This window comes from Lissotriton vulgaris, chromosome 2_2 (genome assembly GCF_964263255.1).
Source record: "Lissotriton vulgaris chromosome 2_2, aLisVul1.2, whole genome shotgun sequence".
Lineage (NCBI taxonomy): Eukaryota > Metazoa > Chordata > Amphibia > Caudata > Salamandridae > Lissotriton > Lissotriton vulgaris.
The window spans coordinates 219,702,455-219,846,633 of record NC_141688.1 but is presented as its reverse complement, the minus strand read 5'-3'; the positions used below and the strand labels follow the sequence as shown (position 1 = coordinate 219,846,633).

The 144,179-nt window shown below is 47.0% G+C and overlaps 1 protein-coding gene across 1 annotated transcript; it reads left to right on the top strand.

Moving 5' to 3' along the window:
- Positions 1–67,861: 67,861 nt before the first annotated feature.
- Positions 67,862–140,699, top strand: LMO2 (LIM domain only 2). The gene is made up of 5 exons (XM_086959576.1): positions 67,862–68,094; positions 68,236–68,812; positions 68,929–69,556; positions 91,538–91,753; positions 138,239–140,699. Exons 3-5 carry the CDS (start codon positions 69,402–69,404, stop codon positions 138,456–138,458), a joined length of 591 nt encoding a protein of 196 aa, XP_086815702.1. The 5' UTR covers positions 67,862–68,094; positions 68,236–68,812; positions 68,929–69,401; the 3' UTR covers positions 138,459–140,699.
- The last annotated feature ends 3,480 nt before the right edge of the window (positions 140,700–144,179 follow it).

Sequence of the window (144,179 nt, the reverse complement as noted above, 5' to 3'; positions counted from 1 at the left end):
TCTCGGAGTCGCACGGTCATCCCTTCTTTGTTGAGTCCTTTTGGATCCCCACCACAGCACATCTACATCACAGTCCATATCTTCGTAGACGCCATGTGGAAGGCGGTAGAAGCCATGGTGGACTCCGGGGCCACTGGTGTTTTTATGGACCAAGAAAAGGCAGGTCGACTGGGGATCAGCCTGGTACCCAAGGAACGCCCTGAGGAGGTGTATGCGGTGGATGGAAGACGACTGGTCACAGGCCCCATAGGGCATCACACCGGTGTGCTACCAGTGAGGTATGGAGAAGTTCATGAAGAGTGCATCGATTTTAGCATCATTCGAGCCCCAAAGTACAGGATCATCTTGGGCCTTCCCTGGCTAGTGAAACACAACCCGACAGTGGATTGGGCAACCCACCAGATCAGGATGACTTCACACTATTGCAGCCAACACTGTGGAGTGCAGACGGTGCACACATCCGGAGCAGCAAGAGAATACATGGTGGCCACAGCGGCCGAGAAAGCAGTTGTATTGCCCGAAGTCTACCTTGCCTTTCAGGACGTCTTCGATGAAGCTAGGGCTGAAGTCCTGCCCCCGCACCGGGTCTACGATTGCCAGATTGATTTGGTTCCAGGTGCCAGCATCCCTAGCGGCAGGTTGTACGCGCTGACAGAACTGGAGAATCTCCATCTGCGCTCATACCTAGACAAACTCTTGGGTTTAGGGTTCATCAGACCCTCCAAGTCTCCCACCGCCTCACCCCTTTTCTTTATCCCGAAGGCCAATGGTGAGTTAAGGGCCTGTGTAGACTTCAGGGAGCTGAACGCAATCACCGTGAAGAATCGGTATCCTCTGCCGCTCATAAGTGTCTTACTGGAACAGGTGAAACGGGCCCAGGTGTACACGAAACTGGACCTCAAAGGGGCATATCATCTGGTGCGGATGCGCGATGGCGAAGAGTGGAAGACGGCGTTTAAAACCTGCTTCGGCCTCTTCGAATACCTCGTCATGCCGTTCGGGCTCTGCAACGCCCCTGCGGCCTTTCAGTACTTCTTAAATGAGGTGTTCAGAGACATCGTGGATGAGTACGTAGTGGTGTACATAGACGATATCCTCATCTATTCCAACAATGAGGAGGACCATGTACGCCACGTGACCACCGTGACCACCGTACTCCAGAGGCTCAGAGATCACCAGCTGTTTTGCAAACTCAGCAAATGCGACTTCCACGTAACATCTGTGGAATTCTTGGGAGTGATGCTGAGTCCTGCAGGACAGGAAATGGCGGAACGCAAGGTCAAGGCCGTGGAAGAATGGCCAACACCACAGGGGGTGAAAGACGTACAGTGCTTCATTGGGTTCGCCAATTTCTATCGTCGCTTCATCGATGGATTTTAAGGGTTGGTGGCCCCTATCACACAGCTGCTACGGAAGGCGCAGCCCTTCATATGGACCGCAGATGCGCAGAACGCCTTTGTAAAACTGAAGAAAGTCTTTATTACTGCGCCAATCTTGGCTCATCCGAATCCTGAATTACCATACGTGGTGGAAGCAGACGCTTCCGAGGTGGCCATAGGAGCCATACTGTCACAACACCACCAGCACTCTGGGGTGTTACACCCTGTGGCGTTCATGTCTCGAAAGCTGAACCCTGCAGAAAGGAATTACCATATTGCAGAAAAGGAACTCCTTGCCATAAGGGACGCTTTTGCGGAGTGGAGACACTTGCTGATGGGGGCCAGGCTTGAGGTGACGGTGTACACGGACCACCGCAACCTGCAGTTCATGACGGCAGCGAAACACCTGTCACTGCGGCAAATGCGGTGGATGCTTTTCTTTTCCGGGTTTCGCTTTAACATCACCTACAGGCCCGGCTCGGAAAACAGGAAAGCGTACGCCTTGTCCCGTCAATCGTCTGCTATGGAACCACCTCCTGCTCCGGTGCACTCAATCATCCCGCCGGGTGCGGTGATAGGGGCTGTACAACCTGACCAGTTTCTAAAAGGGGTTCAGAAAGGAATCCGTACATTTGCATGGAAACAATGGCTATCATGCCATAAGGAATGGAAGACGGTAGACGGCATGCCGATGCATGGCAACCGTTTGCTGATACCCACTCCCCGCTTGAGAAAGCAGGCGTTTGCTTGGTGCCACACGTCGCCATGCGCGGGCCACCTGGGGTTCGAGAAAACCGTGTCCAGTCTGGGAAGACACTTCTGGTGGCCATCGATGCGGTCGGACGTCCGCCGATGGGGGATGGAGTGCACCGTGTGTGCCACAGCGAAACAGGACCACCGCAGACCACAGGGTCTGCTGCAGCCTCTTCCATCGCCCAGCAAACCGTGGGAAAGTATTTGCGTGGACTTTATAGTGGGGTTGCCGAAGGACCAGGACTGTACGGCGGTGATGGTGGTAGTGGACTATCTCACTAAGATGGGGCACTTCATTGCCTGCAAACAAGTACCCTCGGCGGGCCAGCTAGCCTTGCTCCTCCTGAAAAACGTGGTACGGCTGCATGGATTACCCACCACTATCGTATCGGACAGAGGCTCGCAGTTCACGGCACAGTTCTGGAGGAAGTGGTGTTCGGCGTTGCACGTCAAATCGGCTTTGTCTACCAGCTATCACCCGCAAACCAGTTCCTCAAACAATATCTGCGATGTTTTGTGGATCATGGAAAGGAGGAATGGGTAGATCACCTATGGCTGGCCGAAATCGCCTACAACAAAGCTACCCACAGCTCCACCAAGTCGTCCCCATTCTACTCCAATTATGGTCATCATCCCAGATTCCTACCTTTCGTTCACCCGGCAAGAATCCTACAGGTGCCAGAAGCCGCCAGGAGAGTGGCACGCATCAAGGACGCACTTCTTCGATCTCGTGCATGTCTGGAGGCAGCCAAGAAGATATACAAGGCTGCGGTGGACAAGAAGCGGAGACCGGGACCACTGTACGTGTTGGGGGAGTATGTGTGGGTGTCCACTAGGAATCTCGGTTTCCGGAAGCGAAGCATGTTTCACCCTAAATTCATAGGACCGTATCGCATCACCAAGTGCCTCAGCCCTGTGAATGTACGCCTGTGTTTGCCTAGCCACTTGAGGATCCACCCGGTGTTCCACGTATCCCTTCTGAAACCGGCCACTAAAGGTGATCGAGTGCCCTCAATACCTGTGTCAGTTGACGCCGATGTGGAGTATGAAGTCGAAGGGATTCGGGACTCCAAGTGGCGGGGAGGCAAGCTATGGTATCTGGTGGCCTGGAAGGGATACGGCCCAGAAGAACAATCATGGGAACCCGAGGCTGGCATCAACACACGACGGTTGGTCGCGGCATTCCACAAGAAACACCCAAACAGCGCGGGGCCTGTTCGGAGAGGCGGATAAGGGGGGATGTACTGTCAAGAACTACGTGGCGCAGGTGAGCGCTGAACTCTACCTCAGTACAGAAGACAGATCACAGCCCGGAAGGCTCAGGAACGACAAGATCCGGCATGCCAAGCGTGTGCGTCACGCACCCAGAATCAGTACTTAAGGCGCATGGGCCGATGGGACATTGTCGAATATTTTGATTCCTGATCGGCTGGCCGTTGTGTCCCGCTTGTTCTGTTTTCACAGGAACAAGGAGCTGTGTCTAGTTCGACGTTGGAGTAAGTATCGCAGTTTGGAACTACGGTAGTAAAGTGTCCCGGAAACGAGCGGCTGCTCGTTTCACTTTGCATCAGTGGAGTCTTGGTCGAACGTTGGTTTCTACGCTCCCGAGACGGACAGGAACAGAGACGCCCACCAAGGAGGTGGTTGCTGCGTCTCTGTTTTGAGTTGCTCGGTTATTTACTGATCCATTCGGTAGAGCACCTGGTCTGGTGTTCCCGAGGGCCTTGAGGATTACAGAGGACTCCTCCGCGTGCTCCCCCATCAGTCGTTTTTCGAACGGCATTTTCGGCCGTTTCTCTGCACAGTGTCCCCTGTTGGCCGGACACCGGGACCGGTGTCCATGCAGAGGACGGTTGGATCACGGCTCTAACAACTAGTAGTCAACGGCTGATGGGTAACGTATGAGAGACCTTGTGTAGCGAGACTTGAGTCGCTCTTTCTATTTGTTTTCCTTATTCTATGTGTACTTGTGATTATTAAACAAGAACATAGAAGTACAGTTGTTTCCGTAGTTTGTTCTTGCTATTCTCCTCGATCCCGAGAAGTGGGGGGATTACACTCGCCGTTGGCCTGTCGGGTGTCCCTAGGCTTTGTCTACCAGCTATCACCCGCAAACCAGTTCCTCAAACAATACTCACCAGCACTCAGTCTCTAAGTGTCCTCTCCAACCAAGGGCGCCAACAATGCCCGAGCACACCCCGCCGATTAGTGCACCACAGACTGCGTACCTGTAGACTGGCCTTCCACAGGACTTCTGGCCGGATGGAGTTGCGTTGTTATCCGTCCCAAACACTAGTTCAATTGTCATACAGACCAAGGAATTTCCTGGGAGTCCATCTCTCTGCTCCGGGGTCTACTGGCACTCCAAGTAAAGGGCGAGGTCCACAAGTGCTATCTTTATTGCCTATCTCCTCAGATAGTAGCAGCATCAGGCAGGTTTCAGGCCATCTGTCTCACTTGCCAACTACATCCGTTTCTGGGTCTCCCACAGCCCCAGGGGACACCTCCACCATTCACAGTTCAGGCACCTGCACCACAATGGACTGTCCAGTATATTGCAGGTCTAGTCGTTCTTAACAACCACCCAATCCAATTCTTGTAGGTGATGAGCAGGCATATGGAGGGGGGGCACTCACTACTGGTGTCTTGTGCGTGCTCTGGGGTCCCAGTAGGGTTATCAGCACAGGTTGCACCTGCAGCAGAGAACGGGTCCTCAATATCAATACTGGGAGGGGGGAAGGGGGAGGCACACCGATGTAAGTGTCTTGTCGTCATCAACCGTTGTTTTGTCCTTCCTCCAGGCCAACTTGCAGCCCACCTTGCCTCTGCCCCTCCGTTTCAGGCCGTTCGCACGAGTCCGGGCCGAGTCTTGGCCCTGCAGACTGCCACAGCCGGGACCTCAAATCGCGGCCTCTGCCCCAAGGCGTCCACCCCGCCTCCTCTGATCATCCGCCGAAGCTCAATCGACTGCACTGAACTACCCGACCGAAGCAGCCAGTGGCTGCGTCTCATGTAGGGGTACGTCGCCTGTTTAGCCCCAGGCGTGCGGCAGTGTCACTGACCGCAGCATCTCGATCGGGAGTCCTCACGCCACCATGCTGGTCTCTGCTCTGCCGGCTGCTGGATTGTCTATCTTTCCTCGCCTGAAAGGTATTTCTTCGCCGCAGCGGATCGGCGGACTGCAGAACTGGCAGGGCACCTGCAGAGCGGGTTTGCATCTTTTTTGCACAGGATAATGCAGGATAGACTGCAGGGATGCGGGAGCCTTCCTAAGCAGCCCCCATTCACTTTGGCAGCTAGCCACACCCTTCTTTGCCACTCTTTAGGTCGAGCAGACCTACTCTCAATGCGTGAGCATTGAGAGTGTCTGCTTCAGACCTTTTGTGGCCCGTATTTAGGAATGAGGACAGCTACCAGACGCGCGCTTTGACGAAGTCAGATTTCACCTCGGGAGCGAGCGTCTGGTAGCTGCGCATGCGCGAATCAAATCCCTTGCTCACACACACACACAGGCAGCTCCCACCCCTCTGCACGCACGCGCACACATACACACGCTGCCGCCCCCACACCCCACCCATACACACACAAACACGCAGACAGGCACAACACACGCAGGCACATACAAGCGCGCGCACCCCCCTCCCCACTCCCCGCTCACCGGGCACAAGCAGGGCTTCCATCACGGGGGGGGGCACCGTCAAAGTGCCCCGACGCCCCCCCCCCTCACCGGCTCCTCTCGTCCTGTCCCTCCGTGTCAGACCAGACTCCGCAGCCCGCTCCGTTGTTTCTCCGCCCCTTCAGTGCGTGTCACGCCTCTCCTTTCTCCCGGCCGGAAATCCCTTTTGCGTGTCAGGCCTCGTTTCCGAAACTGAACTGCCCCGCAACAGTGTTTATAATATCGGCAGTCGTTCTGCGCACTTGTTTTCTCTTATGCTCTGTTTATCGTCTCCATCGCTATCCCTCACTATTTCCATTCCTTACGCCACAGCATTGCCGATACCTTGTTGTGTTTTAAGCACTCGGAGATTAACTGACTTGCCCAGAGCCACTTTATTGAACGTAGAATGATGCAACATCAGGGCATGACGGACGGAGATGCAAACGGGATTACTCTCTTCAGGTGATTAATCATTCCTAGTGCACAAAACACATGTTCGTCTCCTCTGGGCGCTTCCCTTCACCCCAATCCTTGCCCCCAAGGCGGCGTTTCTCGCCGGAAGTACGGAGGCACCCGGTTTCTGACTGGCAATGTTCCATCACTCGAGCACGCGCCAGGGAACGGTGAATGAGCGTTTCGCGCGCGTGGGGAGTGGGCGAATGATGGGTTGATCTGTGTTGTCTTCGCTCCCGGTGAAGCACCTCGCGGGGCCAATGGCACTTGATTGCACCTTACAGGTGCTGGATTGAGAACAGAAGGCCTTAAAAACGAGTCATGGAATCACAGGTGATGCGCTGTAAGTTTCCATCGCGGGCTTTGCCACAGAATTGAAAAGTATTCCACTGGGGGTTAGCTGCTTCGAGAGTAATTAATACCTAGGTAGTACATTTATATGGTACAGTAGTAAGGGACATAGTCTATGTCACATAGACACAAACAGGTGACGTCGTTTCGTGTGTTTTTACTGTTATAACTAGAAAAGCGACTTGTGTTTATTTTCTATAAATACATGATTAAAGTTTTTGTTTTCTTTATACACACGTTTTGTCGTTTTTATTTAGGTCTCCTTAGTGTTATGAAAGCAACTGTGTCTTCGTGCAATTGGGCGTGGTAGCATTGATAGAAAAATAAACTTGATTGGGGACGGAACGAGGGGAGCAAGTAAACATTGCATCACTAAACTGCAAATGTGCTCCTTTGACGTGTTTTGCTGATCGAGAACAAGGTCTTGGGTTACATTGTTAAAGCAGCAACACTGGTTGGGCAACGAGTGTTCTGCATATCCACGAAAAGAGTGTTCTCCTTGCCTTTGTGTGTTTAGCGCAGACCATGGTAAACTGAGGGGTACTGTGCACTGTTGTGAATTAAAGAGGGCCATAGTGCTGTACGCTTATCAACTCTACTTTTGTGCAGTGGTAAAAGGAGACTAAAAACATAACGGTGCTGGGGAAAGTGGGCTTTGCTCGATGGCATCTTAAAACCTTTTTTTTTTTATCTTAGACACATGTGGCAGTATCAGTTTTGTAGCTAGTAGCAAATGGGAAAGCAGCGTTCCCATTTAAAATGTTGCAGAACATGCAGTTCTGAAAACTACTTTCAGAAGGAGAAACCCAAGTGAAACAATACAAAAGCGTATTTTGACTCGGGATTAATCAGAAGCCACTTTATGCACTTTATAGCATTTCCAATGGGGGCAGAAAGCACCAGGCGCGTGCTAATCTTTATGGTAAAGAGACAGGTTTATTTATTTATTTATTTTTTTTGCTTTGTATAGCTTCTTTACACCACATAAGCAGTCTGGAAACGGCGAAGGGTAAAATCTGGGCACATTCTATCATTTGCATGCAAAAGAAATACATATTTTACATTTCACCAGGGCTGACTTTTGAAATTTGTGTAGCGACTGCATTTTGCCTTAAAGATACTTCAGTTAGCACGAGATGGATCACTTCACCTACAGGGCGGTCTATCTGGAGAGTTTCTTTAAACACGTCTTTCGTGTAGCGTCAACCGTGCTACGTTGTAAGCCCCCGTGAAAGGTAGGAAAATAATAATGAAGGGACAGGCATTACAAATAGGATCACTGCAAGGGTAATTTAATGATGTCTATTAGAGATTAAGTATTCACAAATGCATCAAAGGCTGTAAAACTGTTCTTGTTTGTCATTTGTAGATGCTTTATTAATACACTTGAGGGGTTGGCTCCTCCTTTGCCGCTTTTTATTAATTAAAATCTGACTGGAGTTGGTTTTAATAGACACTGCAAGGGGCAAAGAATCAATACTAGATTTAATATTGAATACTCCCTTCTCACTACTTATTAATTATTAAGAAGCACCCTGGTCAGTGTGCCCCTGCAGGGTCTGATATTGTCTCCAAAGGGCAATGAAAACGAATAATGCGCTACCATATTTAGCACCTTTGTGCGCCCTTGGGCCTCTCACCGTGCTACCTATAGTCAACGTCAGTCAAGGACGGCGAACATTTTAAAATTAGGCTTACATGTGTGTTCTCAAAATACCACTCAGTGCCACATAATTACACGCCACATAATTACACTGCACTCAATGCAACATACACTCCAAATATCACTCAGTGCCACATAATTATATGCTACATATTTACACTACACTCAATGCAACATACACTACAAATACCACTCCGTGCCACATAATTACATGCCACATAATTACACTGCACTCAATGCAACATACACTACAAATACCACTCAGTGCCACATAATTACACACAACATAATTACACTGCGCTCAATGCAACATACACTCCAAATACCACTCACTGCCACATAATTACACGCCACATAATTACACTGCACTCAATGCAATATACACTCCAAATACCACTCAGTGCCACATAATTACACGCCACATAATACCACTGCACTCAATGCAACATACACTCCAAATACCACTCAGTGCCACATAATTACACGCCACATAATTACACGGCGCTCAACGCAACAAAAACTCCAAATACCACTCAGTGCCACACAATTACACGCCACAAATTACACTGTACTCAATGCAACATACACTGCAAATACCACTCAGTGCCACATAATTATACACAACAAGGGGTGGTGAGGGACAGAGTCTCTGAATTAAGCAGAAAGCTCTCACCCAGTCAAGAGATCAGGGCTAGATCCAACACCGTTTTTTAGCTCACTGCACCATCCCAGTTTCAGAACCTGGCTGTATGCAAATTAGTCTGTTCCTGTCCCAGTGCATGATGGGAACAGGGCAAACCAAACTACAAAAGCCAATTCTTACACTGGGAAGGAAACAAGCTCCCGGGGACCGGTTTCTGGCATTACAGCCGTCTTCGGCCCGGTTTGCTTGAATCCTGATGGTGCAATGAGCAAGGGTCTCACATCTGAGAATACCCTTCCACGCTTAGGGTGGACAAAAATATTTACAACAAGGGGTGGTGAGGGACAGAGTCTCTGAATTAAGCAGAAAGCTCTCACCCAGTCAAGAGATCAGGGCTAGATCCAACACCGTTTTTTAGCTCACTGCACCATCCCAGTTTCAGAACCTGGCTGTATGCAAATTAGTCTGTTCCTGTCCCAGTGCATGATGGGAACAGGGCAAACCAAACTACAAAAGCCAATTCTTACACTGGGAAGGAAACAAGCTCCCGGGGACCGGTTTCTGGCATTACAGCCGTCTTCGGCCCGGTTTGCTTGAATCCTGATGGTGCAATGAGCAAGGGTCTCACAACTGAGAATACCCTTCCACGCTTAGGGTGGACAAAAATATTTACAACAAGGGGTGGTGAGGGACAGAGTCTCTGAATTAAGCAGAAAGCTCTCACCCAGTCAAGAGATCAGGGCTAGATCCAACACCGTTTTTTAGCTCACTGCACCATCCCAGTTTCAGAACCTGGCTGTATGCAAATTAGTCTGTTCCTGTCCCAGTGCATGATGGGAACAGGGCAAACCAAACTACAAAAGCCAATTCTTACACTGGGAAGGAAACAAGCTCCCGGGGACCGGTTTCTGGCATTACAGCCGTCTTCGGCCCGGTTTGCTTGAATCCTGATGGTGCAATGAGCAAGGGTCTCACATCTGAGAATACCCTTCCACGCTTAGGGTGGACAAAAATATTTACAACAAGGGGTGGTGAGGGACAGAGTCTCTGAATTAAGCAGAAAGCTCTCACCCAGTCAAGAGATCAGGGCTAGATCCAACACCGTTTTTTAGCTCACTGCACCATCCCAGTTTCAGAACCTGGCTGTATGCAAATTAGTCTGTTCCTGTCCCAGTGCATGATGGAAACAGGGCAAACCAAACTACAAAAGCCAATTCTTACACTGGGAAGGAAACAAGCTCCCGGGGACCGGTTTCTGGCATTACAGCCGTCTTCGGCCCGGTTTGCTTGAATCCTGATGGTGCAATGAGCAAGGGTCTCACATCTGAGAATACCCTTCCACGCTTAGGGTGGACAAAAATATTTACAACAAGGGGTGGTGAGGGACAGAGTCTCTGAATTAAGCAGAAAGCTCTCACCCAGTCAAGAGATCAGGGCTAGATCCAACACCGTTTTTTAGCTCACTGCACCATCCCAGTTTCAGAACCTGGCTGTATGCAAATTAGTCTGTTCCTGTCCCAGTGCATGATGGGAACAGGGCAAACCAAACTACAAAAGCCAATTCTTACACTGGGAAGGAAACAAGCTCCCGGGGACCGGTTTCTGGCATTACAGCCGTCTTCGGCCCGGTTTGCTTGAATCCTGATGGTGCAATGAGCAAGGGTCTCACATCTGAGAATACCCTTCCACGCTTAGGGTGGACAAAAATATTTACAACAAGGGGTGGTGAGGGACAGAGTCTCTGAATTAAGCAGAAAGCTCTCACCCAGTCAAGAGATCAGGGCTAGATCCAACACCGTTTTTTAGCTCACTGCACCATCCCAGTTTCAGAACCTGGCTGTATGCAAATTAGTCTGTTCCTGTCCCAGTGCATGATGGGAACAGGGCAAACCAAACTACAAAAGCCAATTCTTACACTGGGAAGGAAACAAGCTCCCGGGGACCGGTTTCTGGCATTACAGCCGTCTTCGGCCCGGTTTGCTTGAATCCTGATGGTGCAATGAGCAAGGGTCTCACATCTGAGAATACCCTTCCACGCTTAGGGTGGACAAAAATATTTACAACAAGGGGTGGTGAGGGACAGAGTATCTGAATTAAGCAGAAAGCTCTCACCCAGTCAAGAGATCAGGGCTAGATCCAACACCGTTTTTTAGCTCACTGCACCATCCCAGTTTCAGAACCTGGCTGTATGCAAATTAGTCTGTTCCTGTCCCAGTGCATGATGGGAACAGGGCAAACCAAACTACAAAAGCCAATTCTTACACTGGGAAGGAAACAAGCTCCCGGGGACCGGTTTCTGGCATTACAGCCGTCTTCGGCCCGGTTTGCTTGAATCCTGATGGTGCAATGAGCAAGGGTCTCACATCTGAGAATACCCTTCCACGCTTAGGGTGGACAAAAATATTTACAACAAGGGGTGGTGAGGGACAGAGTCTCTGAATTAAGCAGAAAGCTCTCACCCAGTCAAGAGATCAGGGCTAGATCCAACACCGTTTTTTAGCTCACTGCACCATCCCAGTTTCAGAACCTGGCTGTATGCAAATTAGTCTGTTCCTGTCCCAGTGCATGATGGGAACAGGGCAAACCAAACTACAAAAGCCAATTCTTACACTGGGAAGGAAACAAGCTCCCGGGGACCGGTTTCTGGCATTACAGCCGTCTTCGGCCCGGTTTGCTTGAATCCTGATGGTGCAATGAGCAAGGGTCTCACATCTGAGAATACCCTTCCACGCTTAGGGTGGACAAAAATATTTACAACAAGGGGTGGTGAGGGACAGAGTCTCTGAATTAAGCAGAAAGCTCTCCCCCAGTCAAGAGATCAGGGCTAGATCCAACACCGTTTTTTAGCTCACTGCACCATCCCAGTTTCAGAACCTGGCTGTATGCAAATTAGTCTGTTCCTGTCCCAGTGCATGATGGGAACAGGGCAAACCAAACTACAAAAGCCAATTCTTACACTGGGAAGGAAACAAGCTCCCGGGGACCGGTTTCTGGCATTACAGCCGTCTTCGGCCCGGTTTGCTTGAATCCTGATGGTGCAATGAGCAAGGGTCTCACATCTGAGAATACCCTTCCACGCTTAGGGTGGACAAAAATATTTACAACAAGGGGTGGTGAGGGACAGAGTCTCTGAATTAAGCAGAAATCTCTCACCCAGTCAAGAGATCAGGGCTAGATCCAACACCGTTTTTTAGCTCACTGCACCATCCCAGTTTCAGAACCTGGCTGTATGCAAATTAGTCTGTTCCTGTCCCAGTGCATGATGGGAACAGGGCAAACCAAACTACAAAAGCCAATTCTTACACTGGGAAGGAAACAAGCTCCCGGGGACCGGTTTCTGGCATTACAGCCGTCTTCGGCCCGGTTTGCTTGAATCCTGATGGTGCAATGAGCAAGGGTCTCACATCTGAGAATACCCTTCCACGCTTAGGGTGGACAAAAATATTTACAACAAGGGGTGGTGAGGGACAGAGTCTCTGAATTAAGCAGAAAGCTCTCCCCCAGTCAAGAGATCAGGGCTAGATCCAACACCGTTTTTTAGCTCACTGCACCATCCCAGTTTCAGAACCTGGCTGTATGCAAATTAGTCTGTTCCTGTCCCAGTGCATGATGGGAACAGGGCAAACCAAACTACAAAAGCCAATTCTTACACTGGGAAGGAAACAAGCTCCCGGGGACCGGTTTCTGGCATTACAGCCGTCTTCGGCCCGGTTTGCTTGAATCCTGATGGTGCAATGAGCAAGGGTCTCACATCTGAGAATACCCTTCCACACTTAGGGTGGACAAAAATATTTACAACAAGGGGTGGTGAGGGACAGAGTCTCTGAATTAAGCAGAAAGCTCTCACCCAGTCAAGAGATCAGGGCTAGATCCAACACCGTTTTTTAGCTCACTGCACCATCCCAGTTTCAGAACCTGGCTGTATGCAAATAAGTCTGTTCCTGTCCCAGTGCATGATGGGAACAGAGCAAACCAAACTACAAAAGCCAATTCTTACACTGGGAAGGAAACAAGCTCCCGGGGACCGGTTTCTGGCATTACAGCCGTCTTCGGCCCGGTTTGCTTGAATCCTGATGGTGCAATGAGCAAGGGTCTCACATCTGAGAATACCCTTCCACGCTTAGGGTGGACAAAAATATTTACAACAAGGGGTGGTGAGGGACAGAGTCTCTGAATTAAGCAGAAAGCTCTCACCCAGTCAAGAGATCAGGGCTAGATCCAACACCGTTTTTTAGCTCACTGCACCATCCCAGTTTCAGAACCTGGCTGTATGCAAATTAGTCTGTTCCTGTCCCAGTGCATGATGGGAACAGGGCAAACCAAACTACAAAAGCCAATTCTTACACTGGGAAGGAAACAAGCTCCCGGGGACCGGTTTCTGGCATTACAGCCGTCTTCGGCCCGGTTTGCTTGAATCCTGATGGTGCAATGAGCAAGGGTCTCACATCTGAGAATACCCTTCCACGCTTAGGGTGGACAAAAATATTTACAACAAGGGGTGGTGAGGGACAGAGTCTCTGAATTAAGCAGAAAGCTTTCACCCAGTCAAGAGATCAGGGCTAGATCCAACACCGTTTTTTAGCTCACTGCACCATCCCAGTTTCAGAACCTGGCTGTATGCAAATTAGTCTGTTCCTGTCCCAGTGCATGATGGGAACAGGGCAAACCAAACTACAAAAGGCAATTCTTACACTGGGAAGGAAACAAGCTCCCGGGGACCGGTTTCTGGCATTACAGCCGTCTTCGGCCCGGTTTGCTTGAATCCTGATGGTGCAATGAGCAAGGGTCTCACATCTGAGAATACCCTTCCACGCTTAGGGTGGACAAAAATATTTACAACAAGGGGTGGTGAGGGACAGAGTCTCTGAATTAGGCAGAAAGCTCTCACCCAGTCAAGAGATCAGGGCTAGATCCAACACCGTTTTTTAGCTCACTGCACCATCCCAGTTTCAGAACCTGGCTGTATGCAAATTAGTCTGTTCCTGTCCCAGTGCATGATGGGAACAGGGCAAACCAAACTACAAAAGCCAATTCTTACACTGGGAAGGAAACAAGCTCCCGGGGACCGGTTTCTGGCATTACAGCCGTCTTCGGCCCGGTTTGCTTGAATCCTGATGGTGCAATGAGCAAGGGTCTCACATCTGAGAATACCCTTCCACGCTTAGGGTGGACAAAAATATTTACAACAAGGGGTGGTGAGGGACAGAGTCTCTGAATTAAGCAGAAAGCTCTCACCCAGTCAAGAGATCAGGGCTAGATCCAACACCGTTTTTTAGCTCACTGCACCATCCCAGTTTCAGAACCTGGCTGTATGCAAATTAGTCTGTTCCTGTCCCAGTGCATGATGGGAACAGGGCAAACCAAACTACAAAAGCCAATTCTTACACTGGGAAGGAAACAAGCTCCCGGGGACCGGTTTCTGGCATTACAGCCGTCTTCGGCCCGGTTTGCTTGAATCCTGATGGTGCAATGAGCAAGGGTCTCACATCTGAGAATACCCTTCCACGCTTAGGGTGGACAAAAATATTTACAACAAGGGGTGGTGAGGGACAGAGTCTCTGAATTAAGCAGAAAGCTCTCACCCAGTCAAGAGATCAGGGCTAGATCCAACACCGTTTTTTAGCTCACTGCACCATCCCAGTTTCAGAACCTGGCTGTATGCAAATTAGTCTGTTCCTGTCCCAGTGCATGATGGGAACAGGGCAAACCAAACTACAAAAGCCAATTCTTACACTGGGAAGGAAACAAGCTCCCGGGGACCGGTTTCTGGCATTACAGCCGTCTTCGGCCCGGTTTGCTTGAATCCTGATGGTGCAATGAGCAAGGGTCTCACATCTGAGAATACCCTTCCACGCTTAGGGTGGACAAAAATATTTACAACAAGGGGTGGTGAGGGACAGAGTCTCTGAATTAAGCAGAAAGCTCTCACCCAGTCAAGAGATCAGGGCTAGATCCAACACCGTTTTTTAGCTCACTGCACCATCCCAGTTTCAGAACCTGGCTGTATGCAAATTAGTCTGTTCCTGTCCCAGTGCATGATGGGAACAGGGCAAACCAAACTACAAAAGCCAATTCTTACACTGGGAAGGAAACAAGCTCCCGGGGACCGGTTTCTGGCATTACAGCCGTCTTCGGCCCGGTTTGCTTGAATCCTGATGGTGCAATGAGCAAGGGTCTCACATCTGAGAATACCCTTCCACGCTTAGGGTGGACAAAAATATTTACAACAAGGGGTGGTGAGGGACAGAGTCTCTGAATTAAGCAGAAAGCTCTCACCCAGTCAAGAGATCAGGGCTAGATCCAACACCGTTTTTTAGCTCACTGCACCATCCCAGTTTCAGAACCTGGCTGTATGCAAATTAGTCTGTTCCTGTCCCAGTGCATGATGGGAACAGGGCAAACCAAACTACAAAAGCCAATTCTTACACTGGGAAGGAAACAAGCTCCCGGGGACCGGTTTCTGGCATTACAGCCGTCTTCGGCCCGGTTTGCTTGAATCCTTATGGTGCAATGAGCAAGGGTCTCACATCTGAGAATACCCTTCCACGCTTAGGGTGGACAAAAATATTTACAACAAGGGGTGGTGAGGGACAGAGTCTCTGAATTAAGCAGAAAGCTCTCACCCAGTCAAGAGATCAGGGCTAGATCCAACACCGTTTTTTAGCTCACTGCACCATCCCAGTTTCAGAACCTGGCTGTATGCAAATTAGTCTGTTCCTGTCCCAGTGCATGATGGGAACAGGGCAAACCAAACTACAAAAGCCAATTCTTACACTGGGAAGGAAACAAGCTCCCGGGGACCGGTTTCTGGCATTACAGCCGTCTTCGGCCCGGTTTGCTTGAATCCTGATGGTGCAATGAGCAAGGGTCTCACATCTGAGAATACCCTTCCACGCTTAGGGTGGACAAAAATATTTACAACAAGGGGTGGTGAGGGACAGAGTCTCTGAATTAAGCAGAAATCTCTCACCCAGTCAAGAGATCAGGGCTAGATCCAACACCGTTTTTTAGCTCACTGCACCATCCCAGTTTCAGAACCTGGCTGTATGCAAATTAGTCTGTTCCTGTCCCAGTGCATGATGGGAACAGGGCAAACCAAACTACACAAGCCAATTCTTACACTGGGAAGGAAACAAGCTCCCGGGGACCGGTTTCTGGCATTACAGCCGTCTTCGGCCCGGTTTGCTTGAATCCTGATGGTGCAATGAGCAAGGGTCTCACATCTGAGAATACCCTTCCACGCTTAGGGTGGACAAAAATATTTACAACAAGGGGTGGTGAGGGACAGAGTCTCTGAATTAAGCAGAAAGCTCTCCCCCAGTCAAGAGATCAGGGCTAGATCCAACACCGTTTTTTAGCTCACTGCACCATCCCAGTTTCAGAACCTGGCTGTATGCAAATTAGTCTGTTCCTGTCCCAGTGCATGATGGGAACAGGGCAAACCAAACTACAAAAGCCAATTCTTACACTGGGAAGGAAACAAGCTCCCGGGGACCGGTTTCTGGCATTACAGCCGTCTTCGGCCCGGTTTGCTTGAATCCTGATGGTGCAATGAGCAAGGGTCTCACATCTGAGAATACCCTTCCACACTTAGGGTGGACAAAAATATTTACAACAAGGGGTGGTGAGGGACAGAGTCTCTGAATTAAGCAGAAAGCTCTCACCCAGTCAAGAGATCAGGGCTAGATCCAACACCGTTTTTTAGCTCACTGCACCATCCCAGTTTCAGAACCTGGCTGTATGCAAATAAGTCTGTTCCTGTCCCAGTGCATGATGGGAACAGAGCAAACCAAACTACAAAAGCCAATTCTTACACTGGGAAGGAAACAAGCTCCCGGGGACCGGTTTCTGGCATTACAGCCGTCTTCGGCCCGGTTTGCTTGAATCCTGATGGTGCAATGAGCAAGGGTCTCACATCTGAGAATACCCTTCCACGCTTAGGGTGGACAAAAATATTTACAACAAGGGGTGGTGAGGGACAGAGTCTCTGAATTAAGCAGAAAGCTCTCACCCAGTCAAGAGATCAGGGCTAGATCCAACACCGTTTTTTAGCTCACTGCACCATCCCAGTTTCAGAACCTGGCTGTATGCAAATTAGTCTGTTCCTGTCCCAGTGCATGATGGGAACAGGGCAAACCAAACTACAAAAGCCAATTCTTACACTGGGAAGGAAACAAGCTCCCGGGGACCGGTTTCTGGCATTACAGCCGTCTTCGGCCCGGTTTGCTTGAATCCTGATGGTGCAATGAGCAAGGGTCTCACATCTGAGAATACCCTTCCACGCTTAGGGTGGACAAAAATATTTACAACAAGGGGTGGTGAGGGACAGAGTCTCTGAATTAAGCAGAAAGCTCTCACCCAGTCAAGAGATCAGGGCTAGATCCAACACCGTTTTTTAGCTCACTGCACCATCCCAGTTTCAGAACCTGGCTGTATGCAAATTAGTCTGTTCCTGTCCCAGTGCATGATGGGAACAGGGCAAACCAAACTACAAAAGGCAATTCTTACACTGGGAAGGAAACAAGCTCCCGGGGACCGGTTTCTGGCATTACAGCCGTCTTCGGCCCGGTTTGCTTGAATCCTGATGGTGCAATGAGCAAGGGTCTCACATCTGAGAATACCCTTCCACGCTTAGGGTGGACAAAAATATTTACAACAAGGGGTGGTGAGGGACAGAGTCTCTGAATTAGGCAGAAAGCTCTCACCCAGTCAAGAGATCAGGGCTAGATCCAACACCGTTTTTTAGCTCACTGCACCATCCCAGTTTCAGAACCTGGCTGTATGCAAATTAGTCTGTTCCTGTCCCAGTGCATGATGGGAACAGGGCAAACCAAACTACAAAAGCCAATTCTTACACTGGGAAGGAAACAAGCTCCCGGGGACCGGTTTCTGGCATTACAGCCGTCTTCGGCCCGGTTTGCTTGAATCCTGATGGTGCAATGAGCAAGGGTCTCACATCTGAGAATACCCTTCCACGCTTAGGGTGGACAAAAATATTTACAACAAGGGGTGGTGAGGGACAGAGTCTCTGAATTAAGCAGAAAGCTCTCACCCAGTCAAGAGATCAGGGCTAGATCCAACACCGTTTTTTAGCTCACTGCACCATCCCAGTTTCAGAACCTGGCTGTATGCAAATTAGTCTGTTCCTGTCCCAGTGCATGATGGGAACAGGGCAAACCAAACTACAAAAGCCAATTCTTACACTGGGAAGGAAACAAGCTCCCGGGGACCGGTTTCTGGCATTACAGCCGTCTTCGGCCCGGTTTGCTTGAATCCTGATGGTGCAATGAGCAAGGGTCTCACATCTGAGAATACCCTTCCACGCTTAGGGTGGACAAAAATATTTACAACAAGGGGTGGTGAGGGACAGAGTCTCTGAATTAAGCAGAAAGCTCTCACCCAGTCAAGAGATCAGGGCTAGATCCAACACCGTTTTTTAGCTCACTGCACCATCCCAGTTTCAGAACCTGGCTGTATGCAAATTAGTCTGTTCCTGTCCCAGTGCATGATGGGAACAGGGCAAACCAAACTACAAAAGCCAATTCTTACACTGGGAAGGAAACAAGCTCCCGGGGACCGGTTTCTGGCATTACAGCCGTCTTCGGCCCGGTTTGCTTGAATCCTGATGGTGCAATGAGCAAGGGTCTCACATCTGAGAATACCCTTCCACGCTTAGGGTGGACAAAAATATTTACAACAAGGGGTGGTGAGGGACAGAGTCTCTGAATTAAGCAGAAAGCTCTCACCCAGTCAAGAGATCAGGGCTAGATCCAACACCGTTTTTTAGCTCACTGCACCATCCCAGTTTCAGAACCTGGCTGTATGCAAATTAGTCTGTTCCTGTCCCAGTGCATGATGGGAACAGGGCAAACCAAACTACAAAAGCCAATTCTTACACTGGGAAGGAAACAAGCTCCCGGGGACCGGTTTCTGGCATTACAGCCGTCTTCGGCCCGGTTTGCTTGAATCCTGATGGTGCAATGAGCAAGGGTCTCACATCTGAGAATACCCTTCCACGCTTAGGGTGGACAAAAATATTTACAACAAGGGGTGGTGAGGGACAGAGTCTCTGAATTAAGCAGAAAGCTCTCACCCAGTCAAGAGATCAGGGCTAGATCCAACACCGTTTTTTAGCTCACTGCACCATCCCAGTTTCAGAACCTGGCTGTATGCAAATTAGTCTGTTCCTGTCCCAGTGCATGATGGGAACAGGGCAAACCAAACTACAAAAGCCAATTCTTACACTGGGAAGGAAACAAGCTCCCGGGGACCGGTTTCTGGCATTACAGCCGTCTTCGGCCCGGTTTGCTTGAATCCTTATGGTGCAATGAGCAAGGGTCTCACATCTGAGAATACCCTTCCACGCTTAGGGTGGACAAAAATATTTACAACAAGGGGTGGTGAGGGACAGAGTCTCTGAATTAAGCAGAAAGCTCTCACCCAGTCAAGAGATCAGGGCTAGATCCAACACCGTTTTTTAGCTCACTGCACCATCCCAGTTTCAGAACCTGGCTGTATGCAAATTAGTCTGTTCCTGTCCCAGTGCATGATGGGAACAGGGCAAACCAAACTACAAAAGCCAATTCTTACACTGGGAAGGAAACAAGCTCCCGGGGACCGGTTTCTGGCATTACAGCCGTCTTCGGCCCGGTTTGCTTGAATCCTGATGGTGCAATGAGCAAGGGTCTCACATCTGAGAATACCCTTCCACGCTTAGGGTGGACAAAAATATTTACAACAAGGGGTGGTGAGGGACAGAGTCTCTGAATTAAGCAGAAAGCTCTCACCCAGTCAAGAGATCAGGGCTAGATCCAACACCGTTTTTTAGCTCACTGCACCATCCCAGTTTCAGAACCTGGCTGTATGCAAATTAGTCTGTTCCTGTCCCAGTGCATGATGGGAACAGGGCAAACCAAACTACACAAGCCAATTCTTACACTGGGAAGGAAACAAGCTCCCGGGGACCGGTTTCTGGCATTACAGCCGTCTTCGGCCCGGTTTGCTTGAATCCTGATGGTGCAATGAGCAAGGGTCTCACATCTGAGAATACCCTTCCACGCTTAGGGTGGACAAAAATATTTACAACAAGGGGTGGTGAGGGACAGAGTCTCTGAATTAAGCAGAAAGCTCTCACCCAGTCAAGAGATCAGGGCTAGATCCAACACCGTTTTTTAGCTCACTGCACCATCCCAGTTTCAGAACCTGGCTGTATGCAAATTAGTCTGTTCCTGTCCCAGTGCATGATGGGAACAGGGCAAACCAAACTACAAAAGCCAATTCTTGGCTTGGTAGTTTGGTCTGCCCTGTTCCCATGATGCACTGGGCCAGGGACAGACTAATTTGCATATAGCCAGGTTCTGAGCTGGGATGGGGCAGTGAGATAAATAACGGTGATGGATCAAGCCCTGATCTTTGGACTGGGTAAGAGTGGTCTGCTTAATTCAGACACTCTGTTCATCACCACCCCCTTTTCTGTATCGTTTTTGGCCACTATAGGTGTGGCAGGGTATACTCAGACATGAGTCCCTTTCTCACTGCTCCATCAGGATTCAAGGAAGCCGGGCCGAAGAGGCTGAAATGCCAGAAACCGGTCCCCGGTAGCTTGTCTCCTTTCTGGTGAAGAATTGGCTTGGTAGTTTGGTCTGCCCTGTTCCCATGATGCACTGGGCCAGGGACAGACTAATTTGCATATAGCCAGGTTCTGAGCTGGGATGGGGCAGTGAGATAAATAACGGTGATGGATCAAGCCCTGATCTTTGGACTGGGTAAGAGTGGTCTGCTTAACTCAGACACTCTGTTCATCACCACCCCCTTTTCTGTAACATAATTATACACAACATAATTACACTGTGCTCAATGCAACATACACTCCAAATACCTCTCACTGCCACATAATTACACGCCACATAATTACACTGCACTCAATGCAATATACACTCCAAATACCACTCAGTGCCACATAATTACACTCCACATAATACCACTGCACTCAATGCAACATACACTCCAAATACCACTCAGTGCCACATAATTACACGTCACATAATACCACTGCACTCAATGCAACTTACACTCCAAATACCACTCAGTGCCACATAATTACACTCCACATAATACCACTGCACTCAATGCATCATACACTCCAAATACCACTCAGTGCCACATAATTACACGCCACATAATTACACAGCGCTCAACGCAACAAACACTCCAAATACCACTCAGTGCCACATAATTACACGCCACACAATTAATCTCTACTGAATACAACATGCACTCCACACAATACCACTCAGTGCCACGTAATTATATGCTACATAATTACACTGTGCTCAACGCAACATTCACTCCAAATACCACTCAGTGCCATATAATTACACGCCACATAATTACACTCTATCGCATCACCACAGCATCACCACAGCATCACCACAGCATCACCACAGCATCACTCAGCATCACTCTGCATCACTCAGCACCACCACAGCATCACTATGCGCTACCACAGCATCACTGAACGCTGTCTGTGCAACCATTCAACAACAATTGGTTCACATATGTTCTCTCAATGTTTTAAGCTTTATTAGAAATGTCACAAAAAGATGTTAATATTTCTCTTCTGTTCTTGGATTTTCGTCACAATAAAATACACTGAACATAATCTTCACAAAAGTTATTTACAAAAGTTTAAGCTATTGCCATTATAAATTACAACTTTTATTCAAGTATTAATTATTAAAAAAAATTAAAAACAATTGGTATTTGTAATATCAATACTTCTAAGTCACATAAATACAACACATATTGCATTACAAATGCTATAGGTGTCCCATTTGCAAAAGTTAAAAGTATTGGCATTGTAAATGACAAAGCTATTAATTTCGCTATTTTCAAAATATCACATAAATAAAAAAATTGTCATTTACAATACCAATAGCTCAAACTTTCCTAATGCGAGACCTATTGCATTGCAAATGCTTGTTTTGAGTCTGGGTTCACCTATTATATACTGGCTCCATTGCTTGGGTCAGGGTTAACAATACCATCTTGGCGAGCTGCGCACTACTCTTTGCCATTGCCATGGATCCGTAGAGATGCTCTGGTGCTCAGCATTCAACGGGAATATGACTGGGAAGACGTTGTCTCGCTATATGCAGACGATGCCTTACTGTATTTAGCATAACCGAGAAATCCATTGAGAAGATCTTGGACATTTTTTTACATCTTTGGCTCCTACTATGGGCTCTGCATAAATCGGAACAAATCCTATCTCTACCCCCTCGTGGGATGGAGCCCCAACAAGCATTGGAGCTATGCCGACCTAGTAGATCCTCAGTTATTCTTTGGTAATAACCAGGGAAGGACTGCTGGAAGAATACAGGAAAGACGTGGGTAGATGCCGTTAACTGACAATTTCTTATGGGGCGTGCAGCTGTCTACAAAATTATTTTTTTACTCAAATTCCTATTCGCCTTTCAAAACTACTTGTTTGAGGTCCCGTAAAGCTTTTTTAAACTGGCAGTGGCGACAATGAGAATGCTGCCAATGATTGGGGGCAGGGGGCAAGGATATCAAAGTCTACATTAGCCAGAAAGGTGTTTGATGGGGGTATTGCTCTCCCCGACCTTCATTTATACTATTAGAAAGAACAGCTAAGGGTAGCCAAACACTGGTCTTTCCCAAAGAGAGCCATTACTGGCAAAGGACAGGAGAGCTTTGGTGCCGGGGTGCTATGTCAAACAGCTATACGGTGGAGCGCCCCGTCACACATCCGTCCCCCAAGCCAATGCGAGGAGAAGGGCCACAAAGACTAATGGATTGCAGAGAGTCCTCAGACTGGAAACTCCTCTCTGGGAGGCGGACATACTGGTACCTTTACAGGAATTAGATCGGGGTCTAAATGGGACCTGCTAGGAATCCCAATGCTTGGGGACCTGTGGGATAGAAGAGGCTCGATCCCATTTGAAACACTAAAGGTGGAACACGATCTGGCAGGGAGATAATACTGCATTATATTCAGATCAGGCGCCTCATTTAGGGATGTATAGGTCAGATTGAGGAAATCTCTAACGAGAGTCCTCTGGAATTTCGAGTGCTCTGCTCCCGAATACATAGGCACGCTGTATCAGCGATGTACAACATCCTGCTGGCCCACAGTACCCCACCACTCCGATACCTGAGGGAGAGGTGGGAGGCCGACTTACGGAGACTTGAGGATGATGATTGAGGAGAGGCCTGCCGTTACCCTGGCGAGGTTGCCAGTCGGGTGAATTTTAGGTTAGTCCAACTTAAAATACTTCACAGGACATACTATACGAGGTGACTGCTCTTTGCTATGGGGCATGCACATCTGACAGGTGTTTGAGGGTCTGTCAGAGGTGGGGCACCTTGAGTTACATGACATACGAAGTTCCGGCTTTCTGGATGGGAGTAGGAAATAGCGTGTCTGAAGTCATAGGTACCAGACTAGAACTCACGCCGAAACTCATCGTGTTAGACATCTGGCGTGACCAATCCCTGGACAAATATACCCTCTTGCTCTGCAATATGGTAATAATGGTGGCCAGATGGGATGGGATCCAAAAATGGAATGGTGCAGTGGTTTAGAGTGTGGAGGATTGGGAATGTAATGACTGGTGGCTGGCACGGATCAGGAGTGGTGGTAAATAAAAAGAAGATTTCACTTACCTCGTTGCCACGTCTCTCCTCCTTGTCCCTCTGCTCTGGCTGGAACAGGAAATCCGGAATCCGAAAGTGACTTAGTTGGACGCAGGGAGGCCGCATTTTATTCCCAAGGCCTGCACAGTGATATTTCCACATATCATTATCAGAGGAGAAAACTCATGGCGTGGTTTCAGGCCTAGTCGATATCTAGTAGTTGCGATTTCCAAGTTGACCTATAACAGGCTCCGTGACAGGCTCTTCTGAGATTCAGTCTCTATCTATAGCTTATGTCTTATTTTAAACAAGGCAGTGGCTCCAACGAAGGTCTCTTTGTGTTGAGCATTGACTCAGTGGTGTGTACCTTTTGTGAGATAGTTCAAATTCGTTGCCTTCACCTTATTGTGCCTTTATCTGATTAGCCTAAATCGAGACTAGGAGTAGTCATAGCCCTTCGCAGACTAGAAAAAAGTGTCCTGAAGAAGGTGTACATCCATTAACTCACTGAAACGCAGCATCGACTCTATTTTCTAAAATATTATTATGAAATGTTTTTATGTATGATTTATTTTTAAACTTTTGATTGTAATAAATATATGTAATCATTTCTCTATACTACTATCATTTTTGGTTTTTATTGCTAAGTGCTAGCTGACGGACTTAACCTCTTGGTAGTTTATTATAAGGTCTTGATGGACTCGTTTTGGTACATATTGTGGGTAATTTTGTGCCTTTAATTTGGGACTTTTTTGACTTGTGACTGGAACAGGAAGCACCCAGTCTCCCCTAAGCCTATCACAATGCTGCAGTGCAGCATTATGATTGGCCTGAGCACTGCGGTTCGGCTCTCAGATGGGGCATGTTCTACACCCAGACTGTAATGCAGCCTGGGTGGAGAACATGCAAAGTGCGCATGAATGTTTGGCCAGCCCAAAACGGCTGACCAGACATTCATGCCACTTACAGAGTGCACACCACTCTTCTACCAGCAGAACAGCCCCGCCTGCAAAGCTGCTGCAGCAGGGAAAAATAAAATGATAGTAACATTGAGTAATGTGTTATTTTTACTTTTATTTAGACTACTAGAAAGAAGTGGTGCAATGCTGTTCCACCGATGCTGAAGAGCTGCCACTGAACATAATATGGACTGTTGTATGAGGACAGAAGAGCAGATCTACAAACCAAGAGCATGCCCAAACAAATGCGAGAAAATCTGGGGCATGTGGAAGGCCCATTGAGAAGACATGGAGTAAATCTAAGAGAGAACAGCTGCTGCTGGTTGTGGTGAAGGCCTGAGGTGGTTTTTGCCCCGATTGAGGTACGGATTGTAGTGTCCTAGAGGGTCCCCCCAAGGATTACACACCACTCAGTATCTTTGTTCAGGTACTTTTATTCATTATCGTCATACAGCCTCTTGCATCTGCGTCCTTCCCCTGTCCCCGCTCCCTGTGCTCTGAGTCCTGCCTCCCTGTCCGGATGTGGTGTCCGGTGTCCTTTCCCCAGTGTCCTTGACCCGTGGGTACTAGTGCCCAGCTGTCTGATCACGACATCTCCCCCTTTGTTGCAAACAAACATTTCCCATGATGTAGTCTGCGGTCACTGCTAGTGAGTGCTGATAGAGAGAGGTAGCGATAGATAGAGAGAGAGAGAGAGAGAGAGAGAAGAGAGAGAGAGAGAGAGAGAGAGAGAGAGAGAGAGAGAGAGAGAGAGAGAGAGAGAGAGAGAGAGAGACCTGGTCACATTTCATCTCTTCAATCAGTCTCTGCGGTTTCTTGCATGTTCTTCTCGGTCTTATTTCATTTTTGTTCTCTTGTCCTTTGTCTTCTTACTTCACTGCTGTTCTAGTTGGTGTCAGTGGTTCTTCTTCTTCTGTCTTCAGTTCTTTGCAGTGCAAACTGTTTCTTGTGATGTTGTTCGCCCTGCCGCAGCTGTTATCATGGGTCCTTTCTCTTCCATCACAGTCAGCAGGTCTTTAGAGAATGTGCTGTCTGATTTCCTCTGCTGCCGTTGCCGCACTACCACTGTGTCTATTTTTTTTATTTTTGGGTTTGGAGGCATGCCTCCGGTGATCAGCGAAGGCCTTCATCTTATTATGTTATGTTATGTTATGCTAAATTTAATTTTTATAGCGCACGGCTACTCCATTGGAGTGTCCCGGCGCTTTATATTGGCAGCTCATAAGAAGAAAAACATAACACAGATAAAAACATTCATTAACAGCAAGGAAACATACTAAAGGGTAAAAAGCCAGGTTTTGAGGCCCTTCCTGAAAGACAGCAGATTAGAGGTACCGCGTAAGGCCAATGGCAGAGTGTTCCAGAGCTGTGGTGCCCTCAGTCTAAAGGAACGCCCCAAAATATGGGCCCTCTTTACTCGGGGAACCGCCGCAAGAAAAAAAGATTCAGATCGCATAGATCGGGCCGGGCGGTAAAAGACAAGCCTACGCTGAAGATATTTTGCTCCCGAACCAAAGAGCGCCTTATGAGCCAGGGTCAAAGCATTAAAAACTATACGCTTCCGGATAGGCAGCCAATGAAGCAACTGCAAAAGGCCGGACACTCTGGCTCGCCTGTGGAGGCCAAAAATGGCGCGTGCAGCAGAGTTCTGCACCACCTGCAGCCGCTGTACAAGATATTCCGGAAGACCCAGATAGAGGACGTTGGTGTAGTCTAATCTGGAGCCAATTAAGGCTTGCACCATAATCTTCCTGTGCTCTTCTGTGAGCAGAGGAAGGAACTTCCGGAGCATCTTGAGAATGCCAAAACATGTGCCCGTAAGACCGAGGATCTGAGATCTCAGCGTCAGACCATTATCGATCTTAATTCCCAGGTTTTTTGCCAGCTGGGATGCCTGTGCTGGGGGGAACATATCTATCGGCCACCATGCCTGCCAGTCAGGGTCTGAGGTGCAACCAAAAAACAGCACCTCCGACTTGTCAGAGTTACATTTGAGGCTGTTCTGCTGAAACCAATTAAAAACAACCCCAAGACATTCCCGAATACTCTCTCCGTCGAAATCCTCACCTTTCCTACACGTAAAGAGGAGCTGGGTATCGTCAGCATAAGAGACGATCTGCCTTCGCTACTTCATCTTTGACAGGTATGTCGCTCCGGTCCACGCTCATTGTTGCTTCCAGTTGTGGCAACCTGGTCTTGCTCAAACGACCTAGAACTAGTTCAGCCGGGCATCGGCCTGTGGAACTGTGAGGAGTGTTCCTGAAGTCCCTCAGTATCTGGCATAGTGCCTTTCCTATTGAGATTTGTGTTAGTTTCTCTCTTTGAACGGCCTTCTTTATGGTTCCCATGAACCACTCCGCCATTCCATTTGCTTGTGGCCACAGGGGTGTTATCTTCCGGTGTCTAATTCCTAGGCATTGCATAAACCTTCGGAATTTTTCTCCCGAGAATGGCGGGCCATTATCAGTTTTGAGTGTTTGCGGCGAGCCCCATGCTGCAAATACATCATCCATTACCGGCTGGGTAGCGTTTGCTGACGTGGATGCTACTTGTCTGACTATTGTGAACCGGGAGAACTCGTCTATGATGACCAATAGATAGCTTCCTGTCTCTAGTGGTCCATAGAAGTCTGCCGCCAATTCGGTCCACACTGCCTTTGGTAGTGCAGACATTTGTAGCGGCTCCGGCTTGGGTGGTGGCCCCGTCACATGGCATACGTCGCAACGCATGACAATTGCTTCAACCATACAATCTAGTCCCGGGAACCACACCTTTTCTCTCAGCATTTTCTTAGTTGCCACTATTCCTCGGTGTGACTAATGTGTGACTAATGTGCCAGTTCTATTGTTTGTTTCTTCAGCGTGCGGGGCATCACTATCCTTGTTCCTCTCATGCCATTTTCGGTCTCAGAGAGCTCTTCGTTAATTTGATTGAATGCTAGTAATACCTCCTTTATTACCCCTTCATCCAGAAAGCTATAGTTGTTTATGTGTCTCCACCTTTGTTGTCTCGTCACTTTCTGGATTGCTTGCATGGTGGGGTCTCGTTTAGTTTCCTGTTCCAGCTCTGACATTGTTATTGAGGCGGGCGTGTTGTGTTTCAGGATGAAGTTCAGATATTCATCCGCCATCGTTGTGGCCTCAGCTTTGTGTGGCAATGAATGTCTGGACATATAGTCAGCTCGGTTATATTCTTTGCCAGGCTTGTGTATTATTTTGAAATTATAGTTCATGAGCCTTATTCCCCACCTCTATATTCGTGTTGGTATCTTAGCGTTTGGATTCCCATAAATTGTAATTAGCGCTTGGTGGTCCGTTCCTATCGTGAATGGTTTCCCGTATATGAACATGTGATAATGTTCACAGGCCTACATAACTGCCAGACTCTCTTTCTCCGGTTGAGAGTATGCTCTCTCAATGTCCGATAGGCTTTTGCTCCCATAGGCCACTACGCATCTTGGTGAGTACTTTCCTGGTCTGTGTTGCCCCAGTATTGCGCCCAACCCTACTGGGCTTGCGTCTACTGTTAGTTCAGCGCACAACAGTGGATCAAAGTATGCCAGATGATCTACGGCAGTCACAGCTTCTCTGATTTCCTCAAAGGCCTTGCTGCAATCTTTTGTCCATGCAAAGGTCTGTCCTTGCTTTGTCAGTTCCCGCAGCGGTGCACTCACTGTCACAAAGTCTTTGATGTATCTTGCACAGCAGCTGGCAAGACTTAGGAATGACCTGACTTCTGCGACGCCGCTTGGTTGTTTCGCTTTTTCCAGTGTGTCCACCTTGCTGCGATCCGGCCGCATTCCTTTTTTTGAAAGAATGTGTCCAAAGAACACCAATTCTTCTCATCCCAGTTCACACTTGTCATCATTTAGTGTGAGTCAGGCCTGTTCTAGCTGGGAGCATACTTCTCTCAGTGCTTTGTCATGCTCCTCATCTGTCTTGCCAAATACCAGGATGTCATCGCTATTGTTGGACTTGGCCCTTCTGGCAGGTTCACCCCTAAACTTTTTGCTTTGTGAATGTGAACTGGTGGTAGTGATTTTTGGTTTCTGCGCACTTCCACTGTGTCTCAGTGGAAAGTGCGTGCGCACTCTGAGTGCGTGGAGTAAGGTTGGCCTGCCCTCCCATAGGAATGCATGGGGAATGTCTGTGTCCCTGGTAGTTTCTGATGCGTGAGGTGTGCAGGCTCAAGTTTGGTATGTGCGAACTCATGAGATTGAATGCTGCGTAATGATGTATGCGGCATGAATGTGTCTAGTGTGGAAGTGCCACTTCTAGACATGGGTGTGCGTGTGTAGTGAGTGTGCTGACATGTGATTGGCTGAAGCTTGGCTCCAGGATGTCTGGATGGGTCTGCCCAGTGGTGAGCGTTGAGATTAGCATGCTGATGGCTGGGGAGGAGTGCACCTGGTTCCTGAATAGGGCTGGGCTTTCCCCACACAATGCTGGCTCCGCCCCCTGTGGTGCGACTGATGACCCTAGCCCTGCCAGTGAATAGAGTGAGGGGCTGAGCACATCGAAAGTGCTCACCCACCAGCTGCGACTGTTTTTTTCCCCTCAACCTGAACTAAGACAAAGTAATGACCTGTATAAAAATGGGGCTGTGTCCCCACAGAAACTGTTCTCTGCCAGGATCCTGCCTGAGGGGGCTGCTGCTGTTGCTGGGGCCAGGAGGACCGCCACTTGGATTATCTCCCTGCCTGGAGACCCAGTGAGCTGGCTCTGGGCCCAGCCTTGCCCCCCTACCCACCTGAAGAACTTTGCTGGAGTTTTATTTCTGCCCTAGCGCTGAGGAGCACTTTACTTTATGCTTTGCTAAAGCCTCCAGCGCCTGGAAGTGCTGAACCTGCCTTTAGTGCTGGGAGCGCGGTGCTTTCCCTGCTAAGCGCTGAGGAGCGCTTTACATTTTATTTAGCGCTTGGGAGTGCTTCAAGTGTGTAATTAAAGCCGATGCCCACCCGGCATTGCCCGAAAATTGTCCCCATCGCCGCCCGGCCGAACCGGAAGTCAGGCAGGCTGGGGGCGGGTCCTTTGGACATCCAGAAGCAGGAAGCAGCGGGAGCCGACCCCGTGTTCCTGCATGTGTCCGCCAGCGAGGCTCCCCGTGTGGTGTGGGAGGAGAGCCCCGCACCCAAAGAAGAGTCCTGCAGCCGGCGCCTTGCGCGGGGCTCCCCGGAGTGAGGGAGAGCCCCGCGCTGTCGAGAGGAGAGCCGCCGCCGCCGCACAGCAAGAAGGTGAGAGCAAGAGGGCCCGAGGCGCATTGTCGGCGCCTGCCCCAGGGAGACAGAGGAGCTGCCTCGTGAGTCCCGGTGAGTGGGGCTTTGCCTGGGCAGTCCCGGGGGCATCGTTCTCAGAGTCCCCAGGAGGCTGACTCCCACATGTAGTGTTTTATGTGCTAATTACTATTCCTAAAAGTGCAAATTCCTGACAGTGGTCCATGTGGCCCTGTCTTGTACATATCCCCTGTAAATTCTGCCCGTGCATGTTGGCACATTGTAAAGTGTGTGTTCTTATCTAATGTGTTTTGGTATAATACAAAGGCTATTTTTATATTACCTTGTGTGGAGTTTCCTTTGTGGTGGGCCTTGGGTGTTGTGGCTGGGTGCGCGCGCAAACACTTAACCTACATAGCCTCCAAGTTTAGCCTTGCTGCTCTCGTCACGTTACCTAGAGGGTGTGCAGGGGTTATCTTGGCGTGTAACTCCCTTGCCCTGACTTGGGAATGGTGGTCTCTGACTGACTTTGGCGCAAGCCCTGGCCAGCCAGGGATCCCATTTCTAACAGCTATAGTTCAAACTATTTTTCACTGGCCTTATCACTTGTCTGATAGTCTCTTGGAATATCTCGGCTGCTGACACTATCCCAAAGCTCAGACGTTTATAGCGGAATAGACCTAGGTGCGTGGAGAATGTATCTTGACTGTGGATCTAGCTCTAACTGGTGATATCCCTTGCACAGATCCAGTTTGGAGAATCGTCCCTTTCCTGTCAGGCAGCTGATCATGTCGTCAAGGTGAGGTCCGGGGTGTCTTTCTCTTTCAATTGCCTTGTTCGGTACCCTCATGTCGACACAGATCCTAATCTTGCTGTGTTCTATCTAGGACCCTGATCAATATTGTGACCTCATGCCCCTATACGGCTATAATCAATACATATCCCTATAATGGCATAAATGATCAGAGCCATATTTCAGTAACTCGTCTCTGCAGCTCATTACAGTACATGACACAGCAGAAGCCACTTCCTTAGATTCCTAGATACACACCGAGTTCTTTCGACAGCTCAAACCCACCAGCAACCTGGGAAAGTCCCGCTTGCTTTGTTTTGATTAGTAATAGAACTCCTGCGAGCACTGTAAGAACGACCAGTTCTTAGTGACATCTTTATTGACGTCTTATGTCTAAAAACGTACGTCAAACTCGGCACCTTTCAGGTATAAATATACTAACGTTGCCTTAAGCAAACACGGTGGTGGTGAATACTATAGCAGAACAGCTGTCCCTTGCAGAGAGCCCAGCAGATGCGAGAAGCCCACAGACGCTGCCCCTCCTCCTTGACGCGCTGAGAAAGACGCTGTCTTTTCTCCTGCCGAGAAAATCCAGCTCCGGCATTTCCAGCCTACCCTTGCGGGTGACTGGAATATCGAGTCCTAAAAGGAGATACCAGACCTCCAACACTCTATTCCAGAGGTGCGGTGCTGACTAAACCCTTAGAGAGAATTCTTGAAGCAAACCCTTGGCAAAACCAACTTAACTTAAACTGCTACTTACTTACTCCCTCCCATGTATTAGGCTTAGGTCAGGTACACCGGGGTAGGCGTAGTTAGAAGCACCACTTGAGGACGTTAGCCAAATGTATATATGAATGTATATATTTTATTCATTTTAACTATCGTATGCCTAAGAAACCATATCAATGCTTTTACAGTATTATTTCGTAATACTACTTTTACTGTACGCACTTTTTATAATAACAAGTCTTGCAATTGTGGCAATTCATTTCTCTTGCATGAGAAGGAAGACTGTTCAATAAATAATACCTTTTATTGAAAACGCTCGTCTCTCTGTTCTCTGCATACTGGTGAAAGTAATTCTGCACAACTGACTGAGTGAAATAACTGTCTATTGTTTCACACGACTCTAGAGATTGACTCTTATTCTGAGGAGCAAAGTTGTCATGTTAATGCGGTTGTTGGAAAACTGAATCCCTTCTTGTCTGAGCCAGGGAAGCTGATCACTTCCTATTCAGTCAAGAAAGTTTCCAGTGACCTCTGAGCTAGCTGGTACAAACCCAATTAAGTCTAACATAGTCAGTAGAGACCTAGAAGACCGCAGTCCTACGTCTACACTGCTGTTTATGTTTTTCCAATGCGCAGGGCCTATAGGGAAAATAGGAACTACACTACAATCTTTGACGTGTTTTTCTTTGACACAGCCACTATTGGTGACACCCAGGGCGTCGGTCTTTCTGCTGGCTCTATGATGTCCTGTTTCAGCAATGATTCTATTTCTTGCTTAACTTGTGGTAGCATGTGTATTGGTACTCGCCGGTGGTGCTGAGCTACCGGTTTTATTGTTTCGTCAATATGTAGTGTAATTGGTCGCCCTTTTAACTTCCCCAGTCCTTTTAGTAGTTTTGGATACTCTTCCAGGATGCTTCCTTTTTCTGACATGTGGTATGTCATCTCGAGCAGGCCCATTACTTGTGCTGTGATATTGCTCAGTAGGCACGGTGCTGGAATGTCCCCTCTCAATACATGAATCTCCTCTTTCGTCGTTTGGCTCTTGTATGTTAAGTTTTCTGTAAATTTTCATAGGTTGGTCACTGGTTTCCTTGAACCCCATGTGAACACCTCGACTCTTGATGGTTGTAGCCCTGGTTTTATTTCCATCTTGTCATATTCCGATGCACACATGATGTTACATGTGGCGCCGCTGTCGAGCACGAACCTTTGTGTGGTCCTACGTCTATTGTCACAGACTCCGTCTTTTTGATTGTTTACTTATCTACCAGGCGGATGCTTTCTTCAGTTTTATCTTCATCTGTGGACATGAGGTAGAGTCGCTCCACCTTTTATTCTTCTTCTTCCTCTCCTGACTCTAATGATGAGCTTCTGTTTGCTGTTTCAATGTGCCTGACATGCCTGCTCGTCGTCATCCGTAGTCTTCCCGGTCTTCCTCTTTCATTTCTAAATTGCATCCCTTGGCGCCAGTGGCGGCTGGTGGATTTTCAAAGTGGTGGGGCGAAAAGTTCTGTACTATTCAGTGGCGGCTGGTAGATTTTCAAAGTGGTGACATGCTCCTATCACTCGAGAGTACTGCTCTGCTTCCGGAGATGTGTACCTGCCCCATAGAATAATACTGTGCGTGCCCCATGAGACGTGCACTGCCTGCCCCCCAGAGACTTCTACTGGCTCTCTCTCGGCCCCAGAGGTTTTTTTTTGCTCTGCTCCTACCCATGAGGTCACCATACCCTTTAGGGGGCTCCGCGCCAGTCACCAAAGCTCCTCACATCCAGAGAAACCCAGCTGCACGTGAAATGCTGCTTTACTCGTTGCCTGATTAATCGTAACAAATGGATATGCCCTAATACTCTTTTTGTGAATCGTACATTTCTCCCTGCTTCTTCAGTGAGAAAACTCAAGGTCAAAGAGGACAGGGGAATGAATACATGGCGATGATTCTGCCAGACGCAGTCGCGTGCAGACAGTATCCCCAGGGTTTCGTATACATTTATGGGCAATAAATTGGAGACAGCAGGGTCACAAGCTTATATTTCAAAAGGACCAAAGTGCATGGCGCATCGACTCATTACCGCGTTGCACAAATAACAGCTTGTTTGCATTCTGCTGGACAGAGATATATAATTTAGTTCCAGGACCATTACAGATGCGAACCCCAGGCTATATAGTTTACAAAGTTCGACCATTTTCTGTTACATAACACTCATTTGATCGCGACATCTGCTTTAGTTTGAGTGCGTACCTCGAGGACATATACATGTTTTTGAAGACTGTCCCATCACTTCTAAGACACCAACCACAATAGATCAGTCACGGCTCGCTCACAGGGGGGTGGGGATAAATAAAATAAAAAACTTACCTTGTCTTCACTTGACCGGGTCCGCACCATCTCTGCTCTGGGGTCCCGTTGGCGCCTAGACTGATGGCTGCCAACTTGCCGATGACGAGGGACAGTAGTAGCCAATCCTGATGCTGCTCTCTTTAGAGGAGAGCTGCTCTCTAAAGAAAGTAGCATCAGGATTGGGCTGAGCATTAAAAAAACGTCGTTCGTTTTTTGAGCAATGGGGTACGTTGCATTAGGCAGGCAAACCCCTAATCGGTGGTTTTTTTTAAAACCACATAGTTATCTAGTTAAAGAAGCCCTGCCGGGCAAACACCACATGCGCAGTGAGTGCGCACTGTGCCGGCACAGAGTCAGTCCAGCGCCACCCAGTGTCAGACAGTGCATACTGTCCAAGTCCATGACACACACCACGGCCGCAGGGCAATAATTATCGGGCAATTTATTCGAGCGGCGCGTTAATTTATAAAACTTTTACTAACGCGCCGCTCGAATAAATTGCCTGATAATTATAGGTGGGGCAACGCCCAAACGCCCTAATGGTAAAACCGCCACTGCTTGGCGCACACTGGCAAAATGGTTGCTTTGGTTGCATTTTCTGCAAGTTTGACCAAACGCTGGGCATGCGCCTCTGTGTGGAAATTCCAAACTACACCTGTAGCATTGTGATTCTTATTGTTTTTTTGTTGTTTGTTCATTTTGTCCCTTCTTCCAGTTGCCGGCGCGGCTGTTTTCTGTCATGCGGTGCGCCTGTGCAACTCGTCGTTCCATTTGCTTTGCGTGCAGCGTTGCTCTTCCTTCTGCTCTTGCTAGTGCCAGAATGTTCTCTAGCGATGTCGGTTCCTTCTGTATTCTTGTGCGGAACTCTGTGACGCGACACCCTTCGATGATGCGTAAGCGAATTGCTTGCTCGTTGTCATATTTATCGAACTCGCAGTGTGTTACTAGCTTCCTTAGTCGCGTCGCAAAGCCATCCAACGACTCGTCTGGCTGTTGGAATGCTATGGTGAAGGTGTATCTTTCGAAGTCAATGTTTCTTTGAGGGTCTAACTTGTTTGTCAGGCATTTGATATGGTCTTTATATGTTGATATCTCATTTGCTGGCAAAGTCACTAATAGATCATACACTTCATCACCCACTAGGTTTAGGAACAGGCCTAATTGCTTGGCCTCTACTACATTAGTGGACTCCATGTATCTTTCAAATTTTTGATCCATTGCTCCCATCTTATTCCCACTTGTGGCTCTGGTACATTGAATGGGAGGGGTCTGCGGTATTGTGCGCTTAACCTTGGCTCTGCCATTTCTCTTTTCTTTATTCCTTGTACTTACGTATCTCTCTTTGTCACTTTCTTTTTTTTGTTTCTACCTGGTTGTGCTCTTTCAGGCACTTGTTTCTTTTGGGGCTCTTTCAGGCCCTTTGCAGCTCTTTTTTTTTTCTTTGGTGCTCTTTCTGGCTCTTTATTTTGTTGTTGACTTTCTTTTGCCACCTTTCTGCCTTCTTTTAGTGCTCCTTTTGGCCTATTTTTGACCTTTTTTCGCTTTTGCCTTGCTTTAAAATGGCCACCGGCTCTTTCTACCTTCTGATTGGCTCCTTCGCCTGACCTCAAAATGGCTGCCGAGATTCCCTCGAGATTTCGGGACAAATCGGGCTTTGCCTGACTTCTACATGGCCACCTGTCTTTCCTGCGCGCTGATTCGTTAATTCTGCCTGACTTTAAAATGGCTTCCGAGACTCGCGAGAGCTCGCGCCAATTTCTTTGACTTTACGCGCTTTCACGCGGCGCTTACCGGACACAGGCGATCTTCCTCTCACAGCGGTCGGGGTGGGCTACCGTGTCGCTGCGCTTCATCAGGGTGCCAAATTTCACCTTCTTTACTTTTGCACACGACGGACGCGATCCAGGGTGGGCTCCTGGTTTAAATCGCGATGTGGGTGATCCTATGCAGACGACACGCGTGGCCTCTTCAAATCTTCGTCACCAGTTGTAGTGTCCTAGAGGGTCTCCCAAGGATTACACGCCACTCAGTATCTTCGTTCAGGTACCTTTATTCATTATCGTCATACAGCCTCGTGCATCTGCGTCCTTCCCCTGTCCCCGCTCCCTGTGCTCTGAGTCCTGCCCCTCTGACCGGATGTGATGTCTGGTGTCCTTTCTCCAGTGTCCTTGACCCGTGGGTCCTAGTGCCCATCTGTCTGGTCACGACACGGACTGGAGACACAGGGCCAACGGCGAATGACTGAGGGGTTTGGAGGAGGGGTGAATGCTGCAGACAGTGACCCTGAGTTCTGTGTGTATTGATTGAGAAATATGTCTACCAGAGCATTGTGATGCCTAGTGGGGAGGGCTGTGTGTAGTGGGCAGGAACGGTTGGAATCTGTTGATATGTTTGTATTTTTTGCCTTAAAACTCAATCAAATACTATCAACAAAATAATGTAGTTTAACACATCATTAACGATGGAATATGTGAGGTCATAAGCAGTGCATGGTGTAGTGCAAGTTATAGTTAGTTCATTAAACTACAACTGGGGAATGTAAGTGTTTTTTCGTTTTTTAGGTCTCGCCTCTCAATGCGCATGCGCATTGAGCAGAGCGAGACTATAGCGTCTTAAACAGACTTTACTCAACCGGGCGATTTGGTGCTGTGCCCGTGCGCTTTTAGGTCAATGCTTAGCTTCACTTCAAAGGCCCCTGCTGCTTCACACCCTCATCGCCTCTCTCCCCGCTCCGCCCCCTCCCCTGCCCGCCGTGTCGCATTTCTCCTCCCCCCTCCCCACAGCAATGCCCTCCGTCTTTGCATCGGATAATCACTTGCCCATGGTAATGATCAGAATCTCCGGGCACTTGTGCGCTATGTATAACCTGTCTTTTCTGGAGTAAAGGCTATGCAAGAAAATAGGGAGTTTGTTGGTAGCTGTTCATGGCATAAAAAAAATTGGTTAATAAACTTGACAACAGTCCTGCCTTTGAGAAATATTATTTTTGCGTGTGTGAGTTCTATCTCCTAGATTTCGCACTTTATTCATACAGTCTATTCTGCTCCATTTCTGTACTATCCATCCCTAAGCACTGCAACATGGCGTACTCTTTTAGAGGCTGTATCTAGACTTCATTCCACCACCATTAGACGGCCAATGAGTGCCTCGTCCAACCCAGGAACCTGTGCTACAATCCTATACGTTAATTCAAGTCTTATACCCGGGTATATTGTGGCCGATCCACAAATGTTAAACTTTCTCGATTCCGAATGTGTTGTTTGAAACGAGGTTATGACATGCAGAGTGAAAAAAAAAGAGAAGTCTTTACGAACAAGGACTGTTTGCACATACAATGCATACAATAAAGATGTGAAGAAACAACTATACATTTGATGAAACATCATCTGTGCGATGTCCCCAGGGACCGTTGCCCATCTGACCACAGGGTGGTATGTTGTCATATGGGAATGTACTTCCTAAGTATGCTTTCCGCGGTGGCTGTGATTCGGTGTCAGTGGTGTTTGGGGTTATAGTGCCTTGACTGAGATAGCAGGGGTGTACCTTTGAGCTCTACAATGATTTTCTTTTAATCACTTACTTAATGTGTAGCGCTTCACGTCGAAGATCTGCTATTTCTAAACTCTGTAAATAAAAGTTGTTACGATTACCAAATACAAAGGCATTTCATTCACTGACCTGCAGATCGATGGAAGGCGGACTCTGCCATAGAAGGATTCAAACTCATGATCTTCAGGTAGCGCACTCATCAGCGGGGAGCATTTAACTCATTGAGGCATCCTGCCTGCTGTCCGTGATGCATTGCAAGTGATGTTCTTGTGCTATTCACTAGAGCACAGTAGTAGTTTGGACAGAGGGATGGTGCATAGTGTGTTGACTTTGGTGTTCCACAAAGAGGCACACAGCAGGCACGAGGTGGCAATGTTTTTTGGCTCTGTTGCCTCAGTGATTATATTTTGGATTTACCTATGTCATGAAGGTTTGTGCTTTCCTTTCTGTCAGCCGCACTCCTCCCACACCTTTGAAGTGAAGCTTAGCTTCACTTCAAAGGCCCCTGCTGCTTCACACCCTCATCGCCGCTCTCCCCGCTCCGCCCCTCCCCTGCCCGCTGTGTCGCATTTCTCCTCCCCCCTCCCCACAGCAATGCCCTCCTTCTTGTTTTTTAAATTATTTTTTTTACTCGTTTTCGTTAGGGTTGGTGCTGTCTTTCCCCTGCATGCCGTGTCGCATTTCTCCTCCCCCCTCCCCACAGCAATGCCCTCCGTCTTGTTTTTTTAATTATTTTTTTAACTCGTTTTCGTTAGGGTTGGTGCTGTCTTTTGTGGTGTGTAGGTATAGCTTCCCATGAGAAACCATGTGGAGGCCACATGGAGGTGTCCATCTGCTTTGCCAACACAACATTTTGAGGATCAGGAGCCCAGGATTTGGATCACAATAGGAGACCACCGTGGCCGGCGCGGCTCCGCATAGCATCGCACTTTAATAAGTAGTCTCACACCTCGGAGGACACGTTCACTCCTTTGTCACTCACACGAGGTACCAGACTCACTCCTACGAGCTCACTTGCGTGACCTTAACACTAGCACCGGCTACCGCCCACACCCAATTTCAATACTCCACTGAGCCGGACTTATACGTCACAGCTTTTGCTCGATACTGTACTGAAGCGCTCGAGGTCCGGAACTGCAGCCTGCACACCGGACACGGCTGACAAGACCGGTCGAGAAGTCAGCCAAGCCTGTGACTTCTATAAATCCACCCATTCACACTTTCATCCATCTCAGTGTGCTGCCACTCCTCCAAATCCACCTCCACATGCACCACCACATCCACCACCACATGCACCACCACATCCACCATCACATCCACCATCACATCCACCACCACATCCACCATCACATCCACCACCACATCCACATCTACCGCCACATCCACCGCCACATCCACCGCCACATCCACAGCAACATCCACCACCACATGCATCACACCCACCACCACATCCACCACACTCACCACCACTACATCCACCACCCCATCCACCACCACCAGCACCCCTTCCACCACCACCACTGCATCCACCACCACCACCACATCCACCATCACCACCACATCCACCACCACATCCACCATCACCTCCACATCCACCATGACATCCAACATGACATCCACCGCCACAACCACCACCACATCCACCACCACCACATCCACCACCACCGCATCCACCACCACCACATCCACCACCACCACCACCACCACATCCATCCACACCCACCACCACCACATCCACCAACACATCCACCACATCCACCACCACATCTAACACATCCACCACCACTGCATCCACCACCACCGCATCCACCACCACCTCCGCATCCACCACCACCACATCCACCACACCCACCACCATCACTTCCACCACCACACCCACCACCACATCCACCACACTTTCAACACATCCACCACCACCACATCCACCACAACCACATCCACCACCACATCCACCACCTCCACAACCACCACATCCACCACCACCACCACATCCACCCCCATATCCACCACCATCACCACCACATCCACCATCACCACCACCACCACATCCACCACCACATCCACCACCACCATATCCCCCAGATCCACCATCACCACATCTATATGTGTGTGTGTGTGTGTGTGTGTGTGGCTTTGTGTGTGTGTAGGTGCAAATGCAATGTTCTTGGATTTTCATCACAATAAAATACACTGAACATAATCTTCACAAAAGTTATTTACAAACGTTTAAGCTATTGCCATTATAAATTACAATAACTTTTATTTAAGTATTAATTATTTACAAAATTAAAAGCCATTGTTATTTGTAATATCAATACATCTAAGTCACGTAAATACAACACACATTGCATTACAAATGCTATAGGTGTCACATTTGCGAAAGTTAAAACTATTGACATTGTCACTGACAAAGCTATTAATTTTGCTATTTTTAAAACCAACACATAAATAAAAAAAGGGTCATTTACAATATCAATCGCTCAAACTTTCCTAATGCGAGACCTATTGCATTTCCAATTCTTGTTTACAGTTAGTTTCTATATCATTTCAACACATAACATGAATCACTTAAATCTTATTTTTTTCAGTGATTTCTTTTTCGTATTGAAATTTGAACATATGCCCAACACCCTTGGGGCAACCTTGACCCAATCCCCCTCTGGCGACCCATCCCCCGCAGCGCATAGCCCTTAGCTGTGCACCAAGAAGAGTTTGCTGTACGGACTGACCTCCAGCCAGTTGCCCAACCCCCACCGACTGCCCAACCCCCCACCGGTTTCTCAACACCTCATTGAGCACAGCCTTTGGCTGTGCACAGCTGGGTTTGCCTGCGGGCCTGGCTTCCTGCCAAGCCCAGCACCAGACACATCCATGAATCCGCCCATCCCACCGCTGTGCAGTATCTTTGGCTGTGCACAGAACAGGGTTGGCTACAAGACTTCGCTTCCAGCTGTGCCCAACGCCCATGCGGCCACCCAACCCCCCTACTGTGCACAGCCTTCATAAGTAGGCAGAGGTTGTTTGGGCTTGCGCCCTATAACAGGCAGCCACCCCCTACTGCATATGTCCTGTGGCCTGCACGATGGTGGTTTGCTGATGGAAATGGTGTATTACTATACCCTTGGAATTTTTAGAAAACGTTTTATAGTACTCTGTACTATATTGGTGTCCTTACTGGGTACCATGGTGCTGGGTGTTTGTACTGTGGTGCCAGTGACCCAAAATCCTAATTTTTTTTAAATAAAAATTTAACAAAAGGTAGAGTCTGTTTGACACACCCTTGCATGGTCCAAGGGTACTCGATGTGCCTGTCCTGCCTCCTTATGTTGCCTTTCAAACTATTTCCAGGGCTCGTAGACCAAGTCTCAGAGAGCAAAGTTTCCTATGGAATTAACATTGGAAATCACACTTTTGAGAACCTCTCCTTTTACTTGGCCCCCGCTTCACGGATCTTCATAAAAGCTGCCATGAAGATACCAAAGTTGATCAACTTTTTGGGGAAAGTTTTGTTGTGATTCATCAAAGTAATAGCAACGAAAATTGCTATTCCTGAGTTAGCTCTGACCAAACCACAACTACACAGTGGCAACCCTCAATGTGTAATATAAATATATATATCCTTAAACTTGTTATTGGTGTTGTCATGTACATAGTGTCAGATACTTTCATTAAACCTGCAGAATTTCTACGACTTTTTATAAATCAGTTCAAACCTTAAGAACCAATATGTAATTGCCAGTGCCTATTCTAGGCATAGAGCGCTGAGACGGTTACTTATAGTGCCTCTTAGCAATCATCAACCCAGTGAACAGAGATGCAGGTAACATAGTCACATCAGGGCCACAGCACCCCCCGCCCCCGTGATGCCCAAACCCGCAAATAACACACAGACACAAGTGTTGAGTTTGGGAAAAATTGCTGCAGGTTTATTACATACAACATATGTAATGATGGTGGGTTAACTTACGAGCGATCCTAGGGCAGGCCGCATTCTCGCCACCTGCCCGCCTGTTGAGCCAAACAGCACAGTGGCGAACCACCCAACTGCTGCACAATTATTATAATTATTATAATTATACTACCCACGCCCCTTTGCGGGGCGTGACATGGCAAACCCCCGGCTGCACAGGCCCACAACCGCCCGAAGGACTACTGGGGCGCCGACACGAGTTCCTGCACCTCCCATGAGGTTACAGGTTAGGCTCTGAGGTTATGCTCTGGCACCCCTATGTGCCCGCTGACGACCAGCGTTTGCACCTCTCTTCTTCCGGATCGCCCAGTAAGTCCGGCTGCAACGAAAAAAGGAACACATTAAAGCTCCCCCCCGGAGCCCCCCTCAAGTAGACACTCTGGGTTCGAGGAAGGGCGGGAAAAGAGTGTCCCAAAGTAGTATCGCAACGTCCGGAGCGGCAAAGAGGCCTCCCCGAAGGGGCAGGGGAGTGATAACCCCTCTGAGGCACCTCCCAGCCGCCCCGGACGTGCGTCAGTGACCCGCCTACCACTACTGGGCGAACCTGCCCACGAGAGGAGTGGCTGGTCTCAAGGTGGGCGGGGGCAGCCCTCCGAGACTAGGAGCCCGCCCTCCTGATGGCCACTGCGTGGCCTCGGGCAAGCGCATAGGCACATCAGGGCCACAGCACCCCCCGACCCCGTGATGCCCAAACTCGCAAATAACACACAGACACAAGTGTTGAGTTTGGGAAAAATTGCTGCAGGTTTATTACATACAACATATGTAATGATGGTGGGTTAACTTACGGGCGATCCAAGGGCAGGCCGCATTCTCGCCACCTGCCCGCCTGTTGAGCCAAACAGCACAGTGGCGAACCACCCAACTGCTGCACAATTATTATAATTATTATAATTATACTACCCACGCCCCTTTGCGGGGCGTTAGTAGTGACTTGGCAAACCCCCGGCTGCACAGGCCCACAACCGCCCGAAGGACTACTGGGGCGCCGACACGAGTTCCTGCACCTCCCATGAGGTTACAGGTTAGGCTCTGAGGTTATGCTCTGGCACCCCTATGTGCCCGCTGACGTCCAGCGTTTGCACCTCTCTTCTTCCGGATCGCCCAGTAACTCCGCCACAGCCCGTGCGGTGGCTCCAGCTGCCTCACGGGCCCCCCACCACTGCTACTGCTCTTTACCTGCAACCTTCACACAGAATTGCTTCCTTCAGTTAGAGGCGGAACCGGACAACGCCCATAGGCGTGGGATGACACCATCCGCCACCAATAACCCTGACCTACAACCTTAGCTCGGCAGAGCTTCTCGTCAGTCCCGGGAACAAGACCAAACGACAGGTGCGGGGACCCTATCCACCTCGAAGAGACCATAGCTCCTGACATGAACCTTACATGCCTGAAGGAAAGAAAGACCCCTCTGCCACTAATCTGCAGATCCCCCCGGGTCCTTTCACCAAATCAGAGAAACCAAAGGGAGAGGAGGGGCCCCTACTACTGAATGCCCTTTGTATCATAAATTAGGCTGTCCAGCACATGCCGCTGGAACACAAACCTACACCTCACACTAAGCGTCAGAAAACTACACCTTGGGGAAGTTACAGCTACTGCTGCAACGCCGTCTTCTGCACAATCCTCAAGAAAGTGTGCTTACATGAACGCTTGTGCTGCTAACCACAAAAGAAGACAAAGGAATTGGAGGGAAAATACATAGACTATATAACTTGGGCGAGTCCCATCGTATGCTAAATACAGGATATACAGGAATTATAGCCGGCAACACCTGCCCGCTTGGGTTTTAGTCCGGAAGCAGCTTAGGCCATGCTACCACTAAGTTAGCTAGTCTGTAAGATGACTTACGACCGCCACCAAGGGATAGCTGAGACTGAAACCAAGAGCCCCTTAAGCTCCTGACCTGCATAGAGACACAGCTGTAGAAACCAACGCCACTCTGGCCAATCAGCATAACCACCCGGGTACAATCCCTCTACAGCAATAGTGTGGACTATCCCAGGCAAGAGACCAGGTGAAGAGGAGGGCCTCTCCTGCTGATATCCCTCCCTAATCATACAAGCGCAGTTCACAAAATTCAATTGTAACCGCAAGTTTACGCTTGTGCAACTAAACCCACAAAGGATACAGAAGTCTACTGCAGTGCGCAAATGCATATATTGGTATAAAACTTGCGACGTGGACTTGCATGTGAAATACAGTAAAGTCAAGGTGACAGCCGGAATCACATGCCCCCTAGTTTAGCCTGTAGGCTGAAAGTCTATGCTACCACTGGATGCTCGTCTTTAATGTTGACTTACGACCCCCCCTAAGGGATATGAAAACTGAACCGGGGGGGGGGGGGTGGACCAAGGTTGGCGACATAAACGTCAGGCCAGCTTCTCACTTTGGGAGGGGCCTGAATACACAGGTTCCTTCATGCGGCTGTTCAACGCAAGCCCAGGGAGCCCCTCCAAACAAACCATGATAGAGAGGCCATGTGTCCACCCTGGAGGGAGCCCAACGTGCAAAACCACCACCCCAAAAGAGAAATGAGCAAAAAGGGGGGGGGGGGGGTTAAGATACCAGATAGATTGTTCTATATAAGTCCTCTAGGGGCCCACCTCTTAGGGATTATAGGCAATCCAGGCTCAGGCTGTGGTTGCCACAGTTGCTCTACTTATACCTGAAATGGGTGTTACACTGCAGGCTGCAGCCGCGGGTGGGCTGCCTACGGATACCTGAGCCTTGGATGAACAGACAGACAACAGCACCAAATGGAAGGGGCGAAATGACTATTGACATGTGACCTTCCCTACTCATAGGAAGATTAACCCAGTACCGGTCCCAGGGGGGTACAGGAAACAGGACTAGTTACCCTTCTTGGTTAAGGCCCCAGGAGATGATATGCGCCAGGGTATATTCCCATTAGTTTAAGGCTGGGCCTAGAACTTGCTAATAATCCTACTATGGCACATCCTCGACTGTCTCCCATACAGCCAGACCTTGCCATGACACAGTCAGATAGAAAACCAGGTGTGAGGGCACTTCCCAATAGAGCGTCACAGGAGAAAGCGCAGCAGCAAAATGTAATGTGTGTGAAAAATAAGGCGCCAACACAAATTTTCACACAGCCAAAAAGGGGGGGGGGTCACATGACGCGGCTCGGGGCTCCCATAGCGCACTAGACGTGTGATTCTATGCAGTGCCTATTCCACTGTATTAGAACAGACCCAAGACGTAAAATACAAGAAAAGTGACTGTAAATTAACACCTTTTGCACACAGGTTCCACCCTGTAGAGGTCTACATACCACTGTTCTGCCCGTCACAGCACTAACTTATATTGGGATAACGATAAATGGAGTCCCGACACGCTCCCAATGGCCAGTCCCCTCCACATAAAAATATGTGTACCTGTGATAGGCAAGGCCCTAAATGCCGCACACAACCACGATCAAGCCTGATACAGTGACTAGAAGACCACCTACATACACAAATAAGTGGGACAGGTGGAAACTAAATTACTTATTCCAAGAGTAATTCAGGGTGACTGCTGCACTGCTACTTTTCTCCCGCATAGACATGCCCTTGCTATAGTTTGTAAGGAGCCCCTTAATATAGGCTATAATTCCCCTGGCTCAGGAAGGTCCTCCCAGGGAGATCAGTTGGTGTGTAAGTCTGCCCCAACAATCCTGATAAGCAGCATGTTATCTTCTCTCAGAGCTAGGGCCACTACTGAAGCCACGCACTTCTCTTAAAACACCCCACTACCTGCACATAGTATACTCATGCAGCATGCATACCAGACCCTTTCATCCTGTAAGGGCCCATAAACTCACTCCTGAAGTATGCTCAGGGAAACAGGTCTGTACCTAGCTCGACACAGCGGCCCAATCTGGTGGAAATTAAAATAGTGGGTGCAGGGAATCCGAATCCTCAAGTGCCTGTACAGAACGCACAGTTTGACAATGCCTACCCCCACCTGTGGAGTAAAGTGCCCCGACACCCTACACATGTATGAGGAACCATCAAACACAAAATTACATTTGATAGAAGGGCTATGGAAAAGTGAGAGGCACTGCACTGTTGGTGTATGATAGAGAGGGAAGCATAGAGGAACCCCCACCAAGATTGTAACCCACCTGGTCGTCCAGTCATTTCGGCACAGAACAGTCAACTTAATTAGAGACACCAGCGACTTCTTGACAAATGAACAACTTTGAACGGAAACATGAGTACTATTCATGTCTGTGACATAGTGTCTCTTTATACCAGAATAATACTGGGATGATAAGGGCACTAGAGTATTATCCCAGCAAAGCTACGCTGGAATGTGGAGTGAAATGATTGGGTCAAATAAACTATCTTCAGAGCAGGTAAATACAGATCCACCAAGGGAACCCCTTTGTTCAAATATTGTGACTTACCCAGGTCCCATATGGTTAGAGGGTTACTTGCCTTTTTAATCCTGACAAAAGCTGAAAGGACACAACACCATTCTCTGTCATACATGGAACAGGTGCGACGCGACTAGTTGACACACAAAAGACTGAGAGACAGCAGCACATGGACTACTGTAGTTTTCTTTGAATAGAAAACATACAAGAAGTACAAAACTACTGAAGACAGAGCCAGACTGATGGGATGCCCACCCCTCATTTTTTGGCATACTTCAGTGCGCAGCCCTTGGTGCAGCAGACATGTCCAGGCAAAGGTTTCATTCTGGCTGTGCCACGGGAACTAGGATACACCTGACACATAAACGCATATCATTATATAATTTTAATAACAAGGAAGCTCCCGTCTGGAAGGCTAGCGCATCGTGTACCGCAGACCTACTGAGATAGAAAGGGAACAATCACGCCATGCCTGCACCTACCCGTCTTACACAGTGCGCATGTAATGTTCACGTGTGTCAGACCTGACTTCTACTGAAGTGCACAGACCCCATCGGCACAAGTCCGTGCCGCCTAAGCTCGCAAAATACAACGGAAAGACCCTCGCGACACCTGCCGCTTAGGCGCGGGCGGGAACGGCGCCGCGCCTACTAGGGTCTGCTCCGGGACTTCATGATGCCCTGCCCTGACAGGGAAGCGCGTTATGCGCATGCAAAGGTACACCTACAATTGGCCAATTGACAAAACCCGTAATCAGATGCACAGAATAAATAATCATGTACCGCCATCTGTCGCCTAAGTACAAGGACAATCGTCGTTATGGGAGTGCGGCGGTGACCCCTACGTATGTGCAATAGAAAACATGTACACCGAATAGTACAAACATGTCCAGCCAACTAACTTAATAAAAGGGGGAACTTGCTCAGGCCCATGACTATTCATGCCGAGAGCTCGAAGATTCAGCATTTGTGAATGTAGCACGTGGGTTTCTCATTAATTTCCATCCCATTGCTACCGAGAGCGTTGATGACAGTGAAGTAGTGTGGCTCACTGGTTAGAGGCGGCAGACCCGAGAGCAGAGGACGGCCCGGGACCAGGGTTCGATTCCCGGCGCGGCAGGTTTCTGGACCAGGGTCAGCGGACTCGATAATTCTCTCGCCTCGGTGCCCACTCTGATCAGCGATCACACTCGGCAACTCTGGGCATTAGCTTGCCTCATCTTCACTAATGGCCCCACCAGACCGCCGGGGATGCCTGGTCTCACCCTGGAGATACCCATTAAGGGACCATCTCTCAGGGAAGCCAGGAAGGGTTTCGCAGCGGTCGAAGCGCCAGGACGCCTACGGGTAGCAGTGCGCTATATAAATGCCTATACATACACAGAAGGCGCTTGCCGGACATATCATGAAAACACGCCGAAGATTTCATACCGACATCGCATTCTCTCACCCATAGACAAAGCTTGATACAGCTGCGGTACACTAACAACCTGCTTCGTAGGAATAAATAATTTATCAAGAAGACAATCTATGTATCCGGCACAAACTAGTGTTCCCGGACGTGGTTCCTAACAACTGCAATTACTCAACCCATAATTATACCGTAAAGTCGACCTGCACGCACGAGAGGCTGAAGAAGGTACTTGTGTATGGATTAGACGCGTGCATCAGCAGATGTGAGAATACAAAGACTTGGATGCGCAATGACGGTGTAGACCAGGAAGTTTACAGAGATTCGGACCGTCCTTTTGAGATAATATATTTTCGCTCTCCAAAACCTTCGCAGCAAAATTCTAAAGTCCATTTTTTAGCAGGGAGGCGTAATCAGACATGCATCCGTACATATATATTGTGCATAAAGAAATAAGCCAGTACAGGTACTCAAACTACTGGGTACCCGAATGCTCCTTAGAGGTGCGGCAATCTCCCTAAATGATTTGCAGCAGTACTGAAATTGCAGGTAACTCCCTTTCAAATTACACGACGATACTATACTCCGTACGATACAATAGCTACCCATAAGCACTGCTTGTCTGTGACAATATAAATATGGTGAGACTTAATATAACAGAAGCCAGAAGACAAAATTAGCGCTGTACTTGCAAAGGAAGAAGACTAAACATAACTATGACCCCATCTGATAATACTAACAAGTGTGCGTTGCGGCACATGCGCAAATTATGACAAGGTCTGAAAGGACCACCCAAGCCGGATGAAAGCAGCACACCGAATACACCACACCTTCATAGCACAACGACGACACAGCCGCGTAAACATTCCCCAACGAAATACTGGTACTGCTGAGGGGAGGGGGGGGGGGGGTTCGACCACCAGGACGGGCGCGCAAAGGATGGGCCAGGAGCAGGGCTGTAAAACACCATGTGCGTCTGGAATGTTGCAAGAACAAGTACCCCGCGGAGGCACCGGTATGCCCGCCGAACATATTGCGAAACCAAAGCCGAATCCCAGAGCTGCGCCGAGACCGGAGATGAGCCCCTCGAGGCCCCCTATTCTGTCACTGTGCTACATACCTCAGTCAGACATAACTTACCCACTTCCGAAGATCTTATGTAACCTTTGCTTAAACAATTGTCTCGGACATATGAAAGAAAAACCCCCACGAGCGCCGCATCAACATCAAAACCTTATTCGATTGCGTGGCAGTCTCACAAACATCGCACAGGCAAGCAAACAAGAACCGGGAGGCAGCGATTCACAATAAACAATGACGGTTTTACACATTTGCGCCCATAAACAGCGAGTGCACGCTAACACCCCGACGTACGGATATCCCGATTAAGTAGAAAGGCTTAACGATTTCCGTCAGAAGGCATAGAGTAGCGGCGGACACTAGAAACAATCGGCTGCATTGGTAATCGCGCCCAATAATCATAGCAGGCAACCACGGACATCTGGGCCCTGAGGCACCGATGAGGCGCCATGAAACCCCAATAATCCATAAACCTAACAATCAAGCATAATTATAGCAAGCCACAACAGACATCTGGGCCCTGAAACCAAGAAAGCGCAAAGAAACCTAGCGCTCAAGCGAGCAAAACGCCTCTTAGCCCACAGATGCCTGAGATGGGCGCCACGACCGCCGGTCAGCTCAGCAGAACTGGTGTATATGAGGACAGCACACTCATATCTCAGCAAGCCCCAGTCACAAATGCCGCCCCACTCTGAGGTCCATATTATGCCTTCTCGAACCCTCGTCAGAAGCGAGCACCATCGTGCAAAACGCAGAGAATTCCCACACAGCATCACCTTAAAAACACCCATAATCGCAAGATATGAAAACACTTAGAATGAACGATAGCATTTCTGTTAAAAGCAAGAATACACAGTACGTGCTTAATGGCGATGCGGATAAAATGGCTGATCACTCACATCTCCCCCCATCAACATGAAAACACTTAGAATGAACTATAGCATTTCTAATACATCTATAGAAAGTGTCTTAGCGTTCGCCTGAAAGCCGGCGCACCACAAAGCATGCCGTAACCCTTTGCACCCTATTCCACTCGACATGAATTCACACGTTGGAATTGGAATACCACACTACCGCGTAGTACTCGAGGGCACTGCGCCCAGGCACGCACGTGGTGAACGGGGGGCAAAGGAGCGAATCATAAATCAACCACGATCCCCAATCTCAGGCCCCGGGTCGAAGCAATCAGATGCGCCAGATGCAAAGTGCATGGCTAAACGTACACGAGGGAAACCTGCTTACCCTACCCTGCGGCCACAGCTGTGATGGCCGGGGTTGAACGGCCGGGGGAACGGCATCCGGCTGCACGGAAAACCAATACCCTACAGACAGGCCCACCACGTGGGGCTCCCCGGACCCGCCCGCACCCCGAGGGAGAGTGCGGGAAAATCAGCGGAATTGCAGATGCGCCAGATGCAAAGTGCATGGCTAAGCGTACACGAGGGAAACCCGCTTACCCTACCCTACAGCCACAGCCGTAATGGCCGGGGATGAACGGCCGGGGGAGCGGCATCAGGCTGCAAGGAAAACCAATACCCCAAAGACAGGCCCACCAGGTGGGGCTCCCCGGACCCGCCCGCACCCCGAGAGAGAGTGCGGGAAAATTAGCAGAATTGCAACCCCCACCTCCACCGCGGCACGACACCCAAACCAAATGAGCCACTGGGGTAACCCGACGAGGAGGGGGGACGGACGAGGCGACGGGGGAGAGGGGGGGGGTTGGTCGCCGGGAGGCTACCCACCAAGGCCGTACCAGTGACCCGGCATGCCCCCGGACAAAGGAAAATGCTTACACCGCTTCCCCGTGGGAACGTGGCCCACCCAAATCCTCCCCACTCACTGCAAGCAACGCGACCATAAAACACCGGAAAATACATCGTCTCGACGCAAGACCGGACCTCTGGACGCGACCAGAGGCGAGACAAAAGCGTGTCCCAAAGTAGTATTACGACGTCCAGAGCGGCAAAGAGGCCTCCCCGAAGGGGCAAGGGAATAATAAACCCTCTGAGGCACCTCCCAGCCGCCCCGGACGTGCGTCAGTGACCCGCCTACCACTACTGGGCGAACCTGCCCACGAGAGGAGTGGCTGGTCACAAGGTGGGCGGGGGCAGCCCTCCGAGACTAGGAGCCTGCCCTCCTGATGGCCACTGCGTGGCCTCGGGCAAGCGCATTCGTAACAGAAAATTGGGGTGGGGGGAAGTATAGCAGTAAAATCCCTTGCAACAGGTCTATCCAGAACAAGATTGTGCAAAAACCAGTTATGACTGGCTATAATCTAGCATTTCTCCGAGGGTCTACAAAAAATTGTAGCCTTTAGGTCTGCTTGATGCACACCACCAGAATAATCTGTATCGTCGATTGACTGTCTAGCTTTTAGTTGTGTTATATTAGGGCACATTATTTAATTTTATTAATGGTATTTATACGTGCAAGTCTAGCTGTAAAGTGTGTGGAATTAAATATAAGTGACGTTAAATATTCGCGCGAGTCGTGTACACAAGGACATGCTGTGAAAACCCTGCCATCTTTTGAAAATGACACAGGAAACAAGTCGTGGAGCCAATTGGCTAGCTGTGGAGCCCTTTGAGGTCTGCGCACTTTGGCGAGCTGGCGTTGACATCCGTGTGTAATTTAAAAAGAGCCCGCGAGCTGTTTACCGCGAGCAATCACAGATTTTGTGTAAACATTTCTCAGAGGTCACTCGAACGGGATCGGTAGCACATTTCGCGCATGCGCAGCTAGTTTCCAATATAAGGCGTTAGATAAGTGGTAATGTTTACCGGTCTCATGATACAGGTTTCCCTGCCTGAGTCTTCTTTTTTAGGTCTGGCTAGATAGATGTACCAGACAGCTAATAATGAGGTAATTGGTGGGGACTCACATGCAGCTGACCAGGGTCACGTCACAGGAAGTACTCAAAGGACCTTTCACGTGGCAGGAAGTCTTCCAGTGTCGCACTGGCTCCTTCCTGTTGATGTGTGTGTCTGCTTATAATAAGCACAGGATGCGTCTTATGGTCATCATAAACAGCGCATGCAGAATGAAACAAATATATAGGGTTTTACTATCTGTATTTCTTTTTTGCATGTTAATTTTCCATTTCTTACACAAGCTCTGTGATGCCTGCTTCTTTCCTGCTAAAGGGCACCTTTCCAGGGAACTGGTCCTATTCGAATGGTGTTGCTAGAGTAGGTCTCTGAAGGCCCGGCTACAGGATTTTTTTATGGGTGGGCCAAGGGTGCTTTTGGATGGGCCACTGTGGGTTTAATTTGTTGCTGCTTGTTTTAGCCTATAAGCTTTAGATAACATCATACCTACTTGCAAACTGTCACCATAATACAACGGAGCGATACTGTGTGTATACAGAGCATGTGGAGAGTTATTTGAAAGTAAGAGCAATGTCTGTACCTTAGTGCAAACCCTCAAATTCCCTCAGGCCAGGCTTCAAAACAAGCACTGCCAGGCCCGATAATCCACTTTTCTACCATCCCTCTCCTGTGCTCCTCATCTCACAGCTGACAGCCCCATATCAGCCACCATCCTGCTCCACTTTCGTTATTCCCGTAAAAAACATTAGTAAATTCACCATCAAACTTAAAACATTGAATATAGTAGTAAACATAATTAGCACACTCTTTAATATGTTCCACAGTTGCCCTACTGATCTAACTGCTAATTAAATAAAAACAAAAAGGCCATGACAGGGCGGGCTAGTGCAAAAGTCTTTTTTGGCACCCCACGATGACCTCTTTCTCCTCAGATACCATTACTACCTCCCTCCAACAGTGCCCTTCATCTCTCCATAGCCATTCTCATATGCATTTCATTTGTTGTATAGCACTACTCATATCAGTGTAGGGAGTCACAGTACTTTACACCACACACACATTACACAGAGACAATGAATCATACAAGTATGCAAACCAGTCTATAGGGAATGCCATATAAACCAATGAGGATAACAAGGTGTAGGAGTCACATCATCCATACTGGTGGGCAGTATATTTTAAGAGGGTTTGGGCAGGGAAAGCACAAACCTAAGATTTAAACCATACCCCAGTGGTTGGGGGTTGGCTTTACTAATAAAAATGTATATCAGCCCAAACTCTTTTTAGCAACATTAAAATAATGAAAGACTGTGGTAGTTATATCTATATAGGTACACAAAAAATGAGAAGTTTAAAATCCTATGTTTGTCCCATCAAGCCTTTTATGGCACCAGTCCGTTGGGCATCCAGTTATCTGTTCATCTCTATACCCCCAGTAGATCTCTTCGTTCTACCAACAAAAACCTTCTTGTGGTTCCTAGGTTTGCCAAGGCAAAATGGGGTGGTAGAGCGTTTTCCATTGTGGCGCCCAGATTGTGGAATGCTCTCCCTCTAGAGCTATCAGGGCAGCCCTCGTTCCCTCTGTCCCGTAAGGCCTTAATAACCTGGCTTTTTTCTGAGGCATATCTGTGAACTTGTTTCCTTTGTTTGTTTTGTATGTTGGATGACCCGCTCCAGCGCCTTGATGCCCTTGGGCTTAGTTGCGCTTTATAAGACTCCATTCATTCATTCATTCATTCATTCATTGGCTACCCATCCGACATAGGATACTATTTAAAGCCCTCCTATGGTGTCACAGGATCATCCATCTAAAAGCCCCGTCTTATCTGTCTGACTTAGCCATACCATATGAGCCGAACAGGACCCTACGCTCTAGGGGAATGGGGCTGCTTAAAACCTCGCGCATAAAAAAAGCCAGGATGGGTGGAAAGTCCTTCCGCACCCTTGCGGCTAGGAAATGGAATGCCCTCCCTGCAGCCATCAGATTAGAACAAAATGAGGCTTCCTTCAGGAAGCTGCTGAAAACTCATTTATTTACTTTATAATGTACAGTCTCTCTGATCTCTGGCCAAGACTCTCTCTCCACACAGCGCGGGGACACGCCGGGAGGCGTCACCAGGCGCTTTATAAGCCCCTTTAATAATAATTCATTCAAGTTCTAACTATACCATTCATGTTTGTAGGCAGCTCTTTGATGACAGTTCATAGGTCACGGTCCTATGTTAGGACTGTACCTTTTGAACTACAAGTAACACAAGAATATCGGTGACAAAGGAAGTAACCCACTGAGCTATCCATATAAAAAACAGAGAATCTGCATTTCAATATGCCTAACAGGCAAAGGATTTCTCTCCAGCAGGATCATTAATCATCAGTTGTGTTGACATTTTTATTAACGTCTTGCATCCATGGCCATGATAATGATAAAAACGATTTAAAAGAAGCATACACAAAGTTTGTGTCTAGCAGGGCCTTTGCAGATTTAAAAAATAAAAACAAATAGTAACACATTCTCTTACATACTCCATTAGTCAAAATTTGTGTCACAGCCTGATCTGATATGCAGCTGCCAGGGTCAGGAAAGCTGAACAGGAATAAACAAACTTCTTTCTCTAGTGCTGAACAGAAAAGGAAATATCCACACAGCAGGACATAGGCAAAAGTTACTCAGTGTCAAATAAAGAAGTGCAGATGTTGTCCCGCCTTTTCTGGAAAGCTGCCAAGGAGGGGGTTGTACGAGTTTCTTAGTAATTTACTCTTATAATAAATTGTGTCCTAAAGATAGTTTACAAAATGATTGTCTCAATGGCTGTAGCTATGATGAGGTTCGTTCTGAATTAGTGTAGTGAAAAAAGTGGAACCCTCCTGAATATTGGGATGTGGTTTTTTAGTACGCCAAATTTGAAATATGCGATTTTTTAAAATAGAAATGTGTAATTAACTTATGATGAGATTATTAGACTAATACATTTGAATCGTGACAAAAAGGTGTGTAATATGAACATTGTTTTGAGTCACACAGGGAACTATCTAGAAATGATTGCGTTTGCTTTTTGTAAAAATAATGATTTCTCGTGTAATAACAGTAACACAGTCAGGGTTATGCATGGACCCTTAGAACTCAAGCAATGTAGGTACTTAGTCATCCAGGTGCTGATGCATAATTTTGTTATGCTTATGTTTGATATATATAGTAAAGATTGAAAATCATGTAATAAGGAGCAATGGAAGGACAAGTATCATCTTAAACAAAGACAACTTGGCTCAGTTGTATATAATTTGGGTTTCAATTGTATATAGATGTAAATTGGTATGGCTAAAATTTAGTTATATGTATTTTTACAGCCCTGATGGAGTCCCAGAAAGGGATGAAACGCATTGGGTGGGCTGACTTGTCAGTTGTAAAGAGAGACACGAGAAGTGATCAATAAGATGATTTTCTACATTTGAAAACAAAAGTCCAAATTCTTTGGATAATCCTTGAAGCAATGATTGGAAAACTAGTTGTTCAACACTCCGACTGAAGGGATGAATACATGGGACTTTTAGCTTTGATGTATTTTTAAAAAAAATTAAAATATTTGGAGTGCTTCTCCCTAAATTGTGTATGTTTAAAACTTTGATGAGGATCTTCCCTTCCAAACCCATATTGCTAAGGTACCTAACAATCCTCACTACCCGAATATCCATTTGTCAGTGGGTGCAAGAATGGATTATGCCAACTCACTGTTCTTGGCTCACCTTCGAGTACTGCGTCTGATACAACTTGTAGAAAAAGCAGCTGTGTGACTTCCCCTTTAATTGCCCTGCTACGTTTCCCCCTAATTCAATTTGTGCCTCTTGCACTGTCTACCTGTAAGTATACAAATTTAGTCCAGAGTCTGTGTATTTGCTGTAAAGCCCTTAATAGCAGAGACCCGCTTTTATTAGAAATATGTTCTCCTGGTACAAGCCGCCTACGTGGTAAAGTACTTCTGGAGTGACATGTTTAAGCTGCCTGCGCTCAGGAAGCTGTCTGGTTGCAAAGGATGTAATGTGGGCATACCACAACTTACAGGGGCTTACAGCCATCCACCTGCATATATCTTTGGTGGGCTTTATTGTCACTCTTATTTCCTTGCTTCTTATTCAATGGCATTTCTTGTCCCAGCGTATCCATCTTGTGTTTGTCCCTCCCCTGGAGCATAGCCTCTTTACCATCTCTCTGACTGCCTAACGCAGGGGTCTCCAAACCAGTCCTGGAGGGCCGGATCCATGACAGATGTTTTGGATATCCCCATGGAGATACGTGTAGTAATTTTAAAAATCTGGCATGGATCCGGCCCTCCAGGACCGGTTTGGTGACCCCTGGCCTAATGTCTATCCTTCAACTGCTCACTTTTAGGTAACTTATTTTATTTTTAGTTAAATTAAATGAAACGTCATTATTTTTAGAGCGTACGCCTTCTCCGGGAAGTGTTCCGGCGCTAAATAGCAGTTTCTCTGCAATATGACCACTGGATGGGGTAAACCTCATGTGGTGAACAACCAGGTTTTTAATTTCTTTCTGAACATTGAGAGTTCTGGGTTGACCCGGAATGCCAGTGGACATCGATTCCAGGCTTTAGCCACGAGATACGAGAAAGATCTGGCACCGATTCTACATTGGTGGATCTCAGGGATTGTAGCCAAGTGAGCATATGTCGATCTTTGTGTCCTGAAGGGAGTATAAATAGAGAGCCTCTTCCAGAGATATACTATGCCCTTCCCATGCAGAGCTTTATGCACCAGGACCAGTGTTTTACATTGAATCCTCTTTTTCACAGGAAGCTAGTGTAGTGCACACAGATGTGGGGATCGATGGCTCCTAGGGGCCAGATTGAGAATCAATCTGGCTGCTGCATTTTGAACCACTTGTACCCTGTTCAAGAGCTATTCTGGCAGGCCCAGATATAGGACATTTCCATAATCAAGTCTGAGATTGATAGAGGCCTGAACCACTGTTTTCCTGGATTTAACAGTGAGGAGAGGTAAGAATTATTTCAGAGTGTGTAGTAACCCAAAGCAGATGCTCACCGGGGTTTGAATTTGGGGTTGTAGAGACAGGGCGCTGTCAAACTTAATCCAAAATTTTCGCTGCGCTCTGTAAAGTAGCGTGGGGAGGAATATCTTGGAGCCACCATGATCGCTAGACTTCCGATGGAGTTGTAACAAAGAAAACTATCTGTGATTTGTCTGGGTTGTATTTTTGTTGTTGAATGGCCAACCAGTTGAAAACTTTGGATAGGCAGGTTTTAATGATTTCACCCACAAATGTTGCCCCTTTATCGCAGGACAAGAAAAGCTGTGTATCGTCAGCATACAATTTCACTTAGGCACTGTATGATTCAGCAAAAATGACTATATAGGCATTAAAAAAAAGTCGGGCTCAGTGCTGTGCACCCACCTTTTAGTTCTGAATAGTGGAGGCAAATGGGGGAATCTATACTTCTTGGCTTCTATTGTCCAGGAATGAGGTCAGCTACTTTAATGCCGAGCCTCCAATTCTGATGTTATGGGGGATGATGTCAAAAGCCCCAAGAGATCCAAGATAATCATGACGGCCTTGCCCCCCGTAATCAAACTTGTCCTTGTTGTAGTCTGTTACCACTAGCAAGGCTGTTTCCGTGCTACAGCTTGGTCCAAAACCCGATTGACTGGGGCGTAGCACATTGTTGCTTTAAAGGTGGCCTGAGATCAGTGAATTGAAATATTATTCTAGCACCTTTAAAAAGGTGGGGGGAAGACAAATAGGTCTGTAATTGGCCAGGAACTTCTACTCTTCGGACAGCTTTTTAAGTAAAGAGAAGATGTTTGCATGTTTCCAGTTCAGAGACCTAAGCCACCTTCTCCAAAAGCCGGGATGGGCAAGGTTCAGCAGGCGAGCCAGACTTTATACACATAGTGGTCTCTAGGGGCTCATCCATGGATATAGGAGGGGGGTAGAGAAGTTTGGATGCTTTGCTCAGGGGTATTCTAGAAAGAGCAACTCAGTGACACAGAAATCATCCTGTGGCAAGTAACCCAGCGTGGCTTGAATAGAGACTACTATCTCATGAAAGAATTGATGGCCATTTTTAAGACTATTTTCTGGTCTTAACAAGCATTGAAAATGCAATAGGTCTCGCCTTCTATTAAGCTAAAGCCATTTGCTTTGCTAATGGTATTGTATATCAAAGCAAATGGCTTTACCTTAATGAAAGGCGACACCTATTGCATTTTTAATGGTTGTTTTTTTTACTTTCAGCAATGACACACAGCAGCTGTGCTGCTGTACAATATGTCTAATATAAACATTGACAAAAATCTCAAATAGGCGAGACATATTGGCTTTGCCAATTGTTGTTCTTATTGACACTGCCAATGCTTGCTCGTTTAGAAGTTGAGTTGTGTCCTCTGGCTGACAAAGTTGTAACAATTCAATGTAAGTTATGATAGTTTCACGCAAATATTCTCTGATCTTTTTAATTCATATTTGGATTTCTTTTTCCAGTTTCTCTGCTGTTCACTTTATTCACTGTTATCCACTGGCTAAACTTAAGAATATAACAAGCCTCACTACATAATTCTGACAAAGAAAATAGCCTCTCAGTAACTGAGAACATATCTGAATATGACTGTGCCGTGAAAAGTATGAGCAATTTTTACTATTACGACTATAAAGGTTGTCAATTTGCTCAAGATAGGCATACAGGTGTACTCTAAGGATCCAGTCTTAAAGTTAAATGCCAGATTCACAAAGATTTTGCTATGACTTACTCTTGCAGTACTCCTGGTTTACTCCTGAATTCTAGCAGTAACCAGGACTTTTACAAGTAACACCTACTCACAGCAAAATCTGTGTAAAGAGGAATTTGTTGATGTGCACTTGGTCTATTGTCCAGTTCCGACCTAGACACCTGCTGGAGTTTATGCTGGTATCCTATTTACCGTGTAAATTCCACTGCCACAGAACTCAATTGTACTATATTGACCAACATCCACAGATGTATTGCTTAGACTTTTAGATTTATACTTAAAAAGTAAAAATACATGTTAAAAAGTGTGCTACAATCACCATCGTCAGTAATTTGAAGCCAAGGAAAGTTTTCTCTTGAAAGAAAATCACTCTCGTTTAGCACTAGATCTACAATTGCTGCAGAGCTCTGATTATCCGTACAGAATACACCTGGCTAAAAAGAAGAAATACCTAACACCGCGATGCAGCACGTTTTTCCCAGCGCAAAACAATCTTCCTAAATATGAACTGTATTAAAAATGTATGAATTAAAAAGGAGGCCGGGGAGGTAAAGTGAATGTGTATTTATCTATGACCATAATAACAATATTATTCAGAGTAAACGTATTTATGCAGAGAAACACAGAAGAAACATAAAGCATGTATTTGTAGAGCATGTTCCTCTTGTGTTTCTTCGCGCTGAATAACATGTTCACTGTTAAGCGTCTGGAGGGCACTCATTTTATCATTTTCGAGAGGAGCTTAATAAACCCACGGGAATCCCAACTTGTGACCAGAAAGCAAAAGAGAGTCCCATGATATGGAGATGGTAGCCACTTGATTCGTCACACCTGGTAGATAAAAATGGGAATTTTCGCACATATACATTTAAGGGCGGTGCTTCTTATCCACAGCATACACATTTGCGATATATTTAGTACTGTTAAGTGTTAGAGTTCTGTGTAGAATTACTCTTAAATAGAATTTCCGTTTTGATCATATGAGGGGTAACGTGCAGTTGCCTGAAGAGCATCTTTGCACATTTAAAGACATAACACACACTTAAAAAATGTGTCACTTTAGAATTCCCTGAAGTATGCTCATTTCGGTCCCACTCAAGGAAAGTAAAATGAATACATAATAACAGCAACTTTCTCAATAACATTATGATTTAAATCAGTACACTTTGCAGGATAGCGCAGCCAGCGTCAAATTATCTCAGGATGAAAACTACAGCTTTTCAAACTAACTCCGATGTTACTTTCAATGAACTCGTGTGATTTTCGGTGCAGGATTCGTGTGACAGCAAAAATGAAACTTGTACAAAGCATCGTCGCCACTGAAAAGAAACCAAATTTGCTTGAGGGAACGCTGAGATCAAAAGCGATAACTAACCTGTCTGCTGGATGTCAGAACGTGCTGTACCACAGAATATGTGCCAGGAGCCTAGAGCATGTCTCGGTCGTCACTGCTTACCAGTTTGGGCGCCCCCATCCCATTGCTCGCAAAGAAGCTCAGAGTGAAACTCTGCAATAAAAGTCTGGCTGAAAGTTGCGACGTCAGAGCTGGCGGCGACAGCAGGCGAAATAGTTTGCATTTGTTTACACGTCTAGCTAAAGGGAAAAAAAGTACTTTAGATTATGTGAATGATGGTTGAGTGGAAAAAAAGGAGGCGGGGCTCGGTGAGGTTGAACAGTTCCGAGTGACTTTTCTTCAAATACACTATCACTTTTCCTGTATTGCGTAACACACCTACTTTTAGTAACACGCTGAGAGCAAAACCCCACTTCCCTTAGGCAGTAATGCACGTTTGTCTTCATCCGGTTCCCATAGATACGACGCTGTGGCGTACAGCCTCGTTCATTTGCATTGCAAACAATGAAAACCAGCCGTGAGAGAGCATGCCCCCGAACTTCCGGTTTCGGGATGTGCACGCTCACGGCTTCTCGTGAGGCGGGAGCAGTGGCAGCAGGAGTAGCGGCAGGTGGCAGCAGAAGTCGCAGCAGGTGGCAGCAGAAGTCGGGAGTGGCTGCTGAGGCGGCTGATGCGGTAAGTGGGGATTGGGGGGCTTGGCACGTGTGTGTGTGCGTGTGTCTGCTTGTGTGTGTGCTGCGCGTGTGTGTGCGCGCGCGCTCGTGCCCTTACGGCACGCAAACCAGGCGTAAGCAAAGCGCGTCCACAGTCCCAAATCGGCGTGTGGCCCAAGCGAGCTCCCTTGAAAGCCATCTCAATCACAATAGGTCTCCAGAGCGAGACCTAAAAAGGAAACGTGTGCTTTTAATGAGACAAAAGTAGATGGGGCGGCTGGAGGAGCACCACTGGGGGAGGCAACCACAATTTCTGCAAAAGAAAGTGTAATAATGGAAGACTGCTAAAATGTGGACATTTCCAAAGGTAATTTATCTTTACTCATCAACCCATATGTCCCATAAGAGATCACCGGTATTGTAGCCAAATAACTGAGGTCTTGGAAAGTAGGGCATTGCAGGCTAAATAAGAGACTTTAAATCGTGCCCTGGCTGCCAGAGAGAGGCCCTGCTAGTGTGCAAGCAACAGGGTATGTGGTTCAATCTCTTGTCACCCAAATTAGCCTAGATGCAGGGGGTGCTTTCAGTGAAGAAAGAATGCATAAAAAAGGTAGACAGTATGCACACGGCTCCCATAATCAAGACTAGAAATGATGAAAACCTGATCAAGTAGAAGAAAGTCTGTATCACGAAGGAAAGACCTGAAGGAACGCATGGACGAAATTTGATCATTTGTAGCCAAGAACTTCAAAGGTGTACTTTTGCACTGCAAGATAAGAGTCCATCAGAATCGTAGTGATTTAAAAGAGAAGGTCAGGATGGGAACAACCTCATCCATAGTTAAGCACCACATGTCACTGTACAGCCTTGGCAGCATCAAGTCACTAACCGGTGTAGCAGGTTCTTCAGTATCGCATAATAAGCCTAGAGCCAACCAATCCAATAGGCAAAGGTTTGGAAGCGTACAGCTATTTAAGAAGAAAAAAAAATCTATTGCCATTCAGTTTCTGAAACTTTAAGCTTCAGAACGTGATTGACATTTGTCTTTGCATCCTCTGAATACAGCCTCTTACCAACCGACTCAAGCATGCATGTACACTTATGTTATGTGCCCTGTGCCCGATGGTGCATGCCCAATTTCTTCATGAATACCCCCAGCAGCCCAATACAAATACTGAAAAACATCAGAGCCATGATCTACATGGGGCAACCCGAATGAACATGGATGTTGACAACACCCAACCGGAGATCGAAGAGTCGGGAAGAAGGAAACCAAGTGCATCACATTAACTCCACTGATGATCGTGGTCTGGAAGATATTTACATGGACCCCATGATGAAGTATTTGGATTATATGATCAAAAGTTATCATCAAATCGAGGAAGGGATGACGCACACCAACATGTTTAGAGAACATCTTCAAAATAAGGTTTTAGTGTGCGGTCCTCCTGCTTTCACCATGCGGTCAGCACAAGTACATTAGAACTAGATGCTTCTGCCCCCAGGGTCACACAACAAGTGAAGCAAAAACAAAAGGGACATAAGAATGTATTACAAATGTAGCCTACATTCAGAAGCAGAAAAGACAGTGACTCAGTATTGGATAAACATGTTTGAACTAACAATAATGTTTCAAATTATTACAAGTGGCGCTTGGGCAATGACACAGCATTGTGTTTATGCGAAAAGGGGACCCTAGACCTTCATAAACACGAATGACCCATTCACATTCATGACGACCAATGCATCTATCCCCAAGGCCACCTCATTCCTCCACAGATTACCCCCAGAGCCAGACCAGCCTTTAACAGAAAACCCAAAAGTCACACCCTGTCCATAATGAGCATTCCCCGCATGCGTTTCCACGGCAAAGAGACCAACGACAGAGTGGGCAGCAATTAACGCCCCACATCCTCGACTGCTTCATGTTCAAATCTCTGCTAGAAAGGTGCGTGCTAGAAAGGTGCGTGCTTGACACTCCTCTCTTAGTCAAGTCAAGACAATAAATTTATATAGCGCGCTACATACCCAAAGGGTCTCAAGGCGCTTGGAGAGGGGTGGGGAATTACTTGTCAAATATCCACGTTTTAAGTTGCTTTCTGAATGCTAGGTGGTTCTGAGTAAGGCGAAGGTGAGTGGGAAGTGAGTTCCAGGTTTTAGCTGCCAGGTAGGAGAAGGATCTACCTCCCATGGTGGTTTTGTTGATGCGAGGTACAGTGGCAAGGGCTTGGTTGGCGGATCGTAGCTGGCGGGTGGGGGTGTAGAAGGACAGTCTTGTGTTGAGGCATTCGGGTCCGATTTCGTAGAGCGCTTTGTGTGCGTGGGTTAGGAGCCGGAAAGTAATCCTTTTATTGACGGGGAGCCAGTGGAGGTTTTTCAGGTGTCCAGAGATGTGATCTTTACGCGGGATGTCTAGTATTAGCCTGGCTGAAGCGTTCTGGATGCGTTGGAGTTTTTTCTGGAGTTTTGCGGTGGTACCGGCGTAGAGGGTGTTTCCGTAGTCCAGACGGCTCGTGACCAGAGCGTGGGTGACTGTTTTTCTAGTTTCGGTGGGGATTCAACGAAATGTTTTTTTGAGCATGCGAAGAATGTTGAAGCAAGATGAAGAGACGGCGTTGACTTGTCTGTTCATCGAGAGTGAGGAATCCAGGATGACGCCCAGGTTCCGTGCGTGGTCCGTCGGGATGGGTGCTTTTCCAAGGGCCTCTGGCCACCAAGAGTCATCCCAGGCGGAGGGGGAGGTGCCTAGGATGAGGACTTCTGTTTTGTCTGAGTTCAGTTTCAGACGGCTGAGCTTCATCCATTCGGCTGCTTCTTTCATTCCTTCATGCAGGTTGGTTTTGGCGATGTTAGGGTCTTTGGTGAGTGAGAGGATCAGTTGAGTGTCATCAGCGTAGGAGATGATGTTGAGGTTATGTTGGCGTGCGATGGCCGCGAGGGGGCTCATGTATACGTTGAAGAGGGTGGGGCTGAGTGAAGATCCTTGTGGTACGCCGCAGATGACTTCAGTGGCCTCTGACTTGAATGGTGGAAGGCGGACTCTCTGGGTTCTTCCGGTGAGGAACGAGGTGATCCATTCCAGTGCTCTTCCTTGGATTCCGATGTTTCTGAGGCGTTGTAAAAGGGTGCTATGACAGACCGTGTCGAAGGCTGCGGAGAGGTCGAGGAGGATGAGGGCGACTGTGTCTCCATTGTCCAGTAGAGTTCGAATGTCGTCTGTTGCTGCGATGAGGGCGGTTTCAGTGCTGTGCTTGGCTCTGAAGCCGGACTGTGAGGAGTCGAGGGATTTGTTGGTTTCGAGGAATGTAGCGAGCTGGTTGTTGACCGCTTTCTCGATGACTTTGGCCGGGAATTGAAGGAGTGAGATAGGGCGGTAGTTTTTGAGTTCGGTGGGGTCAGCTGTGGGTTTCTTCAGGAGGGCGCTGAGTTCGGCATGTTTCCAGCTTTCCGGGAAGGTTGCAGAGTTGAGGGAGCAGTTGATGACGTCTCGGAGGTGCGGTGCTATAATGGAGTCTGCTTTGTTAAAGATGTGGTGAGGGCATGGGTCTGTGGGGGATCCTGAGTGGATGGAGTTCATCAGACGGGTGGTGTCCTCAGTGGAGATTGGCTTCCAGTCATTGAGGATGTTCAGGGGGGGTGGGGGTCCTGCAGGGGGTTGGGTGGGTTGGTCATCGGGTCGGTTGTCGAAGCTGTTGTGGATGTCGACAATTTTGTTGTGGAAGAATGAGGCTAGGGAGTCGCAGAGGGCTTGAGAGGGGGTGATGTCGTTGGAGTTGGCTGAGGGGTTGGTGAATTCCTTGACGATGTAGAATAATTCCTTGCTGTTGTGGGCGTTGTTATCTAGTCGGTCCTTGAAGGCGGTTTTCTTGGCATTCCGGATCAATCGGTGGTGTATGCGGGTGGCGTTTTTGAAGGCGTCCTTGGTGCTGGTGGTTGGGTCTTTTTTCCAGGCCTTCTCAAGGGAGCGACAGAGTTTCTTGGATTTCTTAAGATCATCGTTGAACCAGGAGGCCTTCTTGCTGCCTAGTTTGATTTGTCGTTTTTTCAGTGGTGCTAGGATGTCGGCGCTGTTGGATTACCTATTCACACAGGATTAATTTAGCTTCCCCTCTACCTTTTCCGATTTATAGTTTCTGTTTAACTCACCCAGAAGCCACGCGCGGAGATACCCCTTCGGGGCTGATTCACGCGCGATACAAGACTATAAATAAATAAGGTTGGTGGCTGCCTGGTCGGGGATTGAAGAGTGGGCTGGGGGGTTAAGAAGAAGCGATGAGGCGATCTGGTCGGTGGTGATTTTGTTCCAGTTCCTTTGCAGAGTGGGTTGGGGGTGGTAGTTGGATGTGGGCTTGTTGTAGGTAAAGTGAACGCAGCTGTGGTCAGTCCAAAGGAGAGCTGTGGAGTGGCTGAAGGAGACATGTTTGCTGGAGGTGAAGATAGGGTCGAGTGTGTGACCTGCGATGTGGGTGGGGGTAGTGACAAGTTGTTTAAGTCCGAGGTTGCCGAGGTTGTCTAAAAGGGTGGTGGTGTTGCGGTCGTTGTTATTTTCAAGGTGAAAGTTGAGGTCTCCCAGAAGGATGTAATCCTTGGAGGGGAGCGCGTGTGGAGTGATGAAGTCCGTGATGTCTTCACTGAATTGTGCGCGAGGTCCTGGTGGCCTGTAAAGGAGGGTGCCTCTGAGTGTGGTCTTGGGGTCGATGTGGATCTGGAAGTGAAGGTGTTCGGTGTTGGCGAGATTGATGTCTGAGCTGGTTGAGATGCGGATGGAGTTCTTATGGACGATAGCGATGCCTCCTCCTGTGTGGCCGGAACGGTCCTTGCGGATGATCTTATAGCCTTCCGGGATGGCAATGGTGATGTCTGGGGCTGATGAGGCGTTCATCCATGTTTCTGTTAGGAAGGCGACGTCCGGAGAGATGGTGTCTAGTAGATTCAAGAGGTCAATGGCGTGCCTGTGGACCGAGCGGGTGTTGAGCAGGATGCATTGTAGGTGGTTGGGGTCGGATATCTGTTGTGTGTTCGTAGATGAGGAGTTGGTCTTGGTGCCGTCGAACTTGCAGGAGTAGCAGGAGAAGGGTCCATGGGTGTGTCCAGGAGCGGCTTGGACGCAGTTGGGGGGGCGGCCAGGGATTAGGGCTTGGAGGGTGGTGGCATCGTAAGTAATGCGGGAGGGGTGGGCATGACGGGGACCAGGGGCTCTGGCGCTGGGCGCGGTCCAGGCGCGGACGGGCGTAGACGGGCTTACCTTTGGTGCACCTTCGGCGCGGATTGGGCGCGGTCGCTGCGCGTAGACGCTGCGTGTGGGTGCATCTGGCATAAATAGGTGGAGGGGGAGGGGCGAGGGGGGCTCAGCTGGGAGGCGGGGCGGGCTCTGGAGGACGGCCTTGCAGGGGAAAACAACAACAACCAAATGGCGGCGTGTGGAAAAGCACGAGCAGCAAAGCGCCAAGCCCTACCAATATAGCGCCACACAAGAGAGCAATGAAGGTACACTCAGAATAAAAGCGCAACAATTTCAGTTTATCTCTGCAGACAAAATGAGGCACATTAAAAGCAAATCGTCACAATGCAAAATAACGCGCTGAAAGTAAGGAGCCAGATCTCAAGCGCAGATCTGTGCAATGATCGCGTTGTGAATGTGTGAGCGCAGAATAACGATACCACAAAGCAGTTCGAGCAGCAGGGAGCCAGGGGAGCGTCTGCTCACAGATCCTGGCCCATGCCAGCTTCAGCTCGGGCGAGGTGAGGCGGGGGCCGCTTCCAGGAGGGCACGTTCACGTGCCAGTCGAGCTTCCGCCTGCAGTTGTGTCCCAGCCGGCTTTCCCGGGCCTTGGAGGGATCCCTGGACTGCCGAGCGACAATGCTGCCTGACCTTGGACTTCCAAGCTGACAAGGACACAGACGGCGAGCCTCCATGACGCAGGCGCTCACGTGCACTGACATGGGAGAGGATGCATGGGCCTAGAAGCGCCCCGAGGCAATGCAATTAACATGCTGCGATTGATACACAACCGCCGCGTTCTTTCAGACTGTAAGGGAAAGAGGCAGGCCGTGGAAACTGGGGGATCACGGGGAAGGGGAACACTCCGCATACGAAGCTCAAGTGCAAACACCAGTGCGAGAGCGCAGTCCCAGGACCAAGGAACGGCTCCATGAAGGTCTGTTTGTGTCCCAGGGAACAGGGCGCGGCTATCAAACGTGCAGATGGTGCAGTGGCACCACAACGAAGGTTCTCTTAATAGTGGGAAAAAGTGACGATGCGGCGGGGGGATTTCACTGCTTGCCAGGGCCCATAGCATCCGACCGAGAGGCGGCCGCCATATCCCAGGAGCCTGGACTCTTCGGAGCACGTAGGAGACTCATGTGCAGCAGACCGACATGTACCAACATAATGGGGGACACTTGTTGAACGGAACTTATGCCAATCACCTTGCTAGCACTGCGAAATGGATTCATCCGACATGTCTGAGCTATACAAAAAAAAAAATAACTTAAACAAGGACTGTGCTTGGGGATGCCGATAAGCAAATGAGGTCTATGTGAGCCACACCTACTACTGCACTCGTGGGAAGGGGAGCGTTGTGGCATTTCTTATTTACTGTTTATGTTATTAAATACATCTTACCCGGACTCTTCCTACAGTACCCTAATGGTGCGATATGTCACGTTGCATAAAGGCTCTAAACGAACCCTGGGAAGAAAAGATACATTTACACAGAAATCCTAAACATTCCCTTCATTTAAAAACAAAAAAAGCCAAACAGGAATACCCCATGCGCAAAGCGAGTAGGGATTTAGAACCAGACAGGATGGAAGAAATTGCCCAAACAGGTGAGACCAGGCGCATCTGTCCCTTGAAAAGCGCGAGAAGAAAGGCCGCGTGCATGCCCAAATCGGCGCGTGGCCCAAGCGAGCTCCCTTGAAAGCCATCTCAATCACAATAGGTCTCCAGAGCGAGACCTAAAAAACAACCTCTAACTGGAGTTAGAGGCCGATTTTGGGGTTTTACCCCATACAAGGAATTCTTTGTAAATATCGCAAAGTCGGGTTAGCGGCAGTTTTTGCACAGGAACACCTACCTTGCATCTCATTTTCGTTATGCCCTGCTAACAGAAGTAGCAATCCCAAAAATTCATGTTTACTCTGGAAAACTGCTGCTAACTGGGGTAAGCGGCAAATTGTAAATACAGCGATAAAAAAAAAGCTACCATAATGTCAAAAAATCGACGCTACGGCGACGGTAACTCCGTGTACGTATGACCCTCATTGTCTGTAATGCCCAACGCTGTAGAGACCCGTCAACAAGCTTTGGCAAAATCAATAACTCATGAAGGTTCGACCTATTGGCTTTCCCAATGCATGTTGGTATTTTCACGCTCTATAAGTACAATAAGGTGTGCTTTGTGTATGTATTGTGTATATTTGTGCGATTGTTTGACTGTCTTTGTGTCACCTGTATGTGCGTGACTGAGTATGTATTGTGTGAATATGTGCTTGTGTGATTTCCTCCATGTGGTGGCTCCAGGCTGCCTGGTGTGCATGATCGTGACTCCTGAGGCTGTGACCTCCGGCCCTCTCATGTTTTCTGTGTGTGACAGCGCGTGCGTCTGTGTGTGACAGTGACTCCGTCACCAAGCTATGCACGGCTGCCCATGGGAGCCCCGAGAGGACCGAGCCCTAGCGGTCGTGACGCCTCAGCGCCACTCGGCACACACTCCATTAGGAAGGGCTGTCTCTTTAAATTAGATATTTCCTCCTATTGTCGCCGAGTCGTGACCAGGAAAGAGGAAATGAAAGCAGCGCAGAGAGGGGGCAGAGCTGGGGAGGAAGCCTGTCGAGAGATCCTGAGTGCTATAAAGCCCCGGGGGGCAGGGCAGCCCCACAGCCTGGGAAACCTCTGTGCACGGTGACAGAGCAGAGGAGGGAAGGTGCCTGCGGAGCGGCGGCGGCTGCTGATGCTGCAACGAGGTGAGGACCGAGCATGACGGGAGACCGGAGGCAGTGCATCTGAGGGCGCGGGAGACAGAGGGGCTGTCACGGTGACACACAGCAGCAGGCTGTGACAGACACCCGGCCTACTGTGTGCCGAGGAGCTGCGCATCTGAGCAGTGACAGTCACGCACTGCCTGCTGTGTGCTGTGGAGCTGTGCACCTGAGCTGTGAGCCTACTGAGCTGTGATAGACACCCAGCCTACTGTGTGCCGAGGAGATGCGCATCTGAGCTGTGACAGACACCCAGCCTACTGAGCTGTGACAGACACCCAGCCTACTGTGCGCCGAGGAGCTGCGCATCTGAACAGTGACAGTCACGCACTGCCTGCTGTGTGCCGAGGAGCTGCGCACCTGAGCTGTGACAGACACCCAGCCTACTGAGCTGTGATAGACACAGAGCCTGCTGTGTGCTGTGGAGCTGTGCACCTGAGCTGTGACAGAGACACAGAGCCTGCTGTGTGCCGAGGAGCTGCGCACCTGAGCTGTGACAGAGACACAGTCTGCTGTGTGCTGTGGAGCGGTGCACCTGAGCTGTGACAGAGACACACATCCTGCTGTGTATTGTGGAGCTACGCACCTGAGCTGTGACAGAGACACACAGCCTGCTGTGTGCTGTGGAGCTGTGACAGAGACACGCAGCCTGCTGTGGGCCGAGGAGCAGGGCATCTGAGGTGAAGGATTACAGAAGAGCTGTGGCAGTCACACACAACCTCCTGCGTTCCGCAGAGCGGGGCATCTGAGGTCGGAGGAGCAGAGAAATTTGACAACAAATCACCGCCGGCTGCAAAGGGCAAACAGGGCGCCCGAGGCTGCAGGAGCAGACGTGGGGATGAGCGACGCGCTGGGAATTTGAAGGTGACGGGACTACAGGCAGCAATGCACAGCTCTCTGAGTGCTGAGGCAGACGAGGGGGTATCTGCAGAGGGTGACCTTTGACCCCAAGGCCAGCCTACCGTGGAGAAGAGAAGTCTGAGCGCAGCACTCGCTTCAGGGCGCTGAGGAGGAGGGAGCTCTGGGAGCATCAATCAGCCTGCTGAGAAGCAGGGCAGCGGTGGAGCACAGAGGAGCTGTAGCAGGGACTGCTGTGTGCGGTGGAGCAGGGCACCTGAGGTCGAAGGAGCACAGAGGAGCTGTGGCAGTGACTCCCCGCCTGCTGTGTGCGGCGGAGCTGTGATACGAGCTGTGGCAGTGACTCCCCGCCTGCTGTGTGCCGAGGGGCTGTGATACGAGCTGTGGCAGTGACACCCCGCCTGCGGAGCGTGATACGAGCTGTGGCAGTGACTCCCCGCCTGCTGTGTGCGGTCGAGCTGTGGCAGTGATACCCCGCCTTCTGTGTGCGGTCGAGCTGTGGCAGTGACACCCCCCCTGCTGTGTGCGGTGGAGCTGTGATACGAGCTGTGCCAGTCCGCCCGTTGTGTGCTGTGGAGCAGGGCACCTGAGGCCGGAGGAGCACACGGGAGAGCATCTCTGATAGCCCCGCACACCTCTGCGCCCTGAGGAGCAGCGGGACGCACGAGGGTGGAGGGGCAGCTTGAGCTCTGACGGCGTGGGCAGCGCAGAGAAGCGCGCAAACAACAGTACCGACTTCAAGGCGCTGAGGAGCAGAGCAGCACAGACACCGGTTCTGAGGAGCTGGGGTCTGACGGAGGAGCACGCAGACAGCAACCACTTCAGGGCGCTAAGGCGCACAGTGGCCCCGACACACAGCCCCGTGTATGCCGCGCAGCAGGGGGTGTGAAGGCGGGGCAGCACAGAGGGGGCTCCACCGCTGGCACCAGCCCGCTGCCCCTGCATGCGGGAGAACAGGGCGCCGGCCGTACTCACTGCATGTCCCAGCCCCAGGCGGAGCCAGGAGCCAGCGGCCCCCCGGAGCAGGGCAGAGGTGGTGGTGCGCCCCAGCCCCGGGGTCCCCAGCCGGGGCACCAAGCGCGGGAGCTGCCGATGTCATCAGCCATCGAGAGGAAGAGCCTGGACCCCTCAGAGTAAGAGCCGCGCGTGACTGAGCGCTGTGGCTGCCTGGGCGCTGCGAGGCGCGCCAGACGAGTGACCTGTGCATTGAGGGCCACAAGAGCGACATGTGAATGACGTATGCAGTGGGGGACCTCCGAGTAAGAGCGAGATGTGACTGAGACGTGCAGGGAAAGGTCTCAGAAAAGGGCAAAGACCATGAGAGCTGAAACGACCCTGCGTTTATCTAAAGAGCTTTGGCGCTGTTTTAGTTGCGATATCATTTATAAATGTGATATGACATGCACGCGCTCTCTCCAAGGCCTTTCATCTCCTATTTGCATTCACGTTCCATTCCATTCCTAACCTCAGACTCTTTATATATATATATTCTCTGAGAGCTTTCCCTGCACGTCTCAGTCACAAGTCGCTCCTACTCGATGAGACATAGTAAGCTGGGGGGGTCATCACATTCCGCAGGGGACCCCAAAACTAGGACTTTATTCTAATTGGCTTTAGTTGTTGTAGTCAGACACCTCCCTTCCCTGATCAAACATGGGAGACTGACAAAGATGGGAAGTGTGTGTCCCAACTTCATAGTTTGAAATCCCACTCCGCGTGCTATTGACAGCTGGAGTCGGAGGGTCGCGTGGACGATATGTGCAGGGAGAGCCTTAGAGGAAAAGTACCCATGTGAGTGTTGGTTCCCGGGTCAGCTTTCGGGGTCAGAGTGCACATGTGACTAGGGAGTGACAGTGACAGAATAAAAGGGTGCACATGAATGGACGTGTGTAATGAGAGCTTTCGAGTGAGTGAAAGGGTGCACGTGGATGAAATGTGCAGTGCCGTGTTGTTGTGAATAGGAAAGTGCACGAGACTCCTCAGAGTATGAGTGTGCATGGGAATAGTGAACGAGGTCAGAGTAAACGTGTACATGTGAATGGAAATGTGCAAAGAGAGCTTTCGAGTGAAAGTGTGCAATTGGATGACATGTGCAGCGAGGACCCTCACAGCAAGTGTGCTTGTGAATGAAAATGTGCACACTACGGGTATTCATGTGACTAGGAATGTACAATGAGAACCCTCAGAGTAAGAATGTGCGTGTGAATAGGGAGTGCCCCCAAAGTGAAAGCTGCATGTGAATGGTGAGAACCCTCAGAGAATAGTGTACATGTGAATGGGAATGTGCAGTGACAATCATACGAGAGTTGATGTGAATAGGAATGTGCAGTAGACCCTTCAGTGCAAGAGTGTGCATAGGAATACTGATAGCTCTCAGAGTAACAGTGTGCATGTGAAAGGACAGGTGCAATGGAAGCACTGAGAGTTCAAGTGTGCATGTGAATGTGAGAACTCTCAGAGTAGGAGCATGTATGTGCATCTGAGAAATCTCAGAGTAGGAGAATGTATGTAGGAGCGTGCATGGGACTATGAGTACTTTCAGAGTAGGAGCATGTATGTGAATCTGAGAACTCTCAGAGTGGGAGCGTGCATGTAAGAGCGCGCATGTAGGAGCATGCATGTAGTAGCGTGCATGTGAATGTGAGAACTCCAAAGTAGGAGGATGTATGTGACTGTGAGAACTATCAGAGTAGGAGTGTGCATGTGAATGTGTGAACTCTCAGAGAAGGAGCATGCATGTAGGAACAAACATGCGCATATAAGGACTATCAGAGTAGGAGCGTGCATGTGAATGTGCGAACTATCAGAGTAGGAGCATGCATGTGAATGTGAGAACTCTCAGAGTGGGAGCGTGCATGTAAGAGCGCGCATGTAGGAGCATGCATGTAGTAGCGTGCATGTGAATGTGAGAACTCCAAAGTAGGAGGATGTATGTGACTGTGAGAACTATCAGAGTAGGAGTGTGCATGTGAATGTGTGAACTCTCAGAGAAGGAGCATGCATGTAGGAACATACATGCGCATATAAGGACTATCAGAGTAGGAGCGTGCATGTGAATGTGCGAACTATCAGAGTAGGAGCAAGACGGTACTGAAGCGGCCTCAGAAAAGCGCCCCGTGGTACACTCAATCCCTCAGAGAAAAAAAGCGTCTCTGTAGAAGAGCGGAAAGACGCTGGTGCTTAGACAAATCAGTGGATAATAAAACTCGGTACCGTGAAACCTTAAACGAGTACAAATCCCAAATAAAAACAGCACAATCAACGTTCTTCGCCGAAAAGATCCTGAATGCTAGATCTAAGCCGAAAGAGATCTTTCAAATCATTAAAAAGCTAACTAACCCAGCCCCTGCAGTACATGTCGAGAAATCGGTCACCCAGTGTGATGACATCGCCGATTTCTTCTACCAGAAAATAAACAAAATCTATTCAGCTTTTTCTCCTTCAAACACCGACCCGCCCACTCAATCTAACTACCTCTCCAGCCCGCCGCCTCCCCTTACCCCTCACAAGTTAACTCACTTCCCCCCGCTAGACCTCTCCACTTTAGAATCATTGGCCCTCAGTGTTAAATCAGGCTCCCCGTCCGACCCTGCCCCTCCTGACATCTTAATGGCAGCATCCCACACTACCCTGCCCGTCATCAGAGAGGTATTAAACTCCTCCATCTCCTCTGGCACTGTCCCACCCGAATGGAAACAGGCCATGGTCAGGTCTCTGATCAAAAAACCCAATCTGGACCCGTCTGATCTGGCGAACTATCGCCCTATTTCTCTTCTCCCTTGGGTGAGCAAGGTTTTGGAGAAATATGTGAACCAACAGCTGGTGTCCTATCTTGAGGACCACCATATACTGGATCTCACTCAGACGGGTTTCAGACCCAAGCACGGGACAGAGACCGCCCTCCTCATGGTCGTAGAGGAGGCGAGAAAAATCTTGGATCAGGGAGGATCAGTGGCAGTGATCCTCCTTGATCTAAGCGCGGCTTTCGACACAGTGTGTCATGACACCTTACTAAGCCGCCTGTCTAGTGTGGGGATCATGGATGGAGCTTGGGCCTGGTTTGAATCCTTTCTGAGGAACAGGTCTTTCAGGGTTTTTGACGGCGACTCAGCTTCCTCCAGTAGACCCCTCAATTGTGGAGTTCCTCAGGGCTCCTCTCTGAGCCCGGCCTTGTTCAACCTATATATGAGGCCACTGGCCAGTGTCGTCCGCCCTTTTGGAGTTAAAATCGTCTCATATGCGGACGACACACAGCTAGTGGTCTCACTGGCGCAAGAGTCATCCCGAACAGCGCCAGGTGGGCTCAGAGAATGCCTAGAGGAAGTGAGGAGCTGGATGACGGCATCAGCCCTGAAACTGAACGGAGACAAAACCGAGCTGATGCTCCTAGGACCCTCAGAATCGGCACTCTCCCCCTCCCTTTGGCCCCCCAGCCTAGGGCCGCCGCCAACCCCAAAAAACGCAATCAAAAGCCTTGGGGTATGGCTGGACAGCTCACTCTCCTTCAATACCCAAGTCACTAAACTTTCAGCTACATGTTTTGCCATTTTGAGGGTACTAAACAAAATCTTCCCCATCCTCCCCCTGGAAGCCAAACAGGCAGCCATCCAAGGACTCATCCACTCCCGGCTCGATTTTAACAATGCACTTTACCTGGGTGCACCTGAATATACCCTTCGTAGGCTGCAAACTGTCCAGAACAGCGCTGCTCGTCTCCTACTTAAAATCCCTCACAGACACTCAGTTAGGACCAGTTTAATAAGCCTCCACTGGTTACCGGTCCGACAGAGGGTTCTGTTCAAGGCGCTATGTATAGCCCACCAAGCCTTCTGGAACAGGGGTCCTATCATCACCCGTAACCTGATCTGTCAGTATATTCCGAAGCGGAATCTCCGCTCTAGCCAGACCCTCTTGGCAGTCGTCCCAAGAATAAAGAGATCCAGAACAGGCGGGAGAACCTTCATGTACAACGCAGCGAAGGCCTGGAATGCCCTACCACTTCATCTTAGAGCCACCCAGAACCTTAACTTATTCCGCAAACAACTGAAGACCCATCTCTTCACATCTGTTTGCTAAACCCCACTATCTTCTCTCCCCTCCATGTGCACTGTAGGTTTGCGATTTCCCTAGCGCTTGGACGCCCACGGGCAACAACTGCGCTCTACAAATCCCCAAGTTTACAAGGAGCATGCATGTGAATGTGAGAACTTTCAAAGTATGCATGTAGGAGCGTGAATGTGAATGTGAGAACTTTCAGAGTTGGAACGTGCATGTAGGAGCGTGCATGTAGGAGTGTGCATGTGAATGTGAGAACTTTCAGAGTTGGAGCGTGCATGTGAATGTGAGCACTCTCAGAGTAGGAGCGTGAATGTGAATGTGAGAACTTTCAGAGTTGGAGCGTGCATGTAGGAGCGTGCATGTAGGAGCGTGCATGTGAATGTGCGAACTATCAGAGAAAGAGCATGTATGTAGGAGTGTGCATGTGAATGTGAGAACTATCAGAGTAAAACTTGCATGTGAATGTGAGAACTCTCAGAGTAAGAGCGTGAATGTGAGAACTACGAGAGTAAGAGCGTGCATGTGAATGTGAGAACTTTCAGAGTTGGAGCGTGCATGTAGGAGCGTGCATGTAGGAGTGTGCATGTGAATGTGCGAACTATCAGAGAAAGAGCATGTATGTAGGAGTGTGCATGTGAATGTGAGAACTATCAGAGTAAAACTTGCATGTGAATGTGAGAACTCTCAGAGTAAGAGCGTGAATGTGAATGTGAGAACTTTCAGAGTTGGAAGTTGGAACGTGCATGTAGGAGTGTGCATGTGAATGTGAGAACTTTCAGAGTTGGAGCGTGCATGTGAATGTGAGCACTCTCAGAGTAGGAGCGTGAATGTGAATGTGAGAACTTTCAGAGTTGGAGCGTGCATGTAGGAGCGTGCATGTAGGAGTGTGCATGTGAATGTGTGAACTCTCAGAGAAGGAGCATGCATGTAGGAACATACATGCGCATATAAGGACTATCAGAGTAGGAGCGTGCATGTGAATGTGAGAACTTTCAGAGTTGGAGCGTGCATGTAGGAGCGTGCATGTAGGAGTGTGCATGTGAATGTGCGAACTATCAGAGAAAGAGCATGTATGTAGGAGTGTGCATGTGAATGTGAACTATCAGAGTAAAACTTGCATGTGAATGTGAGAACTACGAGAGTAAGAGCGTGCATGTGAATGTAAAAATTCTCAGAGTAGGAGCGTGCATGTGAATGGGAGAACTAGCAGAGTCAGAGCGTGCATGTGAATGTATGTGAGAACTATCAGAGTAGAAGCATGCATGTAGGAGCGTGCATGTGAAGGAGCGTGCATGTGAATGTGAGAACTACGAGAGTAAGAGCGTGCATGTGATTGTGAGAACTACGAGAGTAAGAGCGTGCATGTGAATGGGAGAACTAGCAGAGTCCGAGCGTGCATGTGAATGTGAGAACTCTCAGCGTAGAAGCATGCATGTAGGAGCGTACATGTGAATGTAAGAACTATCAGACTAGGAGCATGTATGTGAATATGAGAGCTCTCAGAGTCGGGGCGTGTATGTAGCAGGGTGCGTGTGAATGGGAGGACCATCAGAGTAGGACAATGCATGTAGGAGTGTGCATGTTATAGTGAGAATTCTCAGAGTAGGAGCATGAATGTGAATGTAGAGTAGGAGCATGCATGTAGGAGTGTGCATGTAGGAGCGTGCATGTGAATGTGGGAACTCTCAGAGTAGGAGTGTGCATGTGAATGGGAGAACTCTCAGAATAAGAGCGTGCATGTGAATGTGGGAACTCTCAGAGTACGAGCGTGCATGTGAATGGGAGAACTCTCAGAATAAGAGCGTGCATGTGAATGTGGGAACTCTCAGAGTACGAGCGTGCATGTGAATGTGAGAATTATTAGAGTAAGAGCAATCATGTGATTGTGCGAACAATCAGAGTAAGTGCGTGCATGTGATTGTGAGAACTCTCACAGTAGGAGCGCGCATGTGAATGTATGAACTATCAGAGTAAGAGCGTGCTGGAGTCCTAACTTTACTACTACTAAATTGAGAAAAATCCTAATATTAAGACTTTCTGTATTCACAGAAGGAATTTAGTAGTCCTAAAGTTAGGAGTCCTAACTTCTGTGAATACCGAAATTAGTAAATTCATTCTGTGAATACCAAAAGTAGTAAGTGCATTCTGTGAATGCCAAAAGTAGTAAATTCATTCTGTGAATGCCAAAGTAGTAAGTGCAATCTGTGAATACCAAAACAGTAGTAAATTTAGGATTGAGTCTTAAGTTCATTCTGTGAATCGGGCCCAGAATGTATAGCGGGGGCCCCTGGAGTGAGAGTGTGCTTATGCAGTGGAGGCCCTCAGATGAGAGTGTGCTTATGCAGTAAGGCTCCCGGAGTGAGAGTGTGCATATACAGCAGGGGCCCTCGGAGTGAGAGTGTGCTTATGCAGTGGAGGCCCTCGGATGAGAATGTGCATATACAGCAGGGGCCCTCGGAGTGAGAGTGTGCTTATGAAGTGGAGGCCCTCAGATGAGAGTGTGCTTAAGGAGTGGGGCTCCCGGAGTTAGAGTGTGCTTATGCAGTGGAGGCCCTCGGATGAGAATGTGCATATACAGCAGGGGCCCTTGAAGTGAGAGTGTGCATATACAGCAGGGGCCCTCGGAGTTGTAGTGTATATACAGCAGGGGCCCCCGGAGTGAGAGTGTGTATATATAGCGAGGGCCCTCGGAGTGAGAGTGTGTATATCTGTGAGTGGAAATGTGCAGTGGGGCCTTCAATTTGAGAGTACACATAGGTGTGTTGTACATATGCATCGGGGGCACTGTGCTTATGCAGTGGAGGCGCTCGGATGAGAGTGTGCATATACAGCAGGGGCCCTTTGGATGAGAGTGTGTTTATACAGCGGGGGCCCCCGGAGTGAGAGTGTGCTTATGCAGTGGAGGCCCTCGGATGAGAGTGTGCATATACAGCAGGAGCCCTTGGAGTGAGAGTGTGCATATACAGCAGCGGCTCTCGGATGAGAGTGTGCATATACAGCAGGGGCCCTTTGGATGAGAGTGTGTTTATACAGCAGGGGCCCTCGGAGTGAGGGTGTGCTTATGCAGTGGAGGCCCTCGGATGAGAGTGTGCATATACAGCAGGGGCCCTCGGAGTGAGAGTGTGTATATACAGCAGGGGCCCTCGGAGTGAGAGTGTGCATATACAGCAGGGGCCCTCGTTTGAGAGTGTGTATATACAGCAGGGCCCTCGTTTGAGAGTGTGTATATACAGCAGGGGCCCTCGGAGTGAGAGTGTGTATATACAGCAGGGGCCCTCGGAGTGAGAGTGTGCTTATGCAGTGGAGGCCCTCGTTTGAGAGTGTGCATATACAGCAGGGGGCCTCGGATGAGAGTGTGTATATACAGCAGGGGCCCTCGGAGTGAGAGTGTGTATATACAGCAGGGGCCCTCAGGGTGAGAGTGTGCATATACAGCAGGGGCCCTCGGAGTGAGAGTGTGCATATACAGCAGGGGCCCTCGGGGTGAACGTGTGCATATACAGCAGGGGCCCTCGGAGTGAGAGTGTGCATATACAGCAGGGGCGCTCGGATGAGAGTGTGCATATACAGCAGGGGCCCTCAGAGGGAGAGTGTGCATATACAGCAGGGGCCCTCGGAGTGAGAGTGTGCATATACAGCAGGGGGCCTCGGATGAGAGTGTGCATATACAGCATGGGCCCTCGGGGTGAGAGTGTGCATATACAGCAGGGGCCCTAGGGGTGAGAGTGTGTATATACAGCAGGGGCCCTCGGAGTGAGAGTGTGCTTATGCAGTGGGGGCCCTCGGAGTGAGAGTGTGCATATACAGCAGTGGCCCTCGGAGTGAGAGTGTGCATATACAGCAGGGGCCCTCGGGGTGAGAGTGTGCATATACAGCAGGGGCCCTCGGAGTGAGAGTGTGCATATACAGCAGGGGCCCTCGGGTGAGAGTGTGCATATACAGCAGGGGCCCTCGGAGTGAGAGTGTGCTTATGCAGTGGAGGCCCTCATTTGAGAGTGTGCATATACAGCAGGGGCCCTCGGAGTGAGAGTGTGCATATACAGCAGGGGCCCTCGGGATGAGAGTGTGCATATACAGCAGGGGCCCTCGGAGTGAGAGTGTGCATATACAGCAGGGGCCCTCGGGGTGAGAGTGTGCATATACAGCAGGGGCCCTCGGAGTGAGAGTGTGCTTATGCAGTGGAGGCCCTCGTTTGAGAGTGTGCATGTACAGCAGGGGCCCTCTGGGTGAGAGTGTGCATATACAGCAGGGGCCCTCGGGGTGAGAGTGTGCATATACAGCAGGGGCCCTCGGGATGAGAGTGTGCGTATACAGCAGGGGCCCTCGGAGTGAGAGTGTGCATATACAGCAGGGGCCCTCGGGGTGAGAGTGTTCATATACAGCAGGGGCCCTCGGAGTGAGAGTGTGCATATACAGCAGGGGCGCTCGGATGAGAGTGTGCATATACAGCAGGGGCCCTCGGAGTGAGAGTGTGCATATACAGCAGGGGCCCTCGGAGTGAGAGTGTGCATATACAGCAGGGGGCCTCGGATGAGAGTGCGTATATACAGCAGGGGCCCTCGGGGTGAGAGTGTGCATATACAGCAGGGGCCCTCGGGGTGAGAGTGTGTATATACAGCAGGGGCCCTCGGAGTGAGAGTGTGCTTATGCAGTGGGGGCCCTCGGAGTGAGAGTGTGCATATACAGCAGGGGCCCTCAGAGTGAGAGTGTGCATATACAGCAGGGGCCCTCGGGGTGAGAGTGTGCATATACAGCAGGGGCCCTCGGAGTGAGAGTGTGCATATACAGCAGGGGCCCTCGGGGTGAGAGTGTGCATATACAGCAGGGGCCCTCGGAGTGAGAGTGTGCATATACAGCAGGGGCGCTCGGATGAGAGTGTGCATATACAGCAGGGGCCCTCGGAGTGAGAGTGTGCATATACAGCAGGGGCCCTCGGGGTGAGAGTGTGTATATACAGCTGGGGCCCTCGGGTGAGAGTGTGCATATACAGCAGGGGCCCTCGGAGTGGGAGTGTGCATATACAGCAGGGGCCCTCGGAGTGAGAGTGTGCATATACAGCAGGGGCCCTCGGAGTGAGAGTGTGCATATACAGCAGGGACCCTCGGAGTGAGAGTGGGCATATACAGCAGGGGGCCTCGGATGAGAGTGTGCATATACAGCAGGGGCCCTCGGAGTGAGAGTGTGCATATACAGCAGGGGCCCTCGGGGTGAGAGTGTGTATATACAGCAGGGGCCCTCGGAGTGAGAGTGTGTATATACAGCAGGGGACCTCGGAGTGAGAGTGTGTATTTGCAGTGGGGGCCCTCGGAGTGAGAGTGTGCATATACAGCAGGAGCCCTCGGGGTGAGAGTGTGTATATACAGCAGGGGCCCTCGGAGTGAGAGTGTGCTTATGCAGTGGGGGCCCTCGTAGTGAGATTGTGTATTTGCAGTGGGGTCCTCGTAGTGATATTGTATATACAGCAGGGGCCCTCGGAGTGAGAGTGTGTATATACAGCAGGGGCCCTCGGAGTGAGAGTGTGTATTTGCAGTGGGGGCCCTCGGGGTGAGATTGTATATACAGCGGGGGCCCCCGGAGTGAGAGTGTGTATTTGCAGTGGGGGCCCTCGGGGTGAGATAGTATATACAGCGGGGGCCCTCGGACTGAGATTGTGCATATGCAGTGGGGCCCCCGGAGTGAGTGGGTGCATATGACTGTACAGTCTCTCTGTGTAGACTCGGCTCTCTCTCCACTTGTGGTTAACGTACAGAATGCCGTTGGCACCTGTAATGCCCCCCCCCCCCCCCCCCGCAGATTCTTCACTACAACAGCAACAATATGTAAATATTTCTGACGGGGTCTAATGTAGACATTTGCGCTGCCCCAGGAGCGCGAGTGTGTTTTTGGTCCATTTGTGGCTCTAGTGAACCTTGTTCATGGAAGTGCCATGTGCTCGTGCCCGTTTCAAGCAGAGAGGACACAGGGGCAGTAAGATCCTAGGGTGGGGTAAACACAGAGCTGCAGAAGGGTGGTGGGTACCTGCACTTAACGAATGCCATGCCATAGCATAGTCATACATGACAGTACACACCATATCAGACCATACCACTAGCACGAATCTTTATACAGTACTTAAACATGCAATAGCACAACCGCTCTTTGCAATCCATTGCATAACCTATTAGTATGTAAAGTACCCGTGCACGCACCATTCCACACCGCGCTGCCGCATACCGTGTCCAGTGTCTGTCGGGGAGTCATGCCGTTAGGGAGACCCCTCGAGCTCAGGAAACCCCAGGCAGCTCGCGACTCCAGCAGAGCCGCCTATGCTCTCAATTCTTATTTTAATTAAGGATGTTGCGCTCAGAGGCCGGAGCGGAGCCATGCTTCTGTGATACCAGTACTGTTAGTGATCACTTTTTAATACCGCGTTTCATACTGCAGGCTTGTCGTTTCTGAGCCTATTTATTATCTAAAGGTACTGGTACCTAGGTAAAGATGACCAGGCATGACTGCCCCCTCCCACAGCAGGCCGTGCACAGTGTGAGTAGAGAGTTTTGGGGGTGCAGGGTGACTTCACGCCGCCTGTAAACCTGGTGGTTTGAAGCTCTGGTCGAGGGAGGGCCATTACCTTTCTGACAAGTCCAGCTGTCGTCAGGGTATGGTGTATGCGAAGCTGTTGTGCCCACAGCCCCCGGCAGCTCGGGTTCAATAGAGGCCGGCGCACGGGGGGCCCTGTACCCGCGGCTTCCCGACAATAGGTTTCAGACCGGACGACGGGCACTGGGAAATGCCATTACTGTGTGCTTCCAGGCCCGCCGAGGGACGCAGCGCGCGGCCGACTAAGGACGGCGGCGCGTCTGAGGTCACTGATGGAGGGCTGCCAGGATGATGTCAGAGGCCTGTCATCCTTCCTGTAAGCCCCCGCGCGCGCCATTGTCCTTCAGTGCTGTCTGCCTCACCCAGAACGCATCGGTGCTTCTGAGGCCTGCACGGTGGTAGGTGGTATGCCTGTCTCAGGCGCTTAGGGGCCTCCTCCTGGCTGCATCAATGCAGTCTACTAATATAATATTAGTCCCTCATGTCGGTCACACGCACCTAGTGCTTTATCTGTAAAATAATAAGCACTAGGACCCTTATCAGGAGGACACTGCAGCTTGCATCAACCATCTCTGCCATTGACAGTACCAACACAACTGCTAAGGTCACACTCTTAGAAGTGTGACAATGTATATTATTTCATGCCCCAAACATATAAGAATGGCTTGGATGTCACCTGTCACTAAGGTACATTGAATTAATAAACTGCTGTTATGCTCATACCTACATTAGACAGACAGCTGGTGCTGATACTTAAGTGCGAGTGCTGAGCTGGAAACCATGGGCTCAAATTTAGCACTGGTCTCACCAGACAGTGAGTTGCCTCTTGGCTCTACAGTGCTGCTCTATAGTTCCCAGTCTACTTGTTTGCCTACACCAGTTACGTGCTCCTGATTCTGTGCCTTTCTTCCCTATTCTTGTGTTTGTCCCGCCCAGGATCATATCAGGCTCACATGGTTCTGATGGGATAAATTGTATACTTTCACGGCTTTCATGCGGGGGCTCATTTTTAGGTCTCGCCGTAGACAGTACATGCGATGTCTCTTGCAAGACATTTTGTTATCTAACAGTGGGCTCCCATGCCTCCCATTGCTTACCATTGGTTGGCCTCGTTGTCACTCTCATTAGTTTGCTTCTTATTGGTCAACTACCATAGGCTTCTTCTTCTTTATGTGTCTGTCTCTCCATGGAGCATAGACACATTACTTGTGTCCTTCCACTGCTCATTTTATTAAGGTGTTACTTTTTCTTTGTGCTTAGGCACTTATTCAGAATGCGTTTCTTTCAGCTGTTATTGCTGTGTACTGCTCCCTTCCCCATGTTCCCCCTGCCTGCCTATTCTCTGCTGTCTGTCATGTTGCTCACCCACTCGCTGGCCCTCTGTTGTCCCTGTTAAACCCCCACCTACCATCCCTCCATTGTTCGTTTTGCCCCCTATCCTCACCCCACCTTTGTCCAAGTTGCCCTTCGCATCCAACCCCCTCCCTCCAATGTCTGTGTTGCCCCCCCACCCACTATAACAATAACAATGCATTATTGCTCCCCCCTCCTCCCCCCCCCGCACCCTCTGTTGTCCGTGTAGCCCCAATGCGCCCTCTCTCTGCGTCCTGCTGCTCGTTGACGCATGCGTTCACATCAGCAGCCATCCATCTTTGTTTAAGTACAGCAATTATAAAGGCAAGATCTGGGTTCCACAAACTGAGATACGCCACAGATTTCAGAGAATGGAAAACTCTCTTTTAGCGCATAAAACAAGCGTGTCACTTCAGGTGTGCTTGCATATTGCCACATTGGTAAAGTACTTATGATCATCCCTTTCACCATAATATGATGCTGCCTAGAAGGAAAACTGGCCTGCAAACGCTGATAAACACCTGTGACAAACGTCAGCATGAAACCAATAATATTTTCTTAAGTTGTAAAAATATTTTATTAGGTTTTAGAAACAAGGGGCCTAACATATATGCTTAGTAAACATGTTCTCTGTAAGCAAATTAACAAGTATCTAAATGGCATGACAAATACAGTAGTGAGAGAGCGCCGATATATTTTCTAAGGAATATTAGACGTAGATAAATACTCCTAATATCTGAAAAAGATAAAAGAGGAGAGGGAGAATGGAAGAAATAAAGGGACAGAGGGGGAGAAAAAAGAAAGGAAAAGGGAGTATTATTATAGACAAGATGAAGCTATAGTAATCTTTAGTGTCAACATAACTGAATTATAGGTATAGTTCCTATAGGAAACATCCCTGCATCATGTAATCACAACATGCTTAACAATTTACATTGAAATGTAATAAAATGTTAATAATCTCGTTCCTTTGAAAATGAAAGTAAATTACTGTGGCTTCTGTACTACTTTCGATCTTGGTAGATGTACATTAGACATATAAGATGTATTGGAAAGAAAAGAGATTATGGGAGACCATATCGTGTTTCTTTTAACAACAAGTGCAACAATTGACTCATTTTCTCCGTCAAGTCTGTGATTATAACAAAATCGACACCACCATGCTTGAAAAGTACCTATTCCAGTTTTTTTGATTTGCTTAAAAAGCAACTCTTAATACATGTTCTATTATACTGACCTTACAGGTGACATATCCATTGATTTGCAAGACTGCCTACAAATAAATTAGTAAGTTAAAATAGTACATTCATTTTAAAAAATGGAATTTATTTAGTTCCGAACCTTTTGCCAAAAACTAAAAATATTCAGACAAGCAAACAGCATATGCCCCAAGTCAGCAGTGTTATCACTACCCGATCAGCAGAGCCCAGGTATATCAGGATTCATTTTTGTCAATGCCATTGGTGTAGTTAACAGTCTGCTTTATACAAAGACTACAGTTTGAGCTGCTTTTTTTTTTAGCAGAAGATGATTTATGAAGTTTAAATCTGCTCTTATTCTAAAAGGTAACAAGCCAAACATATTACATTATGTTCCCAAAGACTCGTTACATTTTGGTCTATGATTAATACAATTCTTCAATAACGTATTATTAATAATTACTTCAGGGTTATAAAATAGGATATCTATGAATTAAGCAATGTGGGTATGTACTTGGTTAATATCATTTTTGTGTTTCCTTTGGTGCACCACCTCAGTCTTCAGCGGATGTGGCTGGCGCTAGGAGATTAACCTGGAAATTGTATTCTAATAATAACTAGTGAAGGAATAGAGACATTTTTTTGATAGAAGGATTCATTTTGTTTAAGAACCGAATCACTGTTAAGATGTAATTCAATATCTACCTATAAGGGATGAAAGGGGTGGCAATTAACTCAAGATCATAATACATGTTATTATATTATAGGTGTTATAATATAACCCCAAATGAGGAAAATTAACTCAATTTTTGCATAATTTCAATTTGAAGATACATGAAATTCCCATAGCCTTCGATCACACCTAATTCCTACTAATGTAATCTGACACATAGGAACTGGAGCAAAGGCATGGAATGGTTCCTGTAGAACACAAAACTAATCCCAATAACCAACAATAAATGCTAAAAAATACTAATCCTTGGTCCTGGAGCAGGGGGCTGCCCCAGTGTAACAGCACAAGAATGCTCGTCAGGGATAGTAAGTGCAATGTAATGCAATTACAATACAACATATAACTCACACAAAAATGAATACCATAACACTTAGCAGTCAGGCATTCAATTGTAGTTTATACAGGCTAATTAATAATTCCCCTTTACTTCTTGACACTCTGACACTCATGTAAGATAAAACTGCTAAGGGTCATTTCCATCACCCAGTTACATACCTGTCAGTAGCAATAAACCCCCATTACCAATTGAACAGGCACAGAATGGTGGGGATCTGGCATACACCGCTGGCTGCCGGAGGACTCTCCTTTAATCCAAAACGACAAGATCCGACCAGCAAAACACTGTGTCCACTTCTTGGCGCTTCACAATGACAGTCAGAGTGGGAGATATTAACAAAGTCCATCCCATCAGTTCTTCCCACCACTTCTCCCTTTAACCTAAGCCTGCTAAGGACCATCAACATTAAACAAAATACCTCAGACTGGACAGCCGTAACCAGCTAGATGCACTATGAACATCAAAAACACTAAAAAGGGACCTGCAGACCTGCTCGGAGCTGCCAGGTTACTGGAACTCATACACTGTGTGCCTGTCTCTACACAGTTCTACATCCTTCACACTGATAAGCACTTTATCCCATAACACTATAACCGCATCTTGGTGTCCACACGCACAACATGGAAACACTTCCCACACTGGATCAAAACAGAGACAACAACACACTAGCAACTAAACATCACACACAGCGTAGCATGCTACACAAGTAGGCAAGAGCTTCTGCGCCACACATATATAAATGTTGCAATTTAATACAATACAGTCATGCAGACTTGGTAAGTCAAGAGTAGTGTTATCCATGTGAACTAGTAACAGGGTATCCTTGCATCTGGAGTGGCGCTGTGAGCCGAACTGCCTTTTGAGGGGCCATTCGCTGAATGATGTCGCAATAGATTTCATAACACCAGCTGACATCATCAAACAAAGTATATTCTAGAACCCTGGTGTTGATGATTGTTAGAAATGCAGGACGGGACAAAAATAACTTTTTTGAGTGCACTCGAAGGCCCCTTTAAAGGCGGGCTGGCTCACAGGGCTTGAGTTTTCGTGCCCGTGAATGGTGTAGTATTCATAGCACTGGAAGCCGAGGCCCTCGCTGGTTGTACGACTCCCTGACATTGTGTCTGTGTACCCACTGCTCCCCACACTGTCTCTTCATGAGCCGGAAGCCCCTCAGACTCTGTCCATTGCCCTCGAGCTCCTCAGTAGCCCCTCATTCTCCAAGCACCTCACAGTGCCTGCTCTTGTACTCAAGGTCATTGAATCATCTGCCATGTATTCGAACTCCTCACTCTACTCACAGTCCCATAGCTTCTCACACTGTCTGATCCTTGCTGCCCCTACAGATGCTCTCCAGCCTCTTCGTCCCCTGCCTATGTGCTGTGCGCTCCTCCCACTGTCTGTCTGTCCATGTGGCACACGTCCAGCGCACCATATACACGCCAGGCTTGTCAGAAGGTCTTCTGAGGCCTGAGACCAAAGCTAAATATATGGATCTCTGGATGCTTCTTCTGTTTTTTAGGTGCTAAAAGCACCTGTTTCTAAGTACTGAAGTATTCTAAATATTATCAAAATATGTATGCCAGAGAAACAGAAGACAGGGCAAGACGCCCTGTTTTCTGTTTCTCTGGCATACCTCGTTTTTGTGGGTTGGCCAGCCAGCGGTACCAATGAAGACGGAATGCTGGCTTGCGGTAAAAAGAAAAACTTCTAAACAAATGTTGCTGGAGGAGAGCTGGAAATCAAAGCGAAGGCCTGGAACATGATGCTCTTTCTGTCCCGCCTTGTCACTGCCCTGACATAGGCGCCCCTGGTTCCTCACACCCTCTGCTCATGTGCTGCTAGCTCACACATTCCTCTTCTGAGGGGTCATAGATCTTGAGTCAGTCAGTCCATGCTCATCCCAGGACTCGCGCGCCCCACCCTCCTCGTTGTCTGACCATGAGCTCTAAGCTCCACGTAGTGTCCAGCCATGTCACCCAAACACATCACGTTCAGTGACATCCAGTGATCATTAAAGTGGTGCAGTGCAATACACCCAATTCCAGCAAGCAAGTCAAGCTCCTCACACTGCATTGCCATGTGTCCCACGCTCCTCACACTGCATGTCTATGTGCCCTGAAGCTCCTCACACTGCATGTCTATGTGCCCCAGGCTCCTTACACTGCATTTCCATGTGATCATAGTGCTTCACATGTCTGTTGTTGTGACCCAAGCAGTTCACACTGCATGTCTATGTGCCCCCAAACTCTACACACTGCCTCTCCATGTGCACTAAGCTCCTCAAACTGCCTGTCTGTGCATTGACGCTCCTCGCACTGTCTGCCCATGTGCCCCAAGCGCCTCACACTGCCTCCCCATGTGCACTAAGCTCCTCACACTGCCTCTCCATGTGCACTAAGCTCCTCACACTGCCTCTCCATGTGCACCAAGCTCCTCAAACTGCCTGTCTGTGCATTGACGCTCCTCGCACTGTCTGTCCTTGTGCACTAAGCTCCTCACACTGCCTCTCCATGTGCACCAAGCTCCTCAAACTGCCTGTCTGTGCATTGACGCTCCTCGCACTGTCTGTCCATGTGCCCCAAGCGCCTCACACTGCCTCCCCATGTGCACTAAGCTCCTCACACTGCCTCTCCACGTGCACTAAGCTCCTCACACTGCCTCTCCATGTGCACCAAGCTCCTCAAACTGCCTGTCTGTGCATTGACGCTCCTCGCACTGTCCGTCCTTGTGCACTAAGCTCCTCACACTGCCTCTCCATGTGCACCAAGCTCCTCAAACTGCCTGTCTGTGCATTGACGCTCCTCGCACTGTCTGTCCATGTGCGCCAAGCTCCTCACACTGCCTCCCCATGTGCACTAAGCTCCTCACACTGCCTGTCTGTGCATTGATGCTCCTCGCACTGTCTGTCCATGTGCGCCAAGCTCCTCACACTGCCTGTCCTTGTGCCCCAAGCGCCTCACACTGCCTCTCCATGTGCCTCAAGCTCCTCCCACTGCCTGTCCTTGTGCCCCAAGCGCCTCACACTGCCTGTCCTTGTGCCCCAAGCTCCTCTCACTGCCTCCCCATGTGCACTAAGCTCCTCACACTGCCTGTCTGTGCATTGACGCTCCTCGCACTGTCTGTCCATGTGCGCCAAGCTCCTCACACTGCCTCTCCTTGTGCCCCAAGCGCCTCACACTGCCTCTCCATGTGCCTCAAGCTCCTCCCACTGCCTGTCCTTGTGCACCAAGCTCCTCCCACTGCCTGTCCTTGTGCACCAAACTCCTCACGCTGTTGGTTGATGTGACCCAATCTGTTCATACTGTCTGGCTGTGTGTTGAAGCTCCTCACACCGTTGTCCAAAGCGCTTCAAAATCCCTGTTTAAAAAGTGCAGTCTCACACTGTCTGTTTCTGTGTCCAAGCTCTTCACAGTAAATATCTGTGTGACCCATGCTCCATACACTGTTCTTGCTTCAATGCTCCTCACACGTCCTGTTCTTGTGTCCAAGCTCCTCGCACTTCCTGTTCTTGTGTCCATGCGCCTCACACGTCCTGTTCTTCTGTCCATGCTCCTCACAATTCCCATTTAACCCACTCTCCTTACATTATTGGCAGTGCTTAATTTGTATAAAAAATGGCGGGCCCAAAGTTATTCCCAGAAGTCCATTGCTGAGGTGCCGAATACCGCGGCTGCGTACTCTAGACTCCGCCTCATGTCTCTTTCATCTACCAACCAGACCCTATATCTTACTTTTTAAAGTTCTTTTCATCCGTTTTCTTTCTTTGTCACTCTTTTCCATCCTTCTCCTTATTTCCTCCTTCTGCGTTTTTCTCTTCTTGGTTCATAGTCTAGTGACAAAATATCAGTGCCAGTTTCCAACAAGCATTTTCAATGCAATAGGCCTCGCACTTGTGAGAGTTTGACCTTTTGGCATTGTAAATATCAAGGTCTTTTAGTTTTGCATTTTAAAAGCCAGCAAGCGTTTGTAAATATGTATTTTGTACTTACAGTCCTTGCTTGCGAAATGCACGGCTGACAGTGAAACAGGCACAGAAACTAACAGCCTAGCTTCTCCTAAGCAAATACTACTAAAAGTACAAAATGTGTGTTTATGCACTCATTGCAGGGTTTCAAAATACATAAATAAAAAGCTTTGTAATTTACAATTTACAATGCCATTAGCTCAAACTCACGCAAATGCGAGAACTATTGCATTGCAAATGCTTGTTTAAATATGCTGTGAGGGCACGTGGCACTTTACCTCTAACAATCTGCTGCTATTTGTGATCTTTCTTTTATTAAAATTCCTGAATATGTCTTAAACTGGATGAAATGTTTATTAGTTATATGCATGTTACTTGTTTGGATGGAAATTCCTCCGAATAAAGTCTTTAAACCGGAACTAACATGTGTCTCATCGAACCTTAAGATGGCAAGTACAGCATTGTCTGAAATTATGTGATATAATGTACCAAATACGATTAAATAAAATGTAACATATCATTATGATTACATATTCTAACACAGGAATACCATGAATTTATCACATTATACTAAGCTTTGATATAACTGCATAATCTGCTCAAACAATAATTTACAAGCAACCCAAATAACATAGTATAAGTTAGCTTACGTGTCAGAGCATGGCGTAGTATATCATTACATGACTGAACATAAGGCAACCTTAACTAACATAAGGGAGTGTAAACTAACATAGGAGAGTGAGTCTGTGGAATAGAGTAAAACTCATGTTGGAGAGGTGGGGAGAACACACTTAAAAACGAATCGGGCAGATATAAATACACATCTAGTAGAAGTCTTTGAAAGGCAATGAATGTGTGCGATGTAAGTGGGGATTCATTGATGGAGTGTGGAAACGTGATTGGAGTTGCCAAGGCTGTAGTGGAAATGGGCGTTGTGCCTGCTTTGGAATTCAAAGACAGGAGTGACAGTGAGGATCAGCCTAGCATTTCACAGCCCTGCTCCTAAATTGTGTAATCTCCTCTTTGTCGGGCCTTTGTTATTGTTAGGGACCAGTGGGCGTGACCTCGCCCTGCAAACAGCTTCTGTCAACACTGGCCAAGTAAACTTTACTCAAGGGGGTCTTTCAGGCCATTGTGTGCAGCAGCCGCGGCCCTCCATCCGTCCCTCGTTGACTACAGAGCGAGGAAGTCGGTGCGTGGAGTTGAGAGCAACAGAGAAGGGTACCCAGGGATGCAAAATAATGTGGCTCACTGGTTAGAGGCGGCAGACCCGAGAGCAGAGGACGGCCCGGGACCAGGGTTCGATTCCCGGCGCAGCAGGTTTCTGGACCAGGGTCAGCGGACTCGATAATTCTCTCGCCTCGGTGCCCACTCTGATCAGCAACCACACTCGGCAACTATGGACATTAGCTTGCCTCATCTTCACTAATGGCCCCACCAGACCGCCGGGGATGCCTGGCCTCACCCTGGAGATACCCATTAAGGGACCATCTCTCAGGGAAGCCAGGAAGGGTTTCGCAGCGGTCGAAGCGCCTTGGGACCCTCCGGGTAAGTAGTGCACTATATAAAATGCCTATACATACATACGAAAATGCAAGGTGAGGCTGTTCCAAGAGCGAGGGCACTGGTGGGCTGCAGGCGCAGTTGTTTTGGCCAGTGCTTATCTATGGAAGGGGTGCTATGCTATGATACTCAGCACGGGGTTGGGGGGCTTTATTGCTCGGCCTCATGTCCTGGGTTGCATGCGCTAGTTAAAAAGAAAAAAAGCATATGCGGGAGCATGTGTTGTTGCCATAGGGTGTGGTATCACAAAAGTAGAAGGGGCCTGATAGAGGGAGAAAAAAAAAATCGAGTGAAGAAAGCGGAAGTATATTCTGTGCGGCTACAAAAGCATAGCGCGTGCACATGGTTTACCCGACCGAAAGCAGGGTGCGAAGCAGAGCGCGTGCCTATGTTTTGTCCTGCGTGCGCACAGCTAAGAAAGTAAATACCGTGTGGCAACAGAAGCAAAGCACGTGTATATCTTTGTCCATATGACCAACAGCAGAGCGCAAAGCAGAACGCGTGCATGTTTTGTCCTGTGCGCGCACAGCTAGGTTGTTAGACAGACGTACGCGTGCACATCTCCTGTCTTTAACACGCCTGCACATGTCCTGTCCCCCTTCGCCCACCAAAGTGACAACAATAGGTTGTGATTACATACACCTGTTGCCTGGTGTAGGTAATACCGAGCTCATCATTCATTGTGGCAGTTTCCATCCAATTAATGGTTGACACAACTGCCTCATCAATGAATGTAGACTAGGGCAGAAAAGTAAATATATATTCAGCGCTTGGACACCCTCATGAGTGACAAGAAGTGCTTTATAAATCTACTGATTGATTGATTGATACATTAAGAGCTACTCCAGTACCATCTACATCAGTAACATCATGAATGTCAATATGTACTTACTATCTACTTAACATACTATGCATATCTTAAGTATCTGCAAAGAGGTCTTGTCTCTTAACTTAGAGCTGGGTTAATCTTATACGCTGTCTCTAGTCCTAACATATTTTGGGGCAAACAGTTAATTTGGGGTTTTACCACTTCTTTCAATACAGATTATTTTGATGGGTAGATATTAGTTGCAAGTCAATAATATTGAAGGAGGTATCTCTTTTGGCAGGCTTTTTGATTATTGAAATTATCTGCTCATGCAAAATACGACCACTCATCTTAGATTTTACTTAAAAGGGATTAATTTCCATCGCTATGATGTCTCTTCGCTGGCTTTCTTTTATAATCAGAATGTGGACTTCAAGGTCACATCACACCTTGAGGATAAAGTTCTGCCCAATCATATTGTCTATACTCACCCTCTGCTCTGACCTTTTCTGGAAGATAGGACTGAAGATTTTCAGTATAGTCGGCCGGGCAATGGACATCTCTTGCTAAGGTCCTACTAGTCTGAAAAGCATTGAAGACATTCTTTTTGGTCTACACTTTCTTGGTGCCCAGGCTACATGTACTCTGAGTGCAGCTGAATACATCTGATGCCAGCACAGTTCACTGCTGGCAAACAGCCTACAGAGGGTATGTAATAGGGCTCCGCGTGAAACTATCATAGATGATTCACAGAGGCATTTATGAGTACAGGACGTAGTACTACACCAGTACCCTTTTACGTACTCTTACAAGCCCTGGCGAGACAACCCTGAAACGTTCAACTCCATAGTAGCAAGACTGCAAATAGAGCGCTGTCCTCTATTCGTTCTAATTGTGTATGGAAATCCCCTTGATATTCGCTTTTCAATCCAGTTTTTTTAATGTTTTGGGGATAATACACAGAGCCTGTAGCAATACTTAAAAGAGCGCTGCAGGAATCCAACTTTACAAACTCCAAAATGTCTTTGCGAATAGCCCATTAAATTCCTAAATTTAGACTACCAGAATCTTGACCGTACATATATTTCTCCCTATGAAAACACCATGTGTTTTTAATTCCTAACCCAGTCGTACTCACTTTGTACAAATTTGAGGATGAGGTTCATTTACCATTGTAATTCCAGTTAGGGGTTGATGGAGGTGTGGGGGAGGGGGAGGGAGAATATGAGCAATCAGAAATGTTAGTAGGGAGATATATATGTAAGGTTGACATTGTGAAAGCTTATGTCTTGGCCCCTGTGTAGTGTAAAAACATGTATTTGAGGTTATTGCTGCCCAGTAGAACATGTTGGTTTAATGTCTAAGACAGTTCTAGGAGAGTGAGATCTAAATTTTTTCCCCTAAAATGTAATCACATTTATGATAAAAGTTGTGCATGTCTCTGTGGGCTCTCGCAAGGGAGTCTGTGTCCTGCTTCAGTGGTGTTCCTTGGGGTAACCATCTCTCCTCGTCCTTAGGGAGCCGGTGGATGAAGTGCTCCAGATCCCCCCTTCGCTGCTGACATGCGGGGGGTGCCAGCAGAGCATTGGCGACCGCTACTTCCTGAAGGCCATCGATCAGTACTGGCATGAGGACTGCCTCAGCTGTGACCTGTGCGGGTGCCGGCTCGGCGAGGTGGGACGCAGGCTGTACTACAAGCTGGGCCGCAAGCTGTGCAGGAGGGACTACCTCAGGTATGTGTAATGCCCACCCGCTCTGCCCTATGTGTGCTGCATCTATGCAGGCATCTACAGGTATCCTCAGGGCTCGCTCTTACAATCCTCAATCTATCAATGGAGCCATGCGCGCTCCTGTAGTAAAAAGAATGCGTACGGTGTCCATGACTGTGCAGGTGATACACCTCTTGCTCGAGGTCTCCACTTTACCAAACATTGACTGACTTCAGAACTTACCAGCCGGGGGTAAGTATTGGATCTCCTTCTAATGCGTTAAATGAACCCCTATAAAAGAAACAATTTTTCATAACCCTGAAATACCACAGTTCTGTGGTCAGACTTCGTGATCTAAGCGATCTGCAAATGAAATATTGCGCATTAATATCGCAGGGCAAATCCTTTGCATTATCCGTAGCACTAACAAAGAGCTCAGCTGCAACATGAACTGCCTGATTCACCACAGTACCTACTTCAGCTAGAGAGAAGAATGAAACAGAGACTGCATACCCCAAAGGCAGGCATGTCACCCCAGCTTAGGCCCTTTTCAGACCCAAACTGACTAGCTCCTCAGACTTATACTCGGAACTATTAGTAGCCCCTTACACGCCACTACCAACTACCAGCTTGGGTACCTTGTCTCCAGTCTGTTCTGATCCTGATGCGATGCGACAGTGGGCACGTTGTTTAAACATTCTTAACCAAAACAAGGTTTCGGAGGCAACACTCTCCTGAACGCCAGCAGTTCTCGTGCAGCCTGCCTGCATTCAGGAGCATGCTGTCTCCGCAACCTTGTATTGTGTAAGAATTATATATATACGGGCTTCTCCGTGCCCGTTGCAAGAGGCCGCCCTGAAGGGTCGGGGCTCCATACTGGAGGTTCTTTGTGCGAATATAAATAATGGAGCATGACCCACTCACCGGACAGGTATGCCAATTTGCAAATCGGAGTTCGGCGCTGGAAGGGATTGTGTGTGGAGAACTTCCACAAAGATCGTGCTGGGGACTCCAGGTTTTGGACGGAGTCGAATAATTATCGAGCATTAGCTGTGACTTATATTCACATTGACTGCATTTTTTTAATTTTGTTTTATTAAAAACTTTATTCGTGAATGTATACGCAATACAGTGGTGTACAGAAGTCACATCAGATATGTAATACATCACGGTTTTCATTTTTCTCCCACGTTACAGACAGGAGGGACGGAGCCCCGTCCCCCGGTTCGGTCCCATCCGGGTTGGCATACATCAGGAAATGTCTCTGTGTCGAACAGGATGCATTTCTAAACCCTCCCTCTCGCTCCCCAACTAACCCACCCCCACGCCACAAACCCCGGTGCTCTCTCTCTCCTCCGGGTTTTGTTCGGTCTCCGCTCCCCTGCCATCCGTTCTCTGCCCAGATTATGTAGCAAAAGTTCTACCGACCCCCTCCATCCCGTCTCGGTGTCCTGTACCACCCACAGTGTTCCCTAGGGGCTGTCATGTGCTCATATGTCCTGGGACAGAGGCCGATCTATACCCTCCAGCTCCAACAGCATGACCTCTGTAATAGCGGGCTTCGCTCGCGTTGACTCTCACGCGGGTTTGGCTCGTGGGGTTTGGCTCGTGAGTTCGACTCGCGTCTATATCACGAGCCAAAGCCCGAGGCTAACATTGTTTTCTTTTAAAGTTGCATTCACGAGCCACGGCCCGTGCCTACTGTATTAACATGTTGTGTTTTAAATACTCTCCGCGCGCACGGTCGGCTGTGTCTCCCTGTTCGCCATTGTAACCACCGGCTGAACGGAGACCAGACGTCCATGACAGGTGGAGTCAACTACTTATGGAATAAACTTCACTTACCGGAACCCGCTGCTTCTCTCTCTCATTTATAACATATTTTGGCGACAAGACGGAGACTCCACCTCACCCACGCTGATTTTTCCCCTGATTCAGCACCTCGTCAATCACAAACTTTTCCATTGGACGGTCGAGTCTCTTGGTTTTCCAATCAACAGAGCTGCCTCTACAAGTTTCTTCAACCGGCAACTCTTATTGGACGGTGGCAATCTTCTTCAACACGATCAATCTCATTGGATGTCATTTCATGCAACTTTATTGAGGTATCGTGCGAAGACTGTTTTCAAGACGCAACCACAAGGTACTGTGTTGATCTTAAATGTTTATTTGTTGTGCGCACCTCCAACGATACGCACGTTGTAATTAAAAACATTGCGTGTCACTTCAGCGACACGCACGCTTTCAACTTACAGCGCATTTATCATTTAAATAATTTATTTTAAAGATCCGATCATTGCGTGTCATTTCCAACGATACGCACGTTATTATTGGACCAACATGTAAACATTGCGTATCATTTCAGCGATACGCACGCTTTCAACAGATAATCACAGGATATTTACAAGGTTGTGCACAGCGTATCTTTACAGCGATACGCACGCTTTTCATTTGTTGAAATTGCATATTTACAACGTTATAGACGTTATTGGAAACATTCATTTCAGTGTTTAAACGTCTGTTCCACATCTTAAATCGTAAATACTCATTTTAAAAATGACATCTTGTTATTACTAAGGTGTTAAGGTTATTGTGGTTTTAGATTTATAAACCCACTCATATTTCTGCATTGATATTTAACATGGCTAATAACCAGTGGCATCAAATTACTCAACCTCCACCTTTCTTGAGCAAACCAGGCACTCCAGACATAATTTGGTCTGAGTGGTTTGGGTTGTTTGAGAATCATTTAATTGCTATTGATGCCACTGAGTATTCTGATAAAAGAAAATTCGCTATTCTTTTCGGTTGTTTAGGACAAGCTGGTCAACGAATCTTTAAGAGTATTGTTCCCATAGCACCACCTATTTCACTAGATGAAAGTGGAGACAACCTTTGGAACGTTTACATTGAAGCCATTGCAAGATTAAAAAAACAATTTTGTGATGAACCTAACATTATGTTAGAAAGGCACAATTTCTATGCCAGGAAACAAAATGAGGACGAGAAGGTGGAAGAGTACATCGCTGCGCTCAGAGTTTTAGCAATCACTTGCAATTTCGAACCTTCTCCTGATAAATTTATAAGAGACCAGTTCGTATTTAATTGCGCATCAAGGAAGATTAAACAGAGAATTCTGGGGTGCAAGAACCCATCTTTAAGTGAAGTCATAGACCTTGCTCTTAGCATTGAACGTTCTACATTAACCAGCAAAGTTGTTATGGACCAACCTAAACAGGGTGTTAATGCTATAGACTGCTACGACTCTGATGAAGGAGAAACTCTCTGTGCCATTACTAATAAAGGCAGAGTTCAACCAAATAAATTCAACCAAAGAAAGAAAACCTACTTTTGTTATAGATGCGGTTCAAAGGATCACATTGGGAACGCCCCAAATTGTCCTGCCCTCAAGAAGCGATGTTCCATTTGTAAAAAAATTGGGCATTTTCAGGGGGTTTGCAGATTTGCAAAGAAACCTCCGAATGTTAATATGGTAGACTTTGATGCATGTACTGAATCTTTTAAGAACATTATTGTAACTCTTGATGCTAATGGTGACATTGATTCTATTAAGGGTCCATTATGCGCAGCTATTATTGATAACGTACACCTTCAAGTCATGGCGGATTCAGGCTCCCCATACACTATCCTTAGAGACTCAACCTTTTACGAAAAATGGGACAAAAGAGTCGAACTGATTGAATCTGATGTTAATCCTCTAGCATTTGGGGAGAAGAATATTAACATGCTAGGATATTTTGTAGGATTAGTCCAATGCTTGGGGAGGGAGACCGTCACTAAAATTTATGTAGCAGAAAAAGGCAAAGACATCGTGGGCTGGAAAGACTTAGCCTTGATGGGTCTTTATTTAGTCCCAGGTGATGAGAACCCCATTAAGGTTGGGAAGTTACCTACCTTTAAAACTGATTTACCTATTGCTGTAATTGATGATCATAACGCAAAAGTTCAAGAAATTTTGGCAGAATTTAAACCTGTGTTCATGGAAACGTTAGGGAGTGTCAAAGGATTTGAGCATAAGATTAGACTGATACCCGGGGCACAACCAGTTAGTCATAAAGTTAGAGCTGTCCCACTGAGTGTCAGATCTGAATTAAAAATGATGTTGGATGATTTGTGTAAACAAGGTATCATTTCCCCCATCAATTCTTCACAATGGGTCGCACCAATTGTAGTCGCACGCAAAAAGACTGGGGAAATTAGATTATGTGCGGACTTACGCTCATTAAATAAGAACATTATTGTTGACTGTCACCCGCTACCGAGAATCCACGAGCTTCTGGCTAACATAGGCGACGCTAAATGGTTTTCTTTGATCGATCTGAGGTCAGCGTACCATCAGGTGTCTTTAGCGAAGGAATCCCAAGAACTTACCTCTTTTATTACTCCTTTTGGAGCTTTTAAATTCCTTCGCCTCCCTTTTGGGTTAGCGTCTGCTGGAAGCGTTTTCCAGAAGCTGATGGATGTGATGTTTCAAGGCATAGCGGGTGTGCAGGCATACCTTGATGACATCCTGATTTTTGCCAAATCACTAAATGAACACGACGTTATTCTTAGAAATGTGCTTTCAATTTTAATGTCTAGGAATATGACTGTTCGTGCAGACAAATGCAAGTTTGCAGTTAACAAAATTGATTATCTAGGGCATACTGTATCGGACCAAGGTATCACTCCCAAGTTTTCAGTCATTAGAGCCATTGAAGACGCAAAACCTCCTCCTGATAAGGATGCCTTACGGTCCTTCCTAGGACTTGCAGAATATTATGCAAGGTTTGTCCAGTCATATTCGCAAATAGTGGAACCTTTACGAAAGCTTTTGAGGAAAGGGTCTAGTTTTGTTTGGACGCAAGAGTTAGACAAGGTTTTTTGTGAGATCAAGAAGATGATCGTTTCTGCTAAAGCCATACATGCCTTCAGAGAAGATGCCACCTCAGTTATCACTGTAGATGCGAGTATTTCTGGTCTAGGGGCAGTTCTTACACAAAAGGTGAATGATCAGGAACAAACTGTAGCATTTGCGTCTAGAGCACTCAAAGAGTTCGAACAGAGATACAGCACTATCGAAAGGGAAGCTCTAGCTTGTGCTTGGGCGGTCCACAAGTTTAAAATGTACATTTGGGGTAGAAGATTTGAGTTGGTCACTGATCACAAGCCACTAATTTACATCTTTGATAAATCCAGTTCAACGTCAATGTCAGCTAGACTGATGAGATTAGTCTCGAAATTGCAAGAGTTCAATTTTTCTGTTAAGCATATAGTTGGTGGCAAGAATTTTCGGCTGATTGCCTATCTAGAATGGCTATGGAGAAGGACGATGAGGAGGATTTTCTGGTAGAGGACGTAGAATGTGTTACCCTGGTGGATGCAGTGGATGTGGTTAGTGATGTGATTTCTGAGGGCGATTGGAAGGAAGCCACTGCTTCAGACAACGTGTTGTTAAAAGTGATAGAATTTACCACACGGTGTTGGCCCGAACCAAGAAGTCTGAATGGCGATCTACGTAGTTTTGCCCAAATTTCTGAGGAATTGTCTGTTGAGAACGGCATAGTACGAAGAGGTGAGAAATTTGTTCCCCCCTTTAAACTGAGGGAGTCTATTATTAATAAGGCACATCAAGGGCATCTGGGGACAACTAAAACCTCTATGCGCATTAAGCAGCGCTATTGGTGGCCCTCAATTGATGCCCAAGTTAAAAATTTGATTGATTTGTGCCCGGAGTGTTTATTATCCGATAAACATTGGCGCACACTGAAAGTTCCCCTACATCCCACGGATTTTCCTAGCTCTCCCTGGGAGAAAGTTGGGGTAGACTTTTCGGGGCCATATTCCATTCTTCAACAAGAGAATAAGTACATTATTCTTTTGGTGGACTATTTTTCAAAGTGGATGTACTTCGATTTTGTTAAGACTCCTGATTCAGATTCCACAATTACCTTTCTCAAGAGGGTGTTTGATTTAGAGGGATCTCCCAAGTTTATCGTCTCAGACAACAGAACTCATTTTGTTTCGGATAAAATGTCCAAATTTTTGAAACAATTGGACATCAAACAACTCAAAGTCTCTCTTTATTCCCCAGGTTCGAATGGTCTTGTCGAGAGGGGGAATAAGGTGGTTAAAGAAGGTGTTCAGACGGCGATTTCTTGTGGTTACAATGTGGTTGAATTTGTAAAGCAAAAAGTGTGGCACTACAATACCTCCCCTCACTGCGTAACTGGGGTCTCCCCGTTTTCCTTGCTGAGAGGTAGAGAGAATCGTTCTGTCCTATTTCCTTCATGGTTGCACCAGGACTCTGCTGATAAAATTATCGATTTGGATTCTGTTAAGAAATCTGTTCTAGAAAAACAGAGCCAAATGAAGTTACACTTTGATGGTACCTCAGATGGTAAATTGGTGGACCTGCAGGTTGGTGACTGGGTTTTAATCAAGAGTCCAGGTAGAGTAGTGAAAGGACGCTCAAAATTTTTTGCACCCATTCAGGTAGTTAAAGTAAGTAAGGGAGCTGCCTTTCTGGGAAAAAAGGGCTGGTGGAACAAACGCCAACTAGTGAAAGTCTCTGATCACCAAGCACAGATTATCAAAGGAATGAAGCATAATGGGAACTCCAGTAACTTGGATTGGAGTTTTTGGATGGATGCTCCTTCTGTTCCCAGTGTTCCTATCCATTCCTTTTCACAAGCCCCCCAGTCTTCGGTACAACTATCAGGGGAGGTTTCTGTGGATCCTCCAAACGTTGTTGTCGGTCAGGATGTTCCCTCCCACACAAAAGTTTCTTCTTTTGGCAGGCGCATCAGGGCTCCTGAGAGATATAACGAGTTCATTAAATTTTAGGCAATTGTGTTATTTCTGGTTAGATCCATTTTAATTCGACAATGTTTCCTTTTCCATTTTTTATTGACTGTTGTAAGGGGGAAGGTGGTGTAATAGCGGGCTTCGCTCGCGTTGACTCTCACGCGGGTTTGGCTCGTGGGGTTTGGCTCGTGAGTTCGACTCGCGTCTATATCACGAGCCAAAGCCCGAGGCTAACATTGTTTTCTTTTAAAGTTACATTCACGAGCCACGGCCCGTGCCTACTGTATTAACATGTTGTGTTTTAAATACTCTCCTCGCGCACGGTCGGCTGTGTCTCCCTGTTCGCCATTGTAACCACCGGCTGAACGGAGACCAGACGTCCATGACAGGTGGAGTCAACTACTTATGGAATAAACTTCACTTACCGGAACCCGCTGCTTCTCTCTCTCATTTATAACAACCTCCCAATCTAGTGCCATCGGGGCTTTCCGCCGCCCGCCTTCCTCCTCTTTCCTAAGGGCATCACAGTTCTCCCCCATTTCACCACGTGTGCTCGCCATGTCTCCACCCGGGGTCCCCTCGGGGATTTCCATCGCATTGTGATGGTCCTAATCGCTAACAAAAGGGCCAGGTTCAGAAACCGTAACTTGGTTTTTAGCACTTTAGGCCGGGGCCGGGCTCCCGTCAGGCAGTACAGTGCACTCTCCTTAACTTGTATCTGGGATATCTCTGTAGCGTTTGGCACACCTCGGACCAGTACCCGCGTAGCCGCGGGCATGACCAGAGCATATGTAAGAAGTCCGCTTCGTCCGCCTGACATCGCGGGCCTTGGCGGGAAGCGTCGGGGAACATCCTGTGGATCCGTACCGGGGTGAGGTACGCCCTGTGTAGGATCATGGCCTGAATATATTTAAATTTCACATTTCTGGAAACTCTCCTCGAGTGTTCTAGGGCCAATTTCCAAGTCGTATCTGTCAATTCTTCCCCTGTGTCCCTCGACCACGTCGCCCACAGCGCGTCAAGGGAGAGTGCAGCACGTGCCCTGACCCCGGTGTACAGCCAGCGCACTAAGTGCCCGCCGGCCCCAATGTAGTGTATCAGATGTACCAGTTCATGCTGCTATGGGTGGGCGCGTTGTGGAGCCCATGTCGTCCTGATGTAATGGGAAACAGTGGCGCGAGTCTTGTGAGTCGCCCCTGCGGCGTTGGGATACCCAACAATGGGATATTATCTGCGTAAGGCAGGGCCGTGGACGTGTAAGCCAGTGCCTTTTTCCAACATAAAAGGGCAGTGCGGAGCAGTGGGTGGCATCCACGCGGGATCCTACTTCTGTGTAGTAGCAATGCGTGTAATTCACCCCGGTCAAGCCGACCCTTTGTCCAACCTATTTCGTGGAGCTTCCTCTTGGCCAGCCAGTAGGACAGCCACTGGAGTTGGCTTGCATAGAAATAGCCTTGAAAGTCAGGGGCACCCAGGCCTCCTTGGGAGGTACTGAGTTGTAATTTCCGCAGGCTAATCCGCCGTCTGCCCGATCCCCATATTAGGGTGATCAATAAGGATTTAAGGGAATCGAAAGTGCGGCGCGGAATACATAGGGGCAGGTTCAAAAAATAATAAAGCAAGCGTGGCAACATGACCATCTTCGCTATCGCTATGCGTCCCATGACCGATAAAGGGAGTGAGGTCCAAAATCCGATACTGCCCCAGAGACCAGTGATGGCCCTAGTAATGTTACCATCCAGTTGGTCTTCCGGTTTCCTATATATACAAACTCCCAGGTATTTAAAGCTGGATTGGGCTACCGGGATCTCATAGGTGCCAAACGGCATAGAAGGCGGACCATATTCCTCACGGAAATAGAATCCCACCGATTTGTCCGGATTAATGGCCAGTCCCGATATTGTTTCAAATCGGCGGAAGGTAAACTGACCACACAATAGCGTGTGGTCAGCTTCCAGGTCTCGAAGGTATAGTAGCATGTCATCCGCGTAAACGGACAGAAGATGCGGCGTCCCCGCCACTGGTATGCCCATCCCCTCCGCGTGTTGTCAAAGGGCAATGTCTAAGGGTTCCAACGCCAGCACGAACAGCAGCGGGGACAGGGGCAGCCCTGCCTGGTGCCATGATGGATTGTGTATGCGTCCGACACATACCGCCCTGTCCTGGCCCTGGCCGTGGGATTAGTATACAGTAACCTGATCCACCGCAGCAGCGGGGCCGGAAACCCGAATCGGCTCAAGGCCTCAAACATAAAGGGCCAGGAGAGCGAATCAAACGCTTGTTTAAGGTCCAATGCAATGCATCCCGCCCGTTGCAGCTCAGGCGGTGACGGGGACATGATGGCGTGGAGGCGTCTCGTATTGAGGGAAGTGCTGCGCTCTGGGAGGAACCCACATTGGTCACAGTGTATAAGCGTAGTCAAGTGGGGTTGGATACGTAGGGCAATAGCTTTACTCAGAATCTTGTATTCCGTGGCCAGCATGGATAAAGGCCTATAATTCGTCAATTCCAGGGTATCTCTATCCGGCTTTGGAATGGATATCACTATGGCCTGCATGGTCGAGTGCGGCAGGTGACCTTTCTCGAAGGCCTCCTTATAAATTCGTTCCAGGACCGGCACCAGTATGTCAGCATAAGTAGAATAGAACTCAACAGGTAGTCCGTCCATGCTGGGGGTCTTATTCCCGTTCAAGTGTTTAATCGCGGCGCGTATTTCGTGTGGGGCGATGGGGCCCTCCATCGATTTTTGCACCTCTGCCGACAGTCGAGGGAAGGGGAGGTCTCGCATGAAGTCGGTCATGTATGTAGGGTTAAGGGCCTCAGTCCGAGCGTACAGCACCTGTAAATGGTCGTGGAATGCCCAGTTAATGTCAGATTGTGTGTCTGCTAAGTCTCCCTCCCGGGTACGGATTTGGGTAATTACCGGGACGTCTGGTTTATCGCGGATCAAGCGGGCTAATAGCGCCCCAGAGCGTTCCGCCTCCGTGTGCTGTCGGTGTAAGTAGGCCTTGTGATCAATAATGCGTAGTGTCTCAAGTGTCTCAGCGTGTACGATATTTTGTTCCTGTAGGGCCTGTTTTTTACCTGGGTCCTCCCCCACCTCCCGCTCCAGCTCTGCCAGCCTGTTCTCTACGTCACACAACTTCCGGTGGATTTCCTGTCTGGCACCCACCAACTTCCCAATCGCCACTCCCCGCATAACCACCTTCATAGCGTCCCAGGCCACCAAATTAGAGGAGGCAGTATCCCAATTAACCTCCCAGTACTGTGTCAGGGCCTCGGAGAGGGCTGCTTTGAACGGGCCATCCTCCAGGTGTTGGGGGTTGAGACGCCATGTAGGAACCGGAGTCGGGACCTTGCCCCAGGAGATAGCACATTTAAGGGACCTGTGATCCTAAAAAGTCTTCGCTAAGTATTCCAGGGAGTTCATCAGTGGGACCACCGTGTGGGAACATAGGAATCAGTCAATCCGTGTGTGCAGGTCGTGTACGGGGGAGTAGAAAGAGTATTCTTTGTGTGTGGGGTGCCTCTCCCGCCAAACATCCTTTAAGTTCCAGCCATCCACCCAGGATTTTAAAATGTCAGTAAGCTTGGTTGCACTAGCAGCCTGTAGGGGTGGGTGTGATCGGATCCTGTGGATCCGCACCGGGGTGAGGTACGCCCTGTGTAGGATCATGGCCTGAATATATTTAAATTTCCCACTTCTGGAAACTCTCCTCTGGTGTTCTAGGGCCAATTTCCAAGTCCTATCTGTCAATTCTTCCCCTGTGTCCCTCGACCAAGTCGCCCGCAGCGTGTCAAGGGAGAGTGCAGCATGTGCCCTGACCCCGGTGTACAGCCAGCGCACTAAGTGCCCGCCGGCCCCCATATAGTGTATCAGATGTACCAGTTCATGCTGCTGTGGGTGGGCGCGTTGTGGAGCCCATGTCGTCCTGATGTAATGGGAAACAGTGGCGTGTAGCAAATAATGTCTGTCCGATGTCCCCGTTGTATGCACGAAGGTGTGGTGGTCTAACAATTGGTCATCCCCAAAGAAACTGCCCACTCCTTCTATCCCACTCTCTGTCCATTCCCTAAGCGCGAGTCTGGTGAGTCGCCCCTGCGGCGTTGTGATACCCAACAATGGGATATAATCTGCGTAAGGCAGGGCCGTGGACGTGTAAGCCAGTGCCTTTTTCCAACATAAAAGGGCAGTGCGGAGCAGTGGGTGGCATCCACGCGGGATCCTACTTCTGTGTAGTAGCAATGCGTGTAATTCACCCCGGTCAAGCCGACCCTTCGTCCAACCTATTTCGTGGAGATTCCTCCCGGCCAGCCAGTAGGACAGCCACTGGAGTTGGCTTGCATAGAAATAGCCTTGAAAGTCAGGGGCACCCAGGCCTCCTTGGGAGGTACTGAGTTGTAATTTCCGCAGGCTAATCCGCTGTCTGCCCGATCCCCATATTAGGGTGATCAATAAGGATTTAAGGGAATCGAAAGTGCGGCGCGGAATACATAGGGTCAGGTTCACAAAATAATAATGCAAGCGTGGCAACATGACCATCTTCGCTATCGCTATGCGTCCCATGACCGATAAAGGGAGTGAGGTCCAAAATCCGATACTGCCCCAGAGACTAGTGATGGCCCTAGTAATGTTACCATCCAGTTGGTTTTCCGGTTTCCTATATATGCGAACTCCCAGGTATTTAAAGCTGGATTGGGCTACCGGGATCTCATAGGTGCCAAACGGCATAGAAGGCGGACCATATTCCTCACGGAAATAGAATCCCACTGATTTGTCCGGATTAATGGCCAGTCCCGATATCGTTTCCAATCGGCGGAAGGTATCACACAATAGCGTGTGGTCAGCTTCCAGGTCTCGAAGGTATAGTAGCATGTCATCCGCGTAAACGGACAGAAGATGCGACGTCCCCGCCACTGGTATGCCCATCCCCTCAGCATGTTGTCGAAGGGCAATGGCTAAGGGTTCCAACGCCAGCACGAACAGCAGCGGGGACAGGGGCCAGCCCTGCCTGGTGCCACAATGGATTGTGTATGCGTCCGACACATACCGTCCTGTCCTGTCCCTGGCCGTGGGATTAGTATACAGTAACCTGATCCACTGCAGCAGCGGGCCGGAAACCCGAATCGGCTCAAGGCCTCAATCATAAAGGGCCAGGAGAGCGAATCAAACGCTTGTTTAAGGTCCAATGCAATGCATCCCGCCCATTGCAGCTCAGGCGGTGACGTGGACATGATGGCGTGGAGGCGTCTCGTATTGAGGGAAGTGCTGCGCCCTGGGAGGAACCCACATTGGCCACAGTGTATAAGCGTAGTCAAGTGGGGTTGGATACGTAGGGCAATAGCTTTACTCAGAATCTTGTATTCCGTGGCCAGCATGGATAAAGGCCTATAATTCGTCAATTCCAGGGTATCTCTATCCGGCTTTGGAATAGATATCACTATGGCCTGCATGGTCGAGTGCGGCATGTGACCGTTCTCGAAGGCCTCCTTATAAATTCGTTCCAGGACCGGCACCAGTATGTTAGCATAAGTAGAATAGAACCTCCCTGACACAGTACTGGGAGGTTAATTGGGATACTGCCTCTTCTAATTTGGTGGCTTGGGACACTATGAAGGTGGTTATGCGGGGAGTGGCGATTGGGAAGTTGGTGGGTGCCAGACTGGACACATACCGTCCTGTCCTGTCCCATCACCTCTAGCCACTCTTCAACATCTGCAGGGCTCTCGCAGAAATGCGATTTCTTCCCATGAATGACCTTCAGGCGGGCGGGAAAGAGCAAAGCATATTTCAGTTGCGCACTCCGCAGTTTCTTCTTTACCGCCAGGTAGGTTGTCGCTGTTTTTGCACCATATTCGTGAAGTCCGGATAGAGTGACACCCTCTGGTTCTCAAAGTGGATGGCGGATTTTTCTCGGGCTTTCCTCAGCAGGGTGTCCCTATCCCGATAGTTAAGGATACGGACGATAAGAGGGCGAGGAGGGTGCCCCGGTCGGGGCTGGCCCGTCGGAATCCTATGCGCTCGTTCCACACAGAAGTATGGGGAGAGGCTGTCCGGCGCCACATGCTCTTTGAACCACTGTTCCATGAACTCTTCCGCCCGCGGTTCCTCACATTTTTCCGGCAGACCAATTACCCGGATGTTATTCCTCCGATTGCGTCCCTCCGCGTCCTCAACCCGTTCCATCAGGTGCGTTCACCTGACCCCGGAGGTCCTGGATGGATCGGCCGTGGTCGGCCACCGTGGGTGTGAGGTCCGCTATCGCCAGTCCCTGATCCTTGACTTTATCCGCCAGCTTGCCGTGGTCCGCTTTCAGGAGGGAGAAGTTGTTAGTGAGGGTCCCCAATTGTTGTTCCAGCGCCAGGCGGGAATCTCGTATCTCTTGGAGGATTAAGTCCAGTTTGTCCGCCTGTTGAGTGGCCTGTCCAGACTGGTCAATCGAGCCGGGTCCACTTCCACCAGCTCCGGCTCCCGTCGGCCCAGCCGACTCTCCCGGCCCTTCCACGTTCCTCTGGCCCTTCCTGACCATGGTGCGTCCGATCACCTCTCCGATCAGACCTGGAGTCGGCCCGGCTCTCGGGTTCAGCAAGGCAGTCTATAGGGCCATGCTCCCTGTATTTCTATCGCTGGGGTTCCGTAACGGGCTCCCGAGCAGGAAGTGGCCACCAGCAGCGTCAGCCAGCTCCCCCCCGAGTCGAGTGGGGTCCAACTCCTCTCAGGAGCCCACCAGACAGCAATCTGCACCGCAGCCAGGCCCCCCCCAGCAAACGGCCAGTTTGACAAGCAGGAGTCTTGGCCCGTCCCGGCCCCCTCGTGTGCAGGCCCTCGACGTGTGTGGAAGCACTGCCACAGTTCAAGTGTTTGCTTCTCGGACCGTCCTCTGGCAGCCGGAGGTCAAAGTGGGGGGCGGAGGATGGGGTGGGGGGGAAGAGCGGCCAGAGATTGCGGGGTAAGTCTGCACGATGATCCGTGCTTCACGAGGGCTCAGCCCTCACCACCAGGCCTCCTCTCGGTCAGTCCCTACAAAATGGCGGCTCTCCCTAACCCGGGGTCTCGCCCGGGCTCCGAGGTCCGGCTCCTCTCCCCCCGTCCCTCTCACCGTGGGCTAGCAGTTCCTCCGTGTCTCCGTGCCGTCCGATAAGGAGTATGTGTCAAGCTCAAGCCCTCGTCAGGGCTCCGGCTCCGCCCTCCAATCCGGGCTCTCGCCCTCCAGCCTTTCCCCGGGGTCCGGTGTGTCGCGTTCGGATCTCAGCCACACTCTGCCTCCCGGCTTTCCAGGCCCTGTAACGCATTCACCAGCGCATCCTGCAGAGGGCTTTCTCCTGCGTTTCGCTCCGCCGCTGCTCGGCGGCTCGTGCTCCGGGTACTGCGCTGCCTCGGGTCTTCGTCCAGCAGCCTGCAGATAGTCTCCGTCAGTCCGTATATCTCGTATCAGGCCTGGCTGGGCACGGAGCTCTAGTGGAGACCGTCCGCCATCGTGGCTGTTCGGCCACGCCCCCCACGTTGACTGCATAACATTTTAAATTGATTGCACTGGTAACTAGCAGCATGCTCGGCACTGACTGAGCTACGAAAATGAGACAATGAGAAATGAAAACTATTTTGCTTGACATTTACGTTCCAGATGCACTGTGGTATATTGATGCTAATCATGTCACGTGATGTAAACATTGAAATTGCGCGCATTCACGTACTTGGTGGTTGGCTTCCTTCCGTGACCAAGGCCCACCCGCCGAAACATGTTGGAGTAAGGGAAGCTTTCTGATGCCGCATGACCTCGAATAAAGCCTCTTTTCCTCAGTATTGGGCCTCTTTTGTTTGCTGCTGTTGTGGAGACTTGACGGGCTTCTCCGTGCCCGTTGTAAGAGGCCGCCCTGAAGGGTCGGGGGCTCCATACTGGAGGTTCTTTGTGTGAATATATATATATGTATATATATATATATATATATATATATATATATATATATATATATATATATATATATATATATATATTTCAAAAATACTGGTTCTGCACCTCCAGCATCGGCGAACAGAAAACCACGGCGAGTCCTAAAGATTTCAGGCAAGATGTTTATTTGTTACCACAGCACATCGGTCTGACGCATTTCGGGCGGATGCCCTTGCTCACAGATAGTCTGGCTGGTGTGTGCCATTATTTTTAAATGCGTTAGTGAACACCATGTGATCATAGATATAGACAACATAATACTTACAATGTCTAAAGTTCTTAGGTTTCGAACAGAAGGGTAACATATGCAAATATAAGCCCGTCAAAACAATCTTAAACTGAATAAATTCAGTGATGTCATTTGCTATTATCCATTTTCATTTAAAACATGTAAAAATAAATATATCTGCCTAAATGCAAGATAATCGTCGTAATAGTCTAACTAGTATTAGTGCGAAATTGCAAAATGTAAACATATTGACTGTGCAAATGTATGCAATTTGATAATAATTTATTGATTCGATTAAAAATCAATAAATAGTAGCTAAAATTTATCAACATTAAATAACATACATATTAAAATTTGGACAGTTTATATAAAAAATTTAAACAACATAATTGTGCAAAATACGCAAAAAATGATATGTATACTACAATAGACTATAACAATGAATATACATGTCTGAATGATATAAATAAATAAAGACAGTAGGGACATCTAAGAAGATGGCAACCCTTCTTAAGATGATATACGACTATATTGAAGTGAATGTTAACAATTATATGTGTATTATACCAACAACAAGAAAAACCCCAGGTGAATTTCCATGGTGCAGTAAAGACTATGAATCAGTTTTCGGCCCCTAAGTGGAAAATATATACAGTTAAAAAGAATGGCTAAGAAACAGTGTTATATTACATGAGCTTGTAAGGTGATAGTGATGGAGCGGTAATTTCTTCTGGTAGTTTCTCAATGCAAAACCCTCATGCTACCTCTAATTTACCGCTCAAAAGGTGTTGGGCCCTTCACACCATGTATTACCTTCAGGAGACTTTAAATAAAGATGAACAGTCAAAAATGCAAGTATTATTTTAAGCCAATAAAGAGAGTTGTTGAGTATTTAAAGGGTTTTATTTTCTAGTCAAAAGTTAATTTTTCTCTGACCCTTTATTCATTAGTAAAATATCAATCAGGTTACAGAATTTGGAAAACAGGAAAAATAGCATTAATACAGAACATATTACAGTCTGCATATAAGCATTACATATAGGAATGTGGCGCAAAATGTCATTCAAAACTCTTAAAGAGTTTCTAAGAAAAATAGTCTTGCAAGGCTAATCAAAAATCAAAGAGTTTGCAAAAATCTCCCATTAAGAGAAATAAATGCATAAGTCAAATACATTTTTTCAGACCTAATTAATTAGTCAAAGCATAAACTTAAAGTTTAGCATCTAAATCTAAAAAGCATTTCTATCTGTTGCTGCTCTTCTGCATCTGTCTGTGTCCGTGGAAACAGGCGCTTGTCACTCCGCTCTTGAAGAAACCCTCCCTGAGCCCAGATTGTCTCTCTAACTATCGACCCATCTCCCTACTGCCTTTCCCTGTGAAAGTAGTGGAACGATGGGTCAGTTCCTGCCTTTCCATTCATCTTGAGCAGAACAACCTTCTAGACGATCTCCAGTTCGGTTTCCGCCCTGCCCACGGCACCGAAACTGCGGTTTTAACAGCCATGGAGGATCTTCGCATGCGTGCAGACAGGGGCCAGCCAGTAGCATTAATACTGCTGGACCTGTCTGCCGCATTCGATACGGTCAACCACAGGACGCTGCTGCTGAGACTCAGGGAAGCTGGTGTGGAAGGCACAGCTTTGCTTTGGTTTCACTCTTACCTGCAGGACAGGAGACAGGCTGTCTCCCTCCCCCCATTCCAATCCGCTTTCTCACCTGTGCCACAGGGAGTTCCCCAGGGATCTTCCATTAGTCCCATCCTTTTTAATGTGTACCTTAAACCACTGATCACATTAATTAAGTCATTCGGGTTAAAAACAATTAACTACGCAGACGACACCCAGCTCATTCTCTCCTGGGAAGGAGAAGACTCCATCTCTCTGACCTCCTTCCATGAGTGTCTTAGAGAAACGGCTGGATGGCTCCATAGGAACTCCCTTCAATTCAACGCCTCCAAAACAGAGGTTCTGTTTTGTGCTGGCACCACTCTATCTCGCCAGTTCCCGAATGACTTCTGGCCTCCTGAGACAAGGGAGAAACCTAAACCTGTCTCCTCGGTCCGCAACCTGGGGGTCATGCTCAATAACAAGCTGAGTATGGAAACCCAGGTGGCAAAAACAGTGGGGATCTGCACGGCTCTGCTACGCTCCCTGCGAAAAATTATGCCACTTCTCCCTGCACAAGCCCGGGCGTTGGTAGTCAGGTGTACGATTCTGAGTCGCCTTGACTACTGCAACGCCCTGCTCCTTGAGTCCCCTGTCACGTTACTGGACCGGCTGCAACGAATTCAATCAGCCGCGGCCAAGCTGGCTCTTGGCTGGTCGAGAAGGTCTTCGGCCACAGCGGCACTGGCCGAACTGCACTGGCTACCCCTAAAGCAGCGGGTGGCTTTCAAGCCCCTTTGCATTGTATTCAAGGCTCTGCATGGACTCGGGCCTAGGCCCCTGCAAGCCCTGTTTCTGTGGTATACTCCTACCAGAGATCTGCGATCATCCTCGGCTTATCTGGTAAGGGTGCCCAGATACAACAAAGCCAGAACGGGGGGTAGATCCTTTAGGGTCGCAGCTGCCAAAGTATGGAACAGCCTGCCCATTGACATACGCCAGATCCCTCAACTTCTTCCATTTAGGAAGTGCATCAAGACCTGGCTTTTCCCTTAGACCTCCCCGCCTTTACATACTTCGGTCTCTTCTTCAGTAAAGTATTCTCCAGCGCCAGGAAGCCTGCAAGGTATCAGTTGCGCTATATAAATAATAAAAAAAAAAAAATAAATAAATGTGTCTAAAGAGCAAGCAGGGAGGGAGACAGCCCGCCCTTCACCAGACCTCAAAGGAATGTGGCCTGCAGTGCCAAGATATGACGTGGAAGCAAGAACCCTCCCCCTGACTCTCCTCGGACGCAAACCCCCTTCACAGTCTTCCGGGACGTTTCTCGTACCTAACCCATAGAATGAAGCAAAGCCTAAGCCAAAATGAGCTAGAAGCCAGCTGAGCTAAGAAAGCCAGCCCCTCCTCCGGAGAGGTCAGAATTTATACACAAAATGTTGGCAGACTACACAAAATGTTTCAACTTCAGGAAAACCTGTACGTGATTGGTCAGTCATGATGGCATGAGTTCTCACAACCCTGACTCATTCTAAAAACTTGACCATGCCAGTTTTTAACAAGAGAAGCATACATAATAAATAAATTTAATAAGTTTGCAACAATTGCTAGGGAAAATGTTTCCATAGTTTTCCTTCCTTCCTGTCACAGAGCAGCAGGACGGATACTTTTATCAAACTGGTACATTGGCACAATCACAAGAATGTACAGCTCAAGGTGTCCTTCACTTCTTGTCATGAGGGAAGCTGCCACAGTCTGCGCATGCTCCCTTCTCATTAAATTGCAAGCCATAGCTTTTATGGATTCACAGGTAGCCATGTTTTGTGTAGGCCCCAAAAAATAAACAAACACAAAGATAACATTAATTTCATGTAATCTTCAAAGCTAAAAAGGCCACTTTTCTGTTGCAAAAACATGTTAATTCAGCAAAAGCATTTGAGAGTGAATAGGCCTCAATTTCATGTTTTTCATGTGCCATGTTTTAACTTGCACCAAAAGGTGCGTGGCAATTTAAATGCAGTCTGTCTGAAGCACAAAAAATAAAACAATGCCTGACTGCAGATGAAATCTGCTCCATCAATCCACCCTTCTGATGATTCAAATCATAATAGGATGATTTTTAATTCATCACACATTTCATTTTCAAAAGTGATTTTTTTTTTTTTTTAAATTTCAAAAGCTGAGCATATAACAATTTTACTTCTATTTCTAAGGCAAACACAAGTCTATCTGTAATCAGGTCATATATAGCCAAGCTCAAATGTTTTAGTGCAGAGTTTCTGTAAGTAGCTTCTTGGAACAGTTAGTCTTCTTTAAAATAAGTAACTAAAATAATAAAAAGGAATTCAACAGGACAGTTTCAGCATTTCTTTGCTGTTTGTCATCAGCTTGCCATCAGAATGGCTCATACGGTGTGGCATTCTTTACCTTTTCAATGCAAATTAGACTACTTAGGTGCTGAGGAACTCGGACAGAGCACCATCAACCCTTTGCACCTTTTCAACCAATGCCTTTCACTCTTATCAGATTCAGATGTTTCACCACAGCATCTCTCAGATCAAAGCCGTTGCACCATCCATTATGCAGATCTTGTGTAGCAGCTGCAATCTGGTGAGAAACTGCACACTGTACATCAACCAGACCTACACAGCAATGGCTAGTGTTCACATCATTGTTTTCCACAAGTGCATTTGAATATGCATTTTCAAGCCACTTTGGTGATGCTGAAGCACAGTCTTTTGCAAAAGGTAACTCAGTGCTGCCATTGTGTTGCTTTATTATGCTTGACACTTCAGGCAGATAGCTGCAATCCATTCCTTGTCCAATCTGTTGTTCTGCACTTATTATCTTTGAGACCACATTATGATCTGATTTCAGAGAAACTGGCAATCTATACCTGGGCATCAGTCTTTGCAATAACACTTTTGCCACTATGCAGTTGTCACTTTTCTCAAAAACAGTTCTTATACAACCCTGTAGTGCTGCTTCAAAAACATTTTCTTGAGCCTCTTTCAATTCAACTGTGAAGATTCCATTGAATGTATATGCTAACAGAACACAATTTTGTGCAACTGAATTAGCATATCTCTCTTCCATGAGAACAGTGACTCTCAATTGAGCAGATATACTGCATGTTATGGTAAGAGCAATCAATTTCGCATTTTGGGCTGAGGTAACTACTGAAAGCCATGAAGCTTTGACAACATATTGTATAAGGAGCACAGCATGTGCTGCTTTTAATGTGTCACCTTTCAAACATGGGCCATCTACAAAATGGACATTGTTGGGCTGACTCAGGCGTTCATCCTTAAAGTCTGATTTTGGCTTTTTGCATATTTTCATGATATTTAGACACTCATATTCAGTTTCATCACAATCCAATTAATTTGCTGACATTTTTGTGAAGTTAGGGTCAAAGGTCATTGGGCAATACATCACAGACCTTTGAACACAGTCATCTTTTTCAATAGACAATGAGAGAGCGCAGCCCTCCCTCTCACTGCAAATTGGTGTATTTTCTTTCAAATAAACTTTCATTCCTAGTGCTGGGGCGCGACATTCTTTCTCTTTCAACTCTAGGAATGCTTTTGTGCAATTGTTGTTCAATAGAAGCGGATCAGACACATCCTCATGTGTCAGCCTCAGTAAAGGCTTAGCCACTAGGGAAAGGTTTAGTAACCACTCTCTACAGCAGCTAACCATTCCCAAAAATGTCCTGACTTCTTTCTTTATTTGAGGTGGATTTATCTTGGAAATTATTTCCACCCTTTCTGGTGACACCTTTCTACCTCCCTTTCCAATTTTGTGTCCCATGTATTCAACTTCTTTTTGACAGTACTCCTGACTATTGTCATGCATTGGCACTGTGACATGAGCTTTGCAAACATCAATAAAAGTAAGCCATTCTTCAGCACATGGAATGTGAAAAAATATATTGGCTGGATTCGGTACCACAGGACAACATGAAAAGAATATGCTTTTAATCTCCTGCACTATTCTGTTCTTTTCATTTATTTTCTGTGAGCATGTGATCAGAAAGTTACATAAACTTCTAATCAATTCCATCAAAAATCCTTTTATTGGTAAAATTCCTGCAACTGATGGTATTCCTGAATACATGTCACTTGGTTCTAATTTTAATAAGACATGTTCCGCACATTTTATTAATCTGGCATCCTTCTCTGTGAACTCTCTTATTTCTGTGTTTATTATTTTTTCCAAAGCAGAAGGTAATTTTTCAACTGTCTTTTCTGAAAATAATGCTACACCTGTTTCTTGTTGGGCCATTTTAAAATGTACATCCTCATCAGGAATCTGAAAAATAACATGATCTGATTGCACAGTATTCTCTGCTGCTTAATTTGCAAAACAATTGTTTGTCTGCTAGGCCTAAATCACAGACAACAGTTTTGCAATCCTCCTCAAATGGGCCTAATTTTGGTGCAAATTTTTCTAAAACTGGGTTTATAATTTCTTTCTTTAAAACTCTTGAAATTAAGTCTGGACTTTCCACTGACTCCACAATGGACTTGGCAAATTCAGAATTGTGAGGGTTAAAACTCTCATTTTCAAACACAGCAACCTGTTGGAAAGGGTTTTGATTTTGTCTCTGGAAAAAAATCACATTTGCTCTGGACACCTTATTTAAATTAATTTGAGCTTTTTCCATATTTTGTGGGACCATCTTTGCTTCGAAAATTCCTACCATAGGTACCTGTTTCTGAACTGACATTTGCATTTGCTTAGCTGGTATATTTTGCATCTGCATTTTTCCATGTTTTTGTGCATCATGTTTAAATTTATTTTTCTTCTTCCAATGCTCAAATCTGCTGTAAAGATGGCAAAAGGACACATTTTCCAGCAGTACAACATCCATACCTGAATTTTCACAAACCAAAACACCTTTACTTCCATCCTGTGTTCTTTTAATCTGTACCCAATCAACATCCTTTGCTGGCACTCCACCCTTCAGGAAAATAATCACTGCTATGTTTTCCTTCATATCAACAGAAAATGATGGTGCATTCATGCAAACCCTTTTCATTGTCTCATCACCTGGCCCTTGAACATCAACTTTAGATTCAAACCACAATTTAGTCTGCAAGGCAATGTAAAAGAACATTTCCAAATTTATGCACAGCTCTTTTAAAATCTCATCAAATCCATCAACTTGTGGGTACCGCAGCATATGTCTGTCTCTCAATTGTGGGATTATGTTCAGAAATGCTGCAAGTTCACTTTTATTTTGTGGCATATGAAAATGCACTTCTCCCACCTTTTCTCTCAATGAGTAAGCAAAAGCTTCTCCCTCATTCTGCTTATTATTGTTCTCAACTAAATCTGGTGGCTTCTTTTCCTTATCCATTTTCCTTGCTAGGTCTGGTGGTTTCTTTTTCTTCTCATGTTTTCTTGCCCACTTGTCTCCTAATTTCTTAAGCCCATTGCATTTAAAAATATATTTTATTTCTGCAATGCATATTTTCTCATTTGCTTCATCATCCATATGTACCCTGACACTTTTCTGAAATGGGAAACTTCCTGAAACATCAATTTCATATTTTTGAGCTAAATCTGTCTGGCCATTATGTGTAGTTAATTCACATGCAACTGTTTCCTTACTCAGGGAAATTAATTCTTTTTCCTGACACTGGTTCACATTTTCATTATTTGAACAGCATGGACTGTTATTTTCTCCATGTTCAAGTGCTGAATTTAAAACACTAAGCTGTTTCTCTTTTTCAGGGCCTGTGTTAATATGTTCTCCCATGTTTTCTATCTTTTTAATCACTGCTGCTTCCTCAAAGCAGGTTTGAGAAATCCCATTTTCATATATATTTATTTTATCCTGGGCTGCAGATGTTTTAAAGGCCATTTGTCCCTCACCTTTCAGTGCTTGGGCTAATTTCTGTTCAATAACCTGTGAATTCTGAGTTTCTGAAATAAACTCTGCCATAATTACTCCTTCTGCAGCTCTTTGAACCTTTTCAGTAGGGACCATATTAATTGGGACAGTCATAATTTTTCTATGCATTATCTGTGCATCTGCAATTAGCAATTCTTGGACTGAATCAGGCACATTTGAAGCAGTAACACCTGGAGGTATCACTGTCACTGCTGAATCAACAGGTAGTGGGTCAATATAAAATGTCTGCACAGTTTTCTCAATCTGTGTTTTTCTCTGCTCAACAGAAGCAGTAGCCACTGTAGTGCTTACTAGTACACTATTTTCAGTATTTTCAATGGGAACCACATAAAGTGGTGGACACTCAGATAACAATGCATCCATTATTTTATCCCCTGAATCATTATTTATTTGAAGCTCTTTATCATCACTAATTCCCTTCTCCTGTATCTGGTGCTTTACCTTTATATCCTCACTTGCTTTCTCTCTTGCTGCTTTTTCCCACATGCTTAAGGCCTCAAATTGTGCAGCTTTAGATGGTGTCTTTATTTCACATAACACTTCCCTTAATTTGTCAATAATTTGCAATTCAAAAGTATCATCTTTTGGAAACCTCAAAACACCCTCTTTTTCAGTAATCTTGCACCATTGGTGAACCCACATACATGTATTTTGTCCCAAATTGGTAGACATAAAATGCACAGGTGTTCCTTCAGTAGCATCACCAATAAAAACTAATTTTTCACTTTACCTCCTAACAGCTTCTTTAAACCTTCAAACATTTTCATTTTTGCAATAGTTCAATGCAATTTCTTTTTTCAAATGCTGTCAGTCTCAATTTTAGTCAGTTTTACTCCTACTACTGACCCTCCACAAAATCTTACTGAAATATTTCTCTTAATCAATAACTCTGTTAGTAACAACATAAATACATTCGCTACTCTGTCTGTTGTGCTAAATAAAGGATAGATTTATATTCACTGCGAGTAACACATTCCGCTTACCCTTCACAAAGTAAGACTTACCGTTTACTCTTCAAACACTACAGGTAAATCCCTTCCGCTTACCTTTCACTCAAGCTCAGAAGAACCTGCTACTCCTGTGGCCTTATCCTTCAGGATATATCTTAGGCCAAAGTTTCACCAGTGAACCCTTTTGCTATCAATCAAGCTCAGAAGAACCTGCTACTCCTTTAGTATGACCCTTTCTAGGTGATATCAGAGCAAAGTTTCACCAGCGAACTCTTTGCTATCAATCACTCACACAGAAAATAGTCCCTAATTTAACACTGTCAGCCCTACCTAGCTTCTCAGTGTTATTCCAACAGACGAGTAACCTCAGTGCAGTGTGGCATCCATTTACCACCCGCTATTCCTTCCCGGGATTCCACAGGTGTGCATACCTGCGTGTTCCAGACAACATAGAACAAGAAACTTACTTAACATAAAGAGTTAAAACATGTAATCAATAACCAAAAATTATGTCCTATGAAATTACCAATATAATCAATAACACCATCAATTCAAAATGAGCAAAATGTCACCAACAGTAAAAACCCTTACTATTTCAACACTTCAAAAAAACATGCTAGCATATTAACAACATTTCACAACCCTATTGATACTCACACCACTTCTTGCATCACCTTCCAGTACTGCTTTGCCAGTCTTCAGGTTCTGAGCATTGGAGTCAGGAATCAGGACTTGGACATTTATCTAACTTGGGCAATTATTTTACTTCCCTCTTAAGGTCAATGATCCATTAGTTGAATAGTTGATGGTGAAATCAATAATCATTAATCACCAAACTAATCAATAATGACCATCCTCTGATTACCAAAAACTGATGGAGCGGTAATTTCTTCTGGTAGTTTCTCAATGCAAAACCCTCATGCTACCTCTAATTTACCGCTCAAAAGGTGTTGGGCCCTTCACACCATGTATTACCTTCAGGAGACTTTAAATAAAGATGAACAGTCAAAAATGCAATTATTATTTTAAGCCAATAAAGAGAGTTGTTGAGTATTTAAAGGGTTTTATTTTCTAGTCAAAAGTTAATTTTTCTCTGACCCTTTATTCATTAGTAAAATATCAATCAGGTTACAGAATTTGGAAAACAGGAAAAATAGCATTAATTCAGAACATATTACAGTCTGCATATAAGCATTACATATAGGAATGTGGCGCAAAATGTCATTCAAAACTCTTAAAGAGTTTCTAAGAAAATAAGTCTTGCAAGGCTAATCAAAAATCAAAGAGTTTGCAAAAATCTCCCATTAAGAGAAATAAATGCATAAGTCAAATAAATTTTTTCAGACCTAATTAATTAGTCAAAGCATAAACTTAAAGTTTAGCATCTAAATCTAAAAAGCATTTCTATCTGTTGCTGCTCTTCTGCATCTGTCTGTGTCTAAAGAGCAAGCAGGGAGGGAGACAGCCCGCCCTTCACCAGACCTCAAAGGAATGTGGCCTGCAGTGCCAAGATATGACGTGGAAGCAAGAACCCTCCCCCTGACTCTCCTCGGACGCAAACCCCCTTCACAGTCTCCCGGGACATTTCTCGTACCTAACCCATAGAATGAAGCAAAGCCTAAGCCAAAATGAGCAAGAAGCCAGCTGAGCTGAGAAAGCCAGCCCCTCCTCCGGAGAGGTCAGAATTTATACACAAAATGTTGGCAGACTACACAAAATGTTTCAACTTCAGGAAAACCTGTACGTGATTGGTCAGTCATGATGGCATGAGTTCTCACAACCCTGACTCCTTCTAAAAACCTGACCATGCCAGTTTTTAACAAAAGAAGCATACATAATAAATACATTTTATAAGTTTGCAACAATTGCTAGGGAAAATGTTTCCATAGTTTTCCTTCCTTCCTGTCACAGAGCAGCAGGACGGATACTTTTATCAAACTGGTACATTGGCACAATCACAAGAATGTACAGTTCAAGGTGTCCTTCACTTCTTGTCATGAGGGAAGCTGCCACAGTCTGCGCATGCTCCCTTCTCATTAAATTGCAAGCCATAGCTTTTATGGATTCACAGGCAGCCATGTTTTGTGTAGGCCCCAAAAAATAAACAAACACAAAGATAACATTAATTTCATGTAATCTTCAAAGCTAAAAAGGCCACTTTTCTATTGCAAAAACATGTTAATTCAGCAAAAGCATTTGAGAGTGAATAGGCCTCACTTTCATGTTTTTCATGTGCCATGTTTTAACTTGCACCAAAAGGTGCGTGGCAATTTAAATGCAGTCTGTCTGAAGCACAAAAAATAAAACAATGCCTGGCTGCAGATGAAATCTGCTCCATCAATAGTAATTAAACTAATATTAATAGGAAGCAAACTAAGATCAGATCAGATACGAAGTTGATGAAAAAACAGCTGCACATTTTATAAAAAATAATAAAGATCTTCCGTTGTGTTAAGGCCATTTGGGACCTTACTGGCCAGTTCAAGAATCATCTTAGATTCCAATTGTCTGAGCATTTTGTCTCTGTCGCCTCCCCTGCGGGGTTTTGGGACAGCAGCTAATACAAAGTATGTAAGACAGTCAAGGTTGTTATTATGGACCATCTTAAAATGTCTTGCGACAGGATAGGCGCTGTCGTTGTTTACAATGGCTCGGAGGTGCTGCAAGATTCTGAAATGCACCTGAAGCCTGGTACTCCCAACATATCTCAGGCCGCAGGTGCATGTCAGAACGTAAACAGCATACTCTGTCTTACAATTGAAAATGCCCTTGATTGGTGAGAGCGTTGGACTAAACGGAGTGGCATACTTGGTAGTGTTGATGCCAAACTTACATGCTCTACAACTAGAACATTTGGTAAACCCCAGCCGGGGTTTTAGCCAAGATTCAGTTTTCAAAAGTTCAGGGAAAGAGTTAGAGACATGTTGGCGCATGGAAGGACCCTTTCGATATGTGATGTTGGGTCCACATGTTAGTTGAGGTGCTAAGACACCATCAGTCATCAATATCTGCCAACTTTTAGTTAAGATGGCTCTAATGCGCCGTGCCTGACAGTTATATGTTGTCATAAATCTTAGACTCGAATCGTCTTTACTGTTGATATTCTCTGGACAGGGAGCTACTGAGGGATTTAACAGGGATTCCCTGGATCTTTCCTTCAATTTCTCTGTAGCTATTTTGAGCATCCTGTAACTATATACCCTGTCTTTGAATCTTTTGAGAGCTTGAGTGGTGCAGACTGTTAATTCTTCTTCTGTACTACAAATCCTTTTAAGTCGGAGCAACTCCCAGTAGGGGATGTTGTCAACGACGTGGCAAGGGTGTGCGCTGCTGGCGTGGAGAACTGAATTACCCGCCGTCTTCTTTCTAAACAGGGTGGTTGCAATCTTGTCATTTTTCACAAAAACTTTAACATCTAAATAATCTATAGTTTGTTTACTCATGTTATAAGTAAATTTCAAATTTTCTTGATTGATGTTAAGTTGTTCTATGAAACCGATGGCACTGGTTTCATCGCCCCTCCAAATCATAAAAAAATAATCAATGAACCGTATTCACTGTACTATGTGTTGTGAGTAGGTATCCCGATGTTTTCCCATGAGGACCTGTTTCTCCCACCAGCCCACGTGCAAGCACGCGTAGCTGGGAGAGAAACAGGCTCCCATAGCCACACCCCTTTTCTGCAGATAAATCTCTTTACCAAAGATAAAGTAATTGTTGTGTAAACTCCATGTGATAGGCTCTAAAATCATCTTATTGTGGTTTTAACAGGTAAGGGGTCTAGTCCCTAAAAAGAATTCCACTGCCAACAGTCCCTTATTATGTTCAATGCTGGTGTATAGGGACTCTATATCAAGGGCAATTAGTAAAGAGTCAGATGTCCAAGGAGTATTTTTTATCTTGCGCAGAAAATCTCCTGTGTCCTTCACATAGGTGGGTAGATCCTTGACCAAACTTTGCAAAAAGTAATCCACGTAGATGGCAATATGTTCCGCCATACTGTCAATTGCCGATATAAGCGGTCTTCCCAGAACGGGTAAAGTTTCCTTGTGGATCTTAGGGATTAAATATAATCTGGGCATCACTGGATGTTCTACATCAAGGAACTTGAACTCCTGAGTCGAGATCAGACCTTCTCTTTTTTACTTGTAGAACATTTTTTTGAGGGTGTCTCTCGCTTTTTCATATTCTCTAATATTAGTCTTTTGGTAGCATGTAGTGTCTGAAAGTTGTCTGGTCGCTTCAATGATGTAGTCTTTTTGCGGCCAAATCACGATATTGCCACCTTTATCTGAGCTACAAACAATGTTTTTGTTGGCAGATTTCAATTTGTTCATAAGTGCCCAATAAAGTTTTTCCCTAGTGTATTTCTGTCTCTTGCGATTTTTGATTTGGTAATGTAGTTTTTTGAGATCTGCTGTCACCAACTTGTGAAATGAATCAATGGCGTCACAGGGCATTGTAGGTATGAAATTGGAGGTAGGTTTGAATGGACTGCTAACCTGGACTGCTACCCTCCTATTTGATTAATTTGGGCGTCTCTGAGCTCTTGTTGGGTCGATGGATTGAAATCAATACTGTCAGAGGTATTAGTGGTTTCTCCCATTTGATGTAAGGAAAGTAGTGCTCAGGTGTCATGAGCCAACAGCGTTGATGGATTCAACTCAACATTGGAAGGTTCCCTTTCATTCCGACCCTCCTTTACATTGAAGAACTTGCGCAGTTTGAATTTGTGAATATATTGAAAAACGTCTATTCTGGTTTTCGAATAGTTGAAGTCACTTATTGGGCAAAAATTCAACCCCAGGCTTAACAGTTGTTTTTCTGCCTCTGTAAGCATTGAGGAGGAGAGGTTTATGATTGTCTTATCATTTAGTTTCTGTTCCACCAGTGTTGTTTTTTTTTTGTTTAAGTTTATGTTTTTTACGGCGTTCCCTCCTTCGTTGGTTGAGTTTTGCCCTTTTTGTGGCTGCTGCTGTGGCTGTTGCTGACTTCTTGAGCGTAGTGATTGGAGGCGAGCATTTACTAAAAAATCAACCTCCTCTCCTAAATCTAGGACTGTTGCTGATTCTCCAGAGGTTGCCCCTATTGTTGTGCTGTCCTCAGAGTAAACACTGCTATTTGATGTTTCATCATCACTCTGATTAGGGTTAATATCAGTACGCACAGGTTGTGGCATTCTTGTTACATTTGTGTGAGCATTCATAGATGCAGTTGATTTTTGATTCATTTTATTTTTTTTTGCATTTTGATACTTGCGTGCAAATGTGTAGATACGACCCTGCTCATAGTCCTTCTTGTCACGCGTAAACTTATACGCCTTGCGCGCCTTGATTTTGTCTTCATGTTTTACTAGGCGCTCTTGAATTTCCTTTCTGGATATTGTAATTAAATCGTTTGGTTCCATTTTTAGTAGTTCTTCATTAATTTCTTCCATTTCTTTCAATAGTGCTGTACGATCGATTTCAGCATATTTGATCAGGATTTTTACCAAATTTGCCGATGCTTCCAAGTTGCTGAGCCCCCACTCTTTGAGCATTTCTGGGTTGGGCCTCTCGTAGCTGGGAGCAAGGAGTATACAAAGTCCTCGCGGGACTCGACCTTCTACTATGTACATTGATTGCGATTTGTGCTCCAACCATTGTGTGGCTTCGCTGCACATGCATTTTTCCATTTGTTTCATTAAATTTTTGATTTTACTTTCATCAGATAGAGTGTTTGGTTGTGCAGTTGTTGCAGCTGTTGCCCCCCCTCGATCGGAAACTTTTGGAAGATTGGAGAATAATGTTACCGAGGCTGCCACCCTTCCTTGTACTGTTTCGGCAGACATGCCGAATGCGCTGTGGTAATTTCAATAGTAAGCAAAAACAGTTCTTTTAAACGGGTGCCGTCTAGCTCCTCCCGGCTACCCGCTTGATGCCTGTTGTCCTCCCCACCGCCTTAGTAGCGCAGTCCACGGAACACTCACCCACTCAAAGATCCGCCGTAACTTGCCAACACTGCTCAATGGTTCGTTTTACTTGTCGGCTTCACTTTTCGGCTTTCTTCACAGCGAGATGGCTGAAAGCGTGGGCGTGACACTATCCACTGGTTCCGCACTGCAGACAGGGTCCGTCACCAAATTTCGTTACTACAAAGAAGCGAACAAGCTGTTTGCTGATGGTGGACTACTTGCGGGGAGTGGACTCGCAGCGAAAGCAACCACCTTCCGTGAATTGTATTTAAAAAATACTGGTTCTGCACCTCCAACATCGGCGAACAGAAAACCACGGCGAGTCCCAAAGATTTCAGGCAAGATGTTTATTTGTTACCACAGCACAATGGTCTGACGCGTTTCGGGCGGATGCCCTTGCTCACAGATAGTCTGGCCATTATTTTTAAATGCGTTAGTGGACACCATGTGATCATAGATATAGACAACATACTACTTACAATGTCTAAAGTTCTTAGGTTTCGAACAGAAGGGTAATAGATGCAAATATAAGCCCGTCAAAACAATCTTAAACTGAATAAATTCAGTGATGTCATTTGCTATTATCCATTTTTATTTAAAACATGTAAAAATAAATATATATATATATCTATACATGGGGAGCTAGGTATAGAACATATACACTTACTTACCTGTCCATAATTTGTTTCTCTATATTTTCTCCTCAATATTATGCTCGCCGATATTCTGGTGACAATACTCAGGGGCACACCCTTCTGGTTCACAGCCTTCGATAAAGTTGTTTGTAGAAAATGATGGTAGAAGCTAGAAAACTGGGGCATTTTACCAACCCTACTAAAGGCAATAAGATCGCTTTACGTAGGCACCTGAGTCAAAACCAGTGCCAGCACAGTGTCTCCTAAAATAATCACGTAGAACAGGCAGAAGCAAGGGTGTGTGATGGCACCCTTTCTTTTCAACCTATACACGGCGGATCTGGGGGATGCCCTAATAGGAGCATGCATAGTAGCACCAAGACTAGGTAGCATGAGGCTGCGGGTGCTGCAATACACCGACGATACAACCATAATGGACCACACAAAGGTGGGCCTACAAAGAGCCCTAATTGCACTAAATCGCTACAACAACCTGTCAGTAAACCTAAGAAAATTCAAGGTCGTTATCTTTGCGACTTACCACCATAAAAAGAAAGCACAATGGCAAATGGGCAACTTGCAAATCAAGACAGCGGAATCATGTATTTATCTCGATTGAACGGGCTAAGGCGACCGCCCTCTTGAAACACCAGAGCAACAAGGCTAATATGGTCATACATCTACTCAAGCAACTAAATCACCATCTGATCAGCCCGACTGCCGGCCCAATTCTTAAAGCCTTGAACGCAAAACTTTTATCAGCAATAGCCACCTGCCCTTCCGCTGGTCACAGTACACTTGCCTAAATTCAGCACAATCCAAAGCATACAAAACAGTGCTTCAAGTCCGGAGATCAGCAAGGAATGCAAGGCTAAGGCTGGAACTAGGTGTGGTGAGGCCAGACCTGACGTGCCAGGGCGACTTTATAAAACTCTATCTCAGGATCTTAAGGGCCCCAGCTAACACACTAAAGTACCAACTGAGATTGATCTTCGTAGTGCCTTGTACGCTCTGGCATACCGCCCTTGACAAAGCGACCAAAACATTGAATATAGTGGAAGAGAGCACACGGAGGCCGGAAATCCCTATGAACACCTGGAAAAGAGCCATAAAGAAACAATTGTGTGAAATTTCATTTGACCTTGACTGTAAATCGCTCTATTCAAGCCCACACTTAGACCCACTGAATAGCTCGTATTCGGCAGGCAAAGCCCAGCTTACCTAAGTGACGCTCTCGCTACATCAGCCCTGAGAAAAATTCTGTCCATGAAATTGATCACCCTAGGAACTGCGGATTTCAATCCTGCATGGGAACGAAGGGGGATGCCACAACCTGTAGACTCTGCCCACACATCAGGGAATCGTGGCGGCACCTCTAATGCTGTTCAGTGGCGGTTTTACCATGGGGGCGTTAGGGCGCCGCCCCCCCTGCTTTCTCGCCGTGCGAGAAGAAGGCAGAAACAAATGGTAGTTATTTATTTATAACTACCATTTGTTTCTGCCTGCCCTTCTCGCACAGCGAGAAAGCAGTCAGCACTGCAGAACTTCCTGATTACGAGTCGAGCCTCAGGGCAGGGGGAGTGGCTTGGGGGAGTGGCTTGCCCACTGTTGTGAATACGGACTGTTTGGACAGCCTGAGAGGCTGTCCAAACAGACAGTATTAGCAACAGTGGGCAAGCCGCTCCCCAAAGCCTCCTCCCACTCTCCGTTCTGCAGAATGCCGACTTGGAAGAATGACGAGGTTAGGGCAGCCGGCCGAACCAATCAGCGCCGGCTGCCATGGAGGGGAGGGTCAGGGAGGCTGCCTGCAGCCTTCCTGCTGACGAGCAGCACCCTGGGAATTCTTCGAAAGTAGGACGGCGGCAATCGGGAGTCTGTCTGCTGGGAACTTAAAGGCGGGAAGCAGGTAAGTTTGAAAATTCTATTATTTATAATTATCTCGCCTCCCCCCATCCCCTCTGCAGCGAGACCCCCCACTCTCTCGGGTGTGTCCAGACCTTCCATGAGGCAGGGGGTATCTGTTGTTCGGGCTTGACAATCAGGCCTGGCCTGTACTAAAACAGCATGCATCTGCGTCACGGGAGAGAGTCTAGCAGAACGGCGTGTCCTCGTTACTTCTAGATCCTCCTTCCTTGTAAGTTCCTTCCGGACATCTGTACCGCTCAGTTCCAGCCAGGCCTCCTTTAATATTTGGCTGCTTTAAAGATCCGATTCTGGGGCCGGCAAAGCGCCCTCGGAGTCTGAATAGAGGTCTGTGTCTCGAGGACTGTGATTTATTTCATTTTCTGACTTGTGTCTGGGTACAAAAAGAAAAATAAGAGATGCAAACATTCCCATAAAACATTTTTTTTAAAAATCTTTCTCCGTGTATTCCTGTCAGTACAGTTACGTGCCTGAATGTTTATGTGTTCTGTCCCCCTGCATTTTCTTTCCACTTGTGATGTGGACATGTGCTTGCCAGAATTCTGAGTTTGAGGCCATAGAAAGCAGTTCAGGCCTTGGTGACTGAAATGGCTTGTGGAGAAGCAGCAGCTGGGTTAGATAACACCGCTCCCAATGTTGATGGAGCAGAGCAAGCACATCATTGATGTCGATTGAATCCAGCGAAGAAGAGATGTATTGTGGCCAAATTTTGCACAGGGATCTCGGCAGGGACTGGTTCTGACTAAACCGACATCCGGTGCATTTAATCTTTAAAAAACAGGTTATCTTTGACGACTATTGTGCAGACTGACAAATGCTTAGTGAAAGTATTGGTTTTGGAGGCCGTCTGTAGCTCATCTCTCTCTCTCTCGTCGTTTTACTGTTTGTGTTAACATGTAGTTGTCACATCTTGTCTGCTGTGACCTCGCTACCCTTGGTGGCATGAAATAAATTGTTATTGCTTTGATGAAAAACTTGAACTAGGAAAACAATCTAGCCGGCAGTGTTATAAAATGGTTTCTTAACAAAAATAATGAACGGCACAAAATAATGTTTCTATAAAGTGAAGTGAAATATGAAGATAAGAGTATTTTGATTTGTTCCTCCCTGTCTCCGATGCTGGGATGTACTTTTTGAAATAACCCCTTATGTATTATTCGCAGTACAAAAATCTTCTGTTTGTGTAAACCACATTTCACTAGACTCCCTCTTTTGCACTTGAACCACCCTATGCAACCATTCTGTCTGATCACATCAGCACACACTGCCCATTCAGCATGGCAGCATGACTCCAATATGTGCACCTAAGCATAGGACTAACTGCCTCCAGCAAAGTGACGCACGCCTACACTGCCATAAAGTAAGTAAACATGTCTGAGTTGTGACTGGGTCACTTCTCTCACCCCAGTGTAATTTACAACTTCGTTTTTGAAGTCATCTCACACAGGTTATTGGATTTTTCCAATGTACAGTACATAGGCTCTACAGCCTGGTTGAAATGCAGCTTGTTTGCCAAAATATTTACAACATGACATGATTCCAAACCAGTACCACTACATCAAAGACAGGACTATTCTTGCCCCCCCCCCCACCCTCCTTTTGCAGTTCGGGCTTGCACGCTCGCTTATTACTTTGCGGTACAACATTTTCGCCCCACCACTTTTAAAATCCACCAGCCGCCACTGATGCTGTTGCCCCACTCTCATCGATGAACAAAGGAGGCTATTGCGCATGATTTGTTTCATCAACTAAATAAAATCCTGTAGTGAAGCATCAGCCATGTGCTTCTCCAAGTCCAACACGTTGACCCTAGCAAAACTGGGGAAATGTACCTACTGCATCAGGACCGCCATAAAAATGGCAAATGAATGAAAAAAAATTCAGGAGAAGAGCACAATAAACCCAGCCTCCCTGCACCTCTAGTACTCCCATGAGGACAGCACGCCTCATAGGATAATGGACCAGAGGTCAATGGGAATGAGTCAAAGCTTTATATTCAAAACAATAGTAGCTGGTGCACAACCTGTAGGTTCGTTAGCTTTAACCCTCTATTGAACCGTACTTATCCAAATTTTTGGGTGCTCCACGGGTGGCGTCTTCCGTCCTGGAGACGTCTGAATATTGAACATTGATATCGTGCTTCCAACCTAAATCAGATGCATGCCCATGGGCACACCCCTGTTCCTCAAAGAAAATAGGACTCCGATCTATTTTTACAGTATCAAAACTTACTTTATTGATTTAATATTTTCTTTTCCTTGAAATTTCATTTCATTTTGAATCAAAACATTCTTTCTGGCATTAATGGGTCACACGTGAACCACTATTAGGATCTATGGGGTTCACATATATTTAAAACACTGAACGGAGGCTCTTCGTTCTACATCTCAACATAGCATATTCTATGTCTATGTTCACATGAGGCACATTAGCTCTATATGAATGCACCCAGCAGAATGATGGCTTATAAGGCTTACTAATGCATAATGCAGAAGATTTACAATATCACATGTTGAAATGTGTATATAGGTTACAAACATATGTGCTATGAACTTGTTGCAGTGATGCTCCCGGAAGAGGGGCTTTCAGCCCGAAATGCATAGGAGCCAAAAAAGGCCATAACAAAAAATATAACGTATAAAGAATGTTTTGATTCAAAATTAAATGGAAATACATTTAAGGAAAAGTAAATATTAAATCAATAAAGTACGTTTTGAAACGGTAAAAATAGAACGAAGTCCTATTTTCTTTGAGGAACACAGGTGTGCCCATGGGGATGCATCTAATTTAGGTTGGAAGCACGATATCAATGTTCATAGCTTTATAATACCTTCCACCCTGACAGGACAAATAGCCACCAAAGCCATACCTTCATAAACATAAACTCTGGGGAAGGCTGATTTGTGGCGGAACTGGGGAGGGGTGGCAAATCCTTTTACTAAAAAAGTGTTCTTTAAAAAAAAAATCTCTCCTACAAACAACAGTTTTTAACCATTGATTTAGCTGTAACATGTTGATTGCTATTTACTGGAATGATTTTAATTAATTGCACGGTCAATAAATAAATACACACCCTTCCGGTGATGCAGTCCAAGTAGATTAAGGAGGGAAGAAAACCAGGAGGTGGCACAGGGAGATTTAAGAGAGACTGTAATGTTTATACTGATGATCTGAGGTAGCATGATAGCGAGTATCTAGTAATCATTTGCAATAGGTAGGTAGGTCATAGTTACTTTATGGCTAACAATGAGAGTAGTTTTATAATTCTTTACATTTTGTGGCAAACTAACCGATTTCAAGCCAGTACTGAGAGGAAGGGCAGTATCTGTGGAATTTACACAGAGTACTTATTGAAAAGTTAATGATTTGTTTAAAGGTTACAATGAGTAAAGGGGAGACCATCCAAAAGGTGGTTGAAATAACTCAGTTAGAGGCAAGAGCTGAGAGTACTGCTCTGGGAGTGAGGAGGGTTGTCCTGTGGCAGATTCTGCAAAGTACAAGTACTTCAAAACCAGCAACCTTAGGTGCAGTGTTAATAAACGATTCCTAGTGCAAGGCTGTGCTGAAGAGTACATCATTTATTTATTTATTTTATTTATTTATTGACATTTGTAGAGCGCGGCGAATACCCGTGGGCGTCTCGGCGCTAATTAAGGGATGGATCAGCAACTGGGGTAAAGAAGATATACAAGGCTTTTGGTCAAATAACTAACGTCTTTAGCTGTTTGCGGAATGTGAACAGGGAGGGACTTGCTCGGATATGTGCAGGAAGGGTGTTCCAGAGTCTAGGGGCGGCAACCAGGAAACGCCTGTCACCCCAGGTGACTGTTCTAGTGCGAGGCACAGCCAAGAAGTTCTGAATAGAGGAACGAAGAGATCGGGTTGGGACATGATGGAGAAGATTCTGTTTGAGAAAGTGGGGACCTTGATTATTGAGTGACTTGTAAACAATACACAGCGATTTGAATTTGATACGGCTGCGTATCGGGAGCCAATGGAGATCCCTAAGGATGTTTGTAACTGGTGCGAACTTGGGGATCCCAGCCAGCATTCGTGCGGCTGCATTTTGGATTGACTGCATCTTATTTGTCACTCGGACTTGGGCATTTAAGAATAGAGCGTTACAATAGTCCAAGGAGGACAGGACTAGTGAGCTGACCAGTGTTTTCCCGGCCGTGTTCGGTAGGAAAGGTAGTATTTTCCTAATCATTCTCAATTTCATATGAGCTGAAGCCGCAGTTTTATTCGCATGTGCCATAAAATTGAGGCCAGCATCGAAGATGACGCCTAGATTTCTCACTTTGCTAGCTGGACTCGGGGGGGACCGAAAGATGGTGGCCACCAGACAGGTGACCAGCCCGGGGAGAGGTGACCGAAGATGACCATTTCAGTTTTTTCTGAATGGAGTTTCAGACAATTCGTGGCCATCCAGTCACCTATTGCCATCATTCCTCTCGTGAATCGATTGGCCACTTCCTCCCCGTCCCCTTTGATAGCCAGTACCAATTGGGTGTCATCGGCGTAGGAGGTCAGGCTCATCCCAAATGCTTTGATGACATTTGCAAGGTCCGACACGTAGATATTAAATAGTGTCGGACTCAGGGATGAGCCTTGAGGGACCCCACACGGCAGAGACACCTTCGATGATTGGTAGGGTCCTAGAGATACTGCTTGTGATCTATTGGCCAGAAACGATACAAGCAGGTCCAGAGCAGTTTTCTGGACCCCCAGTCGTTCGTCACGGTCGACTAAGATCTTGTGGTCGACCGTGTCGAAGGCCGCCGAAAGATCCAGCAGTACCAGGAGTGCTGTCCCCTCCTGGTCTCGTATGGCTCTGATGGCATCCGCAGCCTTTAGAAGGGCAGTTTCCGTGCCATGACATTTGCGGAATCCGAACTGGGTTGTCGAGCAACTGGTGCTGCTCCACAAATTCCGACAGTTGCTGATTCATGGCTTTTTCTATTACCTTAGCCATGATTTGTGGCTGATGGTGATACGTCAGAGGGAAATAGTATAGGACTGGTAGATGACCAATCGCTGAGTCAGTAGGAAAGTAGATGATTTGATTTGTAACTGAGTTTCGCAAGCGAGAATGGGGAGCCTTTCATTGACAAATAGCATTGAGACAGTCAGACGTTCTGGATTGAAGACTCTTAGCTAGTAGATTCATCGGCCTTTCTTGCAAAGCTACGAAGCAAGGCTACTAGCTGCACTACGTTCCTTGTAAAGGGAACGAGCAGATATGCACCATACGCACTAAGGTATGGAATACTACTTCTCTCTCATAGTGTTGGAATACTACAGGTAGCCTAGTTCCAAACAGTGCTAAATTTGAGCCGGTGGTTTCCAGTGCTCGGTACCCTCACTTAATTGTCAACACTGGCCCTTGTGGCAGTCTGCCACAATGTGGAGCTGTCTGAAATGGCCACAACAACAGTCAATTAATCATTGAGTACACATTAAAAAGGAGTATTCTCTGCCACCTAAGCCATTCTTAAAGGTTTGGGGGCCTGGAGTAGTCTGAATTTTCACACTTCTAGGAATGTGGTGCTTAGTAGTTGTGTTGTTACTACTATTGGAAGCATGGAAGAGGTAATGTGTGGTGGAATCTGCAGTGGCCTCCAAATGAGAGCCCTAGCCCTTTTGTTTTTTACAAATTAAGCACTGGCGCCAACGCAGGAACCCTTGCAACATAAAGCCTCGTGCACCACTTGTTCATCATCAAAAACTTAAGATAATATCACTTCACAAACATCTACAAATTAAATTGCCCATTAAAGACCTAATCCCTCTGAAGACCTGGAGCTAGCTGTGACAACACTTGCTATTCTGTTTTTTTTTTATAGAATATACTCCATTTAGGAGCACCATTTTTTGCTTATCACTTTGTCTTCCCTTGATCATCAAGCCAAAGACCTTTGGTCGAACGTGCCTGCCTTGAGTTTCTCATTGGCAGATCATGTTTCTGTGGATGCTGCAACTCGCTTTTTCACTGTATTTCAATACTTTCTCTAATGGTGCTTTTGGTATGAATCTATGTTCCATCTGGGTATAGAAAATTGACAACCCTGGGTTGCGTACTGGTCACCTCTGCGTTTGTACAACATACCTACTTTTGGTAACACAATGCCTTATTCTGGGAAACCCTACTTCATCTATGGCTCTATTATCGGGTCGAGGTACCGCTCTATTATAGAGATCTATGTGCGACCCGAACGATGACGTTTCTAATACCAGGACCAATGACTGGCTAATATTAAAAACTATGATCAGCAGGTAGATAGCAGACAAATGGTAGAGCGTGCTATACAGTCATTAAAACAGTTCTCCTGAATAGAGCCAGTGCTATCTCCAGCTCTCCTCTGTTAGCCTTCTATCTTGATCAGGCATAATGACTTCCCATTTTATGGATTGGGGCTGTACTATTTTTTTATTGATTGATCATTCGCACAACGATTACTCGCAATGACACTTTTTGCCATGGTTATCCCTGTGGAGGGCAAATAGTAGAAACCCATATGTTTATGGCCAACTATTACAGCATTTTTGATGGTAGCATAATCAGTGGCGGTGAGCGGCAAACAAAACTGGTAGGGCATTGGGCAAATATATAACCCACTAACAAGCACTGGTAAATACCAGCAAGGTCCTTAGGCTCAAGCCTAAAGCTCACAATCATGGTCCGTTTTAAATAGTGTTGATAAAGGTCTACGGTGGAGAGCTCTGGAATTCAGACTGAATGCACTGCAAGTCTTTCACAGTGCCTGTCAGTGACTTACACAAACTTTAACCGCTTAACCGCGGAGGCGGTTTAGTGCAGTGGGCAGGGCCGGGACAGCCAACGGACGTGCGCAGCACTATGGAGGTAGTGCGCGCAATGGACGTAGGCCGTCAGAAGCAGTGAAGGGGTTATAAAAATAAAAAGATTGACTTACTTACTGCCTTGTGCTCTGGCTCTTCCACATCTCGGCAGTACAGGCAACCAGAGCTCCTGCAGCAACTCTCCTATGCCAATCTAGATGCTTATCTCATGCTGCTCAGGCAGCATAAGAGAAGCACCAGGACTTGCTGGAGCATACTAGCTCGACGCTTCTTAAAGCACTGGGGGTCTGAGCTTGCTCTCCACCCAGCATTCTAGCACAGCTTGGGTTGGCGTAAGGCTGGCCATCTCGAGACAGCTGGTTAGTGACATGCGCACTTTAAGCTGAAATGCACATGATTCCTCCCTTCTGCTGCCCCGCCCTCTGACTTGGCTGCTGCCAGCACGAAAAATAAAATGCTAAGACATCTGTACATTACCATCTTATTTTTCATGTTTCCTGCTCTACAGCGGAGGGGCGTTGCTCCTCCGCTCTCCTGAATGCACCGCCATGAGTATAGTGTCTAACTCTGTGCCTGTACCGTAGCTCGCTAAGCTGATGCAAGGAGAGGTCCCTTAATATAACAATAATCGACACACTAACACAATTCAACTGGGGATCCATTGACCGTTTTGTGGGATGCCGCTGTCCTACTAATTGGCACTGTGAGCCTCCCAAATATCGCAGACCATGATACCCGTACACATTCAATAGGTCTGTTTACCTTTTTTTATCACACCTAAGATACCACCAAGTGAAAGATAAACTTGTGGTATATACTAAGGTGTTTTAATCTAATAGCAGGAACACAGTTTTATCCATACACTTAATATAGCGTAAGAACTCCATTATCCAGGATTGAGTCCACCTTAGTAGTACTGTCTTACCATAGTGGGATGAGGTACCCAATGGTGAAGTATGTTACATTATGTGGATGAGGCCACCTCCTCCAAATCTTTTTTTGACCCTCTAGGAGCCTGAGCTGTGTACCTGGGGATTATGGGCTAAGAACAAAAGTCTCCTGTTCTGGCGACAGATTCGGTGCACCTTGTGTGCTTTCGATGTTGTGTTGTGAGTGGGAGTGTGGTGTCTAATCCTCCTTTACTTTTGAAGTGGGTGCTGTCAATTTAGTGCTTCACATTATTACTACCATAAAATCATTCACACCTAAAAAAGTGCTGCCCATTCACACCCTGGTTCTCTAGATAACTTTGGAATATACAATGCAAATATAAAAATTTGGAACATAACTGTAGCAAGAAACCTTTACTAAGGAAGGTAAAAACCACTACAGGGAGGACATCTACAAAATTTAAAAATTCCAGAAAATCCACCAGAGCCACTAATTACATGTCGTCAATCTTGGATTGAAGAGAATAATGCACTAACATTAGGGCCTAGTTCTCCACTATCGACCAGATCTTTAGATTAAAACTCATCCATTGGAAAACCGTGGTCCTAAATGGTGGCAGTCTCTACCTCACATTCGGGGATCTGAAATCTGCTTTTGACCTGGTGTAGCGAGATCAAAAGGGGGGTATACTTCTTGATCTGGAAATTCCAGCGAATCTATGCCACCAGTTGATACGCCTTCAAAAGGACAATTACGAGCGAATAAGATATGGCAAGAATGGTGAACTCTCTGCCCCTTTCCCTGTTGAGAAAGGGGTGCGACAGGGATGTGTTCTGGCCCTGACACTCTACTCCCTTTTCTTAAATAGTCTAATTGAAAATATGTTTGATGGGAAAGATATTGATGCACCCAAGTTGGCGAACCAAAAAATTCCAGCACTTATGTTTGCGGATGATACGCTCTTACTTTCCAAATCTCACATGGGCCTGCAGAGGGTGCTTAATGTATTCAGCACCTTCTGCAAAAATCAGGGATTGGAGATCAATCTTCAAAAAATTAAGTATATGGTTTTCAATGCTAATACCACGAATTGTCCATATCCCCGATTAGATGGAAGGGCCCTAGAGAGGGTGTCCATTTTTTACTATTTTGGGATCACATCAACTGAAAAAATGGAATGGGGGACAAAAATAAAGAAAGCCAGTCTAAAACTGTCCCAGTCCATGGGAGACATTATAAAAGTTTATAAGACCTGTATGCACAAAGTGATAGGTCCTGTGGCAGAAATGTATAAGACACAGGCCAGGGAAGCATCACTGTATGGGGCAGAATTATGGGGCCACTGCCCATCCACTTCCCTGTCAATGTCAGAGAATTTATTTCATAGGCAATTGCTGGGACTTCCTACGAGCTCTCCACTAACAACGCTCAGGATGGACATTGGGATGTGCCGTATAGTAGCTGTAGTCTCTTTCAGACCCCTCTTATACTGGCGACGCCATTGGTGTACACCCGAATTTGCTGATTATAAAGAGGAGCTTAAGGATGTGTTCTGTCTCCAGGATGCAGGAAACTCCCTTGGCTAGCTTATTACAGGAACACTTGCCAGGCCATGGGGAGGGCAAACGTGGACAACCCCAGAAGAGATCTGTTTGACGATCTCTAGAATGGAATTACTGGACTCCCATAGAGAACTTCAATTGGCCCTACGATGGCGGGGGACCAAGCCCGGCTGCTTAACCTAAAGGTTTCTGGAAATTAAGCAACAATATAGGCTGGAAGCGGATTTGGATTATATTCAACCACTTCTAGCAAAGAACCTCTTTCTCCAATTTAGACATGGGGCACTCCCGCTCCGAGCATTTACCAGGAAATGGCAGGGCACCCACACACTAGATTGTCCAGGGTGCAATCGAGCTGAGGAAACTAAAATGCATGTCCCCTTCTTCTGACCTGCCGATGGAAAATCAAGGTTTCGGTGGTTGCTACAATTGTGTAGAAATATGGGGATTAGACATTGCACAGAGGCATTAAGGCTTTTTAAGTATGAAACAGACACACCTATTGTGATTTCTATCTCCAGGTTCTTATACTCTGTGTGGTGCACCCATAGAGCTTTCTAAAGAAAACCCTCTTAGGAAATTCTTAGCTCCACTGTAATTTTACTTACGCTATGCTATGCATAGCTAAGACGCGGTTTTGCACATATGTACTGTACGAACGATATACAACCTTTACAACGAAACTTTTACCACGCACTACCATTACGACGCAGTCATTACAGCGCTAACCATTACAACGCATTGCGCTGGGGGGCGCTCTAGGATAGGGAATAAGTTTAATTTACTATCCAACACCTTCCCTAGTGTCCACGGGGACTGGATTTGGAATTAAAGTATTCACTATCCAGCACCCCAAAGCGCTATGCGTTGTAAAGGCATGCGTTGTAAAAACCGTGTTGTAAAGGCATGCGTGGTAAAAGTACGCGTTGTAACGTCATACATCCGTACGAACACCCCCACTGTAATAAACCCTCTCCCCAGGTGTTTAATTATATAAATATAGTTGTTTTAATTCTGACTTTTTAGTTTATAAATATTCATCACATAAAGTGAAAATTTTTAGCAACCGATAGGAGTTTTATTTATCAATGAATTAGTCACTTGCTATATATATGTGCCATTCTACCCCCTCTTGTATCTAACGTAGAAAGTATACATTTTGTTGTACATCGTGCCATATTCAGCATTAGAATTCTGAGAAGGCATGAGGGAGCCAATCCAAGAATGTATTAAAAACGTGCACATTTGCAGTGTTTTGATTCTAAACACAGAAATATTGAACATAGCTTTTATGATGACATACTGTATTATCTTTTTTTAAGCTTATATATATTGTACTGTTTTTAAGGGTTTTTATGGCCTGCATGATCGAAATAGAGTTTATTTGACTGACTGACTGACATGTCTCTAATCTGTCATTGCAAGAGCTCCACTCACAATTCATTCTCTCTAGTAAAGCAGCTATGCATGGTGAGGCTTTTCCAAGCTGTACACTTCCTATGCGGGAACTTTGTAACAACATCCACAGTAACTTCCTGAGTAACTTCCTGAGTCCCTCCCTCACTCACCACTTGGAAAGCACACTTTGTCACCTTCAGGTTCACATTTGGAGAAATTCAGTCTGTTATAAGCTCTGGCTTCTAAGCTGGTTGTCAGAACTAAATCTGGATCCCCTTTGTATCCCCGGCTGCCTCCCTGATATTTCGAAGCTCGGTGCCATGAAGTGCTTGCCGGAACTGACTAATATCTATAACTTGTGGTCAGAAACTGCCACTTTATCTGCCAAATAGAAACAGGCTATAGTTTCTGTCTTGAAGAAGAAAGCCTCTGCTTAACCCTCTCGTCTCTCTGTCGCCCTAGTCTTCTGTTATCTCTTCCAACCTACAACGTTGAGAAGCAGTCAACACTCAACTCTCCGCATACCTGGCGGATGATGATTTGCTCGATGCTTTGCGTTTGGGCTTCAGGCCGCTCCATAGCCCTGAGTCTGCTTTGCTAAGAGAGGCTGATGATCTCAGGCAGATCTTGGACAAACTGATCGCTGCTGCCCTGGTTGTTTTCGACCTGTCAGTCGCTTTCGACACCGTTTCTCACGCATGCTCATTTCCAGACTATTTGATTTTGACATACTCATCCAGTGGTTTTGTGCTTTTCTCAGTGAGAGAACTACAACATATTTCTACCCTCCTTCCCGGTCAAATTCTCATTCTCCTTAGTATGATGTCCCGTAGGGCTCGTCACTTAGAGCATTTCTTCTGCTGCCTCCCTAGTCAGAAAATGTTTCTTTAACATATTTTCCTACACGAATAAAAAACAAATCCTCATGTCCAACCGGGAAAACCCTGCTACGACTATCTCTAGTTTCTGTCTGTATGTCAGAGGTGGCCTCTTGAATGAACGAGAACTGCCTAAAACTTAATGAAGATAAAACCAAGACCATCCTCTTTGGTAACCCCCTCTCCGGTTTGGACACATTAACGGTCTACCAAATCCTAGGTACCGCTCCCAAATTCCTATCTTTGATGATCATCTAGCTTTTTTGCTGGACATACCCTGCGTAGCAGCCGTCTGTTTCTAAGCACCTTGGGTTAGGTGAAAATTTCTTCCTCTGACTTTCATCCTGTGACCCAGGCTCTCATTTCTTCCAGACTGGATTATGGAAATTCCTTATGTAAGGCCTTCCTAATCATTGTTTGCAGAGTTATCAAATAGTGCAGAACTGTGTAGTTGTGGTCCTCAAGACCATTCCCAGGTGCACTTCCATCTAAGGTCATCTCCAGGCTCCCGGTATAGAAACGTATGATCTTTGAGATCATATGAATCACTCTCAGAACAGGGCACGACTCCGGTCATCTCTCCTATAGGATGAAGCTTCAGCTCCATCTTCTGGCCCACACCCTAAGGTCTTCTGCCCACCTTCTGTTGACGATAATCAAAATTCAAACTCTTTAGACTTGGTGGGAGATCCTTCTCTTATATATCTCCTTAGATATGGAATCCCCTTTCTATAGCCAAACATACCAAGGCGAACCATGTTTTTTCTATGAAACTGATCAAGATCTGGTTATTCCAGTCATCTGTGTGGGAAAACAGGGTTTTTCCTGTTCTTGTAGCTGTTGCCGCCGCCAATATGCCGCTTTTGCTAGCCGTAGCACTCTATACTTTTTTTTGGTTAAAATTCTTAGGAGCCCACTACCTGCGCACCCAAGTGCTAGGACTGAGAACTATCAAGGCTGCAGATTCTTAGTCCCTACATCTTGCCTCTTTCTTCTATCGCCTTACATTACACTTCCGGTCTCTAAGGCTCACCTTGCAAGTTATTTTTCATCCCTCATTTCTCATTTGCCACTGCTTTCTTATCTTTCTCTACACCCTTCTTTCTCCCTTTTCTCCCTCCCTCGCTTTTGCTCTAGGTTAGAGTCTGAGAATTAAACACAAGTCTTTGTACTTAAGAAATTTAGCACCTGTACCGGCGGGTAGACACAGGAAATCTCATAAATCGAGGATCACACAGTGTGAGTAGTCACGCAATCTGAACTGTAAATCTAATTGAGGACCTCGTATGATTACTGAGTCATGCATGTAGCTTTTCATGACACAGGTATCACAATTGAAATCTACATAGGAGGGTGTGGCACTCATTATCATCATAGGTAACTAGATGTACATTCCTTGTGATAACTGATGTGTTGTGTTTAAGGGCCTTATTTCGGCCTTGTGGGTGGGCTGCCATCTTGCCAAGGGGGCTGGAGGTCATGACCTCCCTCCTCCACACTGGCAGAGAACCACAGTTTATGGCCTTCCTCACACTCCAAAACACATACAGTAAGGGGGACCCATGGGCAGTTTAATGACCTCACACTCCCACAAACCATAAGACCCTAAGTAGGCTAAAGTGACCATAGACTAGATATTACTCACAATCTGAGTTGTGAGTGATATCGCAGAGATACCCCTTCGGGGGTCGATTCTAGCACTATACAAATACAAATACAAACCTAATTGCGTGTGTTAACCAGTAGGGGCCGGTGGTGGGAGTGCTGCGAGGCGGTGAGGCAGGACGGGGGTGGAGTAGGGTGGGGGGTAGTAAACTATGGAATACGGCCCAACTGAGGTAAGTAAACAAATACATTGAAAAAACTAATTTCGTTGTGCGCGCTGCATTGCATTTGGAAGTGCAGCTCGTGCATTGAAATTCGTTTTATTTAGTCATTTGTTTACTTACCTCTGTTTGGCCGTATACTGTAGTTGACTACCCCCCACCCTGCTCCTCCCTGCCTGCCGCCCCGCAGCACTCCCACCACCGGCCGCTACAGGTGTTCACAGACTACCAACTACCGGCATAAATACAGGTGCACATATGTCTGAGGTACTGCATAGCTATGTATAGGAATTGTATGATTATACGTGGTTTTACCATTAGTAAGGTGAAAGGTCTGTCTACATGCCCACAGTTATCTAGCTGTTCAGTTGTAGGTGAGCTAGCATTGTCCTTATGAGAAATCCATAGCTAGGCATATACAAAGTAGTCAACTTAGTTAAAAATCTGACCATGTCCATTAAATATCATCCTACTTTATCTGACATGATCGTTCCCTGCATGAAGCTTTCCAGTGTACCAGAGCTCTTAAGGAGACCTACAAATAGAACGAAAGATGCCCCGCTGACTCAGCACACTAGAGAATGCAGTCCTTTCCTACAACATCATAGTCTTAAGATACCCTACTGTCGTCCAAGTCAATGGTAATCAATGATTCGACTGTGTTCGTGACCCAAGATCAATCTTTGACCTACCAACAGTGCACACAGGTCTCTGCCGCGGGTACTGGTATTGGGTTAGCTATCTAGTTGACTCTGAGGATAGCCTGGTTTAGGCTTCATTTTCCCATAGTTTTTAATTGTTTATGTGGCAGTAAAGGAAACTGTTAAATTGGTCTTTTGAGATGCAATGGTAGGTAAAAGCCATAGTAGAGCAGGAAATTTAACATAAATATGTTTTAAGAACTAAGAATGAGCATAAAGAACCTTACCTCCGGCAGTGAAGATCACAGTCTGCCTGTTGTAGCCCACACTAGCGTTGAGGAGTGGACAGAGGGGAAACTGGGAGCTATCGGCTACCTAATGGATGGTCTATTGTATAGAGATGATCGTTTAATGTGGCCATACTAAATTAACCTCGAGTAATGACAAGTCAACAAAAAATACTATTTTCTTTAAATTTGCTGCAATGTAAGTTTAATTTTGTTTTTTTATGCCTAGGCTGTTTGGACAGGATGGGCTGTGCGCCTCGTGCGACAAGCGGATCCGGGCTTACGAGATGACCATGCGGGTGAAGGACAAAGTCTACCATCTAGAGTGCTTCAAATGCGCCGCATGTCAAAAACATTTCTGTGTTGGCGACAGATACCTATTGGTCAACTCAGACATTGTCTGTGAGCAGGACATATTTGAATGGACTAAAATCAATGGAATGATGTAGGCCTTGATTGACAGCTGAAGTGAAAATAGGATTTCATTCTCAGCTGGATGCAGTTGTGCGCTGGGAAGAGTCGAAAGGAAGCATCAATGCAGCGACTCACTGAAGAATGTATGAAACAATGCTTCCGGAACCAGAGTGTGGGAGTCACTTCAGTACGAAGCGGTGGGAAGTATCGCGTGATTGAAACGGAGTCTTCGCCTCGTTGAACGGAACATTGTTTCACATAACCATCATTTACTACTCAATGGAACTTTGAACTGACCACATGCACCCTAACATGTGCTATTGGCTCTAGCCAACTAAAAATAGCCAAACATATGTATGTTACTTGTTGAGCTATTGCTCCTACACAAATAACCATTAGGTGACCAGAGCCTCACCTGAGGTCACTACAGGCACTGCCTCCGGTCCTGAACTTTTCCCCTACAAATTATTGTTTTCAGGAGTGCCTAGTTAGTTCAATGTAAAGAAAACGAGTAAATTAAGCTATCACACACAAGTGCAGGAATGGAGACTGTTTGCATAATGACCTGGCGGGAGGTGGTCATCATAAGAGCAGTGGTTGGCAAACCTCCACTATGACATCATGGGCTGCACATTTCAACCTGTGGGAATTTCATTATGACATCAAGAGCTACACATTTCAACCCGTGAGGATTCTAAAAGTAGAAAACAATCTTCAAGTGCATCTGAACGAATACTTCATTTGGCACGGAGACACCTTTTAAAATTCAAAAAACTATATAAACCTTGTTGAATTATCCTCTTGTCATGAAAAAAACAAAACATAACATCATTGGTTAATTAGCTCTCAACTGTTAGCAAACACACACACATACAGAATTCACGTGTATATCAATAAACATGATATCCCGTTTGGTACCTGTGGTGAGTGTGGGGAGGGACAGTGGTGGGTTCCGGACGGGAGACTCTGCCACTCTGGGCTACAGGAGGGGGGAGGAGGGGCTGCTTTCGGGGCAGAAAGGGCTTCCTGACCCCCTGTCTCTGTCCTTTCATCCTAGGCCGGCCTCCTGCAGCGTGGGCCTGCTCTGAATATCTTTGCTAGGGCTAGTTTTAGTTTACATTTCGTCCCTGCCCATGATTCACGAGAGGGGAAACCCTGAGTGAGTCACGATGCTCCTCCCTAAACAATGGTAATAATATACATGCCAACATTTTAGAACAGGAAAGTGGAAGGTTTTGAAACAAAATCAGGGTATACATTTTTTCCATAGACTTCTATTGAAGCAACATCATATTAATATGAGAGGCAGCTAAAATAAAGCCTTTTTTGGCTGGTAAAATCTGAAGTTTCCCGGCTTAATCGGGTCTGTTGGCATGTATGTAATGAACAATACTACATTCTGCAGATCAGGGTGTGTGTTTTACCCCATGCTCGTTTACTACGTGTATGTATGCTATAGACACAGAGGTTTAACTAGATCCAGAACACAAGGGGTTACATCCTCGCAGTCTCGTGAGGTCATATTAAATAGGTCCTGTTAGCACTAGTCACTGTTGTGCTAGTAAAGTGGTAGGAACCTGGAATCAGTGATTACTGGGGCTAATGCAAAATAAAGTCACACGAGTAAACTTCGGACTATGATTAGTCCCAGTAGAAGACAGGGTTAAAAACACTGCTGATTGTGTAATAAGAATGATGTAACATTTAACATATTAAACCAGCTGCTCAGGATGAGGAAACGAAGGACTCCGTTTTATCTGCAATAGAATAAAGTGGGATCTTGTTGCATGGCAATAATTAAGTTTAGTTTATCTGTTTAAGAAACCAGTGTTCCTGGTGTATGTAAATATATGTACATATATGTATAAAATGTGTGGAATGGAAGTATTTATTTCTACTTCATGATCAGTTATAGTCCGGTGTCTGTTTCCTGTCCACATCCTAAATCTGGTCTCTTTCTTTCATCATTGTCTTGACAATTATTTTTCTTTTTTCTGGCTCTTCCTTCACAGTCCATTATTGAATCTTTACCAGAACCAAGTAGTGTATTTTGTGTTCGATAAAAGGACTACGTAGCCTGTGCAGACAATAACAAGGCTGTGTGTCTCTCATGGTTTTGTTTCAGACATGGACAGCAATTACACTGGATTGTTTACTACACATGTGTCTTGGAGAAATGATACTATCAGCTGCAGCAGTATCTGACATCATCTGCACTGAACTTTCTGATGCGCATTTATTTTGAAAAAAAAACATAAAAGGTTACTGGGAGCATCCTTACGTCTCTGTTTTTTTTATGTCTTAGCCAAAAAACTAATATCGTGCGACAGCACACATTATCATTATAACAACAATCTGGGGCGGTCATATTTTTCATATTTCCTCCTGGCAGAATTCCTGACCATCTTGTCGAAATGCGCAGGCGCCTGCTTATTGGGGTAGGCGGGAGCAAAAGTCTGGAAAATAGTGCGTGTGCACAACTGCACAAGGTCTTCACATCGAAATAGATGTACTCCACGCATGCGCATTAGGAACAACATTTCCCCCAGTTGTCATAAAAAAAGGGATGAACCAATTTTCAAAGTTTCTTGAAAAAACAAAGACTTCCGAATAAACTTAGGCTACGAAATGTGGTAAGAAACAGAAAGATACATGTGTTTTCTGAGAATAACTATTGTAAACACCGGTTTGGCACACCTTCCTCATGTTTGCTGCTACAGCGAATTGGGCAGCATTTTCTTTTGGTAAATTACCTGGGACTTTTTGCTTAGGTTTAGAATTCTTCAAAATCAATTTTCTATTACTGCTGTGAGGGTAAATTATTACATTACACTGGCAAACAACTACGCAAAGCACAGAATTCACATCACTATTTCTCTTCGATTCGTATTTTCAATTTTCAAAATGTTACATAGGTATACGCAGAGTTGTGATGTTTTTGGAAACTTCTTTTTCCGAGTAGAAACGTCACCATTCCTTTAAAAGATGTTTTGTTTAAGATCTTTCGTAGAAACTTGTGCTCACAATGCAATGTAGGGAAGCAAGACTTCACTAAATACTACTTATCACTAGTTCTGTACTGTCCATGGAAGGATAGAGCTGCCCTGCATGCTGCTCCACCCAAGACATCTGTAGCTTCCTTTGAAGGCCTTCTCTTATCCCCTGAGTCCAGGCCTTGTCTCCAGCTCTTTGCGCCTCCCTGTCGCTATCTCTCCTCCAGCAGCGCCCTCCTGGCAGACAGTTGGGTGTGCCCCACCCAGCCCGGCTCGGCACCCAGAAGGGGAATCTGCAGAGCACAGCTATGGGTTCCTGACACCTATCAGAGAAGCCGGCCGGGACACTCCAGATAGCACTGCAGTCTGTAGTCTGAAAAGAGCCAAGAACACTTTTGAAATTATCTTAGACTTTACAAGTCATCCCTAAAGGTTTGGGTTGTCCTGGCCCAGAGACGACAGGGAAGGTCCCTGTTCCTGTCTGCAGCAATAGGGCGATGCGGGCACTGGTTAAAAAAAGATCTGGGAATCTGGAAATTTGAGCCTAATCCCGGCAGCCACCCATACCTGAACATACCAATTGTGTGATTCACTGCAAAGCACTTTTCACCCTTTATAGCAGGGGTGTCGCAAGCCAGATATTCAGGACAACCACTGGCTTCTCCTATGTTAATATCCTGGTAGTGTGCATTGGATGAAATCTGGGTTGGACACTGTAGCTGTAGAATGGATTGGCATTTATTGGTTGCCTACTGCATTTGCACTCCCGGACTTCATTTGACGTAAGGGTCCAATGTAAAAATGTAGATAACATACCGAATTTAATGGGACACAATCTTTTCTGTAATATGTCATATGAATAATAGGGTCTACTCGATCGCCTGCCCAGACAGTCCCTTGTGGCCCTACGACTCCATATAGTAGAAGCTGTTTGTTATTGGCCATCTTTCGAGCATCAGCACTCTCAATGAGGGCCGATGGGATCACAGAGACAAGGCCACGCGTCTGTGATTGTTGCGCATCGCTGAGAGAGCTCTGTCCTAAGCTGAAAGACTGCCCTCGCATCACCAGACGTTTTGCTTGGATTTGCTACGGTTAAAAAAACACGTCTACACAATTTTAGCAGAATAGGTCCAAGGTGAAAAGGCAGTGTTTTGTGAAGTTAAAACAAGTAGAAGAAAAGGCGCCTTGTATTGTGCACCTTTCCTGTCCGGAGTGACTGGAGCCCTCCTCTTCCTGCTTCCTGTCTGCCACAGACGCTATTTCCTGGTTCTAGGCGGGTGCAGGTCTGTAAATCGAGGCGGGCCTGAGTTCCATTGGGTGGGGGCCACCTCGCAGCAGGAGCCCTTCAAGTCCTGGCCGCACGACTCGGTAGACGCGGCCCCCGCAATAAAGGAAGGACTCCTGCACACTGTGCTGGACCGACGCTGGAGTTGTTAATGGTGCAGCGTGTGCAGTGGCACCGGGGCCCAGAGATCTAAGGCCCCCCCGCACTCTCTTTTATAGCCGTTTATTTTAACTACCAAACAAGTAGATGCGGTCCATTTCCTTTGCTCGCATTAGGCGGGCCCATTGGAATTCTGGTTGTGGCAAACTCCCTTTTATTCCCCAGATCAGGCCGAGCCCAGCCCCGGGCTCTGGGATGCGTCTGACAGAATGAGCAGTGGCGGGGCCGGCTTTAGCACTGGTGGCGCCCTGTGCGACGATGATTTTGGGCGCCCCCACCCCCCATGGCTACCTGCACAAGGAAATCCCGCACTACCACTACACCTTATGTCACATAACCACTCCCACTCAGATGCATTAGATTAGTTTTATAGTATCACTCATAAAAGTGAAGGGTGTTAGAGCACTTTTCATTACACACACATTACATTTGTATGGCGCGCAGCTACCCAACAAGGGTTTCCCCTTACTCATTCATATGGGTGTAAATCAATGTATAGGAAACGTTACAAAAGACAGAGTGGTAGAATTTATATGTCATCCATTCTGGTAGGCAGTAAAGTTTAGTGGGGATTGGTCTGGCGAAGCACAAACTCTGAATTTAAAACGTAAAGCCATGGTTAGGGATTATCTTTAATAATTGGAATTGATTTCTACCTAGCACTTTGTACACATTAGCATCTTTAAAGTCTGGGGGAAAAATCAATACGCTCTTATCTATACTTGTCTGCATTTCAGTTCTTTGATGACAGTTAACAGCTCACTGTTTTTTATTAGTATTTTTACTTATAAACTACAAATAAGAAAACAAAGTCGTTATGAAAGCAGTAACCCCTAACTTATATTCACTTCGTTATTCGCATGATACACATTCTTTGCAGCAGGCATATTAACCTTCTGCACTACCTTATGATGAATCAAAACATCCCCCAGGCAAAAGTTCCACTAGGCAAAACTTCCTTATCTCTCCAGGAAGAACATCAATCACCGGAGTAGGCTTGACATTTTTATTGTTGGCTGAAATTTGCTGGAGGTCAGGAACACTTCGAAGGGTGCTTTCAAACACAATATACCTAGAAAACAGGCTCCCCCATACAAAGTCAGCACTGGTACAGTGGCACCGGTTGCGCCGCCCTCGAGCCGGCCCTGACCAGTGGCTCGTTTTGGCTAGTTCTGGGCATCCCTGCAGGCCACTTGCTCTGGGGACCTTGGTGGCTCGTTGCCCAGTTTGGCCGTGATACACCTAAAACTCTGTTGTTACCACCTTACTTCCGCTATCAGTTACAGCCCATTCAAATAGCGCTGTTTCCCCCTTGA

Excerpts from the sequence above, each read along its gene's own strand:
- LMO2 (XM_086959576.1), top strand. The coding sequence starts at position 69,402 with ATGTCCCAGCCCCAGGCGGAGCCAGGAGCCAGCGGCCCCCCGGAGCAG. Across the intron at positions 69,557-91,537 it reads AAGAGCCTGGACCCCTCAGA|GGAGCCGGTGGATGAAGTGC; the intron begins GTAAGAGCCGCG and ends CCTCGTCCTTAG. Across the intron at positions 91,754-138,238 it reads TGCAGGAGGGACTACCTCAG|GCTGTTTGGACAGGATGGGC; the intron begins GTATGTGTAATG and ends TTTTATGCCTAG.